The following is a 144,179-nucleotide window of genomic DNA, read 5'->3' as shown; positions in this document are numbered from 1 at the left end:
CTGGTTACGCTATAACGCAACAAACATACTCTCCCCTGCTTGAGAGCGAAAGAATAAAATCTTAAGCAAACAAGCTGCTCCTGCGTAAATAACAGAACACACACCAGAATCCTGAATCAATTGAATAAATTAAAAGTTAATAAATGTATTCCCCTCAAATAGCTGAAAAAGCAAACAGATAAGAGCCTCTAAAAATTAACTCTTTCTATTCTGAAAGGGTACAAAGTCTCAATCACAATGCTCTGCTCCATGCCCACCAATCCTTACAAAAGGATTATTTGTCCCAAAAAAGATAAATGCAGATAATACTGTAAGTGTAAAGTCTCCCCATCCTGGAAGAAAATAGGCACTTACCTGCCAAATCAACTGTCCAGCATGTAGACAGCTATCAGGTATGTAAGGACACAGCTCCTCACAGAGACCTGTAGGAAAGAAAGGAAAGAGTCACACACTCTGATTTTCTATAATAGGGCAGCACAAATGTTAGGAAAAATTCAGTAAGCCCCCCCCCCCCCTTACAATTCCTAACTGCTTAAAAGCCACCACTGCCCAAAAAATCTTGCTTGTAGTAATAAAATTCAATATTCTTCAGACACCAAAAACATCACCTCCTCCATTGACAGAGGCAAAGAGAATGACTGGGGGTTTGTGGGTAAGGGAGTGATACTTAACAGTGGTGCTCTTTGCCTCCTCCTGCTGGCCAGGAGTAATATTCCCAACAGTAATTAATGATCCCGTGGACTCACCGTGTCTTAAGAAAGAAAACTACCTTTAAAAAAATAAAAACTTACCTGAGAAATTAAAAAAAAAATAATTTAAAGAAAGAGATTAATTGTACTATGTAAAATGGTTGAGGCTAGAAGGACAACCATGTGGTGGAGGAATCCAAATACAGGTACAAATCTCCAAATCCGGAATTCCAAAATCCAGACTTTTTTTTATTAAAGGGACACTAAACCCAAATTTTTTATTTCATGATTCAGATAGAGCATGCAATTTTAAGCAACTTTCTAATTTACTCCTATTATCACATTTTCTTCATTCTCTTGCTATCTTTATTTAAAAAGCAGGAATGTGATGGATAGGAGCCGGCCCATTTTTTGTTGCGAACCTGGGTTATGCTTGCTTATTGGTGGGTAAATGTAAGCTTTCAATAAGCAGGCGCTATCCATGGTGCTTAACCTAAAATGGGCTGAATGTTAAGATTTACATTCCTGCTTTTAAAATAAAGATAGCAAGGGAACAAAAAAAATTGATAAAAGGAGTAAATTACAAAGATGCTTAAAATGGCATGCTCTATCTGAATCATGAAAGAAAAAAATTGGGTTCAGTGTCCTTTTAATGTTTTTTAAAAATAAAATTATTCAAAATGAAAATTGTTCACCACCAGTAAGTCACAATCTTCTCTATTTAAAACAACAATTATTACCTTTCTATTGACAGTACTAGCTTTCTGATGTAAACAAAAGTATTAAAGGGAAAGTCCCAAAAAAACTTTCATGATTTAAATAGGAAATGTAATTTTAAACAACTTTCCAATTTACTTTTATCACCAATTTTGCTTTGTTCTCTTGGTATTCTTAGTTCAAAGCTAATTCTAGGAGGTTCATGTGCTAATTTCTTAGACCTTGAAGACTGCCTCTAATCTGAATGCATTTTGATGACTAGAGGGCATTAGTTCATGTGTTTCAAATTGATAACATTGAGCTCATGCACGTGAAGTTACCCTGGAGTGAGCACCGATTGGCTAAAAAGCAAGTCTGTCAAAAGAACTGAAATAAGGGGGCAGTTTCCAGAGGCTTAGATACAAGGTAATCACAGAGGTAAAAAGTGTATTTATATAACTTTGTTGGTTATGCAAAACTGGGGAATGGGTAATAAAGGGATTATCTTTCTGTTTAAACAACAAAAATTCTGGTGTTGACTGTCCCTTTAACAATTATGTAAAACTATCTTTAGGTTACATGTATAAGCTGTGTCACAACATATAAATATTGCCAAAATGTCATAAGATGTTGTCCCACCCCCTATTTTAAAATCTAAACCTTTTCCGGTCCCAAGCAGTTTGGATAAAGGGTTTTGTACCTGTGATGTAAATAAGTCACTGAATTAAGAAACCCTTTTGCTTCAGTGTACGGTGATTTTTATTCACTTTACTTGGATTTTTTATTTTATTTTATTTTCATTGCGACTATTTCACCGTTTGTCAACAAGTTTAATTTTAATTTTTAATGTGGAGGAGGAATGTTAGAGAAAGAGCAATAGGAGAAGGCAGAATCATGTGGGATAGGACATAATATACCCTGAGGAACATCAAGTATATGGAGCAAGATTAAGAAAAGCCAGACCAAGACAGGAAGAATGCAAGATGTCAGGACACCCATGCTATTTTTGTCAAGCTCTTAACCACATTGAGAGAGCCATGGACATAGATAGGAGGGAGAACATAGACAGGTTTAGGAGAACAACATTGTAATGTTCCAACCATGGCCACAATCATAATCTGTTGGGAGCAGTGTTTTCAGCTCTTTTTCTGGCCAAAAAAAGGCTATTTTTGTATTTGGTGCAATCCCAATACTGCACTTTTGGCTGATTCTCACACTCGCAACCTGCTTTTTTGATCCTCGATAAAAGTCCTATTATCCCTATGAAGCTGAAAAGATCTTGGTGATCACAATACTTTTTTGGCTCACTTTTCAACAACTTTTAATGACCATTTTTGGCTTATCAAATTTGCCATCTCTAGACACTTGATAAGTCCTCAAAAGGGAATTTTGGACATGACGATTTCACAGCTATTTAACATATGTGCTCGATAATAGACTGGAAACACTATGAAATAGCCTGGCCACAGGAGACATTCTAGAGGTTTATTAACATACATGGCATCAATTCATTAAAGCTCTATTCTTCTCTATTGGAGAGGCTGTATATATGGAAAACAGCATATTTACATATGTATAGGGACATATACATATATAGATGTGATGACTATGTGATGGGGACATGCCTCCATGTACTTAACTTCAAAGTTGTTCATAAGACTGCATTTCAAAGTGTCTGCACCTACATTAGTGAACTTTAACAAGTATTTATGACACTGAATTCAGTACTGTAATGTAGGAGCAACCACTTGAAAGTGAAAGAGTTTGGACTTAGCGTACATTGAGGCAAAGCCCCTATAAAAACACATTCTCAAAGGCGCAATCTCATTTAAGAGTCTTTTAGTAAGATACAAAGCAGCAAGGTCAGGATTTTCAGTTTAACCAAAGTTAAAATTCTGTAAAAAAAGACAGTCACTATTTTGTTTTCAGTTGATGCCAAACTGGAAATGGACTTTTAACAAACTTACGGCTAGATTACGAGTTTTGCGTTATGAGTGAAAAAGCCTCATAAGGCAGCTTTTTCACTACCGCTGCTATTACGAGTCTTGCAGGTATAGGTGTACCGTACACTTTTTTGTCCGTAACGCAACATAACTACCACACCTTTCAAAAAGTCCTTTTTCAATGGGACTTCCATAGCGCTGGTATTACGAGTTTTGTCTGGGAGGCCAAAAAGTGAGTGGTACACCCTATACCATCAAGATTCATACCGTCATCTAAAGTCAGTAGTTATGAGTGTTACGCTACAAATCTGTAGCATAAAACTCATAACTAAAGTGTTACAAAGTACACTAACACCCATAAACTACCTATTAACCCCTAAACCGAGGCCCTCCCGCATCACAAACACTAAAATAAAATTATTAACCCCAAATTTGCCACTCCGGACATTGCCGCCACTATAATAAACATATTAACCCCTAAACCACCGCACTCCCGCATCGTAAACACTATTTAAAAATTATTATCCCCTAATCTGCTGCTCCCAACATCACCGCCGACAATAAACTAAAGTTAATAACCCCTAAACCTAACCCTAAGTCTAACCCTAACACCCCTAACTTTAATATAATTAAGATAAATCTAAATAAAAATTACTATCATTAACTAAATAATTCCTATTTAAAACTAAATACTTACCTGTAAAATAAACCTTAAGCTAGCTACAATATAACTAATAGTTACAGTGTAGCTATCTTAGGTTTTATTTTTATTTCACAGGCAAGTTTGTATTTATTTTAACTAGATAGACTAGTTAGTAAATACAGGGAGTGCAGAATTATTAGGCAAGTTGTATTTTTGAGGATTAATTTTATTATTGAACAACAACCATGTTCTCAATGAACCCAAAAAACTAATTAATATCAAAGCTGAATATTTTTGGAAGTAGTTTTTAGTTTGTTTTTAGTTTTAGCTATTTTAGGGGGATATCTGTGTGTGCAGGTGACTATTACTGTGCATAATTATTAGGCAACTTAACAAAAAACAAATATATACCCATTTCAATTATTTATTTTTACCAGTGAAACCAATATAACATCTCAACATTCACAAATATACATTTCTGACATTCAAAAACAAAACAAAAACAAATCAGTGACCAATATAGCCACCTTTCTTTGCAAGGACACTCAAAAGCCTGCCATCCATGGATTCTGTCAGTGTTTTGATCTGTTCACCATCAACATTGCGTGCAGCCGCAACCACAGCCTCCCAGACACTGTTCAGAGAGGTGTACTGTTTTCCCTCCTTGTAAATCTCACATTTGATGATGGACCACAGGTTCTCAATGGGGTTCAGATCAGGTGAACAAGGAGGCCATGTCATTAGATTTTCTTCTTTTATACCCTTTCTTGCCAGCCACGCTGTGGAGTACTTGGACGCGTGTGATGGAGCATTGTCCTGCATGAAAATCATGTTTTTCTTGAAGGATGCAGACTTCTTCCTGTACCACTGCTTGAAGAAGGTGTCTTCCAGAAACTGGCAGTAGGACTGGGAGTTGAGCTTGACTCCATCCTCAACCCGAAAAGGCCCCACAAGCTCATCTTTGATGATACCAGCCCAAACCAGTACTCCACCTCCACCTTGCTGGCGTCTGAGTCGGACTGGAGCTCTCTGCCCTTTACCAATCCAGCCACGGGCCCATCCATCTGGCCCATCAAGACTCACTCTCATTTCATCAGTCCATAAAACCTTAGAAAAATCAGTCTTGAGATATTTCTTGGCCCAGTCTTGACGTTTCAGCTTGTGTGTCTTGTTCAGTGGTGGTCGTCTTTCAGCCTTTCTTACCTTGGCCATGTCTCTGAATATTGCACACCTTGTGCTTTTGGGCACTCCAGTGATGTTGCAGCTCTGAAATATGGCCAAACTGGTGGCAAGTGGCATCTTGGCAGCTGCACGCTTGACTTTTCTCAGTTCATGGGCAGTTATTTTGCGCCTTGGTTTTTCCACACGCTTCTTGCGACCCTGTTGACTATTTTGAATTAATTGCTTGATTGTTCGATGATCACGCTTCAGAAGCTTTGCAATTTTAAGAGTGCTGCATCCCTCTGCAAGATATATCACTATTTTGACTTTTCTGAGCCTGTCAATTCCTTCTTTTGACCCATTTTGCCAAAGGAAAGGAAGTTGCCTAATAATTATGCACACCTGATATAGGGTGTTGATGTCATTAGACCACACCCCTTCTCATTACAGAGATGCACATCACCTAATATGCTTAATTGGTAGTAGGCTTTCGAGCCTATACAGCTTGGAGTAAGACAACATGCATAAAGAGGATGATGTGGTCAAAATACTCATTTGCCTAATAATTCTGCACTCCCTGTAGTTACTAATTATTTACTAGCTACCTAGTTAAAATAAATACAAATGTACCTGTAAAATAAAACCTAACCTGTCTTACACTAACACCTAACGTTACACTACAATTAAATCAATTACATTAATTAAATGCAATTAACTAAATTACAAAAAAAATAAACACTAAATTACACAAAATAAAAAATAAAATATCAAATATTTAAACTAATTACACCTAATCTAATAGCCCTATCAAAATAAAAAAGCCCCCCCCCAAAAATAAAAAAAACTCTAGCCTAAACTAAACTGCCAATAGTTCTTAAAAGGCCTTTTGCGGGGCATTGCCCCAAATAAATCAGCTCTTTTACCTGTAAAAAAAATAAATACAAACAACCCCCCAACAGTAAAACCGACCACCCACACAACCAAACCCCTTAAATAAAATCCTATCCAAAAAAACTAGTCTCCCCATTGCCCTAAAAAGGGCATTTGGATGGGCATTGCCCTTAAAATGGCATTTAGCTCTTTTTCTGTGCCCAAACCCTAAGTTAAAAATAAAACCCACCCAATAAACCCTTAAAATAACCTAACACTAACCCCCAAAGATCCACTTACAGTTTTTGAAGACCGGACATCCATCCTCATCAAGCCGGGAGAAGAATTCATCCAAGCGGGCAGAAATCCTCAACGAAGCCAGGAGAAGTCTTCATCCAAGCAGCAAGAAGTGGTCCTCCAGGCGGGCAGAAGTCTTCATCCAGACGGCATCTTCTATCTTCATCCTTCCGACGCGGAGTGGCTCCATCTTCAAGACATCCGGCGCGGAGCATCCTCTGTCGATGGCTACTGATTTATTTTTGGCAGGATTTATATAGGCAGGATTTATATAGGGAGAACAAAGCGAAAAATAAAAAAGAGATGCTATGAGCATATAAACAAAATAGAAATAGGGTTGAGAACTATCAACTATCAAACTATCATTCACCATCGATAAAGCTACGGCGAAACGCGTCTGGTGATGCATCACGGAGGTCGGAGGTATTTAAAACCAGTACACAGTACTTCTCTGACAAGTTCCAGGTCTGTGAAGTTTAATTTATACTTTTAATAAAAGTTATGTTTTACTAGAAACTACTTGGTCACGAGGAAAGTTTTTGCTTGGATGTCTTACAGCACTTTGCTGACAGGTTGTACACAGCTACCTGATACCAATTGTTTATCAACCTAATTTTTGTATGTATCTGCCTTCCTATGAACTGTGAGCTTTGGATAGAATACACCTGAAGCAGGGAGCTGCGGGAGGTGTGTCTGTTTCTATCTTGTTATTTGTGCTAGTTTGAGGGTTAAGCACGGGCAGATTACATTGAGCAGCGGAAGCTGGGAGCACCAGCATATTGAACCTTAAAGAGACAGTCTACTTGAAAATGTTATTGCATATAAAGATAGATAATCCCTTTATTACCCAGTTTTCACATAACCAACACTGTTATACAGGTGTCAAGTCCTACAAAAAAGTGTGGGAACTCACCAAGACTTCTAACCACTCACAATTAATATTGTTTTATAAACACACACACACACTGTATTTATATGAATATCATCCATATACTTTGGTTAATGAAAACAAATAATTAAAACCAATGAGGGGCTGAATGGTTGCCTTTGGGTCTGAGGATGAACACCCATGGTAAAATGTTTACATGTCAGGGGTGACATTTTTATTTGTACTTTATGATTTAACTGATACTGAATACTGAGAAGCCAGACACACACTTTTTTTTGAACACATGAAGGGGCATTTGTATATAGAGGATGTTGAATAATCCAAAATGCTAAGAGCCTTAGTAAAATTGTAGGAGATATTACTCCCTGGCTCTCAGGATCTGTAAGGCTCTGTAATGTAAACAACTGATATCATGATCTTGATAGGGTTTGTGTGCACTCACTGTGAAGTAAGAAACAATGATAAATTAAAATTATGGTCACAAGGTGTCTGAATGTAATTTTCTTTTACCATTAACACGTATACCAAGTAAATGTGAAGCAAGTAACACTGGCAGAGGAAGCAGAAGGCATGAGGGCACAGCAACATTGAAAGCAACAGGTCACTTTGCACTTTGAGATGAAACTGGTAATGTTGAATCTGCAGCAAATACATTATCTTGCACAGGTCAGCATTATGCAGAGAATGTGGCCTCCTAACCATAAATAGATAGACAACATAGACAACATAGATAAACAGACTGCACACACTATTGGTGTATAAAATAAAGTAATTGAGATTATGCTACTACAAAATGTTTCACAAACACCTTTAATGGCAAGAACTATTTTCCTTTCTGTGTACACATATATTTCCCTTGCAAACCTCTTTTCAGATATCTCTGGAAGAACTAAAATGAATTCCAATTAGAGAGAAAGTAGGAAGCTGTGAGGACATGACTCTTCCCTGCTTAATGAGCACATTTTTACTTTGGTGAAATACAAAACTTTTTTAAAAACAACTTTAAAATACTTAAACTAGACACACATGAATGCCTGTTGTTTAATGTCAAGATCTAGGGTAGGGTGTCCATACTTTGTTTTTAACTCACATGGTGCATAGCCAGCATAGCTTACGTTCCTCACACCCTCCTTCTTCCAGGGTGGGCTGAGACCTCTGTGTCTGACAGCAACTCCAGGCTCCTCCTCTGTCACAGAGTCCCGCCCACTTAAAGGGACTGTATACACCAATTTACACATATAACTGCATGTAATATACACTACTATAAAGAAGAATATAAGGCACAGATATGGTTCTAAGTAACAAGACAAATTTTAATATCTTTATCTTCAGTATCTTCCAATCTTATCTTCCCGTCTGATGACACCTATCTATAATTATAAAGCTTTATTAATAGGCTTTCAGAGCAATTTAAATTAAGCTAATTTTCCTGCTTCACATCTCGTTTACTCTAATTTTGGTGGCTCAGGAGCCTTTACTACTTTAATTACGTCTAAGCTGATCAAAATAGGGATATATTTATTATCACCTCTTATCATCTGAGTTTCAGATGTGCTGGCACTAGTAAATAAACTTAAAAGGATTTTTTTAACAGTTTTAAAATGATACATTAATTTAAAAGGCCTTTTGCTGACACCGTCTGCCCAACCCTGCTTGTGTCTGTGTCTATCCTACAGCAAATGTACTTATCCCACCATGGGCCCACAGTTTTACGCAGGTGTGGGCACTCCAACCCATCATTTTTCTTAATATAACCTAGAGAGGGTCTACAGTCAGAAAGGTTGCTTCTGCTGAGATGACTGCATACCTAGGTATCCTGTTTAGATGTGGCAGGTACCAGTGGAACACACTGAGACTGGATACCTGGGTAATACTTTAATAGACTAGAAACCTTTCTGACTGTAGACCCTCGCTAGGTTATATTAATAAAAATGATAGGTTGGAGTGCCCACACTTGCGTAAAACTGTAGGCCCATGGTGGGATAGGTACATTTGCTGTAGGATCGACACAGACACAAGCAGGGTTGGGCAGACGGTGTCAGCAAAAGGCCTTTTAAATTAATGTTGTATCATTTTAAAACTGTTAAACAAATGCAAAAATGTAAACCTCCAGCTCTGAATGACGTCCCTTAAAGGAACCTTCATTCTTTAGTAGCCGTCGACAGAAGAGGATGCTCCGCGCCGGATGTCTTGAACATGGAGCCGCTCTGCGTCGGAAGGATGAAGATTTCTGCCCGCCTGGAGGACCACTTCTTGCCGCTTGGATGAAGACTTCTCCTGGCTTCGTTGAGGACTTCTGCCCGCTTGGAAGAGGACTTCTACCGGCTTGATGAGGATGGATGTCCGGTCTTCAAAAACTGTAAGTGGATCTTCGGGGGTTAGTGTTAGGTTTTTTAAGGGTTTATTGGGTGGGTTTTATTTTTAGCTTAGGGTTTGGGCACAGAAAAAGAGCCAAATTCCCTTTTAAGGGCAATGCCCACCCAAATGCCCTTTTCAGGGCAATGGGGAGCTTAGGTTTTTTTAGATAGGAATTTATTTGGGGGGTTTGGTTGTGTGGGTGGTGGTTTTTACTGTTGGGGGTTGTTTGTATTTTTTTTTAAAGGTAAAAGAGCTGATTTCTTTGGGGCAATGCCCCACAAAAGGCCTTTTAAGGACTATTGGCAGTTTAGTTTAGGCTAGGTTTTTTTTTATTTTTTGGGGGGGCTTTTTTATTTTGATAGGGCTATTAGATTAGGTGTAATTAGTTTAAATATTTGATCATTTATTTTGTGTAATTTAGTGTTTAATTTTTTTGTAATTTAGTTAATTGCATTTAATGTAATTGATTTAATTGTAGTGTAATGTTAGGTGTTAGTGTAAGACAGGTTAGGTTTTATTTTACAGGTAAATTTGTATTTATTTTAACTAGGTAGCTAGTAAAAAAACTAGTCTACCTAGTTAAAATAAATACAAACTTGCCTGTGAAATAAAAATAAAACCTAAGCTAGCTATAATGTAACTATTAGTTATATTGTAGCTAGCTTAGGGATTATTTTACAGGTAAGTATTTAGTTTTAAATAGAAATTATTAAGTTAATGATAGTAATTTTTATTTAAATTTATTTTAATTATATTAAAGTTAGGGGTGTTAGGGTTAGACTTAGGGTTAGGTTTAGGGGTAAATAACTTTAGTATAGTATCAGTGGTGATGTTGGGGGCGGCAGATTAGGGGTTAATAATATTTAACTAGTGTTTCCGATGCATGAGGGCGGCGGTTTAGGGGTTAATATGTTTATTATAGTGGCGGCGATGTCCGGAGCGGCAAAATAGGGGTTAATAATTTTATTTTAGTGTTTGCGATGCGGGAGGGCCTCGGTTTAGGGGTTAATAGGTAGTTTATGGGTATTAGTGTACTTTGTAACACTTTAGTTAGTGTGCAATATTTACGTTGCGTTACGGACAAAAAAGTGTGCGGTACACCTATACCTGCAAGACTCGTAATAGCAGCGGTAGTGAAAAAGCTGCGTTATGAGGCTTTTTCACTCATAACGCAAAACTCATAATCTAGCCGTAAATTTGTTAAAAGTCCGTTTCCAGTTTGGCATCAACTGAAAACAAAATGGTGACTGTCTTTTTTTTACAGAATTTTAACTTTGGTTAAACTGAAAATCCTGACCTTGCTGCTTTGTATCTTACTAAAATACCCTTAAATGAGATTGCGCCTTTGAGAACGTGTTTTTATAGGGGCTTTGCCTCCATGTACGCTAAGTCCAAACTCATTCACGAGAGTGCCTTTCAAGTGGTTGCTCCTACATTACAGTACTGAACTCAGGGTCATAAATACTTTTTAAAGTTCACTAATGTAGGTTCAGACACTTTGAAAAGCACTCTTATGAACAACTTTGAACTTTAAGTGCATGGAGGCATGTCCCCATACCATAGTCATCACATCTACATATGTATATGTCCCTATACATATGTAAATATGCTGTGTTCCCTATATACAGCCTCTCCAATAGAGATGAATAGAGCTTTAATGAATTGATGCCATGTATGTTAATAAACCTCTAGAATGTCTCCTGTGGCCATTTCATAGTGTTTCCAGTCTATTATCGAGCACATATGTTAAATAGCTGTGAAATCGACATGTCCAAAATTCCCTTTTGAGGACTTATCAAGTGTCTAGAGATGGCAAATTTGATAAGCCAAAAATGGTCATTAAAAGTTGTTGAAAAGTGAGCCAAAAAGTATTGGGATCACCAAGATCTTTTCAGCTTCATAGGGATAATAGGACTTTTATCGAGGATCAAATAAGCAGGTTGCGAGTGTGAGAATCAGCCAAAAGTGCAGTATTGGGATTGCACCAAATACAAAAAACATAATTTATGCTTACCTGATAAATTCCTTTCTTCTGTTGTGTGATCAGTCCACGGGTCATCATTACTTCTGGGATATAACTCCTCCCCAACAGGAAATGCAAGAGGATTCACCCAGCAGAGCTGCATATAGCTCCTCCCCTCTACGTCACTCCCAGTCATTCGACCAAGAATCAACGAGAAAGGAGAAACCAAGGGTGAAGTGGTGACTGGAGTATAATTTAAAAGATATTTACCTGCCTTAAAACAGGGCGGGCCGTGGACTGATCACACAACAGAAGAAAGGAATTTATCAGGTAAGCATAAATTATGTTTTCTTCTGTTATGTGTGATCAGTCCACGGGTCATCATTACTTCTGGGATACCAATACCAAAGCAAAAGTACACGGATGACGGGAGGGATAGGCAGGCTCATTATACAGAAGGAACCACTGCCTGAAGAACCTTTCTCCCAAAAATAGCCTCCGAAGAAGCAAAAGTGTCAAATTTGTAAAATTTGGAAAAAGTATGAAGCGAAGACCAAGTTGCAGCCTTGCAAATCTGTTCAACAGAGGCCTCATTCTTAAAGGCCCAAGTGGAAGCCACAGCTCTAGTAGAATGAGCTGTAATTCTTTCAGGAGGCTGCTGTCCAGCAGTCTCATAGGCTAAACGAATTATGCTACGAAGCCAGAAGGAGAGAGAGGTAGCCGAAGCCTTATGACCTCTCCTCTGACCAGAGTACACGACAAACAGGGAAGACGTTTGTCGAAAATCCTTAGTTGCCTGCAAGTAGAACTTGAGGGCACGAACTACATCCAGATTGTGTAGAAGACGTTCCTTCTTTGAAGAAGGATTTGGACACAAGGATGGAACAACAATCTCTTGATTGATATTCCTGTTAGTGACTACCTTAGGTAAGAACCCAGGTTTAGTACGCAGAACTACCTTGTCTGAGTGAAAAATCAGATAAGGAGAATCACAATGTAAGGCTGATAACTCAGAGACTCTTCGAGCCGAGGAAATAGCCATTAAAAACAGAACTTTCCAAGATAACAATTTTATATCAATGGAATGAAGGGGTTCAAACGGAACACCCTGTAAAACGTTAAGAACTAAGTTTAAACTCCATGGCGGAGCAACAGCTTTAAACACAGGCTTGATCCTAGCTAAAGCCTGACAAAAGGCCTGGACGTCTGGATTTTCTGACAGACGCCTGTGTAACAAGATGGACAGAGCTGAGATCTGTCCCTTTAATGAGCTAGCCGATAAACCCTTTTCTAAACCTTCTTGTAGAAAGGACAATATCCTAGGAATCCTAACCTTACTCCAGGAGTAACCTTTGGATTCGCACCAGTATAGGTATTTACGCCATATCTTATGGTAAATCCTTCTGGTAACAGGCTTCCTAGCCTGTATCAGGGTATCAATAACCGACTCAGAAAAACCACGTTTTGATAAAATCAAGCGTTCAATTTCCAAGCAGTCAGCTTCAGAGAAGTTAGATTTTGATGTTTGAATGGACCCTGTATCAGAAGGTCCTGTCTTAGAGGTAGAGACCAAGGCGGACAGGATGACATGTCCACTAGATCTGCATACCAAGTCCTGCGTGGCCATGCAGGCGCTATTAGAATCACTGATGCTCTCTCCTGTTTGATTTTGGCAATCAATCGAGGAAGCAGCGGGAAGGGTGGAAACACATAAGCCATCCCGAAGTTCCAAGGTGCTGTCAAAGCATCTATCAGAACCGCTCCCGGATCCCTGGATCTGGACCCGTAGAGTGGAAGTTTGGCGTTCTGGCGAGACGCCATGAGATCTATCTCTGGTTTGCCCCAACGTCGAAGTATTTGGGCAAAGACCTCCGGATGAAGTTCCCACTCCCCCGGATGAAAAGTCTGACGACTCAAGAAATCCGCCTCCCAGTTCTCCACTCCCGGGATGTGGATTGCTGACAGGTGGCAAGAGTGAGACTCTGCCCAGCGAATTATCTTTGATACTTCCATCATTGCTAGGGAGCTTCTTGTCCCTCCGTGATGTTGTCCGACTGAAATCTGATGAACCCCCGAGTTTTTAACTGGGGCCAAGCCAGAAGGGCATGGAGAACTGCTCTCAATTCCAGAATGTTTATTGGCAGGAGACTTTCCTCCTGATTCCATTGTCCCTGAGCCTTCAGAGAATTCCAGACAGCGCCCCAACCTAGTAGGCTGGCGTCTGTTGTTACAATTGTCCAGTCCGGCCTGCTGAATGGCATCCCCCTGGACAGATGTGGCCGAAAAAGCCACCATAGAAGAGAGTTTCTGGTCTCTTGATCCAGATTCAGAGTAGGGGACAAGTCTGAGTAATCCCCATTCCACTGACTCAGCATGCACAATTGCAGCGGTCTGAGATGTAGACGTGCAAAGGGAACTATGTCCATTGCTGCTACCATTAAGCCGATCACCTCCATGCATTGAGCTACTGACGGGAGTTGAATGGAATGAAGGACACGGCATGCATTTAGAAGCTTTGTTAATCTGTCTTCTGTCAGATAAATCTTCATTTCTACAGAATCTATAAGAGTTCCCAAGAATGGAACTCTTGTGAGAGGAAAAAGAGAACTCTTCTTTTCGTTCACTTTCCATCCATGCGACCTTAGAAATGCCAGAACTAACTCTGTATGAGACTTGGCAGTTTGAAAGCTTGAAGCTTGTATCAGAATGTCGTCTAGGTACGGAGCTACCGAAATTCCTCGCGGTCTTAGTACCGCCAGAAGGGCACCCAGAACCTTTGTGAAGATTCTTGGAGCCGTAGCCAATCCGAATGGAAGAGCTACAAACTGGTAATGCCTGTCTAAGAAGGCAAACCTTAGATACCGGTAATGATCTTTGTGAATCGGTATGTGAAGGTAAGCATCCTTTAAATCCACTGTGGTCATGTACTGACCCTTTTGGATCATGGGTAAGATTGTCCGAATAGTTTCCATTTTGAACGATGGAACTCTTAGGAATTTGTTTAGGATCTTTAAATCCAAGATTGGCCTGAAAGTTCCCTCTTTTTTGGGAACCACAAACAGGTTTGAGTAAAACCCTTGTCCTTGTTCCGACCGCGGAACCGGATGGATCACTCCCATAAATAACAGATCTTGTACACAGCGTAGAAACGCTTCTTTCTTTATCTGGTTTGTTGACAACCTTGACAGATGAAATCTCCCTCTTGGGGGAGAGAATTTGAAGTCTAGAAGGTATCCCTGAGATATGATCTCTAGCGCCCAGGGATCCTGAACATCTCTTGCCCAAGCCTGGGCGAAGAGAGAGAGTCTGCCCCCCACTAGATCCGGTCCCGGATCGGGGGCCCTCGGTTCATGCTGTCTTTGGGGCAGCAGCAGGTTTCCTGGCCTGCTTGCCCTTGTTCCAGGACTGGTTAGGTTTCCAGCCTTGTCTGTAACGAGCAACAGCTCCTTCCTGTTTTGGTGCAGTGGAAGTTGATGCTGCTCCTGCTTTGAAATTCCGAAAGGGACGAAAATTAGACTGTCTAGCCTTAGCTTTGGCTTTGTCTTGAGGCAGGGCGTGGCCCTTACCTCCTGTAATGTCAGCGATAATTTCTTTCAAACCGGGCCCAAATAAAGTTTGCCCCTTGAAAGGTATATTAAGTAATTTGGACTTAGAAGTTACATCAGCTGACCAGGATTTTAGCCACAGCGCCCTACGTGCCTGAATGGCGAATCCTGAGTTCTTAGCCGTAAGTTTGGTTAAATGTATTACGGCCTCCGAAATGAATGAATTAGCTAGTTTAAGGACTCTAAGCCTGTCCGTAATGTCGTCCAGCGTAGTTGAACTAAGGTTCTCTTCCAGAGACTCAATCCAAAATGCTGCCGCAGCCGTAATCGGCGCGATGCATGCAAGGGGTTGCAATATAAAACCTTGTTGAACAAACATTTTCTTAAGGTAACCCTCTAATTTTTTATCCATTGGATCTGAAAAAGCACAGCTATCCTCCACTGGGATAGTGGTACGCTTAGCTAAAGTAGAAACCGCTCCCTCCACCTTAGGGACCGTTTGCCATAAGTCCCGTGTGGTGGCGTCTATTGGAAACATCTTTCTAAATATTGGAGGGGGTGAGAACGGCACACCGGGTCTATCCCACTCCTTAGTAACAATTTCAGTTAGTCTCTTAGGTATAGGAAAAACGTCAGTACTCGCCGGTACCGCAAAGTATTTATCCAACCTACACAATTTCTCTGGTATTGCAACAGTGTTACAATCATTAAGAGCCGCTAAAACCTCCCCTAGTAATACACGGAGGTTTTCCAATTTAAATTTAAAATTTGAAATATCTGAATCCAATCTGTTTGGATCAGAACCGTCACCCACAGAATGAAGCTCTCCGTCCTCATGCTCTGCAAGCTGTGACGCAGTATCAGACATGGCCCTAGTATTATCAGCGCACTCTGTTCTCACCCCAGAGTGATCACGCTTGCCTCTTAGTTCTGGTAATTTAGCCAAAACTTCAGTCATAACAGTAGCCATATCTTGTAATGTTATCTGTAATGGCCGCCCAGATGTACTAGGCGCCATAATATCACGCACCTCCCGGGCGGGAGATGCAGGTACTGACACGTGAGGCGAGTTAGTCGGCATAACTCTCCCCTCGCTGTTTGGTGAAATTTGTTCAAATTGTACAGATTGGCTTTTATTTAAAGTAGCATCAATACAGTTAGTACATAAATTTCTATTGGGCTCCACCTTGGCATTGGAACAAATGACACAGGTATCTTCCTCTGAATCAGACATGTTTAACACACTAGCAATAAACTTGCAACTTGGTTACAATCTTATTTAACAAAAACGTACTGTGCCTCAAAGAAGCACTAAACGATTAAATGACAGTTGAATAATGAACTGAAAGACAGTTATAGCATCAATCCTTAAAAAACAACACAACTTTTAGCAAAGGTTTGTTCCCATTAGTAAAGTAACAATAATTAAATTTGAAAATAAAAATTACAGAGCAACGTTTTTAATCACAGTCAATATATAAGTCTCACAGCTCTGCTGAGAGAATCTACCTCCCTCCAAAGAAGTTTGAAGACCCCTGAGTTCTGTTAGAGATGAACCGGATCATGCAGGAAATACAAGAGTAACTGACTGGAAATTTTTGATGCGTAGCAAAGAGCGCCAAAAACGGCCCCTCCCCCTCACACACAGCAGTGAGAGAGAAACGAAACTGTCACAATTAAAACAAGCAAATGCCAAGTGGAAAAATAATGCCCAAATATTATTCACTCAGTACCTCAGAAAATGCAAACGATTCTACATTCCAGCAAAAACGTTTAACATGATAAATACCTATTAAAAGGTTTAGTGTACTTTTAACAGAGTAATTCCGGTGAATTACCATCCCCAGAATACTGAAGTGTAGAGTATACATACATGTCATTATAACGGTATGGCAGGATTTTCTCATCAATTCCATTCAGAAAATAAAAACTGCTACATACCTCAATGCAGATTCATCTGCCCGCTGTCCCCTGATCTGAAGCTTTTACCTCCCTCAGATGGCCGAGAAACAGCAATATGATCTTAACTACTCCGGTTAAAATCATAGTAAAAACTCTGGTAGATTCTTCTTCAAACTCTGCCAGAGAGGCAATAACACGCTCCGGTGCTATTGTAAAATAACAAACCTTTGATTGAAGTTATAAAAACTAAGTATAATCACCATAGTCCTCTCACACATCCTATCTAGTCGTTGGGTGCAAGAGAATGACTGGGAGTGACGTAGAGGGGAGGAGCTATATGCAGCTCTGCTGGGTGAATCCTCTTGCATTTCCTGTTGGGGAGGAGTTATATCCCAGAAGTAATGATGACCCGTGGACTGATCACACATAACAGAAGAAATAGCCTTTTTTTGGCCAGAAAAAGAGCTGAAAACACTGCTCCCAACAGATTATGATTGTGGCCATGGTTGGAACATTACAATGTTTTTCTCCTAAACCTGTCTATGTTCTCCCTCCTATCTATGTCCATGGCTCTCTCAATGTGGTTAAGAGCTTGACAAAAATATAATGGGTGTCCTGACATCTTGCATTCTTCCTGTCTTGGTCTGGCTTTTCTTAATCTTGCTCCATATACTTGATGTTCCTCAGGGTATATTATGTCCTATCCCACATGATTCTGCCTTCTCCTATTGCTCTTTCTCTAACATTCCTCCTCCACATTAAAAATTTAAATTAAACTTGTTGGCAAACGGTGAAATAGTCGCAATGAAAATAAAATTAAAAAAAATCCAAGTAATGTGAATAAAAATCACCGTACACTGAAGCAAAAGGGTTTCTTAATTCAGTGACTTATTTACATCACAGGTGCAAAACCCTTTATCCAAACTGCTTGGGACCGGAAAAGGTTTAGATTTTGGAATGGTTTAGATTTCGGAATATTTGTATATTTGCATCTGTAAAATGGGACAGCTTGGTGTGGAGGGGGTGGGACAACATCTTATGACATTTTGGCAATATGTATATGTTGTGACACAGCTTATACATGTAATCTAAAGATAGTTTTACATAATTGTTAAAGGGACAGTCAACACCAGAATTTTTGTTGTTTAAACAGAAAGATAATCCCTTTATTACCCATTCCCCAGTTTTGCATAACCAACAAAGTTATATAAATACACTTTTTACCTCTGTGATTACCTTGTATCTAAGCCTCTGGAAACTGCCCCCTTATTTCAGTTCTTTTGACAGACTTGCTTTTTAGCCAATCAGTGCTCACTCCAGGGTAACTTCACGTGCATGAGCTCAATGTTATCTATTTGAAACACATGAACTAATGCCCTCTAGTCATCAAAATGCATTCAGATTAGAGGCAGTCTTCAAGGTCTAAGAAATTAGCATATGAACCTCCTAGAATTAGCTTTCAACTAAGAATACCAAGACAACAAAGCAAAATTGGTGATAAAAGTAAATTGGAAAGTTGTTTAAAATTACATTTCCTATTTAAATCATGAAAGTTTTTTTGGGCCTTTCCCTTTAATACTTTTGTTTACATCAGAAAGCTAGTACTGTCAATAGAAAGGTAATAATTGTTGTTTTAAATAGAGAAGATTGTGACTTACTGGTGGTGAACAATTTTCATTTTGAATAATTTTATTTTTAAAAAACATTAAAAGGACACTGAACCCAATTTTTTTCTTTCATGATTCAGATAGAGCATGCCATTTTAAGCATCTTTGTAATTTACTTGGGCAATACTTTAATAGACTAGCAACCTTTCTGACTGTAGACCCTCGCTAGGTTATATTAATAAAAATGATGGGTTGGAGTGCCCACACCTGCGTAAAACTGTAGGCCCATGGTGGGATAGGTACATTTGCTGTAGGATCGACACAGACACAAGCAGGTTTGGGCAGACGGTGTCAGCAAAAGACCTTTTAAATTAATGTTGTATCATTTTAAAACTGTTAAAAAAATGCAAACATGTAGAATCTCTCAGTTTAGCTCTGTTGAAAAGGTAGTTGGAAAGCCCACTGCAAGTGGCAAATAAGACACTCCCCCCTCCCCCTTCTTTTGCATTTGAAAAGACCCTTTACATAAACAGGAACAAGCTGGAGTAGGTAGCTGACAGTATTCTCATAAAACTTTGGGGCTTGGTTAGGAGTCTAAAAAAAAAGAGCAATGTTATTTAAAAATAAGCAAAACTATAAATTTAAAAAAACAAAAAACTTTATGGGCTATATAAATAGATCATCTACAAAATATTTATACAAAGAAAAAATGAGTGTATAATGTCCCTTTAAGCCTAAATAACATATTAACCCCTAAACCGCCAACCCCTCACATCACAATAAACCTAAATCTACTAACTACTAACTGCCAAGCCCCCACAACGCAAATAACTAATACTAAGCCCCCTAACCTAACCCCTCCTAAATTAACCCTAATTACCTAAAATAAAAAAATACTAAACTACAATTAAAATAAAAAACTTAACATTACTTTAAAAATAAAAAAAACTAAGTTTAAATTAATCTAAAATTACAAAAAATAAAAAGTCTAACATTACAGAAAAAAATAAACAAAATTATCAAAAATTTAAAAATTAAACCTTATCCCTATGAAAATAAAAAAGCCCCCCTCCAAAATAAAACACCCCTTGCTGATTTGAATTAGCCAATAGGATTTGAGCTACTGAATTCCTATTGTCTAATTCAAATTAGCCAATAGGATTTCAGTAGCTCTAATCCTATTGGCTGATTTAATTTTTTCAGCCAATAGGAATTCAAGGTACCCTATATTTAAACGGGTAACTTGCATTCCATCTTCAGTGTGCGGCGACGATCGTATGAAGAGGATCTCCGCGCTTGAGGGCTCCGTGGTCGCCGGTCTTCTGTTCCGCAGTCACCTCTGCCGGCTTGGCCTGGATGAAGATAGAAGAGGTTGTCGCGCTGGAAGAAGATTATGCTGCCTCCGAAAAGACTTCACCGCCTGGAAGAAGACCTTCTCTGCCGGACTTCAGGAACGGTGAGTACCTATTTGAGGGTTAGATTTATGATTTTTTTTTTTTTTTATTAGGGTTTTAATGGACTTGTAAAAGAGCTGAATGCCCTTTTAAGGGCAATGCTCATACAAATGCCCCTTTATGGGCAATGGGTAGCTTAGGTTTTTTTAGTGTTAGTTTTTTTTTATTTTGGGGGTTTTGGTGGGTGGGGGTTTTTCCTGTTAGGGGGGGACTTAGTATTTATTTAATGTAAAAGAGCTGTTTAACTTTGGGCAATGCCGTACAAAAGGCCCTTTTAAGGGCTATTGGTAGTTTAGTTTAGATTTGAGGGTGTTTTTATTTTGGGGGGGCTTTTTTTTATAGGGATTAGGTTTAATTTTTTTATTTTTGATATTTTTTTTCTGTAATGTTAGACTTTTTTATTTTTTGTAATTTTAGATTAATTTAAACTTATTCTAAAATTAAATTTAAATGTTAGGTTTTTTATTTTAATTGTAATTTAGTATTTTTTAATTTTAGGTAATTGGGGTTAATTTAGGGGGTGTTAGGTTAGCAATTTGCGTTGTGGGGGGTTGGTGGTTTAAGGGTTAATATGTTGATTAGGTTTAATGCGTTGTGTGGGGTTGACGGTTTAGGGGTTAATAGTGTTGATAGGTACTTTGTGTTGTGGGGAATTGGCGGATTAGGGGTTAATAGTGTTGATAGGTAGTTGGCTTTGTGGGTGAATGGCAGATTAGGGGTTAATACATATATTAGGTAGATCGCAATGTGGGTGAATGGCATATTAGGGGTTAATACATATATTAGGTAGATTGCGATGTGGGTGAATGGCGGGTTAGGGGTTAATACATGTATTAGATATATTGCATTGTGGGGGGTTAGCGGTTTAGGGGTTAATACTTTTATTATTGGTTGCGATGTGGGGGGATTGCAGATATAGGGGTTTTGACGTGTGGGGTTTATTTTTGGGAGGAGGGTTAGACTTTACCTGGAGAGTTAACTTTTTTTTTTCTTATGCGCCGGCAGTTTCTAAACTGCCGTAAGTCACTGTCGACTCCAGAAATTGTGTATTTACGCAGCTTTCTGGACATTGCTAGTTTATCCGACTTACAGCAGTTTATGAACTGCCAGCGGGGTTTATGTGATTGCCCAATTTGCTAGGTGAATTTACGGTCAACGCGGATTTCAGCGGTTATGATGAAGCCTGCGCCGCATGTGTAATCTTGCCCCTTGTGTCCAGAGTACATCTGGACTCCTAAAACCAAAATAAAATAACTACGAGCTTGATAGTCTGTTTAATCCTAAAACAGATAGAAAACCGGACAATTATTATTTTATACTAATTAATAACTGAAAATAATAGGGAAATGTACCCCAGAAGATAATTGGAATCCCAGATAACAGGAATATGTGAGTCTAGGACTGGCATTTTTAAAACAGAAGAAAGTTGCGAAACAAATACGATCAGGGTAGGATGACATTACTGGCATTTGCAACTTTGAAATAAAAGAAAAATAATAAGTTGTAAATTGGTGAAGAGTTCATTCCCTTATCAGTGGTAAAGCCTCATGTTTTCTGGTTAAAGAGATATTCTGGTCAAAATGTAAATGCACATAGATGAATTACATCTTTGAATATAAACATATTTACAAAATAGATGTATTGGCAAACATTCTTCTACTAAAAGTAATTACTGTGTTAGCGTTAATATTTTTCTCTGCACATGCATGTAAATCATAGCTAGATATTCTTAGTGCACCAACATTTTATATACTGCAGCTGCTCAGAGCACCAGTAGGGCTTGTATCATGCCAGCAATTAAGTAATTGAGTCCTTACCAGATGGTACAAACACCTTAGGCTCTCTGAGCAAGTGCTGTGTTTAAAATGCTGGTGCACGGTGCATACTTAAATATACATCTGAAACAGCTATAGCTTTTATTAGAAGCATTGTTGTTAATAAATGTATATTGCATGTTTAATTCCATTTTGGTTAGAATACCCCTTTAACAGAGATAATATAAGACTTCTTTGTAAACGTAATTATCTTCATCTTGTCAGTTAAAAAGACTTATGTTGCAAGTATGGATTTAAAAAGAAGAACTGTATGTGAAAAAGATATTATGCTACCATATAGTGACAGGGGCTGAAGGATGGGTAAAAGTGTTTTTGTTTTGTGTTTTTAGCTACAATACATATTGTCTATTTGGGCCTGATTCCCTCAAGTGCTTTGCTCTGGCGAAATTCTATAAGATGTCTTGTCAGTATTACAGGGCCCCTAGGGATTGTTTTAAAGGCAATTTCTGTGTATCTTAATAAAGGTACGATGTGCTGTAAAATTGTTTCTCCCTTAATCTGTTTACAATGACCAACTGCAGAGTATAAAAAGTATGAGAATTGGTTTCTTTAGCTTTATTGTATTGTATATGAAATAGCTGATTTTGTTCTTGGATATAGCCTGCAGGGAAATCAGATCCCCTTATTTTATCACGTTCTGTACACACAAATGCGTCTTTATATTATCTCTGCTTAACAACGCCCAATACTATGGGGACAATTTATCAATGTCTGTCTGACATGATATGCTGTAGCGTATCATGTCTGACAGACATCGCTGAATGCTGACAATTAACATTGCACAAGCAATGCCGCTCCCTGCAGATTTGCGGCCAATCGGTCGCTAGCAGGGGGTGTCAATCAGCCCAATCGTATAGGATCAGGCGGATTGCAGACTGCAGCCTTAGAGGCAGCAGACTAGTTATGGAGCAGCTGTTTCCATTCGGAGCTTGATAATTCGGCCCCTTAGAGAGAAAAACTTAACATTGTATTACTTATTTCTCCGATCTCCCACTCTGAGTGTAATTTCTTCTGCTGGCTATGTTTTCACAGCTTTTCTTTAGCCTATACTTAAAGTACCAGTAAATACAGTTGATTTGCATAATCAACAAATTTGTGATAAAAAAGACAATGCAATAGCACTTAGAGGGCGATTTATCAAGCTAAGGCGGATAGGGGTGCACATACGCGCCCATGTCCGCCGCAGCTCGCCTCTGGCGGGCTGAATTCCCCTAATACGCTTTATGTAAAGGAGAGAAACTTACTTTACAATATAGTGCTTAATAATATAAGATGATGATTTCTCCCCATGCTGTTGTGTTTTTGAGAATCTGGCCCTATATCTCTATGCATGTCTCTCCTTCCATATGTAACTCTATTATTTCTCTAGCCTTCTATCACTCAGGATCTCCTTTCTTTCACTCTATTTTTTTTCTTTTTTTCTTCTTCAATCTTTCTCTCCCTTTCTCTTGTGACCCCACTGACTCTCTCTACAGAACTTTATGCGCTCCTAGACACCCATGACTGTTAGTCATTTTGATCACGTGGCTGGAGAGGTCTCAGATGAGACAGAGATTTAAGAAATCAAGTCATGCAGTGGAATATGTCATCACTCTCCACATACAGTCCCTATTCCTATGTGCGGTGTGTTAAAAGTCTGTAATTTAGAAGTCTATATTTATGTGTTGTAAATGTGGTGTTATATACAGATATATATGTTTTAGAATGGATCTTTTTATTAAAAAAACAATACTGTTTGGGAAAGTGTCATTTTAATAAAAATAAATATTTTTCAAGTTTTACAACTTTTGCTTATTGAAGCAGTCTACTTTTTTTTGAGGGGGGAATTCAATTATAAAAAAAAACAACAAAAAAACATATTTGTATGTGCATTTGATTAAACATAATTTCTGCTCACTTAAAGGGACATTCCAGCCAAAAGTGGAATCCACATGAATGCATATCAGTTTTGACTAGAAGCATTTCTGTAATATATATATATTAGCAAAAATGCTTCTAATAAAAGCTATAACTGTTTCAAAAAGTGTATTTAAGTATGCACTGTGCACCAGCATTTTAAACACAGCACTTGTTTAGAGAGCCTAAGGTGCTTGTGCCATTTGGTAATTTCTTAATTGCTGACATATTTAAATTCTAAGAAATAAATACACAGACTAATACTTGAAACTGAGTAACTTCTGCAATACATTTAACAAAAATACTTCCTCAAATTGCTATCACACATCAACTCACGTATCAGTTGACTGTGGGAAGGATCTTTTTATTTGTTAGCATGGCAAACAGTGTGACTTGGTAGTTTAAAAATACATCTGAAAAAAAGGTTAATATACACAGAAAACTAACACAGAAATAGCAGTTCTGCAAAATGCTCTGGGACAAAATTAAAATAACTTATAATAAATACTATATCTTAAAAACGTCACCTCTGTATCCCTCACCATGACTTATACTTGGCACATATAGGGCCAGATTACAAGTGGAGCACTAATTAACACTCCGGCTCAAGCATTAACTACACTAGAAGTAAGCTTTATGCGCATGTCGGGTTGCGCTCGTATTATGAGTTGAAAGTAAACGGTTTTCCTTGAGCACTATCCCGATGAGCACAAAAAGCCAAACTTAAAATATTGTGTGTGTGTTCACGTATTCCCCCCATAGGAGTCAAGGGAGAAATAAAGTGGAAAAAACCTAACACCCAACTCAAGTGCAAACCCGACTGCATATTCTCAAGTGAGCTAACCCGACATGAAAATATGAATATTTAACATTCCAATGTTCTTCACGTAGCAGAATATGTTTTATTTATTCTTAAAGGGACAGTCTACACCAGAATTTTTATTGTTTTAAAAGATAGATAATCCCTTTATTACCCATTTCCCAGTTTTGCATAACCAACACTGTTATATTAATATACTTTTAACCTATGTGATTACCTTGTATCTAAGCCTCTGCAAACTGCCCCTTTTTTTAGTTCTTTTGACAGACTTGCAGTCTAGCCAATCAGTGCCTGCTCCCAGATTACTTCACGTGCACGAGCACAGTGTTATCTATAGGAAATATGTGAACTAACACCCTCTAGTGGTGAAAAACTGTTAAAATGCAATCTGAAAAAGGTGGGCTTCAAGGTCTAAGAAATTAGCATATGAACCTCCTAGGTTAAGCTTTCAACTAAGAATACCAAGAGAACAAAACAAAATTGGTGATAAAAGTAAATTGGAAAATTGTTTAAAATTACATGCTCTATCTGAATCATGAAAGTTTATTTTGGCCTAGACTGTCCCTTTAAATAAATATTTCTACATATATCTGATGTTTTTGGTACAATATATATTTTTCACCTCTATATCTATTTCACTGGTTTTCAAACCTGTCCTCAGGCCTCCCTAACAGGCCACATTTTGCAACACAGGTGAAATATTTAGCTGATTAGTAAACATGGCAATTTACCTGCTCTCATCCTGTTGGGGAGGCCTGAGAACAGGTTTGAAAACCAGTTATCTAATTGATTATATTTATATTTATTTATATTATATATTAAGGAATAGATATATACAGATATATTTATAGGAATATATATTTATAAATTGAAAAAGAAAAAAGCCAATGTCGGCCTTAAAATAAAACGTCCAATTTATTGGTCAATTTAAAAGTATTTGACAATACTCAAAACGAAAAGTCTAACATTTTTCGGCGCATGGCCTTACTCATAGACATAAATTTCTTAATGAAAACCGCCAATATTTAAAAGCAATAGTGAGTATCTATTGGTTGTCATTAATTGCTAACAAATAACAAGTGTTAATCTACTTAAACACTGTGGAGGGCCTATCTAACGAAATTGTTGCATATATACATAATTACTAATAGCCTGTATGACATTAACATCAGTAATTGACGTACAAATTTCAAACCACAAATGCTTTGTCACAATAGTACAGTTCCTTATAATCATAGGTCCTCAAATACTAAACAATCAAGATAAACAAACATGCATTTGGTACCAGATTATTTAACATCAACATATAGTTTTTAAAAGTCAGTTGAGTGTTGCGATCAATCTATTTAATATTAATATGGGTCTGGGCTATATAAGTCTTTTAGTTTATCTTATTATGACCCACTATCTGTTATTCTAATTCATTTATTTAGTAATAACAGTTTATGAAATAGATTTGATCTCTTCTTTGCTGTTTATAACAGAGTTCAGACAATTACACTTCATGTTGATGTACCTGTATTGCACATAGGACCTCTTGTGTTTATATTCTAAATTGACTATTGCAATATAACAACAATTTTTGCTTTAGCATCTTATGTCTCATTGGTGATAAATTGTAACCTGTCTGTATTTGATCTAAATTAGCCGCTACAAATTTATTTATTATTTTTCATATAAGTATGAAGCATTTGTGGTTTGAAATTTGTACGTCAATTACTGATGTTAATGTCATACAGGCTATTAGTAATTATGTATATATGCAACAATTTCGTTAGATAGGCCCTCCACAGTGTTTAAGTAGATTAACACTTGTTATTTGTTAGCAATTAATGACAACCAATAGATACTCACTATTGCTTTTAAATATTGGCGGTTTTCATTAAGAAATTTATGTCTATGAGTAAGGCCATGCGCCGAAACATGTTAGACTTTTCGTTTTGAGTATTGTCAAATACTTTTAAATTGACCAATAAATTGGACGTTTTATTTTAAGACCGACATTGGCTTTTTTCTTTTTCAATTTATCTATTATCCCTTTCATGAAGCCAAGTCTATTAACAAACTTTTGATTCCTGGTATAATCACCTGAGATTTTCCATTGATCCCCCGGACTTGGATTTCGGAGTTGCCTCAGAAGGATTGGCCGAGCGGTGGAGCTACGTCATAGACGAGCACGGATTGGCTGGTATCAACATGGAGGTCTAACAGGAAGTGCAGCTACGCCAGAGAGCGGATGCAAGGAGTGGATGCCCAAGAATTCACCGGTCTTCCATAAGGTGCAGCGGTGGCTGTGCCGTTTGGTCCAAGTTACCGGAGAATTGCCTACTTACCCCTCCATTTGTTTGCTGCAAAGAATGCAGTGAGTACTTACCTCCGTTGATCCATTTTAGTCTTTCCACCCATTCACCGAGCTCAGGCATACTTCACAGAGGTCTTCATAGTGACGGTTTGTCACGGCAGGGAACCGCAATACAGCCTTGATGTTTTCTTTTGCAATTTTAATATATATTTATAAATATGAAGAAAGAACGATCGACTCCTTTGATGTCCTTAAAAGATGATCTTTATTTGCACAAATTAAAACAACATCTGGAAAGCTTCCAAGTAAAAATAAAAGGTGGGCGCAGCACTTGGGTTTATGCGTTTCTGCTGATAGCCGTAATCATAGCCTATAGTGCTGTGCCTGAAGCTCTATTTTAAAGCAAGAAAAATGAACCTATTGGCTCTCGTTAAAATGTTAATTAAACCAATATACGCCCACTTTCAATTAACTATTCAAACGCCTGGCCTAAGCAAGTTCAGAGTGTAAGTACCCAATGGCATATTATATCCTATATATTTACACAACATGCCCTGCATCACATTTGGATTCGTATGCCTTTCGTCTTACTTTGTGGTGGTATTGCTATATTTTGGCTTTATCATTCTTTAATTTTAATTGTAATTTCATTTTTATTTTAGCATATTCTATATATTCTGCAATTTAAGTAGTTCAGCACTAAGGATGTATTTCTATTAGAATCACCCCACTAAAGACTAAAGACATAAGAATCTGAATGTTATGCAGGGCATGTTCTGTAAATATATAGGATATAATATGCAATTGGGTACTTACACTCCGAACTTGCTTAGGCCAGGCATTTGAATAGTTAATTGAAAGTGGGCGTATATTGGTTTAATTAACATTTTAACGAGAGCCAATAGGTTCCTTTTTCTTGCTTTAAAATAGAGCTTCAGGCACAGCACTATAGGCTATAATTACGGCTATCAGCCAAAACGCGTAAGCCCAAGTGCTGCGCCCACCTTGTATTTCTACTTGAAAGCTTTCCAGACGTTGTTTTAATTTGTGCAAATAAAGATCATCTTTTAAGGACATCAAAGGAGTGGATTGTTCTTTCTTCATATTTACCTTTATCCAGTTGATCCTCCTCCTTTATACAGTGAACCGCTCTTTTCCCTGCACTAGACTCCTCCCAGCGTGATGAGGTCACACTTAACTCCCGTTAGCCTGTTGGGACAGCCACCCACTGAGAAGGTGAGAGGGGCCAAGCGGAATTGTTTGGATACGCATTATACGGATAACGGAGCCCCACTGCAACATAGCGGTCATGCCTAAAGTACAGACGGCTGGATTGTGGCATCGGGAAGCCAGGTACCAAATTGTATATGTAAGGGAGGTAGTCTATGAATGCCGGGTGACACTTTGGACTATTCCAAGTTTTGACAGAGACGCTATTTGTCTAGAGATTGACTCTCCATTCTGAACATTTGTTATATTTGATATCACCTGGAGATATCAGAGGGTCGTTCTTGCTACTCATTACGGTACCACAGTATAGTATGGAAAACAAGTAAAAAAAGATTTCTTTACTTTAATGCCTGCCACAGCAAGAGGCAATAATATGCTGGAATGTGAGCAAATAATTTCGGATGACAAAGAGGCTTTATCATTAAGTACCCTATTTGAATCTATGGAATCCCTATTACTTAAAGAATGTAAAACACAATGGGATGTCTGGACTTTTGATAAATATATGAAAGAAGGGATGATTCCAAGAAACCTAAGGGTGTACAAATTCCTTTCTTTTGATGTTGACCCCGGTGACAAAGAATTTATTGATGGCTGGAACACTATGGTTCATCAAGGCTGATGCTCATGCTAAGGGACTATAAATTGAAACAACTAAATAATGTTAAAACAGAAATAAGTGACTTACAACTAGAAATTGACAAACGTAGCCACGAGCCACAGTTTGAGAAATTTGATGGTATATTACAGGGCATGGTAGCTTGGCTTATATTTGAGCTGCAAAAACAAATATACTTCTATCTGCTAAATATACTTACATAGTTCAAATAAAATTGGGATTAACATCTCGCAATAATATTGACTTATATTTATGCTGCAAAAAATGCCTGTTAAATATGCTTTTAAATTTAAATAAAAACTTCTGTCTGTTAAATATACTTACATAGTTCAAATAAGATTGGGATAAACATCTCACAATAATATTGACTTATATTTATGCTGCCAAAAATTGCCTGTTTAAATTTAAATTAAAATAGGGATCTTAGTCACACAATATGATAATATTCTGCTAAGACAGTCACCACTTACAAGGTGTCCCATAGTAGACTGGTCCTAACACTAACCAGTTTCCACACTGCAGCAAGTCATGTCTACACAGTGTGAAGCTTTCTAGCTATTTGAGTATATCACAATTACATTATCTGGAACACAAATAAAAATAGAGAAGCGCTCAACCTGGGAACGAACAATAGCATAATAGCTTGTTCTATGGCTAGTTACCACCCTAGAAGCAGCCTCTTTTTGCTCAATATGTGCCTTTCACAGAGAAGAACTTTCCTGTAGCATATCAGTCTGATCCTGACTTCACAGCACAGTCCAGCCCCGAAATACCAGGCAATCCCTCTCTGAACAAGAGAAACAGCAAAACCCCAGACGTACGTTTCGGCCTATTGTGGGCTTCGTCAGTGAGGTGCAGCCATATCCCTCTAGGCACACTGAGCAACGGGTCCACGTCTGGATTCCCGCATCACACTTAGGGAGACTTCCCTAAGTGTCATAATTTGCATAAATAAAAAGAGAGAAGCGCTCAACCTGGGAACGAACAATAGCATAATAGCTTGTTCTATGGCTAGTTACCACCCTAGAAGCAGCCTCTTTTTGCTCAATATGTGCCTTTCACAGAGAAGAACTTTCCTGTAGCATATCAGTCTGATCCTGACTTCACAGCACAGTCCAGCCCCGAAATACCAGGCAATCCCTCTCTGAACAAGAGAAACAGCAAAACCCCAGACGTACGTTTCGGCCTATTGTGGGCTTCGTCAGTGAGGTGCAGCCATATCCCTCTAGGCACACTGAGCAACGGGTCCACGTCTGGATTCCCGCATCACACTTAGGGAGACTTCCCTAAGTGTCATAATTTGCATAAATAAAAAGAGAGAAGCGCTCAACCTGGGAACGAACAATAGCATAATAGCTTGTTCTATGGCTAGTTACCACCCAAGAAGCAGCCTCTTTTTGCTCAATATGTGCCTTTCACAGAGAAGAACTTTCCTGTAGCATATCAGTCTGATCCTGACTTCACAGCACAGTCCAGCCCCGAAATACCAGGCAATCCCTCTCTGAACAAGAGAAACAGCAAAACCCCAGACGTACGTTTCGGCCTATTGTGGGCTTCGTCAGTGAGGTGCAGCCATATCCCTCTAGGCACACTGAGCAACGGGTCCACGTCTGGATTCCCGCATCACACTTAGGGAGACTTCCCTAAGTGTCATAATTTGCATAAATAAAAAGAGAGAAGCGCTCAACCTGGGAACGAACAATAGCATAATAGCTTGTTCTATGGCTAGTTACCACCCTAGAAGCAGCCTCTTTTTGCTCAATATGTGCCTTTCACAGAGAAGAACTTTCCTGTAGCATATCAGTCTGATCCTGACTTCACAGCACAGTCCAGCCCCGAAATACCAGGCAATCCCTCTCTGAACAAGAGAAACAGCAAAACCCCAGACGTACGTTTCGGCCTATTGTGGGCTTCGTCAGTGAGGTGCAGCCATATCCCTCTAGGCACACTGAGCAACGGGTCCACGTCTGGATTCCCGCATCACACTTAGGGAGACTTCCCTAAGTGTCATAATTTGCATAAATAAAAAGAGAGAAGCGCTCAACCTGGGAACGAACAATAGCATAATAGCTTGTTCTATGGCTAGTTACCACCCTAGAAGCAGCCTCTTTTTGCTCAATATGTGCCTTTCACAGAGAAGAACTTTCCTGTAGCATATCAGTCTGATCCTGACTTCACAGCACAGTCCAGCCCCGAAATACCAGGCAATCCCTCTCTGAACAAGAGAAACAGGAAAACCCCAGACGTACGTTTCGGCCTATTGTGGGCTTCGTCAGTGAGGTGCAGCCATATCCCTCTAGGCACACTGAGCAACGGGTCCACGTCTGGATTCCCGCATCACACTTAGGGAGACTTCCCTAAGTGTCATAATTTGCATAAATAAAAAGAGAGAAGCGCTCAACCTGGGAACGAACAATAGCATAATAGCTTGTTCTATGGCTAGTTACCACCCTAGAAGCAGCCTCTTTTTGCTCAATATGTGCCTTTCACAGAGAAGAACTTTCCTGTAGCATATCAGTCTGATCCTGACTTCACAGCACAGTCCAGCCCCGAAATACCAGGCAATCCCTCTCTGAACAAGAGAAACAGCAAAACCCCAGACGTACGTTTCGGCCTATTGTGGGCTTCGTCAGTGAGGTGCAGCCATATCCCTCTAGGCACACTGAGCAACGGGTCCACGTCTGGATTCCCGCATCACACTTAGGGAGACTTCCCTAAGTGTCATAATTTGCATAAATAAAAAGAGAGAAGCGCTCAACCTGGGAACACACCTGGGCTGGGTGGCGTGCATTAACCAAAGGGGAGGGATTTGGTCAGCTCCCTATTTAAAGATACAACAAAGGGTTTTTTTTTGTTAAGCACACTACAAAATAGATAGATCTGATTACCAGACAAATTCTGTATACATCTGGAATTGCAAAAAAACGGGGGGAATTTAGATGTAATCAATTTAATCGCAATCAGAGAAGGAGCAATCACAAACACAGAGGAAAGAAATCCAAAAAAATTATCATTCTCTAAAAGAGAAACAGAGTATTTCTCAGATGAGGGAAGCAGATCCTCTGCTACTGCCAGTGCACCTCCTAAAGTGGGGAATATTGAAAAACACTGAGGGTCCCTCCATGAAGGAGATTCCCAATCAGGGGGCACAACATCAACCACACCAGAATACATCTAACATAATCCCTGAACAAAGCAATAGTACATCATATTCTGACCTGGAACAGGTTTTTTCACAGGCCCAGAACCAAGTGGGGATGGTGCAACAAACACAAAATGCCCAAGGGAGATATCAGCTCAGGGGGAGTTGCCCACAAAGCAAGTACAAGTAGTTAACAATGTAATGAATCTCTCCTCTACTACACTCATACCTGAACAATATGAGGTCCTTGGCTTTGGTTTAGGATTTCCCCCAACATCTGATTTTAATGTATTTCAAACACTTTTAGATGTAAATCATTTTATTAGAAATCTTACTCTGAGGAAACATTTTGGAGAATCAGAATCAGATTTTGGGGTTTCAGGTTCACACTCCATTCCCACTATAAATAACCTTCATGCATTTGATGAGGTGTGTGATCTAGTGTCATTACAAGCAATAGAAGCTGAATCTAGAACCCCATCAGGTACAGTGAGTAGGGGGATGTCCCTAAAAAGTAAGTCCAAATTCATAGCAGAGGTAGTATCCTGTAGACTTTTCAGCAACGAATAGAAACAGAGGACCATCCAAACATAATTTGACTACCACACAGAAAAAGGCATTAAATGCTTTGCAAAGCAATGACCAGTCAGTGGTCATACTCACCGCGGACAAGGGTGGTGCGGTAGTCAAGGACAAGAATGATTATGTGGCGGAAGCTCTTTGCCAATTAAAAAATACTAATTATTACATGGTACTTGATAAGGACCCCACAAACAGATTCAGACATGAGCTAAGACAGATTCTGGATGATGGTCGGGAGCAAGGGCACTAGATTGACCAGACTATGGATTATCTGGATGTAAAGTTTCCCCAGACCGCTTAGTTTCACCATCTCCCGAAAGTGCATAAAACTGCCACCAATGTTCAGGGGAGACCAATTGTGAGCGGGATTGGTTCCTTGCTTGAACACCTCTCACAATGGGTGGACTTCATATTACAACCAATAGTAGTGACTCTGGCTTCTTACATTAAAGACACCAAACATGTCCTAAACATCATTCAGAATTTAGAGTGGAGAAGTGGGTATGCGTGGCTCACAGGTGATGCAGTGGTGTTATACTCATCCATACCCCATTAAAAGGGTATACAAGCTGTTGCCTTTTTCCTTCTCCACTTTGTAGATTTCTCTCAGGACTTTCAGGCATACATTATCAGAATTATTGCTTTTTTTTATTCACACACAATTTTTTCAAATTTAAAGGGAATTTCTGTCTCCAAAGATGCAGTACAGCTATGGGAGCGAAGTTCGCCACGTCTTATGCCAATTTGTGTCTTGGCTGGTGGGAGCTGGGCCACATCTTTGGAGATAGAAACCCATATAAGAGGAGTATCAGATTGTACAGAAGGTACATTGATGATCTCCTGCTCATTTGGGCAGGGGATCTCATGATATAACAAACTTTGTGGAATATTTGAATACTAATGATATGTGCTTGTGTTTCACATTTGAGATGAATACAATGAAGATCAATTTCCTAGACTTAACCCTAAGAGGGGTGGATGGAAGAGGAGTAATGACAAGTGTGTATCGCAAGTCCATAGCAGGAAACACTCTTCTACATGGCAACAGCAGCCATCCTAAGCAAATAAGATTTGCAGTGGCCAAAGGCCAATTTACAAGAATCAGAAGGAATTGTTCCAGTGATGTAGATTTTGTAAAGGAATCAAAAGAACTGAGCAAAAGGCTCTAATCATGATATACAAAGAGCTAAACATATGGTTGAGTCTATTCCTAGGGAAACATTTTTGGCAGAGAAGGAGACAGTACAACATGCAGACACATTTAGAGGGGTTCACTTTGTAACAGAATATAGTGCCAAATACCAACAGGTATGCAAAATTGTAAAAGTACATTTTTCCTTCCTGGCAGCGGAGGACCAACTTGCTATGGTTGTGGAAAGGGGCATCAGATGTTCCTATAAAAGGAATAAGACTCTAGGGTCTATTTTAACACCCACGCAATTGAAAAGTATACAAAACACCAACAGCTCTTGGCTAAGACATGTTACTATGTACAGATGTGGCAGTAGTCGGTGCAGACCTTGTGAATATGTGCAAATCACCAAAAGTTTTGGATCAACTTCAAATGGTATAGTTTTTTAAATTAAAACATGCTTAAAATGCACCACTATGTCATTTATCTGATAACCTGTTTTTAAATGCAAATTACAGTATGTAGGTCTCACGTCTAGAGACATGAGATCCAGAATCAGAGAGCATCGGTCAACCATCAATATAGGCAAAGTATCCACCCCTTTAGTTCAACACATTGTATTAGCACACAATGGCAAATTGAACATCTTCAGGTGGTGTGCCATAGAAAAAATAGTGCTGCCCAAGAGGGGGGGGGGGATATCTGGATCAGCTTTTAGCGAAGCGTGAAATTTTTGGGATTTTTCAAATTCAAAATTTAATTCAAAGTGGGCGTATATTGGTTTAATTAACATTTTAACAAGAGCCAATAGGTTCATTTTTCTTGCTTTAAAATATAGCTTCAGGCACGGCACTATAGGCTATGATTACGGCTATCAGCCGCAACGCATAAGCCCAAGTGCTGCTCCCACCTTTTATTTCTACTTGAAAGCTTTCCAGGCGTTTTAATTTGTGCAAATAAAGATCATCTTTTAAGGACAGCGAAGGAGTGGATCGTTCTTTCTTCATATTTACCTTTATCCAGTTGATCCTCCTCCTCTATACAGCGGACTGCTCTTTTCCCCCAAACTAGAATCCTCCCAGCTTGATGAGGTCACACTAAGCGCCCATTAGCCTGCTGGGACAGCCGCCCGCTGAGAAGGTGAGAGGAGCCAAGCGGAATTGTTTGGATATGCACCTTTCGGATAATGGAGCCCCACTGCATCATAGCGGTCATGCCTGGATTACAGACGACTGGATTGTGGCATCCGGAAGCCAGGTACCAATTTGTATATGTATGGGAGGGAGTCTATGAATGACGGGTGACACTTTGGACTATTCCAAGTTTTGACAGAGACGCTATTTATTTAGAGACTGACTCTCCATTCTGAACATTTATTATATATTTATAAATACATAGAACATATTATATAGTAGAATATTGAAATGTAAAATATTTACAGTAAATACATAGTTAAAACCTTTATTAGAAATATACGGCTAGATTACGAGTTTTGCGTTATAGGCTATGTGGTGCTAACGAGCAGTTTTGTCTCACCGCTCACTTACCTACAGCTCATTACCGCACTCCAATACCAGCGCTGCTTAAGTCAGCGGTGAGCTGGTCGTACGTGCTTGTGCACGATTTCCTCATAGGAATCAACGGGGAGAGCCGGCTGAGAAAAAGTCTAACACCTGCAAAAAAGCAGCATAAAACTCACTAGCGCAGCCCCATTGATTCCTAAGGGGAAATAAAATTTATAAAATCAACAAAGTCCGGAGCTGCAGTTAAAATTTCTATTTATTTAGTCATTTAAAAGTGATTAAATGCACAGGTAAATAGCATGCCCTTAGTGTACAAAGCTTACGCGTTTCGGCTGGAACGTCGTACTCATAGCTCTCTGACCACCCTCTCACTAATGGGCTATTTAAGAGGATTAAAATCATCTGATTCGCTAAGGTTTCATGCTTACTTTTAACTGTTTCATTGCTAAATTGTTTAGCCACAAAAACCTCAGGCTTTTTAACCCTATAGCTCAATTGGGGCTAAACAAAGCAAAGCATTTAACACACATTATATATTAATTGCAGCAAAAAGCAACACAATGATTAGAACCTGAACGTCTACAATATAACATAACACTCTATTGAAATAAAGTTACAATGCAAATTGAAATCTATGCAAATTGTCACATTTTCTTTTGGTTTCAATTAGATGAGTAATACAGTTACTGCTTTGGATATTAACACATACAGTTTCCCAAAATGTTAAAAATTAGTGTATATATGCAAATATCACATTGTGCTTTATCTATACACTGAAAAAAGCTTCTAAATACAAACTAGATTCTTAATCACTAAACCCATAGGTCAAATAGACTATATCCTGGGTGTGAAAGTATGGAAACATGAGACCCACCATAATCCAATAAACTAGCTTGATTGAGTCTAAAACTATTACTCATCTAATTGAAACCAAATGAAAATGTGACAATTTGCATAGATTTCAATTTGCATTGTAACTTTATTTCAATAGAGTGTTATGTTATATGGTAGACGTTCAGGTTCTAATCATTGTGTTGCTTTTTGCTGCAATTAATATATAATGTGTGTTAAATGCTTTGCTTTGTTTAGCCCCAATTGAGCTGTAGGGTTAAAAAGCCTGAGGTTTTTGTGGCTAAACAATTTAGCAATGAAACAGTTAAAAGTAAGCATGAAAACTTAGCAAATCAGATGATTTTAATCCTCTTAAATAGCCCATTAGTGAGAGGGTGGTCAGAGAACTATGAGTATGGCGTCCCAGCAGAAACGCGTAAGCTATGTACACTAAGGGCATGTTATGTACCTGTGCAATTAACCGCTTTTAAATGACTAAATAAAGAAATAGAAATTTTAACTGCAGCTCCGGACTTTGTCGATTTTGTATCTGTGGGCCATTTCCCTTGGAGCTTTGGCAGTTTGGTGCATCTCTGGAGGTTGTATACACTGCGTGTCAAGTGTTGGAGTAAAGGTGCTAATTAATCCCATAGTACCCACCATTATTGTTGTGTCTGCACTACTTGGATGCGTTTCCCCCTCGGAAGCCGGCCACGTCTTCTGACGTCATTCTGAACCCTTGAGTGTGAGGCGGATACCTGTGCTGGGCGTAGCAGCTGCTAGATTGTGGGAGCGGTGTGACTCCAAGCAGAGGGACGGCGGACCGCTTTTGAGCCCAGGAAAGAGGTCTCCCGAACGGCTCTACACACATCGGGTGTCTGCAGTAAGGCCGTGAAGAGAGGGTAAGTCCCTGTGGGGATAAGAAGGAGCAGTGGGGATTAGGAGGCAATTACCTTGCTTGGTGAACATTGAGTGCATCTGGCACGAAGTTCCCGTATTCACTCCACGGGAGGGACTTTTTGATTCTCCAAGGGGTCTCCCCTTCATTGGGGTTATTGTCTGAAATAAAATTTATGTCTACACCTAACACCCTAACATGAACCCCGAGTCTAAACACCCCTAATCTTACACTTGTTAACCCCTAATCTGCCGCCCCCAACATCGCCGGCAGCTGCATTATATTTATTAACCCCTAATCTGCCGCTCCGGACACCGCCGCCACCTACATTATACTTATGAACCCCTAATCTGCTGCCCCCAACATCGCCGCCACCTACATTATATTTATTAATGCCTAATCTGCCGCCCCCAATGTCACTGCCACCTACCTACACTTATTAACCCGTAATCTGCCGCCCCCAACATCGCCACCACTATACTAAATGTATTAACCACCTAGACCTAAGTCTAACCCTAACACCCCCTAACTTAAATATAATTTAAATAAATCTAAATAAAATTACTATAATTAACTACATTATTCCTATTTAAAACTAAATACTTACCTATAAAATAAACCCTAAGCTAGCTACAATATAACTAATAGTTACATTGTAGCTAGCTTAGGGTTTATTTTTATTTTACAGGCAAGTTTGTATTTATTTTAACTAGGTAGAATAGTTATTAAATAGTTATTAACTATTTAATAACTACCTAGCTAAAATAAATACAAAAGTACCTGTAAAATAAAACCTAACCTAAATTATAATAACATCTAACACTACACTACAATTGAATAAATTTACTAAATTAACTACAATTACCTAAATTAAATTAGCTAAAGTACAAAAAAAAAAAAAACTAAATTACAGAAAATAATAAACAAATTACAGTTATTTAAACTAATTACACCTAATCTAATAGCCCTATCAAAATAAAAAAAGCCCCCCAAAATAAAAAAAACCCTAGCCTAAACTAAACTACCAATAGCCCTTAAAAGGGCCTTTTGCAGGGCATTGCCCCAAAGTAATCAGCTCTTTTAACTGTAAAAAAAAATACAAACAACCCCCGAACAGTAAAACCCACCACCCACACAAACAACCCCCCAAATAAAATACTATCTAAAAAAAACTAAGCTCCTCATTGCCCTGAAAAGGGCATTTGGATGGGCATTGCCCTTAAAAGGGCAGTTAGCTCTTTTGCAGGCCCAAACCCTAACCTAAAAATGAAACCCACCCAATACACCCTTAAAAAAAACTAACACTAACCCCCTGAAGATCAACTTACAGTTCTGAAGCCTGGACATCCATCCTCAAGGAAGCGGCAGAAGTCTTCATCCAACCGGGCCGAAGTCCTCAGCGAAGCCGGGAGAAGTCTTCATCCAAGCTGGGCGAAGTGGTCCTCCAGACGGGCAGAAGTCTTCATCCAGATGGCATCTTTTATCTTCATCCATCCGACGCAAAGTGGGTCTATCTTCAGACATCCGACACGGAGCATCCTCTTCATCCGACGACTACCAGACGGATGAAGGTTCCTTTAAGTGACGTTATCCAAGATGGCGTCCCTTAGATTCCGATTGGCTGATAGAATTCTATCAGCCAATCGGAATTAAGGTAGAAAAATCCTATTGGCTGATGCAATCAGTCAATAGGATTGAAGTTCAATCCTATTGGCTGATCATCCGCATCGGATGTCTTGAAGATGGACCCGCTCCGCGTCAGATGGATGAAGATAGAAGATGCCGTCTTGATGAAGACTTCTGCCCATCTGGAGGACCACTTTGCCCGGCTTGGATGAAGACTTCTCCCGGCTTCGTTGAGGACTTCGGCCCGGTTGGATGAAGACTTCTGCCGCTTCCTTGACGATGGATGTCCGGTCTTCAGAACTGTAAGTCGAGCCTCAGGGGGTTAGTGTTAGGTTTTTTAAGGGTGTATTTGGTGGGTTTTATTTTTAGGTTAGGGTTTGGGCCTGCAAAAGAGCTAACTGCCCTTTTAAGGGCAATGCCCATCCAAATGCCCTTTTCAGGGCAATGGGGAGCTTAGGTTTTTTAAGATAGTATTTTATTTGGGGGGTTGTTTGTGTGGGTGGTGGGTTTTACTGTTGGGGGGGTTGTTTGTATTTTTTTTTACAGGTTAAAGAGCTGATTACTTTGGGGCAATGCCCCGCAAAAGGCCCTTTTAAGGGCTATTGGTAGTTTAGTTTAGGTTAGGGTTTTTTTTTATTTTGGGGGGCTTTTTTTATTTTGATAGGGCTATTAGATTAGGTGTTATTAGTTTAAATATCTGTAATTTGTTTATTACTTTCTGTAATTTAGGGGTTTTTTTTGTACTTTAGCTAATTTCATTTAATTTAGGTAATTGTATTTAATTTAGTAAATTTATTTAATTGTAGTGTAGTGTTAGGTGTTAGTGTAACTTAGGTTAGGTTTTATTTTACAGGTACTTTTGTATTTATTTTAGCTAGGTAGTTATTAAATAGTTAATAACTATTTAATAACTATTGTACCTAGTTAAAATAAATACAAACTTGCCTGTAAAATAAAAATAAACCCTAAGCTAGCTACAATGTAACTATTAGTTATAATGTAGCTAGCTTAGGGTTTATTTTATAGGTAAGTATTTAGTTTTAAATAGGAATGATGCAGGTTATTATAGTAATTTTATTTAGATTTATTTAAATTATATTTAAGTTAGGGGGTGTTAGGGTTAGGGTTAGACTTAGGTTTAGGGGTTAATACATTTAGTATAATGGCGACGATGTTGGGGGCGGCAGATTAGGGGTTAATAAGTGTAGGTAGGTGGCAGCGATGTTAGGGGGCAGCAGATTAGTGGTTAATAAATATAATGTAGGTGGTGGCGATGTTGGGGGCAGCAGATTAGGGGTTCATAAATATAATGTATGTGGCGGCGGTGTCCGGAGTGGCAGATTAGGGGATAAAAATTTAATTTTAGTGTTTGTGATGCGGGAGGGCCTCGGTTTAGGGGTTAAAAGGTAGTTTATGGGTGTACTTTTTAGCACTTTAGTTATGAGTTTTATGTTACGCCGTTGTACCCGCTCACTTTTTGGCCTCCCAGGACAGACTCGCAATTCCGGCGCTATGGAAGTCCCATAGAAAAAAGACTTTACGAAGTTTACGTAAGTCATTTTGCGATAAGGCCAAAGAAGTGTGTGGTGACCCTAAACCTTCAAGACTAGTAATAGCAGCGGTAGTGAAAAAGCAGCGTTAGGATCTGTTAACGCTGCTTTTTCAGCCTAACGCACAACTCGTAATCTAGCCGGAATATTGCATAAACATGGTTTTTCATGTCTTCATCTACTTAACTGCAAAGGGCTCCAATACACTTCTATATATGTCTACATATGTGTTTACATGTGTATATATTTCTGTTACTACTTATTTACACATATAAATACATATGTTCACACATATTAGATAGTGTTATCATGAGTGTAGCTATACTTTAAAATTTATTTTTTGCGTGTTTTATGCAACTTTTTAGTTTTGTGAAACACTTAACCAGAGCTCGGAAGTTGCAGTAATCATTCTAGCGTAAATCGCGATTGCGCTCAAGTGATCGTGTTTACTTTCAACTTGTAATACGAGCGGTAAGCCCGATGAGAGCAAAACCCATTGTAAACCCCTTATCGATTGCGCAAATGTTTGCGCTCCACTCGTAATCTGGCCCATAGTATTTTAAAATTAGGTAAAATGCACACTATGCTTGAAAACAATATACTGATAGAGAAAAGAGAGAATTACAAATGTAATATTAAAGGGACAGTAAACGTTTATGATTAGGACAGAGTATGCTATTTTAAAAAAATGTCCACTTCTATTATCAAATTTGCTTTATTCTCTTGGCATTTTTTTGTTGAACAGCTGATTCAGGACCAGCAATACACTACTGGAAGCTAACTGAACACATCTGGTGAACCAATGACAAGAGGCATATAGGTGCAGCCATCAATCAGCAGCTAGCTCCCAGCAGTCAATTGCTGCTCCTGAGCGTACCTAGGTATGTCTTCAATAAAGGAATACTAAGATAGGTAAGTAAATTTTATAGTAGAAGTAAATTCAAAAGTTGTTTAAAATAGCATGCTCTATCAAAAACATGAAAGTTTATTTTGAGGTTACTGTCCCTGTCATGATACACTTATGAGGAGTAGTTAATATTTGAAATAGCTACCCAGCAGAGGTGGTATGGTGTCTCAGCATTGCCAGGGTTAACCTGAACTGTCCTTTCTTTTTGTAAGATCTGTGTTGGCTAAGAAATGCTGAGATCTAAAGACCCCCTCCCCCTTCCTAGTGCCTGCTATCTCTTGTACCATGGTTTGCCTTGCAAGGAATGTTTGTCATAAATTAACACAAGAGTGGTGGTCTTGAGAAGACAAAGGGAGACAGAGATATTATTTTTATAATTTATTTGTAGAGCGCCAACAGATTCTGCAGCGCTATAAACATAAGCAATATACAAGGTAACAGTTATAGGGATAAAATGGGTAGAGGGCCCTGCAGAGAGCTGCACTGTTGTAGTCAGCTCTTATGAAGGTGACCTGCAGACAGTAGGGCTCTTAGGCTTACATGCTAAGCGGGTTCAAGGGGATAGCAATGGGAGGAGAGAGACTGGGATTAGGAAAGGTTAGTGTAGGTTGTATGCATCCCTGAATAGTAGAGTCTTTAGCAAGCGCTAGAAGCTTTCAAAACTAGGGGAGAGTCTTGTAGAGTGAGGCAGAGGGTTCCACAAGATGGGAGCCAGTCTGGAGAAGTCCTGTAAACGGGAATGTGAGGAGGTAACAAGAGAGGAGGAGAGCAGGAGGTCGTGAGCAGAGCGAAGGGGACAGAAGGAAGAATATCTGGAGACAAGGTCTGAGATGTAGAGGGGAACAGGGCAGTTGAGGGCTTTGTATGTCAGAGTGAGAATTTTGTGTTTTATTCTGGAGGCAAGAGGAAGCCAGTGAAGGGATTGGCAGAGAGGTGCAGCAGATGAAGAGCGACAAGTAAGGAAGATGAGCCTGGCAGAGGCATTCATTATGGATTGTAAAGGAGCTAGGGAGACCAGAGAGGACGGAGTTGCAGTAGTCTAGGCGGGAAAGGATGAGAGAGTTGTGTCTTGTGTACGGAAATGTCTAATTTTAGAGATGTTTTTAAGGTGGAAGCAGCAGGATTTAAGCAACGACTGAATGTGAGGAGTGAAAGAAAGATCTGAGTCAAATGTGACCCCAAGACATCGGGCATGCGGGGTAGAGGTAATGATGGAGTTGTCGACAGTTATAGGGAGATACGGGGTGGAGAATTTGAAAGAAGGGGGAAAAATAAGGAGCTCAGTTTTGGAGAGATTTAGCTTAAGGTAGTGAGAGGACATCCAGGATGAGATGTGAGAAAGACAGTTAGTGACACGAGTTAGTAAGGAAGGAGTTAGGTCTGGTGCAGAGCGGTAGATTTGGGTGTCATCGGCATACAAATGATATTGAAACCTGTGGGACTGTATTAAGGAACCTAATGATGACGTGTAGATTGAGAAGAGAAGGGGACCGAGGACAGAGCCTTGCGGTACCCCAACAGAAAGTGGTAACGAGGCAGAGAAAGCCCCAGAGAAGGCTAAATTAAAGGTACGATTAGAGAGGTTAAAAGAGAACCACGAGAGGGCTGTGTCACAAATGCTGAAGGATTGGAGGGTTTGGAGCAAAAGAGGGTTCTCAACAATATCAAAGGCTGCAGACAGATCAAGGAGGATAAGCAGAGAGAAGTGACCTTTGGATTTTGCTGTAAGTAGGTCATTGGTAACCTTAACGATTGCTGTCTCTGTGGAGTGATGAGGACAAAATCCAGATTGCAGTGGGTCAAGGAGGGAGTTTAATGTAAGGAAATGGGAAAGGCGTGCATATAGCTTTTCAAACAGCTTTGAGGCAAGAGGGAGTAGGGAAATAGGGCGGTAGTTGGATGGGGAGGTTACATTGAGAGAAGGTTTTTTGAGGATAGGTGTGACCAGTGCATGTTTTAGAGAGGAGGGAAATATACCGGTGCTAAGGGAGAGGTTGAAAATGTGTGTGAGTATAGGGGTAAGGGTAGAAGAGAGGGAGGGGAGTAGATGTGAGGGAATGGGGTCGAATGGACAGGTAGTGAGGTGAGAGCACATTATAATTAATATAATTGAATGTAATAGAAATAATTGAATGTAACAGAAAAAGTATTCTGAACTTGCTTGGGACAAGAAGCAATAACATCAGAAGGGAGTTCTCCTCATGCCTATTGAAAGCTTGGTAATAAGTATAGGTATTGTGTTTATTTTATGAACCATTTTATTTTAAAGAACTGTACCTTTGCATTTATTTTGGTTATTTTTCTATGTTTTTATAATTTGGCAGTGGCACTGTGTAACTTATATTTGTCTTTTGTTATTAAATATATAAACAATCTAATTCTGTCTTTGGGCTCTAATATCTGAATTCACACTCTAAAGAGGCAAGATTAAAGGCATGTTACCTAATTGTTAGTTGTGTGAGTTATTGTGTTTCCAAGACACCCTTATTCAAAACTTTTGGTGGTGGCAGCATTGTTAATCTGGGGTTGTGTAGGCAGGATTTGGGGGTTAATTTGGTGTCCCTTAAGGTCCTTTGTAGAGGTAAAAGAACCAGAGGCTGAGTGCTATTAACCCCTTCATGCCCACACTCTCCCCATAATGACGGCTGGGTGGATAGGTGTAGTCGTCACAGTCAATTTAAAGAAAGTCAAGCATTTACAAGATATATGAAAAATAAACCCTCAAAATAAGAGTTTGTTCCTTATACCTGCAAACAAGAAACAAACTCATCCTTCACTAATATAGCAGTGCACAGAATTCATCCCCATTTCCCACCAAAAGTAAAAACCCTCACCAAACCAGCTTTTACAGAAGCCATGAGAAATGTATTTTTCTTTTTTTATAGCACATATGCAATTAGCAAATAGTTATAAAGAAAAACATATTTGCCCCTGTCCACCCCAGCTCTCCTCTGGGGGGCAGCAATTTGCTGCCTGAATTTAACATTGCACACAAGTGCTATTTTGCGTTCAAGTGCAACACCGCTCCCTGTCTGTGCACAGCCAATCATGCGCGGGCAGGAGCTGTCAATCTCCCCGGTCGGACGAGACCGGAGAGATTGAAATTCTCCGCCTAAGAGGTGGAGATGAGGGTAGGAAGCAGCGGTCAGATGACCGCTGCTTGATAAATCCTGACTGCAGGTTCTCTTGTGAGAACCTGCAGTCGAAGGGAGGCGAAGGGCTTAATAAATCACAGGCAGGTTCTTCTTAATCAGGTTTTTCCAACATAAGGGGCCGTAAATCAACCTTCTAATGCTTTTTTTATGGGGTAGCCATTTCACAAAACAGACAAATGGGTGTCGATCCGATAAAAATCGTCGCCCGCAAAAGCCGGCGACGCCAATATTTACGCTGGTTTGGTATCACATATACGGCGTAACCTAGAAGTTACGCGCGTATATTTCTGCCGTCGCCCGTAGTTTTTTGGGCCATAGGCAGGTATACCAAACCAGCGCAGTTTGGTATCCAATATGCAGCGTAAAGGACTTACTCCATTTTCACCTTGCCACAAAAAGCAGCCGTAAGAAGCCTTACGCTGACTATTGGAGCCCCGTAACTCCCTAAACTGGCTGCTAAAATAAACCTAACACCTAACGCATGCGCAATTTCTATCTCCCTGTCAACCACGATCTTCTAAAATAAACCTAACACCTAACGCATGCGCAGTCTATCTCCCTGTCAACCGCGATCTTCTAAAATAAACCTAACACCTAACGCATGCGCAATGTCTATCTACCTGTCAACCGCGACCCCCCCCCCCGAAATCCCTAATAAAGTTATTAACCCCTAAACCGCCGCTCCCGGACCCCGCCGCCATCTACATAAACTAACCCCCTACTGTAAGCCCCTAAAACCGCCGCCATCTACCTTATCTATCCCCTAATTAGAACCCCTTACACCGCTGTCATCTACCTTATCTATCCCCTAATCTGACCCCTTACACCGCCGCCACCTATATAAAAATTATTAACCCCTAATCTAATCCCCCTATACCGCCGCCAGCTATATTAATATTATTAACCCCTAATGTAAGCCCCTTACACCGCCGCCATCTCTATTAAAATGATTAACCCCTAATTTAATCTACCTACCCCGTCGCCAGCTATATTATCTATATTAACCCTAAGTATATTATAGTTAATATAGGTATTACATTATATATATTAACTATATTAACCCTAATTATATTAGGGTTAATATAGTTAATATAGTTACTATAGTATTTATATTAACTATATTAACTCTATCTAACCCTAACACCCCTAACTAAATTTATATTAAATTAATCTAATTCATTTATAAACTAAAATATTCCTATTTAAATCTAAATACTTACCTATAAAATAAACCCTAAGATAGCTACAATATAATTAATAATTACATTGTAGCTATGTTAGGGTTAATATTTATTTTACAGGTAAATTGTTAATTATTTTAACTAGGTATAATAGCTATTAAATAGTTATTAACTATTTAATATCTACCTAGTTAAAATAATTACCCAATTACCTGTAAAATAAATCCTAACCTAAGTTACAATCAATCCGATTGGCTGATCGGAACAGCCAATAGAATGCGAGCTCAATCTGATTGGCTGATTGGATCAGCCAATCGGATTGAACTTGAATCTGATTGGCTGATTCAATCAGCCAATCAGATTTTTCTAACTTAATTCCGATTGGCTGATAGAATCCTATCAGCCAATCGGAATTCGGCGGACGCCATCTTGGATGACGTCATTTAAAGGTACCTCATTTGTCGTTCAGTCGTCGGCCGGGATGGATGCTCCGCGGCGGCGGAGCGAAGAAAGAAGATTGAAGATGCCGCCGGAAGAATGAAGAATTCTTCTTTGCCGCTTGGAGGAAGACATCGCCGGAGGAAGAATTCTTCTTTGCCGCTTGGAGGAAGACATCGCCCGGATCGGATCAGGAGTTCGGCCGGTGTGGTGAAGACAAGGTAGGGAGATCTTCAGGGGGGTAGTGTTAGGCTTTTTTAAGGGGGTTTGGGTGGTTTTAGAATAGGGGTATGTGGGTGGTGGGTTGTAATGGGGGGGGGTATTGTATTTGTATGCAAAAGAGCTGAATTATTTGGGGCATGCCCCACAAAAGGCCCTTTTAAGGGCTGGTAAGGTAAAGAGCTTTGAACTTTTTTTAATTTAGAATAGGGCAGGGAATTTTTTTTATTTTGGGGGTTTATTATTTTCTTAGGGGGCTTAGAATAGGTGTAATTAGCTTAAAAATCTTGTAATCCTTTTTTTATTTTTTGTTATTGAGTTTTTTTTTTTTTTTTGTAATTTAGTTTAGTTAATTTAATTGTATTTTTAGATAGATGTTTGTAGTTTATTTAATTTATTGATAGTGTAGGTGTATTTGTAACTTAGGTTAGGATTTATTTTACAGGTAATTGGGTAATTATTTTAACTAGGTAGATATTAAATAGTTAATAACTATTTAATAGCTATTATACCTAGTTAAAATAATTAACAATTTACCTGTAAAATAAATATTAACCCTAACATAGATACAATGTAATTATTAATTATATTGTAGCTATCTTAGGGTTTATTTTATAGGTAAGTATTTAGATTTAAATAGGAATATTTTAGTTTATAAATGAATTAGATTAATTTAATATAAATTTAGTTAGGGGTGTTAGGGTTAGATAGAGTTAATATAGTTAATATAAATACTATAGTAACTATATTAACTATATTAACCCTAATATAATTAGGGTTAATATAGTTAATATATATAATGTAATACCTATATTAACTATAATATACTTAGGGTTAATATAGATAATATAGCTGGCGGCGGGGTAGGTAAATTAAATTAGGGGTTAATCATTTTAATAGAGATGGCGGCGGTGTTAGGGGCTTACATTAGGGGTTAATAATTTTAAGATAGATGGCGGCGGTGTTAGGGGCTCACTTTAGGGGGTTATAGATATAATATAGCTGGCGGCGGGGTACGGGAGCGACGGTTTAGGGGTTAATAACTTTATTAGGTTGCGGCGGGGTACGGGAGCGGCGGTTTAGGGGTTAATAGCTTTTTTATTGTTAGGATAGTGAGGGGGGATAGCGGATAGAGGGTTAGACGTGTCGGGCTATGTTAGGGAGGCGTGTTAGACGTGTCGGGCTATGTTTAGGAGGCGTGTTAGACAGTGCGGGTGATTTAGACTTTATTCAGGTTTTATAGGCGCCGGCAGTTTCTAACGTGGCGCAAGTCACTGGCGACTCCAAAAATCTGTACTTACGCAGATTTCTGGACATCGCTGGTTTGTGAGACTTGCGCCACTTTAGCAAGTGACGGCGCCGCATATTGGATGGCTCGAGTTGCGAGCTGAAACTGCGGGCGACGTGGGTTCCCTCGCTTGCGCCGCAAACTGCGATCTATATCGGATCGCGCCCATGGTTTTCTCTAAAAGCAGGAGGTAGTTTGCAGTACATTACAGGGAAGAAAAGCTATTCAAGTTTATTAACTGTCATACCCCACTACTCATCTATATCATCCCATCTACAAGATACAAGAAAGCCCACTCATGTTACTCACTTTGTATGTAACAGCTGACGTTGGGTAAGAACTTACTCATCTTTTCTTCAACTGGCTCTTTCCTGTAATCCTGAGAGGACCTAGGGTATCATCTGATAACTAAATTTAAAGAATTATACATGGAATTATACATTGAAATATCAGCCTGTGATATTTTGCTTTTCAAAACACCCACACTTAAGAACAAATTACATAAGGTGAAACTGGTTTAATGCTGGAAAATATTTTTCAGAGAAATAAAAAAAACGACATTAGGATGCTTGCTTATTAATAGTTGCTACAACCACAGTTTGCTGTATTAACAGCTTTGCCTTTTAGGATATAAACCAGGGGCGCAATCCGATATACGGCGTAGTTTTCTGCGCAAGCGAGGGAACCCGCGCCGCCTGTAATTTCACCTCGCAACTCGACCTATCCAATATACTGCGCTGTCAGATGCTAAACTGGCGTAAGTAGGAAAAAACGGCGATCAGCTAAAATCTGCGCAAATACACATTTTAGTTGTCGCAAGTACTTACGCCAATATTTTGTTCATGTAAACTCTCAATAAAGTGTAGTTTTATGCAAATTAGGCAACGAATCGCCGCAACTAACCGCCAGTTCTAAGAGATGCGCCACGTAATTACGACATTCAAAAATTATACTTAAACCCCTGTGCAGCCGCCATTTTCTTTAGTGTGTTTGGTTGGTTCTTGGAGCTACAGCACACTACAGTGAGTAGGAGAAAGTCGTTAGAGTAGAGAGAGAGGCGCATTGCATAGATTTAGTTAGGTCGGATTTGGTGGATTTGTTAAGCTTGTACATTACTGTCACTTTTTTACATATTGCACACATTTTGCATACACACATATACAAAATACACAACACTTTTTTTTTATAACACCTTACATATTTTATTTATCTTTTACAGTGTGAAAGGCTGAGTGTTTGGTTGTGATTGAAGTGGGAGTGAGTGTGAGAGTGTGTGTAGTGTGAGGATGTCAGGGAGAGCTAGGGCGGGGGGGAGGAGGGAAGGGGAGTTGCAGGGAGAGGATTATGGTCAGGAAGAGCAGCAGGGTCCCTATCAGGGAGTCAGTAGGGTGGGGAGAGGGAGACTTAGAAGGGAGGATGGGAGTGGGGTTGCCCCAAGGCCAGGCACACTCAGTAGAAGAGGGATAGAGGGTGCACATGGGGATAGAAGGGGGGAGGAGGGAGAGGATAGGGAGGAACCCCCACCATGGACATCCCAGGGAGGGAGCCAGGCGGCCCAGGACGAGGAGCGTATGAGGTGCCCCAACTTCACCTTTGCAGAAAACCTCGCTCTAGTCCAGGCCGTCCTGGAGAACCATACCGCCCTCTTTGGCCAAGAGAAGGGCAAAGGAGTTGCCCGTAGGTGTAAAGATGCCTTGCTGAAAGTGGAGGAGGCAGTTAATGGTGTGTCCCAGCAGAGGAGGACTGTGGATGGCCTCAAGAAACGTTGGAACGATTGTAAGAGGAGAGTGAAGGAGAAGATGGGCCAAGAAGCAATGTCCCAGAGGGCAACAGGAGGTGGGCCTCACCAGAAGGCAGAATATAATAAGTGCCAGGAGCTGATTCGTAGGTCCCTGAGCGTCACAGCAGTCCGTGGACTTCCAGGGGCTCGTGACTCAGGGATTGCAGCATCAGCACAGCATGCTGGTGAGTAACATCCCACACACCAGTATTATATGTATTTGAGATATAACATCCTATAATGTCACACATTTATGTACACAATGAGGAGCATGGTATTTGGCCAACTAACAAAAACATCTACAATTAGATTTCACATTAAAGGGACATGAAAGCAAATCTTTTTATTTCATTATTCAGATAGAGAATACAGTTTTCAACAACATCCCAATTTACTTCTATTATTTAATTTCCTTCATTATTTTGTTATTCTTTGTTTATTAAATATCAATGCACATGGGTGAGGCAATCACACGAGGCATTGATGTGCAGCCACCAATCAGCAGCTTCTGAGCCTATCTAGATATGCTTTTCAACTAAGAATATCAAGAGAATGAAGCAAATTAGGTAATGGAAGTAAATTGCAAAGTTGTTTAAAATTGCATGCTCTAGCTGAATCATGAAACAATAAAAATGGGTTTAAATGTCCATTTAATGCTACTTAACACATTGAAATTCAGGATATGAGGTGGAATAGTGAAATACTAACATGTCTCAGAGTAACACAGGCCACAAGCCACATGTAGAGTTTTCAGTAAATGGACACTATAGTCATCACAACCATAGTGAAACTTAAAGAACACATTTTCACCATCACTGACATGTACACAGAACTATTGTATGAAACACATACATGTATACTTTGCATATTAAAAACCCTCATATCACAAATCTCAATGTGCACATGCATGTTATAGAGTTTGACATGAGAATGTGTATAGGCCCTAGCATGTACATTGTATGCCCACATGGATATATATCTGACTGTACTAATGCCCCATGATGACCCCTTGTGCCCCATGATGACCCCTTGTGCCCCATGATGACCCCTTGTGCCCCATGTTGACCCCTTGTGCCCCATGTTGACCCCTTGTGCCCCATGATGACCCCTTGTGCCCCATGATGCACCCCTTTGTGATTGATTTGACAAACTTGCAGGGGCAGGAATAATAAATGCTTTGAAGAGGTTAACTATTTGTGATCTAGCTGCTGATATGTATGTTGTTAAGCATGCACTTGTTAGGCCTTCAGAGAGTTACGTTGGTTTCTAAGTCAGTGCAAGGGTTCCTGCGGCTGAAATTTGTGGCGAGATGAGAATGGAGTAGATTTTCTGAAATCTGCGCGAGTAAGTACTTACACCGTATATTGGATACCAAACTGCGCGTGTTTTGTATGTCAGTCTATGGGCCAAAAAACGACGGGCGAAGTCAGAAATATACGTGCGTAACTTCTAAGTTACGCCGTATATAGGATACCAAACCCGCGCAAATATTGGCGTCGCCGGCTTTTGCGGGCGACGATTTATATCGGATCGAGCCCCAGATTTGCATATAGTTTTGGAGTGTTTCTAGCCCCTTCTTCCTGGCAGATTTGCTTCATTTTTTAAGGTTTGTTAGATAACGTGTTTCACACTATTGAAAGAGGATACACAAGTGGGAAGAGTTTAAGACTGATTGGTTCACTGTATAATAACACATCTTTCACAAAATAATGCCTGATTTACACTCACCCACTTGTCCTATGTATTATGATACTAAAAACAAAACAAAAGAAGTCTCACAGTTGCTGTCATGTGATTGTTAGGACTATGATTATTGAAAGACAGCTACAATGATACAAACAACCTTATAAGTCCTACATTTGTATGATGAGGGTAGGAGTGTATCTTTGAATCTGACAGACCAACCATAACAGGGTATCATCTAGCAGTTGAATGGACACAGAACCTCATTTGAGAGAGGATATTAGCCTATTTCAACTAAGGAGACTCCCTAATCACTACTTACAGAGCTTGTTCCATATACATATGGTTTTATATCTGTTTTTATAGTGCTCACCAGGTATAATAACTCCATTAAAATAGGAATGGTGTAAAAGCCGGAACGGAACGGAACAGGCCGGAACAGGCCTTTTATGAAGGAAATTGATTTAAAATATAATGGGATGTATTAGAGACTCTTGAGAACAATTTTAGGAACAAGAATTTTTGTGATATAATAATTAATTAAACCTTTAACTATCAAAATAGTGTCCGGAACCAAACATAACAGCCCGGAACAGCACCTTCCCAGAAAACCAGATACACCAAATTCCCAAGTCACATGTGACTAAATGTAATAAGTGTAATCAGCCACAGAAACAACATTATAATATCTGTTCCATCCTTTAATACACTTTTTTATAAAAAGTGACGGAATGGCACCTTACCAGCAAAATATACAGACCAAATTCACCAGCCACACATAACTAGATGTGGTAAGTGTAATCAACCACAAATCATCCACAAAAACCACGTTCCAATACCCGTTCCGGCCTGTAAAACGCTTTTTCATGAAAAGTGACGGAATGGCACCTTACCAGCAAACCAGATACACCAAATTCACCAGTCACACATGACTAAATGTTATAAGTGTAATCAGCCACAAACCATCCACAGAAACCACATTATGATATCTGTTCCGGCCTTTAATACACTTTTTTATAGAAAAGTGACGGAACTGCACCTTCCCGGCAAAATATACAGACCAAATTCACCAGCCACACATAACTAGATGTGATAAGTGTAATCAACCACAAACCATCCACAGAAACCACGTTCCAATACCCATTCCGGCCTGTAAAATGCTTTTTCATGAAAAGTGACGGAACAGCACCTTACCAGCAAACCAGATACACCAAATTCACCAGTCACACATAACTAAATGTTATAAGTGTAATCAGCCACAAATCATCCACAGAAACCACATTATGATATCTGCTCCGGCCTTTAATACACTTTTTTATAAAAAGTGACAGAACGGCACCTTCCCATCAAAATATACAGACCAAATTCACCAGCCACACATAACTAGATGTGATAAGTGTAGTCAACCACAAACCATCCACAGAAACCACGTTCCAATACCCGTTCCGGTCTGTAAAATGCTTTTTCATGAAAAGTGACGGAACGGCACCTTACCAGAAAATAAGATACACCAAATTCACCAGTCACACATGACTAAATGTTATAAGTGTAATCAGCCACAAACCATCCACAGAAACCACATTATGATATCTGTTCTGGCCTTTAATACACTTTTTTATCAAAAGTGATGGAAAGGCACCTTCCCAGCAAAATATACAGACCAAATTCACCAGCCACACATAACTAGATGTGATAAGTGTAATCAACCACAAACCATCCACAGAAACCACGTTCCAATACCCGTTCCGGCCTGTAAAATGCTTTTTCATGAAAAGAGACTGAACAGCACCTTACCAGCAAACCAGATACACCAAATTCACCAGTCACACATAACTAAATGTTATAAGTGTAATCAGCCACAAACCATCCACAGAAACCACATTATGATATCTGCTCCGGCCTTTAATACAATTTTTTATAAAAAGTGACGGAACGGTACCTTCCCAGCAAAATATACAGACCAAATTCACCAGTCACACATAACTAGATGTGATACGTGTAATCAACCACAAACCATCCACAGAAACCATGTTCCAATACCCGTTCCGGCCTGTAAAATGCTTTTTCATGAAAAGTGACGGAACAATACCTTACCAGCAAATAAGATACACCAAATTCACCAGTAACACATGACTAAATGTTATAAGTGTAATCAGCCACAAATCATCCACAGAAACCACATTATGATATCTGTTCTGGCCTTTAATACACTTTTTTATAAAAAGTGATGGAACGGCACCTTCCCAGCAAAATATATAGACCAAATTCACCAGCCACACATAACTAGATGTGATAAGTGTAATCAACCAAAAACCATCCACAGAAACCACATTCCAATACCCGTTCCGGCCTGTAAAACGCTTTTTCATGAAAAGTGATGGAACAGCACCTTACCAGCAAACCTGATACACCAAATTCACCAGTCACACATGACTAAATGTTATAAGTGTAATAAGCCACAAACCATCCACAGAAACCACATTATGATATCTGTTCCGGCCTTTAATACACTTTTTATAAAAAGTGACGGAACGGCACCTACCCAGCAAAATATACAGACCAAATTCACCAGCCACACATAACTAGATTTTTATAAAAAAGTGTATTAAAGGCCGGAACAGATATCATAATGTGGTTTCTGTGGATGGTTTGTGGCTGATTACACTTATAACATTTAGTTATGTGTGACTGGTGAATTTGGTGTATCTGGTTTGCTTGTAAGGTGCCGTTCCGTCACTTTTCGTGAGAAAGGGTTTTACATGCCGGAACGGGTATTAGAACGTGGTTTTTGTGGATGGTTTGTGATTGATTACAATTATCACATCTAGTTATGTGTGGCTGGTGAATTTGGTCTGGATATTTTGCTGGGAAGGTGCTGTTCCATCACTTTTTATAAAAAAGTGTATTAAAGACCGGAACAGATATCATAATGTGGTTTCTGTGGATGGTTTGTGGCTGATTACACTTATAAGATTTAGTCATGTGTGACTGGTGAATTCGGTGTATCATGTTTGCTGGTAAGGTGCCGTTCCGTCACTTTTCATGAAAAAGCATTTTACATGCCGGAACAAGTATTGGAACGTGGTTTCTGTGGATAGTTTGTGGTTGATTACACTTATCACATCTAGTTATGTGTGGCTGGTGAATTTGGTCTGTATATTTTGCTGGGTAGGTGCCGTTCCATCACTTTTGATAAGATTTAGTCATGTGTGACTGGTGAATTCGGTGTATCATGTTTGCTGGTAAGGTGCCGTTCCGTCACTTTTCATGAAAAAGCATTTTACATGCCGGAACAAGTATTGGAACGTGGTTTCTGTGGATGGTTTGTGGCTGATTACACTTATAACATTTAGTCATGTGTGACTGGTGAATTTGGTGTATCTGGCTTGCTGGTAAGGTGCCGTTCCGTCACTTTTTATGAAAAAGCGTTTTACAGGCCAGAACGGGTATTGGATCGTGGTTTCTGTGGATGGTTTGTGGTTGATTACACTTATCACATCTAGTTATGTGTGGCTGGTGAATTTGGTCTGTATATTTTGCTGGGAAGGTGCAATTCCATCACTTTTTATAAAAAAGTGTATTAAAGGCCGGAACAGATATCATAATGTGGTTTCTGTGGATGGTTTGTGGCTGATTACACTTATAACAGTTAGTCATGTGTGAATGGTGAATTTGGTGTATCTGGTTTGCTGGTAAGGTGCCGTTCAGTCACTTTTCACGAAAAAGCGTTTTACAGGCCGGAACGGGTATTGGAACGTGGTTTCTGTGGATGGTTTGCGGTTGATTACACTTACCACATCTAGTTATGTGTGGCCGGTGAATTTGGTCTGTATATTTTGCTGGGTAGGTGCCGTTCCGACATTTTTTATAAAAAAAAAGTGTATTAAAGGCCAGAACAGATATCATAATGTGGTTTCTGTGGATGTTTTGTGGCTGATTACACTTATCACATTTAGTCACATGTGACTTGTGAATTTGGTGTATCTGGTTTTCTGGGAAAGTGCTGTTCTGGGTTGTTATGTTTGGTTCCGACACTATTTTGGTAGTTAAAGGGTTAATTAATTTTTATATCACAAATATTCTTGTTCCTAAAATTGTTCTCAAGAGTCTCTAACGCATCCCATTATATTTTAAATCAATTTCCTTCATAAAAGGCCTGTTCCGTTCCATTAAAATATATATGTTTAAGAAAAACAGGACATAACTGTGCTGGACTCCAATAATTCCTTAGCTCCCTGATAAAAGCATCAGGAATATGCTGTAAAAAGAGAAAACATACCTTTAACCAAACAGCTGCTGAAATACTGGACTGTTTAGCACAACATAGTTGCTTTCTGGACTACGTAACAAGGTAGGAGAATATTACAGAGCACCGTACTATTTGCCCCCCGAGTGGATAAACAAAGATTTGTTAAGAAACGGATTTGAGGTAAAACAGTACTCGTGCTGCAGAATAAATGATTCCTATGTTTTAAATAGTTGTATTTTGTAAAGCTATTTAAAGAGTGAAGTTAATTTTTAAACAGTAGCTGTATTGCTGCAGGGAGTGTCATTTCAGTAAAGGCTTATTATTACTTTCTACTCTTATCGCCCGTATAAACAATAGCTCAACCTTTTACCCGCATTGGACACCTACTCATTTACCCTCCTGTCACTAAACCCACCCTTTAGCCATTAAACTTGTGCCTATGTCCTTGTGACCAGAAGCGTCAGCCTAAGGGCGGAGCTACGCATTGTTCTTTCCGTTATAAAGCAAATAACCTGTTAACCTGGCATCTCTCTTGTCAAAGAAAGAAGTCTGAGTCCACCACTGCCTTTATTGCGCCATGTCTTACGGAGAGCCTCCAGTGTACAACCCAGTAAGTCCCAGTACTGATTGCTGCTTACCCATGTCAGTTTTATTCCAGTGCAGAGTATACTTTTTCCTCATAGCTGGTAACTGTGTACAGAAACATTTGTTACTATAATTTATCCATCTTTCTTCTGACCCACGTGTAATTTGTATAGCCGGAGGTGCGTTGGGGTTATGTAGAGGACACTACTGTGCTGGTCCCACTTATTGTGCCCTTTTGTCCTTTTTGTGGTTTTCTCGAAAAAGTTTAAAGCCAAGTTATTTTGTGCAATCTACATGACGTGAGAGGATTACCCAACTTCCTGCATTACCACAAAAAATCTACTTGCTATTTTAACCCATTATGTTCATTTGTTTTTATAAAAAATGCTAAAATGCAGTATTAAAAAAAAAACAATCCTTGAGATATGCTGATGTTCTGAAAAAAAGCCTAGGCTGGTATATAAAACCATTTCCTATCTTGAGTTATACTATTTTGTTCCTTACAAATGAAAGGAAAATTGATCTATGTGGCATTTTTATAATTTTTAAATCATCTATATATATATATATATATATTTTGTTACTGACGTCTGTTGAACATTTATGTAATATTCATTAACTTCACAAAAGCAACAGTTGTTTTAATGCTGTAAGTTCTATCTTACAGTGTCTAATGATTTGTTCTTTACTGTGTTTAGCAGTCAATTCCATTTATAGCCACCGGTATGTTGTATTTATTTATGTCATAATATGAAGGTGCCAACTGGGGATACCCAGGCATTTAAGGGACATGCAACACCAAAACTTTTCTTTCATGATTCAGACAGAGCATACCATTTTAAAAAACATTCCAATTTACTTCTATTATCAAATGTACTTAGTTCTCTTGATATCCTTTGTTGAAGAAGCAGCAATGCACTACTGGTAGTTAGCTGAATACATTGGTTGGACAATGACAAGATGTATATGTGTGCAGCCACCAATCAGCAACTATCCCTTGTGTTTTGCATTGGTGCTCCAGAGCCTATCTAGGTATTCTTTTCAACAAATGATATAAAGATAACATAGCAAATTAGATAATAGACGTAAACTGGAAAGTTGTTTAAATGACACACCCTATTTGAATCATGAATGACAATTTTTTTTGTTTCATGTCCCTTTAATAGATTCCCTTACATGATTTGTCACTACCTCTACTATTGACAATCTACACTATGATTCAATCACATTTTCTGTACAGATCTGCTTCCACAGATTACTGCTGAACCTGCTAGCCTCTGCCTTTATACCATAAATTCATTCTTGGTTTGATCACATCATACCACCAATCTCCCTTCTCCACTCTAATCTATATGTATTAAGGTTTAAGAAAAAAAAGGTTATACTTTGTTCCAAGACGATGCAGGCTCCAGTAAAGGTTAAAACATAGAAAATGTATTCAAGTTAAAGGGACAGTATACACTCATTTTCATATAACTGCATGTAATAGACACAACTATAAAGAATAAGATGCACAGATACTGATATAAAAATCCAGTATAAAATTGTTTAAAAACGTACTTAGAAGCTTTCAGTTTAGCTCTGCTGAAAAGGTAGTTGGAAAGCCCACTGCAAGTGGCAAATAAGACACTCCCCCTTCTTTTGCATATGAAAAGACCCTTTACACAAACAGGAGCAAGCTGGAGTAGGTAGCTGACGGTATTCTCATAAAACTTTGGGGCTTGGTTAGGAGTCTGAAAATCAGAGCAATGTTATTTCAAAATAACTTTATGGGCTATATAAATAGATCATCTACAAAACATTTATGCAAAGAAAAAATGAGTGTATAATGGCCCTTTAAGCATACAAATACATGGCATCACAAAGACTTAGCTGAAGTCGACATAGTAAGTAGTCAAAAAAGAAATGGTCTGACCGGTTTTGGTCCTTATGACTGTAATCATAGACCTACATTAATTACTAGTTAGTTTAAAAAAGATTAAGAACATTATCATTGGTTGCTTTACCTAATTGATTAATTGTTTAATAGTTAACCCTTAATAGAGCTGAACATTACAAGAGAGCATACCAAAATCCTGTTAACAAATGTGCATATATGTTGATGAAATATACTATACACAATTGACTCACAAACTGTCAGTATTTTATTATACAGCATAATGCAGTGCTTATTCAGGATAGACGTGCCTTCTCTCAAGGTAGCAGAGCTATTTTTAGTGTTCTAGGACCCCCAAAAATACACTTCTACCTCCACTTATGCTGATATATGTGTAAACCCTAAACCCCTCTATCAAATATATGTTAACACCAGGAATAAATAATTTACTTGTATATCTAGATGTATACATATTTTGGTAGCATGTTGCAACCCACATTTTCATATTAGATATATATTTGACAACAACAGTAGCAGATAAATTATGGTCATTCTGGAAGTAATGTTTGAATACCACCAAGGAGTAAACTGTATCACTTCCTGGATCATACTATTCTTCTGCTACAGATTAAATTTAGGCAATACATCCGTATTTATACATCATGTATAAAGGTTTTATTTAGATCATGAACCTCCCCCTTTGTATCCCTTCTTTGAACAGTTTCTTGTTTTGTTTATTTTTTCTAGAGGTACAGTCTCAGTATCAGTAAGATGATGCAGTTGCCTATCTAGTGATATATAAAATGTCATAAGTGACTCACTGCTTGGGCTCCTAACATTTTCTATACAACTACGAGGTCAGTTCTTGGGCCTGTTTTCTTTATGAGCTGCATGGATTTACATAGTCACCTAGGTGTGCATTAGGGTTGCCACCTCAGCCATGTTTTCCTGGACACTTATGAGTTACACATGCTGCAGGGTGTGCAGGGAGGAACATGTATTGTGTTTCTGGACAGCACTATTCATTTTCCTCCCTGCACACCCTGCAGCATGTATAACTTATAAGTGTTCTGTATTTTAAGGGACAGGTGACAACCCTAGTGTGCATATACTGGCAGTTTTGTGAAAGTGAAGCAAAATGATTTTATATTTACACATGAATATAGGGATAATAAATGTCCCATTAAATGTATTTGAAAGCTTCTTTATGGCCTTCATATCTTAGTTTTGATATTCACAACTCCTCCATTAGGAGGAGAGAGCATGGTCAGAATTAATACACTTGCAAATGTGTCCCATGATCCTGACTGCTTTGTGACTGCTAGATTGTCATTGACTTGTTAGGTGCATTTATTTATATATTTTGTACCAGGCATATAGAGTAAGGACCAATGTTCTTAAATTGTTAGTAAAGTCAACGTTTCATGATTCAGATAAATCTTGTCATTTTAAACACCTCTGCAGTGTTCCTCTAATTTCCATTATCTAATTTCCTTTGTCCTCTTTGTATCCTTTGTTGAAATGCATACCTAGGTTCGCTGAGAAGCAGCAATGTAATGCTGGGTTGTTAGCTGCTTATTGGTGGTTGCACATATATAACTCTTGCCATTGGCTCAATGGATGTGTTCAGATAGCTTTCAGTAGTGCATGGATGCTCCTTAAAAATGTTTACCAGGAGAATGAAGCTAATTTGATAATAGTAAATTGGAAATTTGTTTAATTTGTATGTTCTATCTGTATCATGCGAGAAAAAAATGGGTTTCACAATCCTTTAACCCTTTAAGGACACAGCTTTCAGTTTGCTCAATTGTTTTATGACGGAAAAATTCCGTCATATGTCCTTAAGAGGTTAAAGTGGTACTAAACCAATTTGTTTTTCTTTCATGATTCAGATAGAGCAGGCAATTTTTAAGCAACTTTCGAATTTACTCCTATTATCAATTTTTCTTCGTTCTCTTACTATCTAATACAAAATCTAAATAAAAATACTCTAAAAAGAAAAAAAGCCAAAGGACTTTGGCATAGGCAAGACATACTGTACATACATGTCTAAAAATGTATGTGTGTGTGTATATATGCATTTACAGACATATATAGACATACAGACATATATACATAACAGTCATGGCCACTCCTGCATTTCTGTCAAATAATGGCCCACTTCGCCCAAAAAATTGTTGCAATTACAAATGTTTAGGCATTCATGTGTTTATTTATTTTGTTTGTATTGGTATGACACAGAAAAGTGGAGAAAAAAATCCAAATCAGACACGTTCCACATAAAACTGCAAAATATTTCACATTCTAATATTCTGCACTTAGCAGAATATGTTCTATGTATTTTATAAATGGACTAGTTGATAAGCCTGTAACCCCCCAAGCTACAAAAAATAAAAAAGTAAAAATACAGAAAAAAAATAAACAAAGCTATCCAAAATAATAAAATTAAACCTAAACTAATAGCCCTATAAAATTCAAAAATACCCCTCAAGCTAAAAACACCCCCTAATCTAAGAATAAACTACCAATAGCCCTTAAAAGGGCTTTTTGTAGGGCATTGCCCTAAAGAAATCAGCTCTTTTACATTAAAAATAAACAAAGTCCCCCCTAACATATGGGTTACCTTGAATTCAATCTTCAGTGTGCGGCTGACGATCGCATGAAGATGAACCTCCACGCCTTCGCCGAGGATCGCCACATCTGGGAAGACCGCTCCGGACCTCCGCTCTGCGCCACCTTCGCTGTGGATGAAGATGATGAGCCCGCCTGGAAGAAGACCACCTCCGCCGGACTTCTGAAACCATGAGTACCTATTTGGGGCTTTAGTGTTTAGTTTTTTTTTTTGTTTTTTTTAAGATTAGGGTTTATTGGACAATTTGCAAAAGAGCTGAATGCCCTTTTTAAGGGCAGTAAAGAAGAGCTGAATGCCCTTTTAAGGGCAATGGCCATACAAATGCCCATTTGGGGGCAATGGGTTGTTTAGGTTTATTAGTGTTAGTTTTTTTTTATTTTGGGTGGTTTGGTGGGTGGGGGTTTTACTGTTAGGCGGGACTTTGTTTATTTTTAATGTTAAAGAGCTGATTTCTTTAGGGCAATGCCCTACAAAAAGCCATTTTAAGGGCTATTGGTAGTTTATTCTTAGATTAGGGGGTGTTTTTATTTGGGGGGGCTTTTTATTTTCATAGGAATTAGGTTTAATTTTTTTTTATTTTGGATAGTGTTGTTTGTTTTTGTAATGTTAGCCTTTTTTATTTTCTGTAATTTTAGATTAATGTATTTTTTATTTTAATTGTAATGTAGTTTTTTAAAATGTAATTAAAGGGCTAATTTAGGGGTTGTTAGGTTATTCGGCTTAGTCATTAAATTATTTTTTTGCGTTGTGCGGGTTGGTAGTTTAGGAGTTAATAAATGTATCAGGTAGTTTGCGATGTTGTGATTGGCGGATTTAGGGGCAAATAATTTATATTGGGAATTTTTAATATCTCTATATATCTATATATATCAATGTAAATATTTGCATAGTAAATTAGCACATCTAGGCAAGAATCCCGCTTGCTTTTTCTCAGAAATAACTCATATACAATGTTACCAATGCACAAGAGAATTCTGGGTAAGCTATGCAAATTCTCAGTTTTTTTCTTCAAAAATACTGTTTTAACACTGCTATCCTTTTAAAAGGATTATAGCAGCAAATCAGAAATCACTCCTAGACAGCTTGTTTCGTTCTATTTGGAACTCATCAGTAGGAGATAGATTTCTGGTTGCTGCATTGATAAAGCTATTTTCAAAGTTAAACCAAAATTCATTAAAATTTCATTTTTTTTTATCTCCCCCCATAATTTTAATGAATTTTGGTTTAACTTTGAAAATAGCTTTATCAATGCAGCAACCAGAAATCTATCTCCTACTGATGAGTTCCAAATAGAACGAAACAGGCTTACTTTCAACTCATAATACAAGCGTAACCTGATGAGCACAAAAAACTTCTAGCACAGTTAACGCTCAAGCAAAAGCATAGTATTGAGGTTATTCCCTGCCTCCCTTTAGTCATGAGTGCTGCCATGTTAAACTCTAGCTTTCACTGCATCCCAGTGTTGATGTGTTTGCACATGTGCAACATCTCTTCTTCAGATACATGCAGTAAAAGCTAGGTTCCAAAACGTCAGCATCCAATTAGAGGGAGGTGAAAGAAAAGTATTTGATGTTTATTTTCCCTTAAAGGGACAGTAAATATTGTGAAAAATGAACCCCTCCTGCACTACAATTACCTAGGACATCACTTTGATCCATGCCACACAATTACCATCAATTCAGAATCTTCAGACTCCGCATCTGGTTATGCTGTTTTTTTCTTCAATTGTTTACCGGGTTTTATGGTCAACCAGAAGCTGCAATACCAGCTCATTAATCAGTGATAATTTTTTCCATGTTATATATGCATAGCCACACAAGCTTATCAGACAACTATGATCTACTTATGGCTCAATTTATCATCCCGTGGTTAACAGGGGCAATCTGCTGCTGGCATTTACCATTGTACATGAGCGCGGGCAGGAGCTGTCAATCACCCCAGTAAGAAGAGACAGAGGAGATTTAAATTCTCCACCTAAGAGTTGGAGAACAGGGCAGGGAAGCAGTGGTCTGATGACTGCTTCTCTATAAATACTGACTGTAGGTTCGCCTTTGCAAACCTGCAGTCAAAGGGGAGAGACTGCCTTGATAAATTGTGCCCTTAGTGTGAAGTTACCCTTTTTACTGCTCCAATGAACACTTGTATGTAGTTATTTAAGCACAATTAAATGCAGCAGACTTGCATGTTTAACAAATGCATAATAAAAAGACAATGCAATAACACATTTTGAATTTTAAACAAGCAATAGATTTTATTTGATGGATTTCAGTTTCCTTTAATTTCCCTCTATCCTGTTTTATGTCAGACAGCCATCAGCCAGTCATAGACATACCAAGAGAATAAAGTACATTTGATAAATTTAAAGTAAATTGGATAGTTTCTTAATTAAATGTCATACCCTATCTGAGTCATGAAACTTCATTTTGACTTTTATGTCTCAGAAGAATAGAATACAAGAGAAATATTTCACATATTGTAAAATTACTTTTTTAAAGCTCAAACCTTTTCAGTAGTCTAGTATGTTTACACATGATCTTTCAATTGCCAGTGCCATTTGGTTTAACATCCTGTTTGTTTTCTTTGCAGCCTGTACCTTTTACTAAACACTTTCACAATGGTCTACAAGATGGTGCAATGGTGGTCATTTCTGGAGCCGTTCTTCATTCAGGTGACAGGTAAAGTTTGTGCTTTCTTTCAAAGATATATATGTGTGTGTATATACAGGTATACCCCGCTCATACAGCGGGTTAGGGACCGGAGCCCCGCTGTAAAGTGAAAACCGCCTTAAAGTGAAACAAGGCAGTTTTAGCTTTCTTTTCAGTGTTTAAAATCTTAAAAACATGTTTGAACTAACATATATTAGGGGTGCAATAGTGCTATGTTTAGTTTAACACTAGCACAGCAAGTATTCAATTAGTATTCAATAAATACTCTACCTGTAAAATAGTGACAATTACTGTAGTAAAATTTGCCAGACTATAGCACTGAGACAGATTTCACTGCAATGCAGTTAACAGAGTGAACTAAGCATAACAAAATGGTGCCAGTCACTTTTTCTCACAATGATTTACAGCACTGTTTTAAAATCCTTGGAGGTTGAACTTCAGCTCCACAAAGCGCTGTATTAGCGAATCGCTGTAAAGTGAGGTATAATTTGAACTCTCAGTTAACCAGAGCTCTCAAGCTACCAGCAAAAAAAAATCAAATATGCTATACATTAAAACTAACACTAACTTTGCTCCTCCGCTTCCTTTCTCTATAGTGGGCTCTCAAAGGTGAAAGCAAGGCCTTTTTTTAATGCCACTAGACCCTGCATAACAGCTCTTGAAAGTTGTTGAAAGCACAAGGCAGTCTGAGAATTAGACATCACCCTGGGTGCCCAGGACTGCACGGAGGCGGCATTAATATTAATTAATTTGCTTTTATTTACTGTATTCAAATATTAATATCATGTAAATACAGTGTTTCTAGTATAGTATGGGTTATAGAACTAGTTAGGCCTATTTTTATTAGTAACTCTCAAGCAACCAGAAACTACACTTATCCGGAATCTACCAATCCCCATGGGTGCCGGTTAACTGGGAGTTTAATATATATATTCTTTCCCTCCGATGACTAGACCAGTACCTTGCTAGTATGTTACTTAACACGACTCTCCGTTTCTGTTCTAAGTTAAAGCAGAGCGGGCGTTATCACGGCTGAAGAAAACAAATTTCTCTGTGTGAGTTCGGCGCTCTGCCGCCTTTGCTCGATTCTGTTTGTAAAAGGAGGAACTGCTGCAAATTGGAAACGTATATGTTTACAGTAAAGAGTTGCAAGTCAAGTAAACTTTGATCTTGAGTACTTAATAGATTCTTTTATAAGTCATACATAAGAATTGTTCAGATGATTTCTATTGTGCCTGGGGTACTGTTTGTAAAGTAACAGTACATAATAATTTTATTTTCTATTATAGAAATAATGTTATCTATTGAGGCACAAATTTTTTTTTTTTCTTTTCTAATTCGACATTCTGTTCTAAGACCGCATGTTATGTCCTGAGGCACTCTTTTTTTTTTTTTTTTTGTCTTGCATATGCAATGCAGTGCTACATGATTAATTTTCTCTTTTTAATTCTAAGATGGATTATTGCCCACTGAGCCCATTGTCTCTAAGGTTGTTGCTGTCTAGGCATTGCCACAACTTTCTCCTCAATCGTCCCAAGACTTTATGGTATCACAATGCTCTGCAACCCCTCTCAATTTCCTGGAGGAGTTATTTGCTGCAGAATTTGCTGCCCAGGTATCTTATGCGGTATCTGTGGCATTATCTGCTTTTCCTATACTTAAGGGAAATCGCAAGAGGAATATTAGAGATTCATATAGTAAGGTTTCTGTTCCACCTACGGCTACACAGGTTGCCTTCCTCATAGGTTTGATGAGGAGGATACGTCGGTAGTCTCTGAGAGTGAAATCTCAGATTTGGGCAGTATAATTCCTTCATCTGATGCTGAAGTAGTAACCTTCAGATTTTAGCTTGGGCATCCTTGTGTATTTTTATAGGATGTAATGGCTACTGTGGACGACTTTGCTATGCCTGTCATCAACCCTAAGAAATCTAGTAAACTTAATAGATATTACAATGTTTCTTCCTCTGCGGAAGTGTTTCCTGTTCCAGACCGTGCAACAGAGATTATTGCACAGGAATGGGAGAAGCCAGGGATTTCTTTTTCCCCATCTCCTGTCTTTAAAAGGATGTTTCCTGTTGCTGACTCCATTAAAGATTTGTAGCGCATGGTGCCTAAAGTAGGAGGGGCTATTTCTACGATCCCCAGAGCGGATAGCTGTTCATTTAAGGATCAATTGACTAAGCTGGGGGCTTATATGGAAGATTGTATTGCCACTGTGTCAAGGGAGGTATCTTATTGGTGCGACGCCTTGTTTGATTACATTTTGTCAGGGACTCCTTGGAGGAGATCCATAACAGAATTTCAGCTCTTATGCTACCCAAATCTTTTATTTTTGATGCTACCTTGTTAGTCTTTAAGTCGGGAGCCATGATATCTGGCTTAGCTGTGCTAGCCGTGGGGTGTTGTGGCTATATTCTTGGTCAGTGGATTCTTCCTATGAGTCCAAGCTTCTGGCGATTCCTTACAAGATATATGGGCGGAAAGGGTCTTTTCTACCACAAGACTAGAAGAATAGCCCTAAAGGATGTCAGAGTAGAACACTGCGGCTGAGTCTAAATCAGCATAAAGAGTTTGCCCCCAATCAGGGATCTGATAATGTGGGAGACTGAATCTCTGTTTTTTTTTTCCTTTAAACATGGATACGAGATGTCCTAGATAGACTGAGGACATAGTATTTCATAGTAAAATTCTTACTTTTCCTCCCAGAGGCTGGTTCCGCCTTTCTTTTATCTGCGGCCCAGATAAAAGAGGCATTGTCGATTTGCATTTAGGACCTTTCTTCCTAGGCAGTGATAGTTCCTGTAGGTAACAGGGTCTAGGATTCTATTCATTCCTGTTCGTGGTTCCCGAAACAGAGGGAATATTTAGTCTTATTCTAGACCTAAAGTGTCTTAACAAGTTTTCTCAGGGTACCATCCTTCAAAATGGAAACCTTTGGGCCAAGAGGGTCAATTCAAGATGACCATAGACCTGGGGGACGCGTATCTTCAAGTTACTTAGATTTGCTTGTCTGTCAATCCTTAGTTTGTGGTTTTTCCCTTTGGCCTTGCTGCGGCTCCCTGCGGGGGCTATCTTGGCAGTGTTCAGGTTTCGGGGAATTACTGTGGCACATTTCCTGGACAACATAGGATTCAGGCACCATCTTTTCAACAAGCAAACTTTCATACAGAGATCTTGTTGTCTTTCTTCGTTCCCACGGAATCTGAAAATTAGTTCCCTTGTTACAGGGGTAGTTTTATCAAGAACTATAATAGTTTCCCTATTTCTAAAAAATGTCTGTCAGGGGTCAGAAAATCAAAGATTATTTCCTTTTGATGGTTACTTCATTCCCTTTGCTAGATTCCATCTGAGAATTCTGCTGTTATGCATGTTCATAGTGGAACGGGGATCGCGTGAATTTGTCTACATGGGATTTTCTCCTGTGGTGGTTTTCTCATGGAGGTTGTCCCTGAGGAAATGTCTCAGAACTCATGCTTCCGGAGACCTTCCTGGATAATAGTGACCTTGGACGCCAGCCTGTTGGGCTGCGGACTATGGACCCGGGAGGAGTCTGCTCTCCCCATAACCATCTAGGAGTTGAGAGTGATCTAGAATGCACTGATGGCTTGGCCTCAGTTGTCTTTAGTCAGGTTCCAGCTCATCAACCACTTGGGAGGAACTTGGAGTTCCTTAGCCATGATAGAGATGGCGTGGATTGTTCAGTGAGTGGACGCTCACATTTGCTGTCTATCTGTTATACACTTTTGAATACTGGAAGCTGACTGTTTGAGCAGTCAGACGTTTAATCCCGGGGAGTGGGCGCTCCTCTCGGAGGTGCTTTCCAGGTTAACCCTCAAATGGTAGGTGCTGAAGTTGGATCAGATGGCAGTACGCTAAGCTTCCAAGGTACTTTTTAAGGTCAAGAGATCAGCAGGTTGCCCTGATAGATGCTCTGTCGGTTCCTTGGGATTTCAGTCTGACATACTGGTTTCCTCAGTTTGCTCTCTTTTCACGAGCCAATGCTCTTTTCAAATTAGAGAGAGCATCGGTAATTTTAATAGTTCCTGCTTGTTCTCGCAGGATCTGGTATGCAGACCTTGTGGAGATGTCATATCCCTGAGGAAGGACCTTCTAATTCAGGGTCCATTCCTTCATCCAATTTAGTTTCTCTGCTTGGAGAATGAATGCTTAGTTCTGTTTAAGTGTGTTTTTTCAGAATCGGTCATTGAGACCATGCTTCAGGATTGCAAGCCTGTTTCTGGTAACTTTTACCATGAGGTATGGTGTGAATCCAAGGGCTACTACTCTTGGAAGTATGGCATGATTCTTAGGATTTTGTCCAGGTAGGTCTGAAGAAGGGTTTGTGAGTCAGTTTTCTGAATTATCAGATTTCTGCATTATCCTTTTTGGTACACAAGTGCTCAGTGGATGTGCCAGATGTGTAATTTTTTTTTGTCAGGCCCTGTCTATTATCAGGCCTGTGTTTAAGTCTGTTGCTCCTCCTTGGAGCCTTAACCTTATTTTAAAGTTTTTGTAGCAGGCTCCGTTTGAGCCATTGCATTCCATAGATATAAGTTGGAAGGTCTGTTTCTTATTGCTATCTCTTCTTCTCGGAGAGTCTCTGAACTCTCGACTTTCAGTGTGATTTGTCTTACCTTATCTTTCATGCTGATAAGGCGGTTCTCAGTTGAGCTTTTTTCCTAAAGTTGTTTTGGATATATGTATATATTAATTAGGAAATTGTTGTTCCTTTTCTTTGTTCTATTCCTTCTTATCATTAGGAATGTCTGTTGCACAACTTGGATGTTGTGCCTGCGCTATAATTCTACTTTTAGACGACTAAGGATTTTCACCAGTCTTCTGCCCTGTTTGTTTGTTTCTCAGAAAAGCGTTAAGGTCAGAAGGCTACTGTTACTTCTCTTCCCCTCTGGTTGAGAAGTATTATCCGTTTTGCTTAATGAGACTGCTGGTCAGCAGCATCCTGAGAGAATTATGACTCTTTCACGAGGGCTGTTTTCTCTTCTTGGGCTTTCAAAAAATAAGCTTCTGTGGACTCGTTTTGCAAGGCTGCAACTTGGTCTTCTCTGAATAATTTTTCTAAATTTTACAAATTTGATTCTTTTACCTTGGCTGAGGCTTCCTTTGGGAGAAAGGGTTCTTCAAGCGGTGGTGCCTTCTGTTTAGGTTACCTGTCTTGTCCCTTCCTAGTCATCTGTGTCCTCTAGCTTAGGTATTGATTCCCAACAGTAATTGATGACGTTGTGGACTCACCATATCTTAGGAAAGAAAACAAAATTTATTTTTACCTGATACATTTTTTTTCTTTCCGGATATGGTGAGTCCACGACCCCGCCCTTTATTTTAAGACCGTTATTTTTTACTAAAAACGAGGCACCTCTACACCTTTTTGTGTTTTTCCTTTACCCTTCGGTCGAATGACTGGGGTTTGTGGAAAGGGAAGTGATACTTGACAGCTTTGCTGTGGTGCTCTTTGCCTCCTCCTGCTGAAAGAAAGCAGAAAGAAATACATTTATCAGGTAAGCATAAATTTAGTTTTTTCATGAATCATATAGAGAATGCAATTTTAAACCACTTTACAAATTACTTCTATTATATAATTTACTTCCTTCACTTGGTATCCTTTGTTGAAGAAACAGCAATGCACTACTAGGAGCTAGCTGATTACACTGGGTGAGCCAATAACACGAGGCACAAATATGCAGCCACCAATCAGCAGCTCCTGAGCCTACCTAGGTATCTTTTCAACAAAGGATATCAGGAGAACAAAACAAATTAGACAATAGAAGTAAAATAGAAAGTTGTTTAAAATGCCCTGCTCTATCTAAATTGAGAGAGACATTTTTGGGGGTTTCATGTCTATTTTAAAGAGCATATCATTTTAGCACTATAATGGCCATTTAATTAATAAATAGCCCAGATTGTTTTCTGTGGTCTAATTAAAAAAAAAAAATCTTAGTTGCTTATCGCTTCATGACATTTTTTTAAAGTTGAGTAGACGAGAGGATTGTACATATCTGATTTCGATATTACACCTTTTCTACCCTGTATGTGAAAGAGCAACATGTTAACTCCTTAGTGACCAGAGCACTTTTCCATTTGTTGACCGTTGGGACCAGGGCTATTTACATTTCTGTGGTGTTTGTGTTTAGCTGTAATTTTCCTCTTACTCATTTACTGTACCCACACATACAGTATTATATACCATTATTAAATGGACTTTCTAAAGATACCATTATTTTCATCATATATTTTTTTTTTTTATAGTAAATTATAAACTGATAAACAAATGGAAAAAAACACACTTTTCTAACTTTGGCCCTCAAAATCTGTTACACATCTACAACCACTAAAAAACACCCATGCTAAATAGTCTCTAAATTTTGTCCTGAGTTTAGAAATACCCAATGTTTTCATGTTCTTTGCTTTTTTGCAAGTTATAGGGCAATAAGTACAAGTGGCTCTCTCCCCTAGACACAACATCCACAGCTGTTCTGTCACATGGGGGTCTCCACTTCAGCCACACTCCTAGGTATGGTAATAGACAATGAGGTGGTGTAGGTATTTTACTTTCCTCTCGTTGCACCTTTCAACAAATACAACCCATCTCTTCCCTCACATTGTCCTCATTGGAAACCCACATGATTCGCTTATTCTCTCCCCTCTCTATACGTGTTGCAGTCATATACCGACCCCCTGGCTCCTCAACTCAATTTCTAGATCACTTGGCTGTCTGGCTACCTTATTTCCTTTCCTCAGTCACCCCTGCCCTCATTCTTGGCGACTTCAACATCCCTCATGACAATCCCACTGCCTCCTCTGCAAAACAACTTCTGCAACTCACTTCCTATTTTGGTTTGTCACAATGGACTGATTCTCCCACTCACAAAGACGGTCACTCCCTTGACCTGATCTTTAGCCATCGATGCACTATTTCAAACTTCAGAAACTCCCCTTTTCCTCCTTCTGACCACCATCTCCTCACTTGCAACATCTCATCCCTCCCTACAACTCTCCCTCCTTCTACTCCTTATACCAAACTTCACAGAAGCATTATGTCATTAGATCAGCAACAGCTTGCTAATTCCCTCGAACCTCTCTTCTCAGCCTTCTCCTTATTTTCCTGCCCTGACCAATCTATCTGACATTATAATTCCACCCTTACATTTGTCCTTGACAATCTGGCCCCTCTTACCATAGCTCGGAAATCACACACTCATCCTCAGCCCTGACATACTCCTCTGACAGGTTACCTACGCAGATGTTCCCGTACTGCTGAGCGGCACTACAGAAAATCTCGGAGTTCAGCTGATTTTCTTTATTACAAATTTATCTTGAACTCCTACTGTTCTGCCCTTAAGCTCTCTAAGAAGCATTACTTCTCTACTCTTATCTCTACTCTTTCTTCAAACTCAAAACATCTGTTCTCCACTTTCAATACTCTTCTCTGCCCACCCCCACCTCCTAATACAACTTCTCTGTCAGCTTAAGACTTTGCCAGCCACTTCAATAACAAAATCAACTCCATCAGAGACAAATTCAGCTTTCAACATACTTCCATTCTCTCACCCCCTCAAACGCTTGCAATCAACCACAACCCACATAGCCATAAACTTAGCTCTTTCTCCCCTGTTACTGAGTAAGACGTTTCTGCACTTATACTGTGCTCTCACCTCACTACCTATCCCCTCACAACTACTCCCCTCCCTCTCTTCTACCCTTACCCCTATACTCACACACACTTTCAACCTCTCCCTCAGCACCGGTATATTTCCCTCATCTCTGAAACATGCACTGGTCACACCTATCCTCAAAAAACCTTCCCTTGATCCAACCTCCCCATCCAGCTACCGCCATATTTCCCTCCTCCCTCTTGGCTCAAAGCTTCTCGAAAAGCTAGTTTATGCACTCCTATCCTATTTCCTTATATTAAACTCCCTGCCTGACCCACTGCAATCTGGATTTTGTCCCCATCACTCTACAGAGACAGCAATCGTTAAGGTTACCAATGACCTACTTACAGCAAAATCAAAAGGCCTCTTCTCTCTGCTTATCCTCCTTGATCTGTCCGCAGCTTTTGATACTGTTGACCACCCTCTCTTGCTCCAAACTCTTCAATCCTTCGGCATTTGTGCACAGCCCTCTCGTGGTTCTCTTCCTACCTGTCAAACCGTACCTTTTAGTGTAGCCTTCTCTGGGGCCTCCTCTGCCCCCTCACCACTTTCTGTCGGGGTACCGCAAGGCTCTGTCCTCGGTTTCCTTCTCTTCTCAATCTACACAGCATCATTAGGTTCCCTAATTAATTAAGTCCCACGGTTTCCAATATCATTTGTATGCCAATGACGCCCAAATCTACTTCTCTACACCAGACCTATCTCCTTCCTTGCTAACCCGTGTCACTAACTGTCTCTCACATCTCTTCCTGGATGTCCTCTCACTACCTCAAGCTAAATCTCTCCAAAACTGAGCTCCTTATATTCCCTCCTTCTTCCAAAATCTCCACCCCCCCCCAATCTCTCTATCTGTCGAACTCCATCATTACCCCTACCCCGCATGCCCGATGTCTTGGGTTCACATTTGACTCAGATCTTTCTTTCACTCCTCATATTCAGTCCTTGGCTAAAGCCTAAAATTAGACATTTCCTTACACAAGACACAACTAAGATTCTAATCCACTCGCTCATCCTTTCCCGCCTCGATTACTGCAACCCTGTCCTCTCTGGTCTCCCCAGCTGCCACCTAGATCCTTTACAATCCATAATGAATGCCTCTGCTGGGCTCATCTTCCTTATACGTCACTCTTCATCTGCTGCACCTCTCTGCCAATCCCTTCACTGGCTTCCTCTAGGATTAAACACAAAATTCTCACTCTGACATACAAAGCCCTCAACGGCACTACTCCCCCCCCCCCCCCCCTATATCTTAGACCTTGTCTCCAGATGCTCTGCTCATGACCTCTTACTCTCCTCCTCTCTTGTTACCTCCTCACACTCCCGCTTACAGGACTTCTCCAGACTGGCTCCCATCTTGTGGAACTCTCTGCCTCGCTCCACAAGACTCTCCCATAGTTTTGAAAGCTTTAAGCGCTCCCTAAAGACTGTTCAGGGATGCATACAACCTACACTAACCTTTCTTTATACCAGTTCCTCTCCTCCATTGCTATCCCCTGAACCCCCTTAGCATGCAAGCCTAAGAGTCCAGCTGTTTGTAGATCACCTTCTTAAGAGCTGACTACAACAGTGCGACTCTTAGCAGGGCGCTCTACTCGTTTAAACCCTATAAATGTTTTGTTGTACTCGGCCTTTGTTTATAGCGCTGTGGAATCTGTTGGCGCTCTACAAATAACCGATAATAATAATCAAAATAAAAGTAGTACTTTGCTATTTCCAATTTTTTTTTTTTTCAAAATTAGCGATAGTTACATTGGAACACTGATATCTGTCATGAATCCCTGAATAACCCTTCACGTATATGTGTGTGTGTGTGTGTGTATATATATATATATATATTTTATGCCACCATTTCACTGCCAAATGCGATCAAATAAAAAATAAAAAATTCATTTTTTTTCACAAACTTTTTAAGTTTCTCACTGAAATTATTTATAAACAGCTTGTGCACAAATTGTTGTAAATGCTTCTCTGGGATCCCCTTTGTTAAGAAATATCAGACATATATATGGCTTTGGCATTGCTTTTTGGTAATTAGAAGGCCGCTAAATGCCGCTGCGCACCACTTTTGTATTATGCCCAGCAGTGAAGGGTTAATTTTAGCTTTAGTGTAGAGATCAGCCTCCCACCTGACACATCCCACCCCTGATCCCTCCCAAACAGCTCTCTACCCTCCCCCACCCCACAATTGCCCCCACCATCTTAAGTACTGGCAGAAAGTCATCACTGCAATACTTTGAAAGCGGCTGGAAGCGATCACGGTCGCTTCCATCGCTTGAAACCCCTGAGTCCTTGGTCACTGACACCCATGTAGGACGTGTCTGGCACATCCTTGGTTGTTAAGGAGTTAACATGCTAAAGTATTCTTTGCATGGCAAAGGTTAAGGAAACTATTTTACATTTAATGTGAAACTAGCCTGAATTGCATAACTTTGTACAACTGGATCACAGGACTCTAATGCTCATTAGCTAGTAGGGACAACACGCACAGAAAAATTTCTTTCAGCACAGTTATGTTTTTTTAAAAACTACTTTTAAATGGAACAAAGAATTTGTTACGGTATGTCCCTTTAATAAGAATGATAATAGACATGGTGCTTAGTTAGGACCTATTGAAGAAGAATAATAATTATTATTATATATTTAAAGTGTTGCAAATAGCTTTAAGAAAAGAGATGCGTCTTGTTTTCCTGTTTTAGAATTACTTGATAGGACCTGCTAAACACTTATAAATAAATAAAACTTTATGAAGTTGATTGCATTTTCTGTCTCTACAGGTTCGTTGTGAACTTTCAGTGTGGCCCTTCTTCAAGTGACGATATTGCTTTCCATTTTAATCCACGCTTTGCCGATGGAGGCATTGTTGTCTGTAACACCAAAGAGCGCCAGAGCTGGGGTCAAGAGCAAAACAAGAGGGAAATGCCTTTTCATAGAGGGCAACCGTTTGAGATTCGAATACTTGTTAAAAGCCATGCTTATATGGTATGTGCAAAAATAAATAAATGGTGGGAGTCTTTAAATTGGATTTGCTTTCATATTCTGCATCCTTTACTGTACTTTCTCTGCTATGGCTGTGTATTTGTCACTGTATGATGTGGTAAAACTACATAATACTGTATATGTATCATGCATGTGCAATAGACTCGTTAAGAAAATCTCAAACATTTTTGTATCCCACAGTACAGCCTGTGAGTAGTCAAGCTTTCCATATGGTCAATACACAGAAAAAGAGTCATATATAAATTTAATATATTGTAAAAATAATGTTATATTATAAACAGCAGTCTTTGTGCAGCTACTAATTCTACTTATAAATGCTTTGTTGGAAATGTTTGTGTGCATGATTCAAAGGGAACATAGCATGGCATATATGCTCTCTGTTGCCTGTTCCTTCTAGTCAGGATAGGGTCGTGTCAGCACTTTTTTTTGTCATACTCAAACACAGGTTATGCTGGTAGAGAGACTTTTTTTATTATAAATAAATAAACAAACGAATAAACAAGAGGAAGTTAATAAAACATCAGATAAATGTGTAACAAAAGCTGTACACAAGAGGGCGCTGTGTGCCTTGTCAAATGAAAAGATTGCTAAAGATCCCCAAATCACAATGGAAATATAAGCATATTGGATCAAAACATACAATCTCCCCCCAAAAAAGATTTATCCAAACTATGATGTTGGTACCCAGAGTCTTATATGTAAGTCCCAATTGTAGATTTAGTTTCCAGCGTTATGGCTTGTACACCAAATGTTCAGGCTACTCTCTCCCTTCCTCCACTGTTTGATAGTAGATCTGAAAAGATGAAAACACAAGAGAGGCGCCCAAATGTGTGTATCTGTAGCAAACAATGATTTTATGTAGCAACCAATCTTATATACAGACTACTCACAATTTCAATGAGCACACTTATGTGCTTGTAGTTGCGGGCTGGCTATCAGAGCTACCCAGCTGGCTCCCTCCGGTTGCCGCTCACTCTCAGTCTGTAGATAAGGTACTAGGATTATTGAACAAAAGTATCAACGTTGGGACCCTGCCTCTTTTACTGGACGTGAAGCTGATGCAGTGCAGCGGAAGCTGTATGCATCAGCTTCACGTCCAGTAAAAGAGGCGGGGGCCCAACGTTGATACTTTTGTTCAATAATCCTAGTACCTTATCTACAGACTGAGAGTGAGCGGCAACCGGAGGGAGCCAGCTGGGTAGCTCTGATAGCCAGCCCGCAACTACAAGCACATAAGTGTGCTCATTGAAATTGTGAGTAGTCTGTATATAAGATTGGTTGCTACATAAAATCATTGTTTGCTACAGATACACACATTTGGGCGCCTCTCTTGTGTTTTCATCAGTTAATAAAACATACTTGCTATCTAGCCACCAATGACCTGTGCTTCTCATAGATAGTGAGAAATAAAAACTTAGAGGGCACCATATAGTGTCTACATGTATTAACAATATAATATTAACTGAAATGTACTCTCAAATTAGAAACACCTCCAAATGCTATAAATGTATAATGTGTATATATCTGTATGGTCTTCTGGTGAAGTAACAAAGTATTAAATCCACTTTCTTATGACAGGTTGTCTTTTTCCAGAGAAATGGGATATTAGAACAATGGTTTTGAAACCTGTCTTCAGGCCTCCTGAACAGGCCAGATTTTGAGGCTATCTGAACTAGAGCCAAGGTGAAATAATCAACTGATTAGTAACCATGGTTATTTTAACTGATCTCACGCAAGGTAGTCCTTAAACTCTGGCCTGAGGATAGGTTTAAATACCAGTGTATTAGAATATAAACTAAAAGGGAAATAAAAGTAAAAAAAAAAACATTCATTAATCAGAACATGCTGTTTGAAACAACTCTCTCCAGTTTACTTCCATTATCCAAATGTGCAGTCTTTTTTTTACGTGCACAGCTTCTGAGGACTCAGCCTCAACCGTGGCCGGACTTTTAGCCGACGGACACTTGGCCGACGGACATTTGGCCGAAACACAAGTGGCTGTCACATAACAGTCCGGCCACGAGATAGATAGATACATAGATTAGATAGATAGATCAATAGATGCAATAGATACATTTGATAGATAGATAGATTTGATAGATAGATAGATAGATTTGATAGATAGATAGTTTCCCAGACAGAGAATTACAAAACGTGCGGCCTGTGACCCATGGTAAGGTTCCCAGAGGCAGTTGCGGCGCCCGAGGCTCTGATTAGAACAGAGCACTCTGGAACGTATCTGCCCTCGGCCGAAATCGGAACATTCTTTAGCTTTCTGTCTGTCAGCCATATGTCCGTCTGCCAAATGTCCTTCTGCCAAATGTCTTTCTGCATTTTGTCAGAGCACCGCCTCAACTATACATGTGCAAGAGTATATGAGTCTGTGATTGGTTGATGACTGTCAAATGATACAGTTGACAGGGAAATAAAAGGAAACTGACATTTTGTTAGAAAAAAAATCTACAGCTTGCTTTAAATTCAGAGTGTTCAGAGCGCTATTGCATTGTTTTGTTTTACATTTTTTAATTTTGCAGTTCTACTTTATTTAATAGTCCTTAAAATAAGTTTAATAAAGCAGTTGCAGCCGAGGGATTCATTTCTCAATCATAAACTGAAGTTTTTTCAGGTGCCTGGAGGTGCTGTTATTTTCTGACTATGTTTCAACTCATTTTATTTTATATTGTTACTACATTTACACACTATATGTACCCTCTGAATTTGATTTTCTAGTTTATTTTGAAGTTACCTTCATCTTGGTTGAGGAGCAGCTTGAAGGGAAATTAAAATATTTGTGTTCTATCCCAGTATCAAACAATATTTTGTACATCATTTTGTGGATTTATTCATGTATGTTTGTATGTATTTTTCGGTTGAGTGCCCCTTTTGGCTAGCCAAGTGATAGCTTTATTTTCTCATAAACTGATAACTATGGCAAAATGTTGGGTGCTATTTTGACACCACGGTATTTAACATTTACCATTTTAAATGTTTAGAATTCCATGGCAAAACTTATAGGTTAGGACCATGCACAAATGTTATTCTACAATGTCCTTTAGGGTGTCATACTGTAAGGATTAATTAAACATATACACAGGAGTTGCTCATTTTAGTCTTGGATACACCAAGAATTATCAGTGGCTTCTAATGAAATCCTCTGTTTTTCAAGCATTATGTGGCTAATATCTAGTTTTTTCCCCAGGTGTCTGTAAATAGGAACCACTTTTTGGAATATCACCATAAAATTCCCCTCCATAGAGTCAATACAGTGGTTGTTGATGGATGTATTTCTTTAACAAGTATGGAAGTACAAGGCCAAGGGGTAAGAACTATAAATACTTCACAAATATTTGTAACTGAGTGAACGAGCATTGCATCTATAAAACCAATAATATGAATGAATATTAAGAATCCTATATTGCATCCATTGGTATGTTTTTGTTTTTGATATGCTTTTGTAAAACATGACGGTTCATAATTTATGGACACATATTAAAGGAAGACTACACATACATTTAACTGAAACAGTGGCTACAATTTTTCATAGACAGAAGTCCAAAATGCGGTTGGTTTAAAGAACTATAGGTCTCCCTCGGTTATGTGCTTACGCACGGATTTCTCACTGGCTAATAAGTAACACTACTGCTGTTTTTTCTTAATAGAGGAATATTTAAATTTCACAATAAGCACAAACTGTTATATAATTTTATACCAGGTAAAAGCTGTTTGAAATGAATGCAGTAAAATCACTTATGTACTTCCATACCTTCCTCACTGGCTGATAAGAACAACTCCCACATTTCTATTTGTACACACCTCTGCTAGCTGGACACTAACTCAGGACATTAACTTTTTTCAAGAGAGAAAAAACTATTACATTTTGAAATTCACTCATTCAGATGAAACAAAGACATTTACCACTGTGCCCCTTCAACAGTTTATTATACAAAGTAATGTTTTATTTACTACAGGCATAGGAGGGGCTTTATAAACCACACCCCCATTGCGAGCGATAAGGTTTTTTTTGCGGCGGTTTGCGCTCATCAGGCTTACCACTCATATTACGAGTTGAAAGTAAACACAATTGCGCTCAAGCGATCTACGCTAGAATCAGTACTGCGACTGCATAAAACACATAAAAATACATTACAAAGTACACTTACACTCATAACAACAACATCTAATAGAACATTTTTTTTTCAAAAAAAAAACATTGCACAAAAAATTATACAGGCTCAAATATATGAGATCTCAGGTGTTGGAAAATATGCAGGCAAAGGGATTTAACAGAGATACATACACGTGTGTATGTATGTTTGTGTGTGTGTGTATATATATATATATATATATATATATATATATATATATATATATATATATATATATATATATATATATATATATACATATACATATAATCTCTATACACATGTGTATGGATATCATATATTTGAGCCATATAATTTTATATAATAAATATATATGTGTGTACATATGTATTTATAGACATATATTCACATTTAAATACATACTGTATGTAGACATATATACATATGAGAGTATGCAATTGGGTGTGCTCCTTTGGCTTTTATGTGGGAATACGTGAAAGTGCACAAAATATTCTAAGTTTGGATTTTTGCACTTGTCTAGTTAGCACGTGAAAACCGTTTTCTTTAAGCTCATAATACGTGTGCAACCCAACAAATGCAAAAATCTTACTTCTACGCTTGAGTGGGAGTAATTAAGCACTCCACTTGTAATATGGCCCATAGTTAACAAAATTAGCATACAAATTTAATATTAAGGTGACAGCATCAAGATGTTCATGCCATTTACAAAAGAAAAAAAAAACTTTCCCATTTACTTCTGTTATGAAATTTTACTTTCTCTAGGCTGTCTTTCTTGAAAAGCATATCTAGGTATGTTTGGGAGCAATAATACACTGCTGGGACTGGGATATAGCTGGTTATTGGTGGCTGCACACATATTCCTCTTTTCCTCAGCTCACCAGACATGTTCACCTGGTTCACAGTAGTGCATTGCTGCTCTGACTTTAACTATGTGTTTAACAAATTGACATTAAAGCGTTTTATTATTGCACATAACACATTGAAGCATTTACTTTTTGCACTTTTATGTGCCTTTTAAACCATTTCTTGCTATACACAAAATAACTTTGGCTTATTGGCTTACTTATATAGAGCCAGATTACGAATGAAGCGCAAAATTGCACTTTTGTGAGCGCAATATTTGTGCTCCACTTGTAATACCAGTGCATGCAATTGTGCACTGGTATTAGAAGTTACCCGCAATGCGAACGTGACTTGCGTTCACATTGCATGGAAGCTTTGCGCTCACAAGAATGCACTTCCATAGGCTCCAATAGGAGCCCTGATGCCGTCATACACGGCACAGATCCGAGTGCAGTGAAGTGGGTAAGTGGCGCAGCGATGGGCAGCAGATTGTGAAAATATATATATATTTATGTGTTTAAATGTATATTCACACACACAAATAAATAAAAAAATAATATATATATATATATATATATATATATATATATATATCTATCATAATTTTTGTAAGAACTTACCTGATAAATTCATTTCTTTCATATTAGCAAGAGTCCATGAGCTAGTGACGTATGGGATATACATTCCTACCAGGAGGGGCAAAGTTTCCCAAACCTCAAAATGCCTATAAATACACACCTCACCACACCCACAAATCAGTTTAACGAATAGCCAAGAAGTGGGGTGATAAGAAAAAAGTGCGAAAGCATAAAAAACAAGGAATTGGAATAATTGTGCTTTATACAAAAAAATCATAACCACTACAAAAAAGGGTAGCCTCATGGACTCTTGCTAATATGAAAGAAATGAATTTATCAGGTAAGTTCTTACATAAATTATGTTTTCTTTCATGTAATTAGCAAGAGTCCATGAGCTAGTGACGTATGGGATAATGACTACCCAAGATGTGGATCTTTCCACGCAAGAGTCACTAGAGAGGGAGGGATAAAATAAAGACAGCCAATTCCGCTGAAAAATAATCCACACCCAAAATAAAGTTTAAATCTTATAATGAAGAAAACTGAAATTATAAGCAGAAGAATCAAACTGAAACAGCTGCCTGAAGTATTTTTCTACCAAAAACTGCTTCAGAAGAAGAATACACATCAAAATGGTAGAATTTAGTAAAAGTATGCAAAGAAGACCAAGTTGCTGCTTTGCAAATCTGATCAATCGAAGCTTCATTCCTAAACGCCCAGGAAGTAGAAACTGACCTAGTAGAATGAGCTGTAATCCTTTGAGGCGGAGTTTTACCCGACTCGACATAAGCATGATGAATTAAAGATTTCAACCAAGATGCCAAAGAAATGGCAGAGGCCTTCTGACCTTTCCTAGAACCGGAAAAGATAACAAATAGACTAGAAGTCTTTCAGAAATTCTTAGTAGCTTCAACATAATATTTCAAAGCTCTAACTACATCCAAAGAATGCAATGATCTCTCCTTAGAATTCTTAGGATTAGGACATAATGAAGGAACCACAATTTCTCTACTAATGTTGTTAGAATTCACAACCTTAGGTAAAAATTTAAAAGAAGTTTGCAACACCGCCTTATCCTGATGGAAAATTAGAAAAGAAGACTCACAAGAAAGAGCAGATAATTCAGAAACTCTTCTAGCAGAAGAGATGGCCAAAAGAAAACAAAACTTTCCAAGAAAGTAATTTAATGTCCAGTGAATGCATAGGTTCAAACGGAAGAGCTTGAAGAGCCCCCAGAACCAAATTCAAACTCCAAGGAGGAGAAATTGACTTAATAACAGGTTTTATACGAACCAAAGCTTGTACAAAACAATGAATATCAGGAAGAATAGCAATCCTTCTGTGAAAAAGAACAGAAAGAGCAGAGATTTGTCCTTTCAAGGAACTTGCAGACAAACCTTTATCCAAACCATCCTGAAGAAACTGAAAAATTCTCGGAATTCTAAAAGAATGCCAGGAAAAATGATGAGAAAGACACCAAGAAATGTATGTCTTCCAGACTCGATAATATATCTTCCTAGATACAGATCTACGAGCCTGTAACATAGTATTAATCACAGAGTCAGAGAAACTTCTTTGACAAAGAATCAAGCGTTCAATCTCCATACCTTTTAAATTTAAGGATTTGAGATCCTGATGGTAAAAAAGGACCTTGTGACAGAAGGACTGGTCTTAACGGAAGAGTCCACGGTTGGCAAGAAGCCATGCGGACAAGATCCGTATACCAAAACCTGTGAGACCATGCTGGAGCCACCAGCAGAAAAAACGAGCATTCCTTCAGAATCTTGGAGATTACTCTTGGAAGAAGAACTAGAGGCGGAAAGATATAGGCAGGATGATACTTCCAAGGAAGTGACAATGCATCCACTGCTTCCGCCTGAGGATCCCTGGATCTGGACAGATACCTGGGAAGTTTCTTGTTTAGATGAGAAGCCATCAGATCTATTTCTGGAAGTCCCCACATATGAACAATCTGAAGAAACACCTCTGGGTGAAGAGACCACTCGCCCGGATGTAACGTTTGGCGACTGAGATAATCCGCTTTCCAATTGTCAATACCTGGGATATGAACCGCAGAGATTAGACAGGAGCTGGATTCCACCCATACCAGTATTCGAGATACTTCTTTCATAGCCAGAGGACTGTGAGTCCCTCCTTGATGATTGATATATGCCACAGTTGTGACATTGTTTGTCTGAAAACAAATGAACGATTCTCTCTTTAGAAGAGGCCATGACTGAAGAGCTTCTGAAAATTGCACGGAGTTCCAAAATATTGATTGGTAATCTCACCTCCTGAGATTTCCCAAACCCCTTGTGCTGTCAGAAACCCCCATACAGCTCCCCAACCTGTCAGACTTGCATCTGTTGAGATCACAGTCCATGTTGGAAGAAAAAAGAAGCCCCCTGAACTAAACGATGGTGGTCTGTACCACGTCAGAGGGTGTCGAACAATCAGTTTTAAAGATATTAAATGAGATATATCTGTATAATCCCGGCACCACTGGTTCAGCATACAGAGCTGAAGAGGTCGCATGTGAAAATGAGCAAAGGGGAACACGTCCAATGCAGCAGTCATAAGAACCTAGAATTTCCATGCATAAGGCTACCGAAGGGAATGATTGAGACTGAAGGTTTCGATAAGCTGAAACCAATTTCAGACGTCTCCTGTCCAACAGAGACAGAGTCATGGACACTGAATCTATCCGGAAATCTAAAAAAGGTTACTCTTGTCTGAGGAATCAACAAACTTTTTGGTTAATTGATCCTCCAACCATGTTCTTGAAGAAACAACACTCATAAAAAGCTGGAAAGGATCTTTCCATTGAAAATGAGCAAAGGGAATTGAATCCAATGCTGTTAAAACTTCTATGCATATATAGCAACTGAAGGAAATAATAGAGACTAAAGGTACCAACAGACGGAACCCAATACAAATTGTCCCTTGTCTGATAGAGACAAAGATAGTGACATAAACCATCTGGAAACCTAAAAAAAGGTGACCCTTGCATGAGGAATCAAGAGCTTTTGAAAAAAAGATCCTCTAACTATGTCCTGAAGAGCAAGTGAAACATATGAGAATCCGCATCCTCAGGAAATAATCTGAATGAAAACCGAAAAATGAAGAATACGCATTTATTGTATCTAAAGAAAACAAATAATGCTATCAATGACCACAAAAAGGCAAAATAGTTTGAATAAAACTCCAAAACCCAGTTCCTAGAAAAGGAACTGGAATAAAAACCCCAGAAGATTCCAGGTCTGAGCAGCGCTTGAACCCCATGGGTACCCAGCCATGCGTCAACAGTATCCAAAATATATAGGACAGAAACACACTGAAAGAAAGTGTTGGCCTTACTGGAATAAAATCAAAGAAATTTGGACAAAATAGAACCAAATAAATTTCAAAGACGTCTTAACCTGCCCCTTACCAGCCAAGCTGGAATACGGGATGTGCATAGCAACATTAGGGAGCTAATTTCGAACCCCAATTAAAAACCTGTTACTTGGGAAAGAACTCAGGATTCATTCCTTAATAAGAACAACCAAACTAGTATAAGCTTAAAGTTTTAGTCTTAGAACTCAATCTTGAAGCCCATAGTAACAGTTAAGAATTGAATCCAATTATAATTGATTATCTTAGAACAAAAAAAAAATATGGATTTTCTTTTTTTTTTTTTTTTTTAAATCACAGAATTCTTCTAGCTAAAATAGCTAAAGACATAGATTAACCCTCATTTGCGAATATATTCAATAAAATGAAGACACAAATGAAATCATTAGCATGATAGTCCAGTTTAAAGGACCAGTCAAAACAGAGGACTTGCAAAATGCAAAACAACAAGACAAATGCAACGGCACCCAGTCTAGTAAATGTTGTCCCTTAACAATGCTAAAATAAATCATGATCTGATACTTGATCTTAAAGTAAACAGAAAAAATGAAGCAATTGCAATATCACAGGACCAAGAAAAGTACCTGAAACTAAACAATTTTCCAAAAATAAGATACAACTATATAAAGGAAAATAAATACTATTTTGCTATAAAAACAATAGCAAAATTAGTAGGAGTAGAGATAGCTCCAATAAATTGGAGAACCCTCCAAATTGAATTTAACTGATGACAAAGAATATAGTTTAAAAATAAAAGAAAATTCTCAGCCTATTCCATTCCCTAGTATGGGGAATTGGAAAGAAAACCTCCTGAAATCACAGAAGAATAAAAAGGCAGAAATAGTGTCAGCTAGTCTTAAAGAACTAGTTACCTTAATATCCAAAATAATCAACACCTCTTCAACAAAGAACAAATGTACTTTAATAATAAAAAAATTATATAAAAAAGTAGATTTGTTAGTGTCAATATCTGATGAAGAGAATTTCTGAAAGAGAAAAAAACATCATCAGAGAAGGATCAATCAGTATGTTGTTGGTTATTTGAAACTTCAATAATTAAAAAAGAAGTGAAAAAGACCTAAAAATCGTATTAGAAGGCACAAAGTCAGACATAGCATAGCCTTAATCAGAAAAAATATTTCTTACAAATCTTCTAAACATTTCTTGCACTTAAGAATGGAAATGTATAAAGCATAAATACTAATGGAATCTGCATGTAAAAGTATATCATAATAACTTATTACAAACCATAGCTAAAGATAAACATTTATAACATTTAAAATAAATGAACTTAGCTTTGGTAGAACTGAAACTCAGTTAAGCGTTTTTCCAGAAGTATCTTCTGACTCAGGGACAAACTAAGACATCTTGCAATATGTAATAGAAAAAACAACATATAAAACAAAATTGATCAAGTTCCTTAAATGACAGTTTCAGGAATGGGAAAAAATGCCAGTAAACAAGCTTCTAGCAACCAGAAGCAATAAATAATGAGACTTAAATAATGTGGAGACAATAGTGACGCCCATATATTTTAGCGCCAAAAAAGACGCCCACATTATTTGGCGCCTAAATGCTTTTGGCGCCAAAAATGACGCCACATCCGGAACCCCGACACTTTTGGCGCAAAAAAAAACGTAAAAAAATGACACAACTTCCGGCGACACGTATGACGCCGGAAACAGAAAAAAAAAATTTGCGCCATAAAAGTCCGTGCCAAGAATGACGCAATAAAATGAAGCATTTTCAGCCCCCGCGAGCCTAATAGCCCACAGGGAAAAAGTCAAATTTTAAGGTAAGAAAAAAATTGATTAATTCATATGCATTATCCCAAATATGAAACTGACTGTCTGAAATAAGGAATGTTGAACATCCTGAGTCAAGGCAAATAAATGTTTGAACACATATATTTAGAACTTTATATAAAAGTGCCCAACCATAGCTTAGAGTGTCACAGAAAATAAGACTTACTTACCCCAGGACACTCCTCTACAAGTAGTAGAAAGCCAAACCAGTACTGAAACGAAAATCAGTAGAGGTAATGGTATATATAAGAGTATATTGTCGATCTGAAAAGGGAGGTAAGAGATGAATCTCTACGACCGATAACAGAGAACCTATGAAATAGACCCCGTAGAAGGAGATCATTGAATTCAAATAGGCAATACTCTCCTCACATCCCTCTGACATTCACTGCACGCTGAGAGGAAAACTGGGCTCCAACCTGCTGCGGAGCGCATATCAACGTAGAATCTAGCACAAACTTACTTCACCACCTCCATAGGAGGCAAAGTTTGTAAAACAGATTTGTGGGTGTGGTGAGGGGTGTATTTATAGGCATTTTGAGGTTTGGGAAACTTTGCCCCTCCTGGTAGGAATGTATATCCCATACGTCACTAGCTCATGGACTCTTGCTAATTACATGAAAGAAAAATATATATATATATATATATATATATATATATATATATATTTTTTTTTTTTTTTCCCCATAGTCCCCATAGACTGCAATGTAAAGGCACTTTTCAGTGCCATTTTTTTTTTCTTATGCCCCACAACCGCTCACTTAAACTTCTTATAAATTCATTGCAGTTATTTTTTAATTAAATAAAGATGCTACTATTTTTTTTATTAAAGAACACTACACTTAATTTTGGGGGGCAACTGACGCACATTTTTAAAATTTACCAGAGATCTGATCTCTGGTTAATTTTCGAAGCGCTAATTTCTATTGCGAGCTTGCGGTAGCAATAATCAGCCACTTGTAATGGCTGGTTAGTTATTGTAAGCCCGTAAACATTATTTATTGTACACCCGTCATTCGGTAGAGCTGCTGATTGGATCAGAAGATTCTGCTCTGGTCCAGCAATGATCTGCTGGTTATGAGGAATACTTTAACCATGTGTTTAACCCCCAAAGAAGAGTTAGGCACATAGCTCTGCAGCATTGCTAGTGATAAAATTGTATTCTCTAACTAATTAGAGAATATCATTTTATCACTATAATTTCCCTTATCACTATAATGTCTCTTTAACTCGCATAACACAAATTACTTTCTAACTTATCAATAAATTGATTTAATTTGTTGTTCTGCCTGGAAAAAAAAAACCTTTAGGCTATTTTACTTGTTCAGCACATTTCTGTTAAAGGGACACTGAACCCAAATTTGTTCATTTGTAATTCAGAAAGAGCATGCAATTTGAAGCAACTTTCTAATTTACTCCTATTATCAATTTTTCTTCGTTCTCTTGCTATCATTTTTTTTTTTTTAAAATAAAGCATCTAAGCTTTTTTTTTTTGTTTCAGTACTCTGGACAGCACTTTTTTATAGGTGGATGAATTTATCCACCAATCAGCAAGGACAACCCAGGTTCACCAAAAATGGGCCGGCATCTAAACTTACATTCTTGCATTTCAAATAAAGATACCAAGAGAATGAAGATAATTTGATAATAGGGGTAAATTCGAAATTTGCTTGAAATTTCATGCTCAATCTGAATCACGAAATATTAAATTTTGGGTACAGTGTCCCTTTAATTGAGTTGCCAACTTGTGTCCCACCCTAAAAAAAGAACAAAAAAAAACAAAAACTTTCATTTCGATACTCATTGGCCTACAGGGTTGCCAGGGGTCCTCCAGGTGACTGGGCGCAGGTGCTAGGTGGCCCCTCCCCAAAGCTCTAACTTAGGCCTCACCCTATATAATTATTACACAGGCACAGAGCAGTTTTACACACTTATTATCAGTAAAACAAAAAACGCACACACAAAAATAAGAGATTTTTACCTCAGTCGCTACATGTAAAGCACACAGCATTTTTTTTATCAGATAGGATCCTTTTTAAGCTCCATGGCAACCAGTAACACAGGGTAGTGCATACACAGTGTTTAAAGGTACATTTAAACACTAAATAAATGCTATATAGAATGATACATTCAAAGAAAAGGTTAGACTAAGACTAAAATGTAGATGTATTTTTAAAGTTTCATTAGCTGTTTAAATATTGCCAAAATAAGTGTTAAGTTTTAGTGTCTATAAAATAATGAGAGCTGCCATATTGTAACTTAGGTTACCTTCTGTGCTGTGGCCAATTAGAGACAGTTATAAATAGCTCACTAGAGAGAGTGCAGCCAATGACTGTGTGGAATATAACAGCGTTCTGCACTTCCATTTGTAACAGGAACTGAAAAGCTCACAATTTCAAAATGGAATTACATGAAAGGGGATCAAAATAAATAATTAAAATATATTGCAGAGTATATTATATATATATATATATATATATATATATATATATATATATATATATATACGATTTATCATTTTATATTACCATCCGAAAGTGTTTAATGCCCTCTTAATTCTTTCTGGACCATGTTTGTAATGCATAGAGTCATAAGAACCCTTTAAACTCCAGCTGCCTCTCAGGGGGCTTTTTTTTTTTTTTTATAAATTGTCCACTTTAAAACATTAAAGTGTCCAGCATTTTTGTATAGATTTTTCTAGACATTCAGCTAAAATACTGTCTGTACGAATACTGTCGAGTTGAATACTGGACACCTGGCTACTCTTGCCTTACAGCATAACAATATTTTGTAATCTTCTTTGATTTATTGCATGAACTAATTAAAAGTGTAATCTGGTGAAATCTTGCCTATTGGCTTTTCAGTGCTTACTGCTTGTACCCTCTAAATTATTACTAGTTTTTAATCCTATCCTTAGTTGTTTTTTTATTATACATCTTGGTAATATCAAGTGTACAAAAATATGAAGCCATATTCTTAAAACCAGATCTGTCCAAATCTCTTTAAAAACAGTTGGCGAATGAAAGTACAAAAGAATATTGTAGATAACTTCCAAAGCTGTTAATGCTTATCTATATTTGTTAACTGCATGTGCCAGTCTATTTGTATTGTTACATTTATTTTAATACTCTATAGAATATACTATTTAATTCAATATATTATTATTGATATAATATTCTCCCTTTTATAAGGGTGGATTCCCATCACAACAGTTTCCATCTGGAACAATGTTCAATGTAAGTATAGTGTTGTGTGTGAGAAAAAGGTGGAGAACTGTTTTAATATTACTAATATAATACTAATATAACTACTTTTTAGGAGCTGTTTAACGTTATGGCAGAATGAATAGTACCCTTTTGTTTAAGAATTCTACAAACATAGGTTAATGCCCCCTTTATTTGTTGCACTGGTAAATCTTAGCATTTCAAAATTGCTAGGATTTACCATCTCTTTAAAGGGACATGAAACCCAAATTGTTTCTTTCATGATTTAGAAAGAGCGTGTAATTTTTAAACAACTTTCTAATTTACTTCTATTATCTAATTTGCTTAATTCTCTTGATATCCTTTGCTGAAAAGCATATCTAGATAGGCTTAGTAGCTGCTGACTGGTGGATGCACATAGATGCCTTGTGTGATTGGCTCACCCATGTGCATTGCTATTTCTTCAACAAAGGATATCTAAAGAATAAAGCAAATTAGATAATAGAAGTAAATTGGAATGTTGTTTAAAATTGTATTCCTTAACTGAATCATGACATAAATATTTTGGGTTTAGTGTCCCTTTAACATTCAGGAGCTGCTACTAATGTATTTCTTTTCTAAAACTAATTTGGAGGCAAAAAGTTGAGATTTAATAAATCTCATTTAAAATTTATTTCCCAGAATCCAAAGTAGCAGTGGACATTATATTTATGGACAAGGTTTTTAATCCATATAAGTATTTAAACTGTCAGTTTATGGTATGTGACACATTTGCCCACATGAATGTGTCTCATCTGTTCTATTTTTTTTTTATTATTTTTTTTTTTTTACATATTGTGCTGCTATACAAGAGGTGCCAATCTATGCCTTTTTAAAAAAATAAAAAAAAATCTTTATTTTAGCCTGGATTCCCCCAACAACCTGGCTTTGCCCCTCAGCAGTTTCCTCCTGGAGCTGGATATGTAAGTATGAAATGCAAATTAAAGTAAAAAAATGAACTAAGCAAAATATTTTTAGTGTAAAAAATACTCTATAAAAACATAAAACATCTGTATTTAAAGGGACATTTAAATTGATGGTAAATCTGATTTATCATCACTAAAAATAAGTTGTAGTTTAATTCATGGCTTACTAAAAAAAAAAAAGTGCTAAACTCACCCTTTCTGTGCTGCAGAAGATCGCTAAAGTCAGCGCCTCTGGCCGCCCACGAAACAGCGCTCTTTACCAATGAGGTGATGTTTCCACCTCTAAACCAATAGCTGTGCTAGGATTTCAGTTGACAAGCACGGCTATTGGTTTAGAGGTGGAAATGTCACCTCACGAAAGAAGAGCGCCGTAGCCGCTGACTTTAGCAATCTACTGCGGCACAGACAGGGTGAGTTAAGCAACCTTTTTTTAGTAAGTCATGAATTAAACTACAGTTTATTTTTAGTGATGGTAAATATTTTTTTTTAAATGCTCGGATTTACCATCACTTGAAAACTAAACACATGTTATAAGCATAGTATTGAGGTTGTTTTCCACATCCCTCTAGTCATGGGTGCCGCCATGTGGAAATCTATTATTTCACTACATTCCATTGCTGTGTTTTCACTTCATGCAGTAACTTTCCTTCAGATACCTGCAGTGTAACCTTGGTTCTATAATGGTATCACCTATGAGTAGGGAAATGTATTGGTGTTTAGTGTCCCTTTTAAGGACAACCCTCTCATAATAGTGTATATACAGGTAGCCCTCAGTTTACGCCGGGGTTAGGTTCCAGAAGGAATGGTTGTAAATTGAAACCCAGTTTATAATGTAAGTCAATGGGAAGTGAGGGAGATAGGTTCCAGGACCCTCTCAAAATTGTCATCAGTAACACCTAATACATTATTTTTAAAGCTTTGAAATGAAGACTTTACATGCTAAACAGCATTATAAACCTAATAAAATAATCACACAACACAAAATATATAATTAAAATAAGTTAAATGAACAAAAACATTTGCTAAACAGCATTATAAACCTAATAAAATAATCACACAACACAGACTTCACTTGCATTTTTCTGCAAACAGTTCTTTCTATGCATTCAAATCTGGACTGAGTTATAGACAGGAAGATCTTGTTCCTTTGAAATCTGCTCGATAGCTCAGGTCCGGTTAAACTGATTAATTTCAGCTTGCTTGACTTTGCTGCAACTCAAGCGGACAGCTCCACCTACTGGCTATTTTAATAAATGCACTGCTTCTGAATGCTTTTCAATAGCAGTCACTTGACTGGAACAAAAGGTTGTTATTCTGAAACGGTGTAAATAGAACCGTTGTAAAACAAGGGCCACCTGTATTTGTTGTTTTATTCGTTTCTTCCCATGCTCTTTTATCTTACTGTACTTGATTTAATCTCTTTGCAGCCAAACCAGTTTCCTTCTGCACCATTCCAAATGGCAAATTTTGTAAGTTTTTATTTTTTTATTTTGTTAGTGTTGAACACTTTGCAAACCCAAGTTTCTGTAAAATGATTTACCACATAACAATGCCTATTACTTTATTATAAATGTAGTAAACAATAGAATGTGTATATATACCTATTTTCTTATAGATTTTATGTGGCATATGATTTTGGATATTTTACCAATCATTAGAGATGATTAAATAGTATAAAAAGGGGTATTGTAAATCAGGTGTTTATATATTGCAAAGAAAGAAAACAAAATTTATGCTTGCCTGATAAATTTATTTATTTCTAGATACGGTGAGTCCACGCACCCCCCCCCCTTTATTTTGAGACAGTTTTTGTATTTAAACCTCAGGCACCTCTACACCTTGTGTTATTTCCTTTCTCTCTTTTTCCTTCGGTCGAATGACTGGGGATAGTGGGAAGGGAAATGATACGTAACAGCTTTGCTGTGGTGCTCTTTGACTCCTCCTGCTGGCCAGGAGTGATATTCCCAACAGTAATTGACGATTCCGTGGACTCACCATGTCAAAGAACATTTATCAGGTAAGCATCCATTTTTTTTTTTATTTTTTTTTAACAATTTAAATGAAATTTTAGTTGAGAAAAGTTGCTATTTGAATAAAAAAAAAACTGCATTTGAAAACAAAATAACGCCAATATATTCTCAAGCAAATTAAGTTCTGTAAGTAACTGGAGTATTAGAAGCTTGTTGATGATATTTTTGCAAGGATTTTCTAATTCTTTTTTTGGAGGCAAAGAATGCAAAATCAAAGCGAAAGTAAATCATGGCAACCAAGTAGTTCAGTATTGATTCACTTTCTGATATATTTGAATGCACTTTTTCTTTCACTTAACAACAATTATTATAAAGTCATGACATGGGTGCAATTAATAATTTCCTATCATTTTCATAATTTTATAATTTACATGTTTAAGCTATTGCAGTCATTAAAGGGCCAGGAAACTAGTCAGAGCATGTGATTTTAAGACTATCGACCATACACTACTGTGTATTTAACCCCACAAATGGGTTAAACGCACAGTAGAAGTGTTGATTGGGACCCATGGAGCAGTGCTGATACAGAGTAAAAACTGCCATTGATCAAATCCTCGAGCGATATTTCTACTGTGTGTCTAACAAATTAGAGCATGTAATTTTTTTATAATATAATAGCTCTTTAGTGAACACTAGGGGGATTGTATTTAACGTGTGTATGAATTATAAAGTGTAATGTGAATTATAATATTTTACTGGTCATTTAAAAAATAAAAAATAAAAAAAAATTATTGAATTGAATATGTGCAGGGTTTTGAACTTGTCCAAAATGTTTTTGAAATGGTTCCAGAGAAGTGTTCTCCTAATAATTAAACTACTAGTGCCAAACTGTCCCTTTTCAAGTTATGGGGGTTGGGTTCATGGCACAAATTCATCTGATAAGTGTAAAATAAATGGGTTATCACTGGGTTTTACAACAGTTGGTTCAAATTAGAAAACAACATGAAAAGCCATGTGAGGCACTTTGCATGGGAATTCTGATTGACTGAAATGGGAGCCAATCACGTGTGTCATATATAACATTGTGCTCACTCCTGTGGAGTTATTAAGAGTCGACACTGACTGGCTAAAATGCATGTATGTCAAAAGAACTGTTATAAGAGACAGTCTGCAAAGGCTTAGAAAAAAGGTAAAAAGTGTATTAATATAACAGTGTTGGTTATGCAAAACTTGGGAATGGGTAATAAAGGGATTAACTATCTTTTTAAATAATAATTCTGGAGTAGACTGTCCCTTTAAGCTTGCATTAGAACACTTAAGTTTTGTATTAGGATGCTTCTTTAATATTGGGAGTAGGTATTTAAGTTGTTACATTCACCATTTAATCCCTTGATCTATATTTGTAGGCAGTTCCATACCAGGCTTTAATCCCTGGCGGAATGTTCCCTTCCAAGACTATTATCGTCAGAGGAGCAGTTACTAGTAACCCCAAAAGGTAAGAGGCAATATTTCTTCATAAGAGGAATAGGTATTTATTTATAAAACGTTGCTCTCAGACCATTTGATTGTAAGTATCCTTTCATGACTAACTCACTGAAAAATCTGGACCAAACCTGATCTAAAATGGATTATATCCACTAAAGGACATATTTCTCCAACATAGGTGTGTCCGGTCCACGGCGTCATCCTTACTTGTGGGATATTCTCCTCCCCAACAGGAAATGGCAAAGAGCCCAGCAAAGCTGGTCACATGATCCCTCCTAGGCTCCGCCTTCCCCAGTCATTCTCTTTGCCGTTGTACAGGCAACATCTCCACGGAGATGGCTTAGAGTTTTTTAGTGTTTAACTGTAGTTTTTATTATTCAATCAAGAGTTTGTTATTTTAAAATAGTGCTGGTATGTACTATTTACTCTGAAACAGAAAAGAGATGAAGATTTCTGTTTGTAAGAGGAAAATGATTTTAGCAACCGTTACTAAAATCGATGGCTGTTTCCACACAGGACTGTTGAGAGGAATTAACTTCAGTTGGGGGAACAGTGAGCAGACTTTTGCTGCTTGAGGTATGACACATTCTAACAAGACGATGTAATGCTGGAAGCTGTCATTTTCCCTATGGGATCCGGTAAGCCATTTTTATTACAGACAGAAAAAAAGGGCTTCACAAGGGCTTTTTAAGACTGTAGACATTTTCTGGGCTAAATCGATTTATATATAAACATATTTTATACTCCATAGCCTTGAGGAATTATTTTAATCTTGGGAATTTTGTAAAATAACCGGCAGGCACTGTATTGGACACCTTATTCTCTGGGGGCTTTCCCTAATCATAGGCAGAGTCTCATTTTCGCGCCTGTATTGCGCACTTGTTTTGGAGAAGCATGACATGCAGATGCATGTGTGAGGAGCTCTGATACATAGAAAAGACTTTCTGAAGGCGTCATTTGGTATCGTATTCCCCTTTGGGCTTGGTTGGGTCTCAGCAAAGCAGATACCAGGGACTGTAAAGGGGTTAAATATGAAAACGGCTCCGGTTCCGTTATTTTAAGGGTTAAAGCTTCCAAATTTGGTGTGCAATACTTTTAAGGCTTTAAGACACTGTGGTGAAATTTTGGTGAATTTTGAACAATTCCTTCATACTTTTTCGCAATTGCAGTAATAAAGTGTGTTCAGTTTAAAATTTAAAGTGACAGTAACGGTTTTATTTTAAAACGTTTTTTGTACTTTGTTATCAAGTTTATGCCTGTTTAACATGTCTGAACTACCAGATAGACTGTGTTCTGAATGTGGGGAAGCCAAGGTTCCTTCTCATTTAAATAGATGTGATTTATGTGACACAAAATTTAGAGAAAATGATGCCCAAGATGATTCCTCAAGTGAGGGGAGTAAGCATGGTACTGCATCATCCCCTCCTTCGTCTACACCAGTCTTGCCCACACAGGAGGCCCCTAGTACATCTAGCGCGCCAATACTCCTTACTATGCAACAATTAACGTCTGTAATGGATAATTCTATCAAAAACATTTTAGCCAAAATGCCCACTTATCAGCGAAAGCGCGACTGCTCTGTTTTAGAAAATACTGAAGAGCATGAGGACGCTGATGATATTGGTTCTGAAGGGCCCCTACACCAGTCTGAGGGGGCCAGGGAGGTTTTGTCTGAGGGAGAAATTTCAGATTCAGGGAAAATTTCTCAACAAGCTGAACCTGATGTGATTACATTTAAATTTAAGTTGGAACATCTCCACGCTCTGCTTAAGGAGGTGTTATCCACTCTGGATGATTGTGAGAATTTGGTCATTCCAGAGAAACTATGTAAAATGGACAAGTTCCTAGAGGTCCCGGGGCCCCCCGAAGCTTTTCCTATACCCAAGCGGGTGGCGGACATTGTAAATAAAGAATGGGAAAGGCCCGGTATACCTTTCGTCCCTCCCCCCATATTTAAAAAATTGTTTCCTATGGTCGACCCCAGAAAGGACTTATGGCAGACAGTCCCCAAGGTCGAGGGGGCGGTTTCTACTCTAAACAAACGCACCACTATACCCATAGAAGATAGTTGTGCTTTCAAAGATCCTATGGATAAAAAATTAGAAGGTTTGCTTAAAAAGATGTTTGTTCAGCAAGGTTACCTTCTACAACCAATTTCATGCATTGTTCCTGTCACTACAGCCGCGTGTTTCTGGTTCGATGAGCTAGAAAAGGCGATCAATAATAATTCTTCTTCTTATGAGGAGATTATGGACAGAATTCGTGCTCTCAAATTGGCTAATTCTTTCACCCTAGACGCCACTTTGCAATTGGCTAGGTTAGCGGCGAAAAATTCTGGGTTTGCTATTGTGGCGCGCAGAGCGCTTTGGTTAAAATCTTGGTCAGCGGATGCGTCTTCCAAGAACAAATTGCTTAACATTCCTTTCAAGGGGAAAACGCTGTTTGGCCCTGACTTGAAAGAGATTATCTCTGATATCACTGGGGGCAAGGGCCACGCCCTTCCTCAGGATAGGTCTTTCAAGGCCAAAAATAAACCTAATTTTCGTCCCTTTCGCAGAAACGGACCAGCCCCAAGTGCTACGTCCTCTAAGCAGGAGGGTAATACTTCTCAAGCCAAGCCAGCCTGGAGACCAATGCAAGGCTGGAACAAAGGAAAGCAGGCCAAGAAACCTGCCACTGCTACCAAGACAGAATGAGATGTTGGCCCCCGATCCGGGACCGGATCTGGTGGGGGGCAGACTCTCTCTCTTCGCTCAGGCTTGGGCAAGAGATGTTCTGGATCCTTGGGCGCTAGAAATAGTCTCCCAAGGTTATCTTCTGGAATTCAAGGGGCTTCCCCCAAGGGGGAGGTTCCACAGGTCTCAATTGTCTTCAGACCACATAAAAAAACAGGCATTCTTGCATTGTGTAGAAGACCTGTTAAACATGGGAGTGATTCATCCTGTTCCATTAGGAGAACAAGGGATGGGGTTCTACTCCAATCTGTTCGTAGTTCCCAAAAAAGAGGGAACGTTCAGACCAATCTTAGATCTCAAGATCCTAAACAAGTTTCTCAAGGTTCCATCGTTCAAAATGGAAACCATTCGAACAATTCTTCCTTCCATCCAGGAAGGTCAATTCATGACCACGGTGGATTTAAAGGATGCGTATCTACATATTCCTATCCACAAGGAACATCATCGGTTCCTAAGGTTCGCATTCCTGGACAAGCATTACCAGTTTGTGGCACTTCCGTTCGGATTAGCCACTGCTCCAAGGATTTTCACAAAGGTACTAGGGTCCCTTCTAGCGGTGCTAAGACCAAGGGGCATTGCAGTAGTACCTTACTTGGACGACATTCTGATTCAAGCGTCGTCCCTTCCTCAAGCAAAGACTCACACGGACATTGTCCTGGCCTTTCTCAGATCTCACGGATGGAAAGTGAACGTAGAAAAGAGTTCTCTATCTCCGTCAACAAGGGTTCCCTTCTTGGGAACAATAATAGACTCCTTAGAAATGAGGATTTTTCTGACAGAGGCCAGAAAAACAAAACTTCTAAACTCTTGTCAAATACTTCATTCTGTTCCTCTTCCTTCCATAGCGCAGTGCATGGAAGTAATAGGTTTGATGGTAGCGGCAATGGACATAGTTCCTTTTGCGCGCATTCATCTAAGACCATTACAACTGTGCATGCTCAGTCAGTGGAATGGGGACTATACAGACTTGTCTCCGACGATACAAGTAAATCAGAGGACCAGAGATTCACTCCATTGGTGGCTGTCCCTGGACAACCTGTCACAGGGGATGAGCTTCCGCAGACCAGAGTGGGTCATTGTCATGACCGACGCCAGTCTGGTGGGCTGGGGCGCGGTCTGGGGACCCCTGAAAGCTCAGGGTCTTTGGTCTCGGGAAGAATCTCTTCTACCGATAAATATTCTGGAACTGAGAGCGATATTCAATGCTCTCAAGGCTTGGCCTCAGCTAGCAAAGGCCAAGTTCATACGGTTTCAATCAGACAACATGACAACTGTTGCGTACATCAACCATCAGGGGGGAACAAGGAGTTCCCTGGCGATGGAAGAAGTGACCAAAATCATTCAATGGGCGGAGACTCACTCCTGCCACTTGTCTGCAATCCACATCCCAGGAGTGGAAAATTGGGAAGCGGATTTTCTGAGTCGTCAGACATTTCATCCGGGGGAGTGGGAACTCCATCCGGAAATCTTTGCCCAAATTACTCAACTGTGGGGCATTCCAGACATGGATCTGATGGCCTCTCGTCAGAACTTCAAGGTTCCTTGCTACGGGTCCAGATCCAGGGATCCCAAGGCGACTCTAGTAGATGCACTAGTAGCACCTTGGACCTTCAAACTAGCTTATGTATTCCCGCCGTTTCCTCTCATCCCCAGGCTGGTAGCCAGGATCAATCAGGAGAGGGCATCGGTGATCTTGATAGCTCCTGCGTGGCCACGCAGGACTTGGTATGCAGACCTGGTGAATATGTCATCGGCTCCACCATGGAAGCTACCTTTGAGACGAGACCTTCTTGTTCAAGGTCCGTTCGAACATCCGAATCTGGTCTCACTCCAACTGACTGCTTGGAGATTGAACGCTTGATCTTATCAAAGCGAGGATTCTCAGATTCTGTCATTGATACTCTTGTTCAGGCCAGAAAGCCTGTAACTAGAAAAATTTACCACAAAATATGGAAAAAATATATCTGTTGGTGTGAATCTAAAGGATTCCCTTGGGACAAGGTAAAAATTCCTAAGATTCTATCCTTTCTTCAAGAAGGTTTGGAGAAAGGATTATCTGCAAGTTCCTTGAAGGGACAGATTTCTGCCTTGTCTGTGTTACTTCACAAAAAGCTGGCAGCTGTGCCAGATGTTCAAGCCTTTGTTCAGGCTCTGGTTAGAATCAAGCCTGTTTACAAACCTTTGACTCCTCCTTGGAGTCTCAATTTAGTTCTTTCAGTTCTTCAGGGGGTTCCGTTTGAACCCTTACATTCCGTTGATATTAAGTTATTATCTTGGAAAGTTTTGTTTTTGGTTGCAATTTCTTCTGCTAGAAGAGTTTCAGAATTATCTGCTCTGCAGTGTTCTCCTCCTTATCTGGTGTTCCATGCGGATAAGGTGGTTTTACGTACTAAACCTGGTTTTCTTCCGAAAGTTGTTTCTAACAAAAACATTAACCAGGAGATAGTCGTGCCTTCTTTGTGTCCGAATCCAGTTTCAAAGAAGGAACGTTTGTTGCACAATTTGGATGTTGTTCGTGCTCTAAAATTCTATTTAGATGCTACAAAGGATTTTAGACAAACATCTTCCTTGTTTGTTGTTTATTCTGGTAAAAGGAGAGGTCAAAAAGTAACTTCTACCTCTCTCTCTTTTTGGATTAAAAGCATCATCAGATTGGCTTACGAGACTGCCGGACGGCAGCCTCCTGACAGAATCACAGCTCATTCCACTAGGGCTGTGGCTTCCACATGGGCCTTCAAGAACGAGGCTTCTGTTGATCAGATATGTAAGGCAGCGACTTGGTCTTCACTGCACACTTTTACTAAATTTTACAAGTTTGATACTTTTGCTTCTTCTGAGGCTATTTTTGGGAGAAAGGTTTTGCAAGCCGTGGTGCCTTCCATCTAGGTGACCTGATTTTCTCCCTCCCTTCATCCGTGTCCTAAAGCTTTGGTATTGGTTCCCACAAGTAAGGATGACGCCGTGGACCGGACACACCTATGTTGGAGAAAACAGAATTTATGTTTACCTGATAAATTACTTTCTCCAACGGTGTGTCCGGTCCACGGCCCGCCCTGGTTTTTTAATCAGGTCTGATAATTTATTTTCTTTAACTACAGTCACCACGGTATCATATGGTTTCTCCTATGCAAATATTCCTCCTTTACGTCGGTCGAATGACTGGGGAAGGCGGAGCCTAGGAGGGATCATGTGACCAGCTTTGCTGGGCTCTTTGCCATTTCCTGTTGGGGAGGAGAATATCCCACAAGTAAGGATGACGCCGTGGACCGGACACACCGTTGGAGAAAGTAATTTATCAGGTAAACATAAATTCTGTTTTTATATACTTTGTGTTCACTGAATCTCTAGTTAAGTTTATTTCTGACCAACTTAATTTATTCTTGAAGCTAAAGAGGAAGATTTGACTTGTTTTGGAGATACCCACACAAGAGATTGAGTAGTTGTTGCGCTAAAAATCTGCCTTAATGATTACAAAAGCTGTATACTATATGCAAGTACCGCATTCGTGGAGGACCAGAGTGTATCAGAGAAAATGAACAGAAATAAGTCACCTGCTAAAACGTTTATATGTCCAGTTACTTATGATTTGGAAAAGACATAGGGGCCGAATTATCAAGCTCTGAATGGAGCTTGATGCCCCCTTTTCTGCAGAAACATCGGTTATGAAGCAGCGGTCTTAAGACTGCTGCTCCATAACTGGTCCGCTGCCTCTGAGGCTGCTGTCTGAAGTCCGCCCGATCCTATACGATCAGGCTGATTGACACAGGGGGCGGCTTTGCACAAGCAGTTCTGGTGAACTGCTTGTGCAATGTTAAATACCGACAGCGTATGCTGTTGGCATTCAGTGATGTCTCAGACATGATACGCTACAGTGTATCATGTCAGACAGACATTGATAAATTGGCCCCATAGTCTCATCTTTTCTGGGCTTCCTTAAGTACATTTTCAGAATTGCGTGTGTTACTTTTTTTTCTTTATGACATTGCTAATACGCTTTTTAATTTGTATTTCTAAATTGTTGTGTTATGCATTGACATTGTGGATAACATGCGCAAATACTTCACTGCTATTGATGTAATTGTACATTATTTTTTACATAATTCTGTGCGCATATCGCTAATTAAATCAAATCTACACACTCTTCTTTTTATACACACTAGATAAACAATGCAGTTAGTATAGTGTTTTTTGTGACGTATACAAAAAAATTAAATAAAACTTTTTTTTCAGGTTTCATATCAATTTTAAGTACAGCGGAGGAACAGTATTCCACTTTAACCCAAGGTTTGATGAAAAAGTAATTGTAAGAAACAGTAAACTGAACAACAGTTGGGGAAAAGAAGAGCGCCAGTTGCCTGGCTGTGGAATGATGTTTGCGCCAGGGCAAAGCTTTGTGGTAAGTAAGCAAGATGTTCCCTGTATAGTGTTACACATTCACTTACATTTACTGCATGAACTTAACTCTTTCACGTCTCTAGGAACCTTAAACCGATCTGTTAATTTCTACTATGAATATATCTCAACCTTAAAAAAACTTTTTTCATGTTAAAACAAAAACAATGACTTGCGCATTTCAAGCTATTTTAAACGTAAAATCTGCAATGCTTTGTCTAATATAGACACAACAAAAATGTGACTTGTATTTCATTTCATAGTTTTCTCTCATATATACTCTTGTATTTATCAATAAATAATTCTCCAACAAACTAGAGCATGACACACAATTGTCATTGAAGTCTATAGGAATATCTGCATACTTTCACACATTTGTTTAGCCTGTGCATCATTTAAGAGATTAATCAATTTGGGCACCCCCATAGGAAGATGCAGTAGACTTCAGTGTCTCTTTTACAAATAAAAGTTAAACGTTGCTCAGTAAGCTGTGCAATAAAAGATGTGGCAATTTCTATGTTGTGTAAGTTTCTTTGTTAATGTGTAAAAATATCCAGTGGTTTGCATACATATTCTAATTCATATGGTTTGTAATGAATGCTATATTTCTGTACTTTCAATAAAGCTGAATTAAAACAATACTAAGTAGCTTACAATTCATTCTTTTTACTGTTACACTAATAAAATCATTAAATTGAGGGATCGTCACAAAAATATCAAAATCATGAGACACAGGTTGAGTACTGTGTATATTTATATCTAATATAGGACAGAAAGCAGCATTTTCTGCCCAACAGTTTTTTCTTTTCTTGCAGCAGCTAATTTGGGATGTCAATAGCATGCTTGTCCTTATTGTACCAGAAAGGGTTGGCCTTATTTTTTATTAAAATAAATCTTTACTAAATTGTCAGTAGGTCTGGCTACTGCATTCTATTTTTAGGAATTCAACCAATTCACAATTTTATACATTTGTACAATAGCCTTTTTTCCTTCTGTGTCTTCTCTCTCACCATCTTGTGTTATAATTAAATTATATTTTTGTGAATTTTATAAATATCAGTCTGAAAGACAGAAAAGAAGTGGTGCTTCCTTGTGTGTATCGACTATATACAAACAAACAAATCGCAGCAGGTATCGCTCAATCTCGATATACTCACAAAGGGAGCAGCACCCAGTTGTGCTATTAGAGGCAGACTAGAGTCTCAGTGCTCCAGCTCGCTGACACCGTGGTCTCGAAAATCCGGGTGTAGTAGGCTTTCAGGCTTAAGTAAGCTATAGTTTGACTTAGCCTCAGGATATGCCGCAGATGACCAGTCCCAGCTGTTCGGCAGTGGAAGGTGATCGTTACAGATCAGGCAAAATGAAGTGTATAAAATCATACTTTAATACAAGTAAAACAATTTAGCACTCATAAGTGCATCAGTGTGGTACGCTACGCGTTTCTCGGTCCACTGATCGTTTCATCAGGCATAAAAACATATAACTTTGTTAGCTATTTAAATCTTTGTAGGCCAATTAGTTAGTTGAGGCTTCCTACATCATAGGTGGCAACTATGTTGCCAATTAGTAATTAAATCAACTAAATTCCTATTTGTAAATAAAGATACAGTGTGTTATCACTCATAGCACTTACATTCTTATTTCCAAACTGAGGTACAATATGTCAATAACCCTCATTTTTTAACTTAGAGTTGTACTAGCTACAAAAATATAATTAGCAATTTTTGACAACTCACAGTTCATTGTTACAAAAAATGGGTCTGAAGCAAATTGTATTTACAATGGGACTGACGTGCTGTGAAAAATGCACAGAAAAGTTCCTACCCCTTAGGTGTCATAGAGATGCCGAGCTCAGATTCATAAATCAAATTGCTCTAAATGTGTGTGGATTATATGTACAAATAACTTGTACAATAGTCGATCATAAATATATAAAGATTGGGATATATATGAATAACTTATATCTAGATGTCTGCTGTGCTATACAATGACAATGATAAAATTATATGGAAAAAGTATTTACATCAACTGGCCCTCTATATTGTATAGGGTAGTTTCTTTCTAATGACACAATAAGTCCACGGATCATCTAATTACTATTGCGAATATCACTCCTGCCCCGCAGGAGGCGGCAAAGAGCACCACAGCAAAGCTGTTAAATATCACCTCCCTTCCCTCCAACCCCATTCATTATCTTTGCCTACCATAAGAGCAAGGAGGTGGTACAGTTAAGGTGTTTGGAAGAAGATTCTTCAAGCAAGATTTTGTTATTTTTCAGCAGGGCAAGCTTGTTCTGCTTTGTCCTGGGGTGTAGCTGTTGTCCATGTCAGTCTCTTCAGTAGAGCAGTGGTGGCTTTTAAGCAATGGGAACTTGTGGGGTACAATCCTCACTGTGACTTCCATGTATTTAATGCTGTCCTAACTTTGAAAGCCTGAGTAAGATTACTCAGTCTTAGTTTTTCTTCCACAGGTCCATGTGAGGGAACATGCTTCTCAAACCCAGTGAGCTGCCTTGCTGCCTGTCAGATTTCTGAAGGTAAGTGCTGATTTTTATTTTTTCTGGGACATATACAGGAAAACTTTGGCACTTTAATTTTATTTGATGGGACACAATAGACATTCTCCTATGGAATTAGGGGATTATGTTAAGGATGGCAGTAATGGCAGGCACTGGGGACGAGGAGATTGTGGCTCAATGTGTGGTGTGTGTTTCACTTACTCCCAGCGGTGTTACTTTAGAGACATTTTGCCGACCGGGAGGTTTAATTATTGTTTTTTTTTTATATGCCCACGGTGGGCGGAGCTAGCTGAGTTGACAAGTTTCTGTTGCGCGCCTTTTCCCCTTCACTTCCTGTGTTCCAGAGGAGAGACAGCGGTATTGCAGTCTTGTACGCTGTGCTACAGTGAAGCGGGAGAGCAGCCTCAGATCTGGCAAATACATTGCTTAGGTTGAGTCCGGACTTCTGCTAACAAAATATACACTCCGGTGGCAGCAAGGAAGGTAGGCACCTCAGCAAAGCTAAGCTGAGGTGTAGAGGTTGTCTGGAGTATTTGTGACAGTTTATTTTTTTTCCAGCAAAAATAAAAAAAGTTTAGTTTTAACATTTAAAGAGACTAACGTTTTTTTTGGTTTGTTAATTTCTACCTTATCAGTTTATTTATTCTAATTTGTTCAATTGTGAGTAAAGATGGACCAAGAGGCCATGCAAAATATTTATTGTTCTTTATGTTTTGATGCTAGAACTTTAAATTACAGGGATAGACTTTTTTTCTGAGCCAACATTGTCTAAGACGGATGCTGTCCAGGGGTCTTCTGACAATATTCAAGATATGACGCAGCTTTCTCCTCAAGTGTCCCAAATGTTATCGTCCACACATGCAATTCCTCTCAAGCTCTGCCTGGAGTTACTTTGCAAGACATCGCAACCCTCATGTCTGGCTCAGGCGACAAGAGATTTTCTTCTTTGGTGGTTGCCTCAGGATCATCTCTCCCAGGGAACCTGCTTCCACAGATCCACCTGGGTAATTGTGACAACGGACACCAGCCTGCTGGGATGGGGAGCAGTCTGGGGCTCTCTAAAGGCTCAGGGGACATGGACTCGGGAGGAGTCTGTTCTCCCCATAAACATTCTGGAGCTGAGGGCAATCTTCAATGTTCTTTTGGCCTGGCCTCAGTTAGCTTCGGTCCGGTTTATCAGGTTCCAGTCGGACCACATAACTTCAGTGGCTTACATCAACCATCAGGGAGGAACTCTGAGTTCCTTGGCCATGACAGAGGTAGCCAAAATTATTCAGTGGGTGGAGACCTACAACTGCTGTCTATATGCGATCCACATTCCAGGAGTGGACAACTGGGAAGCGGATTTTCTGAGCAGACAGACCTTTCACCCAGGGAGAGTGGGAACTCTATCCAGAAGTGTTTTCCCACTTGATTCTCAAATGGTGACAGCCGGAACTGGATCTCATGGCCAAGTTCCCGAGGTATGGGTCAAGGGATCCTCAGGCTGTACTGATAGATGCTCTGGCGGTCCCTTGGAATTTCAGTCTTGCATACCTATTTCCTCTGTTCGCTCTCCTTCCCCGGGTCATTGCTCAAATCAAACAGGAGAGGGTGTCGGTGATCTTTATTGCACCGGCTTGGCCTCGCAGGATCTGGTATGCAGATCTAGTGGAGTTGTCATCTCTCCCACCTTGGAGACTTCCACTAAGGAAGGACCTTCTACTTCAAGTGCCCTTCCTTCATCCAAATATCGTTTCTCTGAATCTGGCTGCTTGGAGATTGAACGCTTAATCTTATCTAAGTGGGGATTTTCTGAGTCGGTCATTAAGACCATGATTCAGGCTCATAAGCCTGTTACCAGGAAGATTTACTAAAAGATATGGCGTAAATATCTGTATTGGTGTGAATCCAGAAGCTACTCTTGGAGTAGAGTTTGGATTCCTAGAATTCTGTCTTTTCTCCAAGAGGGTTTGAAGAAAGGTTTATCGGCAAGTTCTTTGAAAGGTCAAATATCTGCCTTGTCTATTTTGTTACATAAACGTCTGGCGGATGTACCAGACATGCAATCGTTCTGTCAGGCCTTGGTCAGAATCAGGCCTGTGTTCAAACCTGTTACTCCTCCCTTGAGTCTTAACCTTGTTCTTAAAGTTCTTCAGCAGGCTCCGTTTGAGCCTATATATTCCTTAGATATTAAATTGTTATCTTGGAAGGTTTTGTTTCTTGTTGCTATTTCATCTGCTCGTAGAGTCTCGGAGCTCTCTGCGTTACAGTATGAGTCTCCTTACCTTATTTTCTTCTGTTATGTGTGATCAGTCCACGGGTCATCATTACTTCTGGGATATAACTCCTCCCCAACAGGAAATGCAAGAGGATTCACCCAGCAGAGCTGCATATAGCTCCTCCCCTCTACGTCAGTCCCAGTCATTCTCTTGCACCCAACGACTAGATAGGATGTGTGAGAGGACTATGGTGATTATACTTAGTTTTTATGACTTCAATCAAAAGTTTGTTATTTTACAATAGCACCGGAGCGTGTTATTACTTCTCTGGCAGAGTTTGAGGAAGAATCTACCAGAGTTTTTTACTATGATTTTAACCGGAGTAGTTAAGATCATATTGCTGTTCTCGGCCATCTGAGGGAGGTAAAAGCTTCAGATCAGGGGACAGCGGGCAGATGAATCTGCATTGAGGTATGTAGCAGTTTTTATTTTCTGAATGGAATTGATGAGAAAATCCTGCCATACCGTTATAATGACATGTATGTATACACTTCAGTATTCTGGGGATGGTATTTCACCGGAACTACTCTGTTAAAAGTCACTAATCCTTTTAATAAGTATTTATCATGTTAAACGTTTTTGCTGGAATGTAGAATCGTTTACATTTCTGAGGTACTGAGTGAATAAATATTTGGGCATTATTTTCCACTTGGCAGTTGTTTGGTTTTAATTGTGACAGTTTCGTTTCTCTTCACTGCTGTGTGTGAGGGGGAGGGGCCGTTTTTGGCGCTCTTTGCTACGCATCAAAAAATTCCAGTCAGTTACTCTTATATTTCCTGCATGATCCGGTTCATCTCTGACAGATCTCAGGGGTCTTCAAACTTCTTTGGAGGGAGGTAGATTCTCTCAGCAGAGCTGTGAGAATTTTATATTGACTGTGAATAAAAACGTTGCTCTGTAATTTTTATGTCAAATTTAATTATTGTTATTTTTCTAATGGGAACAAACCTTTGCTAAAAGTTGTGTTGTTTTAAAGTTTGATGCTATAACTGTTTTTCAGTTCATTATTTCAACTGTCATTTAATCGTTTAGTACCTCTTTGAGGCACAGTACGTTTTTGCTAAAAAAGATTATAACCAAGTTGCAAGTTTATTGCTAGTGTGTTAAACATGTCTGACTCAGAGGAAGATATCTGTGTCATTTGTTCCAATGCCAAGGTGGAGCCCAATAGAAATTTATGTACTAACTGTATTGATGCTACTTTAAATAAAAGTCAATTTGAACAAATTTCACCAAACAGCGAGGGGAGAGTTATGCCGACTAACTCGCCTCACGCGGCAGTACCTGCATCTCCCGCCCGGGAGGTGCGTGATATTATGGCGCCTAGTACATCTGGGCGGCCATTACAGATAACATTACAAGATATGGCTACTGTTATGACTGAAGTTTTGTCTAAATTACCAGAACTAAGAGGCAAGCGTGATCACTCTGGGGTGAGAACAGAGTGCGCTGACAATACTAGGGCCATGTCTGATACTGCGTCACAGCTTGCAGAGCATGAGGACGGAGAGCTTCATTCTGTAGGTGACGGTTCTGATCCAAACAGATTGGATTCAGATATTTCAAATTTTAAATTTAAATTGGAGAACCTCCGTGTATTACTAGGGGAGGTCTTAGCAGCTCTCAATGATTGTAACACCATTGCAATACCAGAGAAACTGTGTAGGTTGGATAAATACTTTGCGGTACCGGCGAGTACTGACGTTTTTCCTATACCTAAGAGACTAACTGAAATTGTTACTAAGGAGTGGGATAGACCCGGTGTGCCGTTCTCACCCCCTCCAATATTTAGAAAGATGTTTCCAATAGACACCACCACTCGGGACTTATGGCAAACGGTCCCTAAGGTGGAGGGAGCAGTTTCTACTTTAGCTAAGCGTACCACTATCCCGGTGGAGGATAGCTGTGCTTTTTCAGATCCAATGGATAAAAAATTAGAGGGTTACCTTAAGAAAATGTTTGTTCAACAAGGTTTTATATTGCAACCCCTTGCATGTATCGCGCCGATTACGGCTGCGGCAGCATTTTGGATTGAGTCTCTGGAAGAGAACCTTAGTTCATCTACGCTAGACGACATTACGGACAGGCTTAGAGTCCTTAAACTAGCTAATTCATTCATTTCGGAGGCCGTAGTACATTTAACCAAACTTACGGCTAAGAACTCAGGATTCGCCATACAGGCACGTAGGGCGCTGTGGCTAAAATCCTGGTCAGCTGATGTTACTTCTAAGTCCAAATTACTTAATATACCTTTCAAGGGGCAGTCTTTATTTGGGCCCGGTTTGAAAGAAATTATCGCTGACATTACAGGAGGTAAGGGCCACGCCCTACCTCAAGACAAAGCCAAAGCTAAGGCTAGACAGTCTAATTTTCGTCCCTTTCGGAATTTCAAAACAGGAGCAGCATCAACCTCCACTGCACCAAAACAGGAGGGAGCTGTTGCTCGTTACAGGCAAGGCTGGAAGCCTAACCAGTCCTGGAACAAGAGCAAGCAGGCCAGGAAACCTGCTGCTGCCCCAAAGACAGCATGAACCGAGAGCCCCCGATCCGGGACCGGATCTAGTGGGGGGCAGACTTTCTCTCTTCGCCCAGGCCTGGGCAAGAGATGTTCAGGATCCCTGGGCGCTAGAGATCATATCTCAGGGATACCTTCTAGACTTCAAATTATCTCCCCCAAGAGGGAGATTTCATCTGTCAAGGTTGTCAACAAACCAGATAAAGAAAGAAGCGTTTCTACGCTGTGTACAAGATCTGTTATTAATGGGAGTGATCCATCCGGTTCCGCGGGTCGGAACAAGGACAAGGGTTCTACTCAAACCTGTTTGTGGTTCCCAAAAAAGAGGGAACTTTCAGGCCAATCTTAGATTTAAAGATTCTAAACAAATTCCTAAGAGTTCCATCGTTCAAACTGGAAACTATTCGGACAATCTTACCCATGATCCAAAAGGGTCAGTACATGACCACAGTGGATTTAAAAGATGCTTACCTTCACATACCGATTCACAAAGATCATCACCGGTATCTAAGGTTTGCCTTCTTAGACAGGCACTACCAGTTTGTAGCTCTTCCATTCGGATTGGCTACGGCTCCAAGAATCTTCACAAAGGTTCTGGGTGCCCTTCTGGCGGTACTAAGACCGCGAGGGATTTCGGTAGCTCCGTACCTAGACGACATTCTAATACAAGCTTCAAGCTTTCAAACTGCCAAGTCTCATACAGAGTTAGTTCTGGCATTTCTAAGGTCGCATGGATGGAAAGTGAACGAAAAGAAGAGTTCTCTTTTTCCTCTCACAAGAGTTCCATTCTTGGGGACTCTTATAGATTCTGTAGAAATGAAGATTTACCTGACAGAAGACAGGTTAACAAAGCTTCAAAATGCATGCCGTGTCCTTCATTCCATTCAAACACCCGTCAGTAGCTCAATGCATGGAGGTGATCGGCTTAATGGTAGCGGCAATGGACATAGTACCTTTTGCACGCCTACACCTCAGACCGCTGCAATTGTGCATGCTAAGTCAGTGGAATGGGGATTACTCAGATTTGTCCCCTACTCTGAATCTGAATCAAGAGACCAGAAATTCTCTTCTATGGTGGCTTTATCGGCCACACCTGTCCAGGGGGATGCCATTCAGCAGGCCAGACTGGACAATTGTAACAACAGACGCCAGCCCACTAGGTTGGGGCGCTGTCTGGAATTCTCTGAAGGCTCAGGGACTATGGAATCAGGAGGAGAGTCTCCTTCCAATAAACATCCTGGAATTGAGAGCAGTTCTCAATGCCCTTCTGGCTTGGCCCCAATTAACAACTCGGGGGTTCATCAGGTTTCAGTCGGACAACATCACGACTGTAGCTTACATCAACCCATCAGGGAGGGACAAGAAGCTCCCTAGCAATGATGGAAGTATCAAAGATAATTCGCTGGGCAGAGTCTCACTCTTGCCACCTGTCAGCAATCCACATCCCGGGAGTGGAGAACTGGGAGGCGGATTTCTTGAGTCGCCAGACTTTTCATCCGGGGGAGTGGGAACTTCATCCGGAGGTCTTTGCCCAAATACTTCGACGTTGGGGCAAACCAGAGATAGATCTCATGGCGTCTCGCCAGAACGCCAAACTTCCTCTCTACGGGTCCAGATCCAGGGATCCGGGAGCGGTTCTGATAGATGCTTTGACAGCACCTTGGAACTTCGGGATGGCTTTTGTGTTTCCACCCTTCCCGCTGCTTCCTCGATTGATTGCCAAAATCAAACAGGAGAGAGCATCAGTGATTCTAATAGCGCCTGCATGGCCACGCAGGACTTGGTATGCAGATCTAGTGGACATGTCATCCTGTCCGCCTTGGTCTCTACCTCTAAGACAGGACCTTCTGATACAGGGTCCATTCAAACATCAAAATCTAACTTCTCTGAAGCTGACTGCTTGGAAATTGAACGCTTGATTTTATCAAAACGTGGTTTTTCTGAGTCGGTTATTGATACCCTGATACAGGCTAGGAAGCCTGTTACCAGAAGGATTTACCATAAAATATGGCGTAAATACCTATACTGGTGCGAATCCAAAGGTTACTCCTGGAGTAAGGTTAGGATCGCTAGGATATTGTCCTTTCTACAAGAGGTTTAGAAAAGGGTTTATCAGCTAGTTCATTAAAGGGACAGATTTCAGCTCTGTCCATCTTGTTACACAGGCGTCTGTCAGAAAATCCAGACGTCCAGGCCTTTTGTCAGGCTTTAGCTAGGATCAAGCCTGTGTTTTAAAGCTGTTGCTCCGCCATGGAGTTTAAACTTAGTTCTTAACGTTTTACAGGGTGTTCCGTTTGAACCCCTTCATTCCATTGATATAAAATTGTTTATCTTGGAAAGTTCTGTTTTTAATGGCTATTTCCTCGGCTCGAAGAGTCTCTGAGTTTATCAGCCTTACATTGTGATTCTCCTTATCTGATTTTTCACTCAGACAAGGTAGTTCTGCGTACTAAACCTGGGTTCTTACCTAAGGTAGTCACTAACAGGATTATCAATCAAGAGATTGTTGTTCCATCCTTGTGTCCAAATCCTTCTTCAAAGAAGGAACGTCTTCTACACAATCTGGATGTAGTTCGTGCCCTCAAGTTCTACTTGCAGGCAACTAAAGATTTTCGCCAAACTTCTTCCCTGTTTGTCGTTTATTCTGGACAGAGGAGAGGTCAAAAAGCTTCTGCTACCTCTCTCTCTTTTTGGCTTCGTAGCATAATACGTTTAGCCCTATGAGACTGCTGGACAGCAGCCTCCTGAAAGAATTACAGCTCACTCAACTAGAGCTGTGGCTTTCCACTTGGGCCTTTAAGAATGAGGCCTCTGTTGAACAGATTTGCAAGGCTGCAACTTGGTCTTCGCTTCATACTTTTTCCAAATTTTACAAATTTGACACTTTTGCTTCTTCGGAGGCTATTTTTGGGAGAAAGGTTCTTCAGGCAGTGGTTCCTTCTGTATAATGAGCCTGCCTATCCCTCCCGTCATCCGTGTACTTTTGCTTTGGTATTGGTATCCCAGAAGTAATGATGACCCGTGGACTGATCACACATAACAGAAGAAAACATAATTTATGCTTACCTGATAAATTCCTTTCTTCTGTTGTGTGATCAGTCCACGGCCCGCCCTGTTTTAAGGCAGGTAAATATCTTTTAAATTATACTCCAGTCACCACTTCACCCTTGGTTACTCCTTTCTCGTTGATTCTTGGTCGAATGACTGGGACTGACGTAGAGGGGAGGAGCTATATGCAGCTCTGCTGGGTGAATCCTCTTGCATTTCCTGTTGGGGAGGAGTTATATCCCAGAAGTAATGATGACCCGTGGACTGATCACACAACAGAAGAAAGGAATTTATCAGGTAAGCATAAATTATGTTTTTCATTTGGATAAGGTAGTTTTGCGTACTAAGTTAGGGTTTCTCTCTCTAAATTGGTTTCTGATAGGCACATTAATCTTGTTCCTTATTTATGTCCTAACCCCAACTTCTCATAAGGGAACGTCTGCTGCACAACCTAGACGTGGTGCGTGTGTTAAAATTCTATTTACAGGTGACTAAGGATTTTTGCCAGTCTTCTGCTCTGTTTGTGGTTTTCTCTGGGAAACGTAAGGGGCAGAAAGCTACGGCTACTTCTCTTTCCTTGTGGCTGAAGAGTATCGTTCACTTGGCCTATGAAACTGCTGGACAGCAGCCTCCTGAGAGGGTCACAGCTCATTCTACGAGGGCTGTTTCCTCTTCCTGGGCATTCAAACATGAACTTGGTCCTTTCTTCACACTTTTTTTAAATTCTATAAATTTTATACTTTTGCCTCGGCTGAGGCTTCTTTTGCGAGAAAGGTTCTTCAAGCAGTGATGCCTTCTGTTTCGGTTCCTGTCTTGTCCCTCCCTTATCATCTGTGTCTTCTAGCTTGGATATTGATTCCAAATAGTAATTAGATGATCCGTGGACTCACCGTGTCATTAGAAAGAAAACAAAATTTAAGCTTACCTGATAAATGTATTTCTTGACACGGTGAGTCCACGGCCCGCCCTGTTTTTTAAGACAGGTTTTTGTCATGTTATAAACCTCAGGCACCTCTGCACCTTGTTGCTTCTTTTCTCTCCTTTTACTTTGGTCGAATGACTGGGGTTGGAGGGAAGGGAGGTGATATTTAACAGCTTTGCTGTGGTGCTCTTTGCCGCCTCCTGCTTATCTGTGGACTCATCGTTTCAAGAAATAAATAATTTATCAGGTAAGCATAAATTTCGTTTTTTTCTTATCTGAAAAAAAACACAGATCCTCAGATCTAAATGTAAACACAGGTGACTTGTGTAGCTACTATGGGATATAGTGGACAGCTTTGTGCAATCTTTACAGGAAATGTGTATGAACTCTAAATATAGTGAGAGATATAACTCTCTCTTATAGTATATGTGATGTGTGACTGACAATAGGATACATATTGCCAAATAAAGTGGTCTAATATAATAAAACGTAAAATACTGTTTGATATAAATAAGTGGCTAGAGTCCAAAAATGGCTACTTTCAAAATGGTGGATTAATATGTGATAATAATTATACATTATATAAGTCAAAATAAATGGCTATAAGTGAAAAAGGGGGGGGGGAAGTGGCTATAAAGAAACTGGAAATATTTATTAAAAACCGGCCATATTAATATTCTCGTTGAGACCAGAGGGGAAACAAAGACCTGTATTTATAAATCCAATATGTTTCCCTTTGGCTCAAATGAGAGATTCCATTAGTGCCAATTTTGGGGGGAATAATTTCCAATGGGGTAATTTAGTGCCATGGTGGTGAACATGGTGTCTGAAGACACTATGTTTGAGTAAATAGTTTTTTTATGTTCTTCAAATGTTCACTCCACCTTTTTTTCTTATTTTTCTTGTGGTGTGCCCCAAATATTGGGCCTCACATTTGCAGGTTAGCACATAAATAGCAAAACTATTGTTACATGGCATGTGTCCCGATATTTTGAAATGTTGTCCTGTTGATGTGATGGAATCTGCTTTATGTGAAATGGATTTACACATGAGGCATCTGGGATGGTTACATTTAAATGCTCCATTAGTAGAGGAATTGTTATTCTTAGAGATGTTAGTATTAAAGATTTGTTTAGATAGAAGGACCTTGCTAGGTGCTAATTTAGGTGCTCTTCTAAATCTAAAATTGAGAGCCTTTTTAAGAATAGGGTCCGGCCAATGTTTACCTATAAGGGGTGGGAACTTTTCAGTGCATTTTTCACAGCACGTCAGTCCCATTGTAAATATGATTTGCATCAGACCCATTTTTTGTAACAATGAGCTGTGAGTTGTCAAAAATTGCTAATTATATTTTTGTAGCTAGTACAACTCTAAGTTAAGAAATAAGGGTTATTGACATATTGTACCTCAGTTTGGAAATAAGTATGTAAGTGCTATGAGTGATAACACAGTGTATCTCTATTTACAAATAGGATTTTAGTTGATTTAATAACTAATTGGCAACATAGTTGCCACCTATGACGTACAAAAGTCTCTACTAACTGATTGGCCTAGATAGATTTAAGTAGCTAACAAAGTGATATTTTTTTTTTTTTTTGCCTGATGAAACGGTCAGTGGACAGAGAAACGCCTAGCATACCACACTGATGCACTTATGAGAGCTAAATTGTTTTAAATTTGTTTTACTTGTATTAAAGTGTGATTTCATACATATCCCTTCGTTTTTCCTGATCTTTAACGATCACCTTCCACTGCCGACCAGCTGGGGCTGGTCACCAAACTGTAGCTTACCTGAGCTTGAAAGCCTACTACACCCGGATTTTCGAGACCAAGGTGCCAGCGAACTTGAGCGCTGTGAGACTCCAGTCTGCCTCTAATAGCACAACTGGGTGCTGCTCCCTTTGTGAGTATATCAAGATTGAGCGATACCTGCTGTGATTTGCTTGTTTGTTTATAGTCGATACGCACAAGGAAGTGCCTCTTCTCTTGTGTTTTTCCGACTGATGTTTATATGATACCTTGACGAACTTGTGTGATTGAAGAGAGCGGCTCACCCGTGCATCTGTGTTTCTACTCCTGGGATCTATTGTCCCTCATTCGAATTGTATTTTCTCAGTATTGGACTGGACTCCCTGCTTGTCTGGACTTTGTTTCAGTATAGTTTGGTTTGTGATTCATTTTAGTGAATTTGTTGCCCAGAATAACACAGTAACTGGAGAGGCTGGATAAATATTTTGGTTAAAGGGATTCTGAACCCCATTTCTCCTGTTAAGTGTGATCAGTCCACGGGTCATCATTACTTCTGGGATATTGCTCCTCCCCAACAGGAAGTGCAAGAGGATTCACCCAGCAGAGCTGCCATATAGCTCCTCCCCTCTACGTCACCTCCAGTCATTCTCTTGCACCCAACGACTAGATAGGATGTGTGAGAGGACTATGGTGATTATACTTAGTTTTATACCTTCAATCAAAAGTTTGTTATTTTATATAGCACCGGAGTGTGTTATTCCTTCTCTGGTAGAATTTGAGAAGAATCTACCTGAGTTTTTACTATGATTTTAGCCGGCGTAGTTAAGATCATATTGCTGTTTCTCGGCCATCTGAGGAGAGGTAAACTTCAGATCAGGGGACAGCGGGCAGATTAATCTGCAAAGAGGTATGTAGCAGCTTATTATTTTCTGACAATGGAATTGATGAGAAAATTCTGCCATACCGATATAATGTAAACTCAGCCTTAAATGCAGTAGCAGCAACTGGTATCAGGCTGTCATGTATGTATATTTTACACTTCAGTATTCTGGGGAATGGCACTTCACTGGAATTATACTGTGTGCATAAGACTTTAGCCTAATTTGCAGGGACTAGCAACAGGCTTTTTAATAACACTTAATTTATTTTAACGTTTTTTGCTGGCATGTAAAAATCGTTTCATTTCTGAGGTACTGGGTGAATAAAATATTTTGGGCACTATTTTTTTCCACTTGGCAGTTGTTTTATTTAATTTATGACAGTTTACTGATCTCTCTCACTGTTGTGTGTGAGGGGGAGGGGCCGTTTTTGGCGCTTTTGCTACGCATCAAAAATTCAGTCAGAAGCTCACTGTACTTCCTGCATGATCCGGTTCATCTCTACAGAACTCAGGGGTCTTCAAAACTTGTTTTGAGGGAGGTAATCACTCACAGCAGAGCTGTGAAATTGTAGTTGACTGTGATAAAAAAACTTTTATTTCTGTAACTTATTTTTTTCTGCTATCAGGGTTAGTTATCCTTTGCTAATGGGAACAAGCCTTTGCTAAAATTGTGTTTTTTACAAGATTTGATGCTATAACCTTTCAGTTTATTAACTTTCAACTGTCATAACTCTTTCTGTGCTTCTTATAGGCACAGTACGTTTTCTATTATAATAAATTACTTGAAAAGTATTTCCAAGTTGCTAGTTTATTTGCTAGTGTGTTAAACATGTCTGATTCAGAGGAAGACATCTGTGCTATATGTGCTAATGCCAAAGTGGAGTCCAATAGAAATTTATGTACTAACTGCATTGATGCTACTTTAAATAAGAGTCAATCTGTACAAATTGAACACATTTCACCAAACAACGAGGGGAGAGTTATGCCGACTAACTCGCCTCACGTGTCAGTACCTGCATCTCCCGCTCGGGAGGTGCGTGACTATTGTGGCGCCGAAGTACATCTGGGAGGCCATTACAAATCACATTACAGGATATGGCTACTGTTATGACTGAAGTTTTGGCTAAATTACCAGAACTAAGAGGTAAGCGTGATCACTCTGGGATGAGAACAGAGTGCGCTGATAATGTTAGGGCCATGTCAGATACTGCGTCACAACTTGCAGAACATGAGGACAGAGAACTTCATTCTGCGGCTGACGGTTCTGATCCAAACAGATTGGATTCAGATATTTCAAATTTTAAATTTAAGCTGGAAACCTCGTGTATTACTAGGGGAGGTGTTAGCTGCTCTAAATGATTGTAACACAGTTGCAATACCAGAGAAAATGTGTAGGTTGGATAAATATCTTTAGCAGGTACCGTCGAGTACTGACGTTTTTCCTATACCTAAGAGACTTACTGAAATTGTTACTAAGGAGTGGGATAGACCCGGTGTGCCGTTCTCACCCCCTCCGATATTTAGAAAGATATTTCCAATAGACACCACCACACGGGACTTATGGCAAACGGTCCCTAAGGTGGAGGGAGCAGTTTCTACTTTAGCTAAGCGTACCACTATCCGGTGGAGGATAGCTGTGCCTTTTCAGATCCAATGGATAAAAGTTAGAGGGTTACCTCTAAGAAAATTGTTTGTTCAACAAGGTTTTATATTGCAACCCCTTGCATGCATTGCGCCCTGTCACGGCATGCAGCAGCATTTTGGTTTGAGTCTCTGGAAGAGACACTTGAATCAGCTCCATTAGATGAGATTACCACACAAGCTTAAAGCCCTTAAGTTAGCTAACTCATTTATTTCAGATGCCGTAGTACATTTAACTAAGCTTACGGCTAAGAATTCCGGATTCGCCATTCAGGCGCGCAGAGCACTGTGGCCTAAAATCCTGGTCAGCTGACGTTACTTATAAGTCTAAATTACTTAATATACCTTTCAAAGGGCAGACCTTATTCGGGCCCGGATTGAAAGAAATTATCGCTGACATTACAGGAGGTAAAGGCCATGCCCTGCCTCAAGACAGAGCCAAACCTAAGGCTAGACAATCTAATTTTCGTTCCTTTCGGAATTTCAAAGCAGGAGCAGCATCAACTTCCTCTGCTCCAAACAAGAAGGATCTGTTGCTCGCTACAGACAAGGCTGGAGACCTAACCAGTCCTGGAACAAGGGCAAGCAGGCCAGGAAACCTGCTGCTGCCCCTAAAACAGCATGAATTGAGGGCCCCCGATCACGGGAACGGATCTAGTGGGGGGCAGACTTTCTCTCTTCGCCCAGGCTTGGCAAGAGATGTCCAGGATCCCTGGGCGCTAGAGTATATTATCTCAGGGATACCTTCTGGACTTCAAATACTCTCCCCCAAGAGAGAGATTTCATCTGTCAAGGTTGTCAACAAACCCAAATAAAGAAAGAGGCGTTTCTACGCTGCGTACAAGAGCTTTATTAATGGGAGTAATCCATCCAGTTCCACTCGGTCGGAACAGGGACAAGGGTTTTACTCAAATCTGTTTGTGGTTCCCAAAAAAGAGGGAACTTTCAGGCCAATCCTGGATTTAAAGATCCTAAACAAATTCCTAAGAGTTCCCATCGTTCAAAATGGAGACTATTCGGACAATTTTACCCATGATCCAAAAGGGTCAGTACATGACCACAGTGGATTTAAAAGATGCTTACCTTCACATACCGATCCACAAAGATCATTACGGTATCTAAGGTGTGCCTTTCTAGACAGGCATTACCAGTTTGTAGCTCTTCCATTCGGATTGGCTACGCTCCAAGAATCTTCCACCAAAGGTTCTGGGTGCTCTTCTGGCGGTACTAAGACCGTGAGGAATTTCGGTAGCTCCGTACCTAGACGACATTCTGATACAAGCTTCAAGCATTCAAACTGCCAAGTCTCATACAGAGTTAGTACTGGCATTTCTAAGGTCGCATGGATGGAAGGTGAACGAAAAGAAGAGTTCTCTCTTTCCACTCACAAGAGTTCCCTTCCTGGGGACTCTTATAGATTCTGTAGAAATGAAAATTTACCTGACAGAAGACAGGTTAACAAAACTTCAAAGTGCATGCCGTGTCCTTCATTCCATTCAACAACCCGTCAGTGGCTCAATGCATGGAGGTAATCGGCTTAATGGTAGCGGCAATCAACATAGTACCCTTTGCACGCCTACACCTCAGACCGCTGCAATTGTGCATGCTAAGTCAGTGGAATGGGGATTACTCAGACTTGTCCCCTTCTCTGAATCTGGATCAAGAGACCAGAAATTCTCTTCTATGGTGGCTTTCTCGGCAACATCTGTCCAGGGGGATGCCATTCAGCAGGCCAGACTGGACAATTGTAAACAACAGACGCCAAGCCTACTAGGTTGGGGCGCCGTTAGGAATTCTCTGAAGGCTCAGGGACATGGAATCAGGAGGAGAGTCTCCTACCAATAAACATTCTGGAATTGAGAGCAGTTCTCAATGCCCTTCTGGCTTGGCCCCAGTTGACAACTCGGGGGTTCATCAGGTTTCAGTCGGACAACATCACGACTGTAGCCTACATCAACATCAGGGAGGGACAAGAAGCTCCCCTAGCCAATGATGGAAGTATCAAAGATAATTCGCTGGGCAGAGTCTCACTCTTGCCACCTGTCAGCAATCCACATCCCGGGAGTGGAGAACTGGGAGGCGGATTTTTTTAAGTCGTCAGACTTTTCATCTGGGGGAGTGGGAACTTCATCCGGAGGTCTTTGCCCAAATACTTCGTCCATTGGGGCAAACCAAGAGATAGATCTCATGGCGTCTCGACAGAACGCCAAGCTTCCTCGTTACGGGTCCAGATCCAGGGATATGGGAGCGGTCCTGATAGATGCCTTGCAGCCACCTTGGACCTTCAGGATGGCTTATGTGTTTCCACCCCTTCCCCGATGCTTCCTCGATTGATTGCCAGAATCAAACAGGAGAGCGCATCAGTGATTCTAATAGCGCCTGCATGGCCACGCAGGACTTGGTATGCAGATCTGGTGGACATGTCATCCTGTCCACCTTGGTCTCTACCTCTGAAACAGGACCTTCTGATACAGGGTCCTTTCAAACATCAAAATCTAACTTCTCTGAAGCTGGACTGCTTGGAAATTGAACGCTTGATTTTATCAAACGTGGGTTTTTCTGAGTCAGTTATTGATACCTTAATACAGGTAGGAAGCCTGTTACCAGAAAGATTTACCATAAAATATGGCGTAAATACCTATATTGGTGCGAATCCAAAGGTTACTATCGGAGTAAGGTTAGGATTCCTAGGATATTGTCTTTTCTACAAAGACAGGTTTAGAAAAGGGTTTATCAGCTAGTTCCTTAAAGGGACAGATCTCGGCTCTGTCCATTCTGTTGCACAAACGTCTGTCAGAAGTTCAGACGTTCAGGCTTTTTGTCAGGCTTTGGCCAGGATTAAACCTGTGTTTAAAAACTGTTGCTCCGCCATGGAGTTTAAACCTTGTTCTTAACGTTTTACAGGGCGTTCCGTTTGAACCCCTTCATTCCATTGATATAAGTTGTTATCTTGGAAAGTTCTATTTTTAATGGCTATTTCTCGGCTCGAAGAGTCTCTGAGTTATCAGCCCTTACATTGTGATTCTCCTTATTTGATTTTTCACTCGGATAAGGTAGTTCTGCGTACTAAACCTGGGTTCTTACCTAAGGTAGTCACTAACAGGAATATCAATCAAGAGATTGTTGTTCCATCTTGTGTCCCAAATCCTTCTTCAAGGAAGGAACGACTTCTGCACAATCTGGATGTAGTTCGTGCCCTAAAATTTAATTTACAGGCAACTAAAGATTTTCGACAAACGTCTTCCCTGTTTGTCGCTTACTCTGGTCAGAGGAGAGGTCAAAGAGCTTCTGCTACCTCTCTCTCTTTTTGGCTTCGTAGCATAATACGTTTAGCTTATGAGACTGCTGGACAGCAGCCTCCTGAAAGAATTACAGCTCATTCCACTAGAGCTGTGGCTTCCACTTGGGCCTTTAAGAATGAGGCCTCTGAACAGATTTGCAAGGCTGCAACTTGGTCTTCGCTTCATACTTTTTCCAAATTTACAATTTGACACTTTTGCTTCTCTTCGGAGGCTATTTTTGGGAGAAAGGTTCTTCAGCAGTGGTTCCTTCTGTATAAAGAGCCTGCCTGTCCCTCCCGTCATCCGTGTACTTTTGCTTTGGTATGGTATCCCAGAAGTATGATGACCCGTGGACTGATCACACGTAACAGGAGAAAAACATAATTATGCTTACCTGATAAATTCCTTTCTCCTGTAGTGTGATCAGTCCACGGCCTGCCCTGTTTTTTACGGCAGGTAAATATTTTTTAAATTATACTCCAGTCACCACTACACCCTTTGGCTTCTCCTTTCTCGTTGGTCCTTGGTCGAATGAATGGAGGTGACGTAGAGGGGAGGAGCTATATGGCAGCTCTGCTGGGTGAATCCTCTTGCACTTCCTGTTGGGGAGGAGCAATATCCCAGAAGTAATGATGACCCGTGGACTGATCACACTACAGGAGAAAGGAATTTATCAGGTAAGCATAAATTATGTTTTTTTTCTTTAAAGGGACAGTTCACCCAAAAACTTTCTCCCCTTTAAATTATTCCCAATGACCCTTTTTACCTGCTAGAGTGTATTAAATTGGTTGCAAGTAGCTCCTTTACTCATATTTCAGCATTTGAAATAGCTGATTTAGCTTGTGGTTTCCCAACCTATACTGAAAGTTTTGATACTGGCGTATATGCTATTGACAAGTCTAAGTAAACACAGCCAGCAGAAGAGATTAAACCCTCAGTGGGGGCATGATAGTTAAGTAATAAAATTATAATTTTCCATTGTTCTCTCTATGTATTGAGCTTTGGTGTTCCAGACAAATATAAGATAAGGAAGCAAGTCTGTGTACATGAAAGTGATAACATAATGAGATCTGATATTACCTGAAGCTCAACCCATTGTAATAGGCTGTGGTTTCAAAGCACAAAACCAGCTACTTCATATACACAAATTAAACCCGAAAATGCAATTTCTCAAATATTTTAAAGTCTGCAGTTGGTTTAAACAAGTAATTTAAAATACATTTATGGAAAAACAATTTTACAGTGTACTGTCCCTTTAATGATTCATATAGAGCATGCAACTTTCTAATTTATGCCTAGTATCAATTTTTTCTTCGTTCTCTTGATATCTTTATCTGAAAAAGCAGGAAACATTAAGTAGACAATTGTTTGTGGAGTAATTACATCTGAAAACCACAAAATACATAATTTTAAAAACCAGAATGCACCGCAAAAAGGTATTAGTATTGTGTGACGTATCCACTTTCTAAAGTGAACTAATGTTGATGTATTAATAATTGTGTTTGCCTCCGAAATGATATCAATCCCTTTTTTATTATTCATTTTTTTTTTTTTTTACGATTGAGATCACCAGTGAACACCATGCTTTCAAAGTGAAGGTGAACGGTCATCATATGTTTGACTTCCATCACCGTATGAATAATCTTCAGCAGATAGATACTTTGCAAATCGAAGGAGATATTGTCCTGCAACATGTTCAGTTTTAGGCTTTCTTTTGTCATTGTTAACATGTTCATTTTGGTCATTTATTAAAAAATCAAGATGTAAATTCATATTAATATACAGATCTTGTTAAAAGAAATAGGCTAATCCAACATAGAATTGAACCCTCTTGAAAAACTCTTTGGGCCAGATAACGAGTGGAGCGCAAACGTATTGCGCGATCGTTTGCACTCAGGTTAAATTGCACTGGTATTACAATTGAAAGTGATGCAATCACTTGAGCGCAATTCAACTTAACGCTCGTCGTTTAGCGCGTCCTCAGAGCTGTGCTCAACTGTTTTGTGAACAAAAAAGTGTCACAAAATTCTTCACAAAAACATTACAAAGTACACTTACACTCATAATAACCAGCATCTAATAAAAATTATTTTAAAAAAATATTGCACAAAAAAGTTATAAAGGCTCAAAGATCTCTTTAAATGTAATATTCCAATCAAATTTTTCTAATAATTCTATTCAAATTATGCATATTCGAATTTTAAAAATTTGAATTGATATATTTGTAATAGTATTTCTAATGTTTTCTTTAAATGTAATATTTGGATTATTCAATATTCTAATAGAAACATTAAAATGGATATATTTGTATCTATTATGATGTATCAATTTACTAAATTCACTACCACATGAAACTAGTGAACTTCTGAATAGTCATTTGTTAAATCCAAATGTTACCTTCGAAATTTCGAATGTGGTCATTCGATCTAATTATGAACATTTGAATTCGAAAGTGACATTCAAAAACTGTTAATAGCATTCGATTATAGATATTTTAACCCCTTAACGACTGAGGACGTGCAGGGTACGTCCTCAGAAAAAAGGCAGTTAATGCCTGAGAACGTACCCTGCACGTCCTCAGTGTGGAAAGCAGCTGGAAGCGATCCTGCTCGCTTCCAGCTGCTTTCCGGTTATTGCAGTGATGCCTCGATATGGAGGCATCCTGCAATAACGTTTGTAAGCCATCCGGTGCAGAGAGAGCCACTCTGTGGCCCTCCTCTGCACCGGAGATCGGTGGCTACCGGCGTTGGTGGGTGGGAGCCGGACCGGGAGGCGGGGGTGGCGGCCATCGATGGCCATGTGGATCTGAAAGGGGGCGGGATCGTGCTGGCGGGGGTGGCTGGGGGCGCGCACGCGTGCACGGGAGGGTGGGGGCGCCGGGCGCGTGCACGGGGAGGGAGCGGGTGGGAACCGCTACACTGCAGAAAATGGGGAATAAAAAATATAATCAAAATAAATATATACAATCAGCAAGGTGGTGGGGGTTTGTTTGTGGGGGGTGGGGGTTGGGGGAAGCTACACTACAGAAAAAAACCCCAAAAAAAAGCACTTTTTATTGTAAACTGGGTACTGGCAGACAGCTGCCAGTACCCAGATGGCCCCCAATAAGGCAGAGGGGAGGGTTAGAGAGCGGTTTTGGGGGGGGATCAGGGAGGTTGGGGGCTACGGGGGGGATCCTACACAGTAGGCATATGTAAATATGCTAAAAAAAAAATTCATTTTTTTTTAAAAACTCTTATTTTAGTAACTGGCAGACTTTCTGCCAGTACTTAAGATGGCGGGGACAATTGTGGGGTGGGGGAGGGAAGGGAGCTGTTTGGGAGGGAATCAGGGGTGTGGGATGTGTCAGATGGGAGGCTCGATCTCTACCCTAAAGCTAAAATTAACCCTGCAAGCTCCACTACAAACTCCCTAATTAACCCTTTCACTGCTAGCCATAATACACTGTGTGAGGCGCAACAGGATTTAGTGGCCTTCTAATTACCAGAAAGCAACGCCCAAAGTCATATATGTCTGCTATTTCTGAACAAAGGGATCCCAGACAAGCATTTACAACCATTTGTGCCATAATTGCACAAGCTGTTTGTAATTGATTCAGTGAGAACCTAAAATTGTGACAAAATTTTACGTTTTTTTTTTAATTTGATCGCATTTGGCGGTGAAATGGTGGCATGAAAATATACCAAAATGTGCCTAGATCAATACTTGGGGTTGTCTACTACACTACACTAAAGCTAAAATTAACCCTACAAGCTCCCTAAAGCTCCCCTAATTACCCCTTAACTGCTGGGCATGATACATTTGTGGTGCGCAGTGGCATTTAGCGGCCCTTTCTAATACCAAAAAGCAACGCCAAAGCCATATATGTGTGCTATTTCTGAACAAAGGGGATCCCAGAGAAGAATTTACAACCATTTTTGCCATAATTGCACAAGCCTGTTTGTAAAATGATTTCAGTGAGAACCTAAAGTTTGTGAAAAAATTCGTGAAAAAGTGAACAATTTTTTGTATTTGATCGCATTTGGCGGTTGAAATGGTGGTCTGAACTATACCAAAATTGGCCACTAGATCAATACTTTGGGATGTCTACTAAAAAAAATATATACATGTCAAGGGACTATTCAGGGATTCCTGAAAGATATCAGTGTTTCATGTAACTAGCGCTAATTTTGGAAAAAAATGTTTTGGAAATAGCAAAGTGCTACTTGTATTTATGGCCCTATAACTTGCAAAAAAAGCAAAGAACATGTAAACATTGGGTATTTCTACTAATCAGGACAAAATTTAGAAACTATTTAGCATGGGTGTTTTTTGGTGGTTTTAGATATGTAACAGATTTGGGGGTCAAAGTTAGAAAAAGTGTGTTTTTTTTCATTTTTTCCTCTATTTATAATTTTTTTTATAGTAAATATAAGATATGATGAAAATAATGTATCTTTAGAAAGTCCATTTATGGCGAGAAAAACGGTATATAATATGTGTGGGTACAGTAAATGAGTAAGAAGAAAATTACAGCTAAAACACAAACACTGCAAAAACTGTAAAAATAGCCTTGGTCCCAAACGGACAGAAAATGGAAAAGTGCTCTGGTCACTAAGGGGTTAAAAATATTTATTATGTAAATAAAATTTCGACAATAACATTTGTTCTAAAATTCAAATATAAACAAATTCGCCCATCCCTAGATATTGCGTGTGTATGATTGTAAGTTTGGCTTTTTGTGTGCATTAGGTTAGCGCAGTCGAGTAGTGATAACTTTTTACTTGCAAATTGTAATACCAGCGCAAAAACGTTTATTTCTAGAGCAGTTAGCGCTCCTAGTGAAAGCTATAAATAGCACTCCACTCATAATCTGGCCCAATATGGGTAGTATTCACACTACTTGGTGCTTTATGTTCTTCAGTCTTCACTTTGTTCCTTATGTAGATTCATTTGTGCAGAATTGCTCATATTATATATATATATATTATATATATATATATATATATATATATACACAAACACGGAAGGGAACTGCACTCTCATACCGGACCGGGTACACATCCTATGACCCTGCAACATGCTCAGCCCTGGGTGCCACTGGCACTCACAGGAAGCTGTGCTGTCCCCAGAGCCACAAGCAGTTAACCCCAGACAGGTCTGGGTGCAAGAACCATAGGGAAAAATACAAAACAAATTAATACAACACACAGAAAACCAGAGCACTCACTTACAAGCTCTCAGCTAAGATTTAAAAGCAAAAAATGGAAAGGTTAGTCACGCATCTGGCCAAATGGGACAAGCTCACGGTACCACGTCAAGGTCCTCTCCAATACCCTGAGACCCTAAAAACAGCCACACAATGCAAGCTTTCAAATCCAAACAAACTGAAACAAGGGAAGGGTGCACAGGAATATGTAACCCACCCTAGAAATATACAAAACACGGAAGGGAACTGCACTCTCATACCGGACCGGGTACACATCCCATGACCCTGCAACATGCTCAGCCCTGGGTGCCACTGGCACTCACATTAAGCTGTGCTGTCCCCAGAGCCACAAGCAGTTAACCCCAGACAGGTCTGGGTGCAAGAACCATAGGGAAAATTACAAAACAAATTAATACAACACACAGAGAAAAACCCAGCACTCACAAGCTCTCAGCTAAGATTTAAAAGCAAAAATGGAAAGGTTAGTCACCGCAATCTGGCCAAATGGGACAAGCTCAGGTACCACGTCAAGGTCCCTCTCCAATACCTGAGACCCTAAAACAGCCACACAATGCAAGCTTTCAATCCAAACAAACTGAAAACAAGGAAGGGTGCACAGGAATATGTAACCACCCTAGAAATATACAAAACACGGAAGGGAACTGCACTCTCATACCGGACCGGGTACACATCCCATGACCCTGCAACATGCTCAGCCCTGGGTGCCACTGGCACTCACAGGAAGCTGTGCTGTCCCCAGAGCCACAAGCAGTTAACCCCAGACAGGTCTGGGTGCAAGAACCATAGGGAAAATTACAAAACAAATTAATACAACACACAGAGAAAACCCAGCACTCACTTGCAAGCTCTCAGCTAAGATTTAAAAGCAAAAATGGAAAGGTTAGTCACCGCATCTGGCTTGCATTGTGTGGCTGTTTTAGGGTCTCAGGTATTGGAGAGGACCTTGACGTGGTACCTGAGCTTGTCCCATTTGGCCAGATGCCGGTGACTAACCTTTCATTTTTGCTTTTAAATCTTAGCTGAGAGCTTGTAAGTGGAGGCTGGGTTTTCTCTGTGTTTTGTATTAATTTGTTTTGTAATTTTCCCTATGGTTCTTGCACCCAGACCTGTCTGGGGTTAACTGCTTGTGGCTCTGGGGACAGCACAGCTTCCTGTGAGTGCCAGTGGCACCCAGGGCTGAGCATGTTGCGAGGGTCATGGGATGTGTACCCGGTCCGGTATGAGAGTGCAGTTCCCTTCCGTGTTTTTGTATATTTCTAGGGTGGTTACATATTCCTGTGCACCCTTACCTTGTTTTCAGTTTGTTTGGATTTGAAAGCTTGCATTGTGTGGCTGTTTTAGGGTCTCAGGTATTGGAGAGGACCTTGACGTGGTACCTGAGCTTGTCCCATTTGGCCAGATGCGGTGACTAACCTTTCCATTTTTGCTTTTAAATCTTAGCTGAGAGCTTGTAAGTGAGTGCTGGGTTTTCTCTGTGTGTTTATATATATATATATATATATATATATATATATATATATATACTTACTCTGTTTTGTCAAGGAATCATATACATATTTGATTTTATCACAAACTATTTAATAACATTTGTAATTTGGAAACTTCATTTTTTTTTTTATGAATATCAACATTTTTTAATTTCCACTTGACTTGCTACTCTGTCCAAATGTTCCTGTTTGTTTCTTTGCTAAATTCCTATTCCAGATAAAATTAAAAGAAAAGGCCATAATAAATTGGATTTTAATATACTATTGCATATGATGTTTCATTTACTTTTTCAATATTTGTCATTGTGCTCATAATACAGTTACAAATAAAATATCTAAAGAAGGGTAGTAAAATAGAAAACTGACAGGTATCTATGGAAAATCAAAGAAAAAAAGAAATCTGAAGCTCAAACCTTTTTTCTGCTTTTGTTTTATATCAATCCATCTGTTAAATAATGAATTAGAGCTAGTTTACAAGTGGCAAGCTCATGTAAGCACGTGCACGATATTGAAATATTGTGCCCGCGTTAACTTGAGTTCATATTTGAAAGTAAATGTGACTGTATGAGCGCAAACTACATTTTTGCTCGTTGGGTTAGTGCAGTTGGTCTGATTCATGTCATGTTAGAGCACAAGTTTTTTGTTTTTTTTCCAGTTTGTGCACTCCATTAAAGTCTAGGGGGAAAAGAAGTTAACACTGTTGTGATATATGAAGTCCTGACATTGGCGTGCATCGGCTTTCGCAAAAATGTACTTTCCGTTTCTAATACGTGCGCTTTAAATGTTTAATTCTGGCAGTGTTTAAATCGCCTAATACCTAGTCACTTGTAATCTGGCTCTAAGAGTATTAAAGTGAAGGTAAATTTTGACAAATTAGTGACCAGTTTTTAATAATCCTATTAAAAATAAGGGCACTTTAATTCATCAAATCGACATTTCAAGCGTTATCTTCAAAAACGTACCTTTTAATCCTGAGAGCCGCTGCGAGCACTTCCTCCGCCCGTCGCAAGCCCCTTTTTTTACGGGTCCAAAATGACGAATCCTGCTTCATCCAATCACGGCATTCCATCAGGCCATGATCTCCTCCCCCCGGGCGGAACACCCTGATTGGAGGAAGCTGGATTCGTCATTTCTGATGTAAGCAGAGGCTTCCGACGGCCGGGGGAATCGATGGAGCAGCTTTCAGGATTCAAAGGTAAGTTGTTGGGGTTTTTTTTTTTTTTGTTTTTTTAAACGCTTGAAATGTCAATTTTGTTGAATTAAACTGCCCTTGTTTTTAATAGGATTATTAAAAACTGGGCACTAATTTGTCAAAATTTGACCTTCACTTTAAATTACCTTTTGGCTCTGGAATATGTGCTTAGATTGTTTCCACAATTTTATAAACCATACTCCAGTACATCCCAATATATGAATTGGCAGTTATTACAAAAAACACTAATGTATCTTTAAACAGGGCAGAACTTTTGGAGCATCTTCACTGTAGCATTGCAAATAGCAATAATCACAAAAACAATATTTACCTGACTAAACAATCACTAGAACGTTTTACAAGAAGAAAGGAACAAATGATTACAAGATTAAAACAAGGAAGCTCTTTTTTATATGTAATTTGTAAATACTCACTGGCAAGAGATTAGTGTGTATATACTCACTGGCAAGAGATTAGTGTATACAGTATATACTCACTGGCAAGAGATTAGTGTATATATACTCAATGGCAAGAGATTAGTGTATACAGTATATACTCACTGGCAAGAGATTAGTGTGTATATATACTCACTGGCAAGAGATTAGTGTATACAGTATATACTCACTGGCAAGAGATTAGTGTGTATATATACTCACTGGCCAGAGATTAGTGTATACCAGTATATACTCAATGGCAAGAGATTAGTGTGTATATATACTCACTGGCAAGAGGTGTGTGTATATATACTCACTGGCAAGAGATTAGTGTATACAGTATATACTCACTGGCAAGAGATTAGTGTATACAGTATATACTCACTGGCAAGAGATTAGTGTGTATATATACTCACTGGCAAGAGGTGTGTGTATATATACTCACTGGCAAGAGATTAGTGTATACAGTATATACTCACTGGCAAGAGATTAGTGTGTATATATACTCACTGGCAAGAGATTAGTGTATACAGTATATACTCACTGGCAAGAGATTAGTGTGTATATATACTCACTGGCAAGAGATTAGTGTATACAGTATATACTCACTGGCAAGAGATTAGTGTGTATATATAACTCACTGGCAAGAAAAGATTAGTGTATACAGGTATATACTCACTGGCAAGAGAATTAGTGTGTATATATACTCACTGGCAAGAGATTAGTGTATACAGTGTATACTCACTGGCAAGAGATTAGTGTGTATATATACTCACTGGCAAGAGATTAGTGTATACAGTATATACTCACTGGCAAGAGATTAGTGTGTATATATACTCACTGGCAAGAGGTGTGTGTATATATACTCACTGGCAAGAGGTGTGTGTATATATACTCACTGGCAAGAGATTAGTGTATACAGTATATACTCCCTGGCAAGAGATTAGTGTATACAGTATATACTCACTGGCAAGAGATTAGTGTGTATATATACTCACTGGCAAGAGATTAGTGTATGTGTGTGGGTATATATATATATATATATATATATATATATATATATATAATCTGAATATGAATAAGCACTCGCTGGATTTCAAAACCACAAAAATTTATTCGGCAGTGACGTTTCGGGGCATTCACCCCTTCCTCAGACAACCCAAAATGTGAAACAAGCAGTGTTAAATAATGACTCAAACTCCTCCCCCATCAAATTTCAGCCAATCAAGTACATCCAGAGCCAAACAATAAGGGATGTAGATTAAACAAACAACAATTACATTCCTGTATAATGTCAACAAAGGTGTATATTCTTAAAAAGCATATGTGTAGTATATCACTATATAATGTAATGTAATAGTGTATCAGTGACAATATAGTGGGTGGCTATGGAATATGTCAACAGAAGATAGAAAATAAATCTGTCTACTTATAATATACTCTGTAATTAAAACTTGAGGTGTTCACAGGGCTTATTGTTACCATGAGCAGTGGCTTATTTATATCACATATAATGTACACGGAGACATTTAATCACTTGGCTGCAAATCAACTTACTATTCATAAGAAGCATCTACTCTAGAAAATCCTCAAAGTGTATGGGTATTCCGCCATTAGCTAACACGCTAACCACCGCGTGGTCTGAGGGGGCGTGTCATCATCCGGGTTAGCAACTTGGACCACTCCCGGAGATCAATGCCCTAAGCGTTGTTATGCGTTGTCATAGCAACCTACCGCAACGTCACCAAACACGCCAGAGAGAGGCCAAAATGCATACGTCTGCAATAGATCACCATGGCAACCCACCAAACACTTTAACGATATAAAGATCAGTACATAAGCCTCACTAATGTCACAATCTGACGCATCATGATTAACTACTTGAGAGCTTGCTTGTGTGACAACTACCTACGCGGTCAGCTATAGACTATCTCATGCGAGTTATCCAGTGCTAGATCTATCAGCAGTCATGATGAGTAAAACTAATTAGTACATAATATAATCTAACAGATCTCTAGAACTATAGTAGATGTAATTAAATATTCTAGAGGGGACCATTATATCAAAAAATATAAATATATATATATATATACTACTCACTGGCCAGAGGTGTGTGTGTGTGTGTTTATGTATGTGTGTGTGTATATATATATATATATATATATATAATATATATATATATTATATATATATATATAATATATTTATAGTGTGTGTGTGTGTGTGTGTATATTATATATATATATATTATATATACACACACACAAAATATATATATATATATATATATAATGGTCTGTCACTTGTACACTAGTGCCACTAATACACAAATATGATCAGTATTATCAGTGGTTCTGCAGATTTACTTTTTCCCTTGCAGTGCAGCAAGTTACTTTAAAAAAAGATTCACAATAGATGTCGGCTACATGAAACTCATGCGCATTAAAGGGACAAGAAGCCAAATATTGTCTTTCATGATTCATATAGATAATACAATTTTAAACAACTTTCCAGTTTACTTCTATTATCAAATATGCTTCATTTGCTCTGTATTTTTTGTTCAGGGAGCAGCAATGCACTATTGTGAGCTAGCTGAACACATGAAGTGAGCCAATGGCAAGAATATGTGCAGCCACCAACCAGCATCTAGCCCCCAATAGTGGACTGCGCTTGAGCCTACCTAGATATGTTTTTTTTTTTAAACAAAGGATATTATTACTTATTTGTATAGTGCCACAAATTATATAGAGCTGAATGGCAAGAGTATGAAGCAAATTAGATGATAGAAGTAAATTGGAAAGTTTGTTTAAAATTCCGATGATCTATCTGAATCATGAAAGTTTAATTTTGACTTGAGTGCCCCCTTTTAAAGTGTGGCCCAATAAAGTATACGTGAGGAGAGTGACACATTTATTATATCAGAGGATCTCTTTATTCTCAGGCTTATTTATAAATGAGATTTAAGTCAGTGACTAATACATTTTGTTGTGAATGATTTGTGTCATTGTAAGAATGTAATAGTGTTCATGCACTTTTAAAAGTAGAAGGATGTAAGTTCAGAGTTTAAATAAGTGGGTCAATGTTTTGTTTGCTTTTATTCTTTTTTTGTTGATCACTGTCAGGGTTCTAGAAATTCTTTATAGTTCAAGTTGACAGGACTAAAATAATAGATCCCTTTGGGATAAAATTATGATTTCTTGACAGTGACTTTGCATGAGAGTTGTGGCACTGCTCACATTGAACTAGGCAGCTAGTAAAAACAATGGAGAAAAATAATTTGAGTGGAGAGCTTTAACTTTTTCACCTTGTAATAAAATATCAATATATATATATATATATATATATATATATATATCTAGTATATATATTTATATATATATATATATATTCTATATATATATATATAATCCCCATGTAAGGGAAGATTTTATTAAGGGGAAAGGAAATCACTTCACCAATTAAGTTACTAAATTGGAAGAGACTTTGCATATACATAGTATGAGATTTGTCTAGATGGTGTGAGTTCAGGGTCCAGTGATCATCAATCAGTAGACATGTGCATTTGCTTGAACAAATACAACTTTGACAGAATTCTCAATAACCGAAAACCAGGAAATGAAATGGCATGAGGACAAAATAATGCATTTCAACAGTCCCATTGTTTCATTAATTTGTTCGGCACTAAAAAAAAGAGTCAGGAAATGGGGAAGGAGCTGAGATTGTTTGGCTAATGTACATGGGTCTTGTCCATTGTTATGTCCAACATCCTATGTCCAATCCTCAGAGTATTATGATTGATGTTAGGGACATCAAGTCACACATTAAATTCCCTACAGACTTATCCAATGCACTATTACCTTAGCATAGGGAGGTGGGAGACTAGGAAGCTTTAATCACTTTTGACTTGAGATTTTGGAAAGTGCAGTTGTGTTCCCCTGTCAATTGTTTGTCATCGCCTCTAATACAATCGACTATTGTATTTGTTGTAGTTGTTCTATTGTTGGTATATGCAGTGTACTGCATCACAGTTCAGCTGTACAGCAGTGTTTTGTTTCGGCTAGATTACGAGTTTTGCGTAAGGTAAAAAAGCAGCGTTATCCAGTCTAACGCTGCTTTTTTTTACGCCCGCTGGTATTACGAGTCTTGCAGGTTTAGGGGCACCGCACACTTTTTTGGCCTTTCCGCAAAGCAACTTGCATAGCGCCGGTATTACGAGTTTGTCCTAGAAAGCCAAAAAGTGAGCGGTACACCCTCTACCGCCAAGATATCTAAAGCATTTTAAAGTCAGTAGTTATAAGTGCTAAAAAGTACACTAACACCATAACTTACCTATTAAACCCCTTAACCGAGGCCCTCCTGCATCGCAAACACTAAAAGAAAATTATTAACCACTAATCTGCCGCTCCGGACAACGCCGCCACTAGAATAAACATATTAACCCCTGAACCACCGCACTCCCGCCTCACAAAACTAGTTAATTATTAACCCCTAATCTGCCACCCCTAACATCGCTGCCACCTACATTATACTTATTAACCCCTAATCTGCCGCTCCGGACATCGCCAACACCTACATTATACCTATTAACCTCTAATCTGCTGCCCCCAACATCGCCGCCACCTACCTACATTTATTAGCCCCTAATCTGCCGTCCCCAACGTCGCCCGCCTCTATTCTAAATTTATTAACCCCTTTAAACCTAAGTCTAACCCTAACACTTCCTAACATAAATATAATTTAAATAAATCTAAATAAAATTCCTATCATTATCTAAATTATTCCTATTTAAAACTAAATACTTGCCTATAAAATAAACCCTAAGCTAGCTACAATATAACTAATAGTTACATTGTAGCTAGCTTAGGGTTTATTTTTATTTTACAGGCAAGTTTGTATTTATTTTAACTAGGTATAATAGTTACTAAATAGTTATTAACTATTTACTAACTACCTAGCTAAAATAAATACAAATTTACCTGTAAAATAAAACCTAATCTAAATTACACTAACCCTAACACTACACTACAATTAAATAACTTACCTAATTAAATATAATTAAATAAACTAAATACAATTAGCTAAATTACAAAAAAAAAAACGCTAAATTACAGAAAATAAAAAACAAATTACAAGATATTTAAACTAATTACACCTAATCTAAGAGCCCTATCAAAATAAAAAAGACCCCCAAAATAAAAAAAAAACCCTAGCCTAAACTAAACTACCAATAGCCCTTAAAAGGGCCTTTTTGCGGGGCATTGCCCCAAAGAAATCAGCTCTTTTACCTGAAAAAGAAATACAAACAACCCCCCCCCAACAGTAAAACCCACCACCCACACAACCAACCCCCCAAATAAAACCCTAACTAAAAAAACCTAAGCTGGGAGATAGAGGGACTGAGAGGGAGGAGGATGAGAATAAGAATAAAGAATGAGGCTGAGAGTATAAGGAGGGAGGGGGCTGTATGATGGAGAAGGAGCTGTAAGAGTCAGGGTGCATGAGGGAGAGAGGCTGAGAGGATGAGAAGGGGCTGTATCAGGGATAAGTAAAAGTTAAAAATGTAATTATCGGGCCCAAGATGGCGACTATTCTGGGAGCTCAGGAATATAGATATACATTCCGCCGTGTATCTTAAATTAGGGAAGCCATCCAGCAAGATATTTTATGGTAGATGACAGCTGAGAATTTGCTGGACATGAAAATATAAATTTTTATAGCATTCTGAACTTCCCGGACCGGACCGTGGCAGGCTTTGGCGGCCCCAGTGTGGGATAGGCTCCAACACCCCCCCCGGGGAACCGGGGGTCTCGAGTGAATATAGCACGCTTCACTTTTTCACTCTACTAGTATGGAGGAGCTGCTTATTTTCATGCAGGCTTTGCTGGATGATCAAGAAAGGGAGATTTGCGAGAGGATAGACCGCATTATCACTGTGCCTGCTACGCATCATGGCGACAACTGGAGGATTACAGCTTTTGAGGCAACAGTTTGGTGCCCGGATTTGGAGGAATCTGAGACCGAGGGGGAGAGCTTGGAGACGCACCAAGTATGGGCGCAAGATGCTTCCTTTAACTTAAACTTGGAAGAGTGTGCGGCGCAATATCCCATGCCCGTTATCACGGAGCTATCCCCAGCCCTTGCGGCCGAGCAATCGGCTCTGGTGTGCCATAATGTGATCGCTCAGGAGAAAATTGCTGATTACAGTGAGGCGGCTTTGCGAGCGCCCACGCCTGTGACAGAAGGAGACCCGATCCCTTTGTCGGTTCCTGTTGGTCTAGCACCAGCATATTTCCTAGGCCCTGTGGCCCTCTATCCGCTGGCGGTTGTGAAAACAGGTGTCGGGTAAGCATACAGGACATTGGGACTGTGGCCCTCCGGTGGTTGCCGGGATCTCCAGATTTCGTAGAACATTTTTCTTTTAAGAGCTGGATATCCTTCTACATTTATGCAGGGCCTGGCGACACTACAGTACTTGCTTTATGGGACCGGTTGATCTGCAGCAGAACTGTAACGTACCATACTATAAGACATTATAACCACATAAATTAGTGATGGCCTGACGGCTTTAAAGGCTTGCTTTGTGGTTTATATGCAAGGCCGAGCAACATTGCAGCATTAGCCCTATCTGACCTGTTAATCTGTAGTGGTGTTGTCATGTAGCCTACTGCTACATGTTATAACCACATAATTTTACGATAAACTTGCTGTGTGCCTTATGTATCCTACTGCTACATGTTATATCTGCATAATTCACTGATAAACTTGCTGTGTGACTTATGGAAAGGGTGGATGGGTGAACCTGGCTCTATCTCATCTGAACGCTTAGAAATGTGCTGCCAGGCGAGATCCTCACATGCCAATTAGTGTCCAGCTCTCCACTGCTCTAGGCTGCTTTACAAAGCGGGAGGTTATTGTATATATTATTGCCACTGTTTCATTAAACTTAATTAGCAGTCCATAGATCAGCTCACATGATGGGGTACTTCTCATAAATGTAAACAGTATTCCATAATATGTATATATTCCTAGTTATCCATATATGTTATTCTTTTGCAGATAATGTTATGTTTTTGTTATGAGGATGTTGGTATATGCTCTGATGTATACTTAATTCATTGAAACCATATGTGAAGACCTAAGGTGGGAATGACGTGACATTAGAGACTACAGCATTAGTCTTAATTATTTGCATGTACTTATCCTTAGATATCATAAGAATGTTTCCCTAGATACTATAACATTTAGTCTCAACAAAAATCTTCACAAAGTACTTAGTCTGGGCCAGGGGCCTCCCTGAGCTGTAGTCTGACTAAGTTGGACCTTCTAAAGGTTTTCTATTGGGCTGTCGGCGGCCGAGACAGTTCACATAATATATTTAGTCTGACATATATTTACTGGTAATTTGTGGAGGCCCCACATACGTAGAGTTGTATCTTATCTATGTTCTCTTACTATATACTGCGATATACATTTTTAGAATATTACATTTCTTACTTATTAGTTATATTATAGACACATGAAGACCTATGTATTTTCCTTTAGAGTTAGGATACGAAACCTAGGTCTCAGAAGTTTAACCCTCACGTGTTTGTGTAGTCTAGGGGATTATCTTATTTTTATTTTATTCAATTATTTTGCCTTAGCATTAGGTCCATAAGTGGCCCTATTAACACTCTCCCAATTTCCACCCCTTAACTATATTTGACATCTAAGGTCCGAAAGTGACCACTAACTTTGAGCCGGGGGGCACCTTATTTCTAATTTTTATGGGAGACTCTCTGATATAAGGCTATAAAGAAAAAGAGGTTTGTTGTGAAGTTTGCACCTTAAATTTTTGCTTTCTGTTATTGAGCCATAAATGGCATTGTATTCTGTAATATTAATGTGTTGGTCTTAGGGGGCCTGTCAAATACTTAGATACCTTGAAGGTCCTAGAGTGGACAGCCCAAAATATATGGACAGGCCTGTACGGACTTGATGTATTGATTTGTACTCTGATATGCTGATGTGCAGGTGAATGCCTGGGACCTTATTGTTTTATTTAGACATGCCATTCGCCCTGTATTGTGCAAACTTGTTGTCACTTGTTTTTGTTAACCTCAATAAAAATTACTTAAAAAAAAAAAAAAAAAAACCTAAGCTCCCCATTGCCCTGAAAAGGGCATTTGGATGGGTATTGCCCTTAAAAGGGCATTTAGCTCTATTGCTGCCCAAAACCCTAACCTAAAAATAAAACCCACCCAATACACCCTTAAAAAAATCCTAACACGAACCCCCGAAGATTCACTTACTGGGAGAAGTCTTCATCGAAGCAGGAAAATGTCCTCAACGAAGCCGGCAGAAGTGGTCCTCCAGACGGGCAGAAGTCTTCACCCAAACGGCATCGTCTATCTTCATCCTACCGACTGGGAGCAGCTCCATCTTCAAGACATCCAGCGCGGAGCATCCTCTTCAATCGTCGTCTTCTTGCTGAATAAAGGTACCTTTAAATGACGTCATCCAAGATGGCATCCCTTACATTCCGATTGGCTGATAGAATTCTATCAGCCAATTGGAATAAAGGTTTAAAAAATCCTATTGGCTGATTGGATCAGCCAATAGGATTCAGCTTGCATTCTATTGGCTGATTAGGACAGCCAATAAAATGCAAGCTCAATCCTTTTGGCTGATTGGATCAGCCAATAGGATTGAAGTTCAATCCTATTGGCTGATTGCATCAGCCAATAGGATTATTTCTACCTTAATTCCGATTGGCTGATAGAATTCTATCAGCCAATCGGAATCTAAAGGACGCCATCTTGGATGACTTCATTTAAAGGTACCTTCATTCACCAAGAAGACCTCGATTGAAGAGGATGCTCCGTGCCAGATGTCTTGAAGATGGAGCCGCTCCACGTCAGAAGGATGAAGATAGAAGATGCCGTTTGGGTGAAGACTTCTGCCCGTCTGGAGGACCACTTCTGCCGGTTTCATTGAGGACATCTTGCAGCTTGGATGAAGACTTCTCCCTGTAAGTGAATCTTCGGGGGTTAGTGTTAGGATTTTTTAAGGGTGTATTGGGTGGGTTTTATTTTTAGGTTAGGACTTTAGGCAGCAATAGAGCTAAATGCCCTTTTAAGGGCAATGCCCATCAAATGCCATTTTCAGGACAATGGGGAGCTTAGGTGTTTTTAGTTAGGGTTTTATTTGGGGGGTTGGTTGTGTGGGTGGTGGGTTTTATTGTTGGGGGGGTTGTTTGTATTTATTTTTCAGGTAAAACAGCTGATTTCTTTGGGGCAATGCCCCGCATAAGGCCCTTTTAAGGGCTATTGATAGTTTAGTTTAGGCTAGTTTTTTTAAAAAAAAAAAATGTATTTCTGTAATTTAGTGTTTGTTTTTTGTACTTTAGCTAATTGTATTTAATTTATTTAATTGTATTTAATTTTGGTAAATTATTTAATTGTAGTGTAGTGTTAGGTGTTAGTGTAACTTAGGTTAGGTTTTATTCTACAGGTAAATTTGTATTTATTTTAGCTAGGTAGTTAGTAAATAGTTAATAACTATTTAGTAACTTTTCTACCTAGTTAAAATAAATACAAACTTGCCTATAAAATAAAAATAAACCCTAAGCTAGCTACAATGTAACTATTAGTTATATTGTAGCTAGCTTAGGGTTTATTTGATAGGTAAGTATTTAGTTTTAAATAGGAATAATTTAGGTAATGATAGGAATTTTTGTTTAGACTTGGGGTTCATGTTAGGGTGTTAGGTATAAACATAAAAAGTGTTTCCCCATAGGAATCAACGGGGCTGCGTTACTGAGTTTTACGCTGCTTTTTTGCAGGTGTTAGACTTTTTCTCAGCCGGCTCTCCCCATTGATGTCTATGGGGAAATCGTGCACAAGCACGTATAACCAGCTCACCACTCACTTAGGCAGCGCTGGTATTGGAGTGCAGTGTGGTGCTCAATTTTGCTCTACGCTCACTTCTTGCCTGTTAACGCTAATAAAAACCCGTAATACCAGCACTGCAGGTAAGTGAGTGGTGAGAATAAACTGCAAGTTAACACCGCACTCCTCATAACGCAAAACTCGTAATCTAGCCGTTTGTTTTTTTCTCTTGATCAACGTTTTTTGTTTAATTTTTTTAAAATGTAAATTCTGAGCATCAGTTTCAACATTTTAGTTTACTATTTAGTTTATCATTTTATTTTAGGGGGGCATTACTGGACTGGTAGGGCTCCTGTCCTTGCTCGATAGGCTAGACTTGTATTCTTTCATTTGATTCTAATCATTCCTACTGATGTCCTAGAGGCAGGAGGTCATGATGGCAGTGTCTTTGCAAATATGTGGTGTACACACGAGTAACAGAAACGCACAATAAAGTGGTCACAGCAGTATTGATGCAATTCCATTCATAATCCACACCATTATGAGCCTATCCAAAGCATAATTTTCAAAGGGGATCTATGCCTTCTGTTTAAGTTGGGCTTCTGAGAGATACAGCTGTTGCTCACATTGAAGGAATTTTACAAGGTCTTTGTAAGCAGTCTCTAAGGATAACTACAAACTTGTTATGTAGCAGGTGTGTGGGAAGGTGATGAATTTGGGTACTTTATTTCCTTTCACCCATACTACTTTCACTCCACTTCTGTACCTTGCTTTACTCTTCCACACACTCATCTTTGATTGCCATGCTAGCTTCCCCACCGCTAACATATGCAGTGCAAATAAATAATATGACAGCACAGAGTGTAGGAGGAAGAATTGGGGTTAAAAAAATAAGATAGTATAGAAAGGTTGTAGAGCTCAGGGTGGGAAGTAAAATTAATAGGGGATGGGAAAACCTAGTGAATGATTATTTGATATTAATTTAATTATCACATCCTTTTTATTTAAAAGTTATTCTTTGAATTCTCTTTATAAATATGATTGTAGTTCTTATATGTTCACCTGTCTCAGTTGACAATGAAAGATAGGTTCAGAATAAAATTCTTTACTGAGTGTTCTGCCACAACAAACCTTGCAGAATATCCAAAATGAATCTTCCAGACTAAACATGAAAAATAATCTTAGCAATTTTTAATTAGGCACATATTGATTATAAGATCACAAACATGGTGGGGATATTTAAAAAATGAGAATGTTTGTTTGATTTTACTAATAAAACCTTTTTGGGCCAGAATAAAAGCTGAGGGTTTGTTTACTGCAGAATCAGACTAAATTATGTGTCATAATGAAGGGCAGCAAGGAATATTGTGTGTTAAGTTCATTCATACATGGAGTGCTGTTCTCTCTCTACTGATTTTTATGCAAATTTCTCTTGGGTCACCCTAAGAGTAATGGGGAAACCAGACGTGGACTCCATGCACACTTGCCCTTAGAGAGATACAACTGCACCTCACTGACGAGGCCCATAGAAGGCCGAAACGATCGTCTGGGGTTGTTGCTTCCCTTGTTCAGAGAAGAATTGCCTGGTATTTCGGCGCTGGACTGTCATTGGGCAGGGTCAGACTGATATGCTTCAGGATATTTTTTCTCTGTGAAGGGGCATAGTGTGCAAAAAGAACTGGCACCCTGAGGAATTCAATAAAAATGAACATGCATGGGAGTTATTCCAGCTTCTGTTCTATCTCATGGAGTGCTGTTCTCTCTCTACTGATTTTTATGCAAATTTCTCTTGGGTCACCCTAAGAGTAATGGGGAAACCAGACGTGGACTCCATGCACACTTGCCCTTAGAGAGATACAACTGCACCTCACTGACGAGGCCCATAGAAGGCCGAAACGATCGTCTGGGGTTGTTGCTTCCCTTGTTCAGAGAAGAATTGCCTGGTATTTCGGCGCTGGACTGTCATTGGGCAGGGTCAGACTGATATGCTTCAGGATATTTTTTCTCTGTGAAGGGGCATAGTGTGCAAAAAGAACTGGCACCCTGAGGAATTCAATAAAAATGAACATGCATGGGAGTTATTCCAGCTTCTGTTCTATCTCATGGAGTGCTGTTCTCTCTCTACTGATTTTTATGCAAATTTCTCTTGGGTCACCCTAAGAGTAATAGGGAAACCAGACGTGGACTCCATGCACACTTGCCCTTAGAGAGATACAACTGCACCTCACTGACGAGGCCCATAGAAGGCCGAAACGATCGTCTGGGGTTGTTGCTTCCCTTGTTCAGAGAAGAATTGCCTGGTATTTCGGCGCTGGACTGTCATTGGGCAGGGTCAGACTGATATGCTTCAGGATATTTTTTCTCTGTGAAGGGGCATAGTGTGCAAAAAGAACTGGCACCCTGAGGAATTCAATAAAAATGAACATGCATGGGAGTTATTCCAGCTTCTGTTCTATCTCATGGAGTGCTGTTCTCTCTCTACTGATTTTTATGCAAATTTCTCTTGGGTCACCCTAAGAGTAATGAGGAAACCAGACGTGGACTCCATGCACACTTGCCCTTAGAGAGATACAACTGCACCTCACTGACGAGGCCCATAGAAGGCCGAAACGATCGTCTGGGGTTGTTGCTTCCCTTGTTCAGAGAAGAATTGCCTGGTATTTCGGCGCTGGACTGTCATTGGGCAGGGTCAGACTGATATGCTTCAGGATATTTTTTCTCTGTGAAGGGGCATAGTGTGCAAAAAGAACTGGCACCCTGAGGAATTCAATAAAAATGAACATGCATGGGAGTTATTCCAGCTTCTGTTCTATCTCATGGAGTGCTGTTCTCTCTCTACTGATTTTTATGCACATTTCTCTTGGGTCACCCTAAGAGTAATGGGGAAACCAGACGTGGACTCCATGCACACTTGCCCTTAGAGAGATACAACTGCACCTCACTGACGAGGCCCATAGAAGGCCGAAACGATCGTCTGGGGTTGTTGCTTCCCTTGTTCAGAGAAGAATTGCCTGGTATTTCAGCGCTGGACTGTCATTGGGCAGGGTCAGACTGATATGCTTCAGGATATTTTTTCTCTGTGAAGGGGCATAGTGTGCAAAAAGAACTGGCACCCTGAGGAATTCAATAAAAATGAACATGCATGGGAGTTATTCCAGCTTCTGTTCTATCTCATGGAGTGCTGTTCTCTCTCTACTGATTTTTATGCAAATTTCTCTTGGGTCACCCTAAGAGTAATGGGGAAACCAGACGTGGACTCCATGCACACTTGCCCTTAGAGAGATACAACTGCACCTCACTGACGAGGCCCATAGAAGGCCGAAACGATCGTCTGGGGTTGTTGCTTCCCTTGTTCAGAGAAGAATTGCCTGGTATTTCGGCGCTGGACTGTCATTGGGCAGGGTCAGACTGATATGCTTCAGGATATTTTTTCTCTGTGAAGGGGCATAGTGTGCAAAAAGAACTGGCACCCTGAGGAATTCAATAAAAATGAACATGCATGGGAGTTATTCCAGCTTCTGTTCTATCTCATGGAGTGCTGTTCTCTCTCTACTGATTTTTATGCAAATTTCTCTTGGGTCACCCTAAGAGTAATGGGGAAACCAGACGTGGACTCCATGCACACTTGCCCTTAGAGAGATACAACTGCACCTCACTGACGAGGCCCATAGAAGGCCGAAACGATCGTCTGGGGTTGTTGCTTCCCTTGTTCAGAGAAGAATTGCCTGGTATTTCGGCGCTGGACTGTCATTGGGCAGGTCAGACTGATATGCTTCAGGATATTTTTTCTCTGTGAAGGGGCATAGTGTGCAAAAAGAACTGGCACCCTGAGGAATTCAATAAAAATGAACATGCATGGGAGTTATTCCAGCTTCTGTTCTATCTCATGGAGTGCTGTTCTCTCTCTACTGATTTTTATGCAAATTTCTCTTGGGTCACCCTAAGAGTAATGGGGAAACCAGACGTGGACCTCCATGCACACTTGCCCTTAGAGAGATACAACTGCACCTCACTGACGAGGCCCATAGAAGGCCGAAACGATCGTCTGGGGTTGTTGCTTCCCTTGTTCAGAGAAGAATTGCCTGGTATTTCGGCGATGGACTGTCATTGGGCAGGGTCAGACTGATATGCTTCAGGATATTTTTTCTCTGTGAAGGGGCATAGTGTGCAAAAAGAACTGGCACCCTGAGGAATTCAATAAAAATGAACATGCATGGGAGTTATTCCAGCTTCTGTTCTATCTCATGGAGTGCTGTTCTATCTCATGGAGTGCTGTTCTCTCTCTACTGATTTTTATGCAAATTTCTCTTAGGTTTATCAAGCAGCAAATGCTGCAATCTACCCCCGAAGTTTCCGGCTTCTTAAGTTAGGTTAAGAAGCAGCGGTCGTCTGAGGTGGCGGACAGCAATCATCCCGATCTGATACGATGATTGACACCCCCTGCTAGCGGCTGTTCACCAGAAATGCTTGTGCAATGTTAAATGCTGACAGCGTATGCTGTCAGCATTTAGCAATGCAGGACGGACATGATTCTCTATAGCGATTCATGTCTGTCCGGGTTATGATACATCTACCCCATGGTGTCAGAGATTGATGCAGAGGATGAATAAGGCACCAATAGGCAATCCTTTATGCATTTACAAACACAGGCCCCATATCAACTACCCTAAACCAGCCTCAAGGGGATACACAAGTTAATTCTATCCCTTTACACTGCAAACACATCATGTTACACTGCAAACTGCATATAAGTAGACTATTCACTGTAATACAATTTCTCTTACATTATAGGAGGAACTCCCGTATTACAAGATAAATATATGCCATTGGGTAAACCATTGTAGCTAAATTAAGAACAAATTACAGTCCAGATAAGTAAAAAACAAACATTATAAAAATACTGTAAACATTGTATTCCAGCTTCGTAACCTGAGAATCAGATAAAAATGATGTCCCATAGATCAAAAAGAAATGGAGCCGGATTTTTTCTTCTGAAAGTGCAACACACAAATATCTAGATTATAACAGATCTGTGTTGCACTTTCACACGAAGAGATCCAGCTCCGAAAATATCCGTATGCCGCTGCTGGTGGCCATATTCTGCATTTGTTGTAAAATGAAGGACAGAAATGCACATGTCTATTTCTTGTGCCTACATTACTGAAACAGACATGCAAATTAAATCCTCTTACAGAATATATCTAGCAAAAAAGTGTTGCAGTATTGTTTTTCTACATTGCTAGTGATTCTTGTTTGACCGTAAAGATATTATACTCAATTAATGTAGCCAGAACAACAATACTGCCCCTCAGCCTAACGAGTCATCAATCAATCAAGGGACAGATTACAAGTGGAGAGCAGGGAAGCTTTGCGCACACAAGAGTGCTCTTTCATAGGCTCCAATGGGAGCTTCATTCTGTTGCCATCATACACGGCACAGAAGTGCAGCGAAGTGCTTAAGTCGCGCAGCATATATGTATATATAAATAGTTACTGGAAACACACAGTTCCCATAGACATAAAAAAACAGCACTGAAAAGTGTCTTTACATTGCAAACACCCCACACCTGCCAACTTTAACCCCTAAAAACTGCTCTGTGCAGTTTGTTTTTATTAAAAATAAAATGCTATATGTTATTTTGGGGGATATTTTGAAAATTGAAATTTTCAGACTGCTAATTGCTACCGCAAGCTCGCAATAGCAGTAACCAGCCACTTGTAGTGGCTGCTTATTTATCACACGCCTGTAAATGGGCAAATTTGTCAGTTTATTGGCGCACAATAAATTAGCGCTCCACTTGTAATCTAGCCCCAAATATTTTGGGTTCCTTTCCTGAAGCATTATATTATCCCCTTGATTTTTATGGATGTCTGTTAGAAGTTTTCAATTGAATAACTTATTGTAATGCTCATGGGATACTCCTCTATCAGATTGAACTCGGCCAGTAGTCTTGTTATCCTGGCGTCAAGCCAGAATGATAGGGAATATCCGAGACAGTCCCCAGCGGCAATGGCAGAGCAGTCCAAGGACAAACCACTAGAATGGTCAGGCAGGCAGGGTAACAGCAAAGCAGTCCAAGGGCACACCACTAGAATGGTCAGGCAGGCAGGGTTTGGTAACAGCAAAGCAGTCCAAGGGCACACCACTAGAATGGTCAGGCAGACAGGGTTCGGCAACAAAGAGGCAATTCAGAACAACAGAGGTTAATAAGCAGAATAGTCAGACAGGCAGGGTTCAGCAACAGTATATCAATCCAGCAGTTAAGGGGTATAGCAGGTAGAGTAGTCAGACAGGCAGGGATCATACACAAAAATAGGCAGTAAAATACAATGATCTGTCACACCCAGGAGCACACAAAGTAACACCTATACTTAGGCAGTTACAGATCGTTATAGAAGAACTTACATAGGCACAGGATTCGCTCCACAGAAGTCCGACCGGCATCAGGAGCGCGTAACAATGATGTCAGCGCCGCACGCATCCGGACCCGACACAAAACCTGGCAATGAGCAGGGAAGGAGACGCTGCGCCCCTAGCAACGGCTAGAGCGGTGCGGCGTGACACATATTAGCCAAGTCTCAATATTTTTAAAACAAATTAACATTTTTTTACTGCAATGATTTTCAAATAGCCAAACTCTACCCACCACAATTTGCTTTATTTGGATATTGTTATAAAGTTAGCATAAAACATATTTGTTTGCAGTTTTTAACTGATAAACCAATTAGAAACATATATGTAACAGAATTATGTAGATACCTAGCAATGTATATTCCAAGGTTGTTTCATTAAAGGGATAGTCTACTTGCTAAAATTGTTATTGTTTAAAAAGATAGTCAATTTATTATCAATTCCCCAGTTTGAACATAACCAACACAGTTATTTTAATATACATTTTACCTTTGTGACTACCTTATATCCAAGCCTCTACAGACTGCCCCTATATCTTAGTTCTTTTGACAGACTTGTATTTTAGCCAATCGGTGCTGACTCATAAATAACTATATGGAGTGAGCACAATGTTTTCTATATTACACACATGAACTAGCACTGTGTAACTGTGAAAAAGTGCCAAAATGCACCAAGATAAGAGGCAGATTCAAGGGCTTAGAAATCAGTTTATGAGCCTGCCTAGAAAAGGAATAGGAAGAGGGGAAAAAAGCAAATTTGATAATAATAATACATTGGAAAGTTGTTTAAAATTGCATGCTCAATCTGAATTAGACGTGTGCAACGCTAAAAATTTAGTTTAGTTTCATTTTCATTAGTTAAATAAATAATTTTGTTTCGGCAAATTAGTTTAGTTAAGTTTAAAAAAAAAAAAAAAATTCAACAAATTAGTTATGTTAAGTTAAATCGTTTTTTCGGATCCGTTCATTATTTCGGATCCATTCTTTATTAATATTCATTATTCTATTCTAAAGTTTAGAATAGAATAATGCATATGAATAAAGAATGGATCCGAAAAAACAGAAGGATCCGAAAAAAACATTTTTAACATAATTAATATGCTGCTGATTGCCAAACAAAATTATCTAAAACTGCCGCTGCCAACCCACATCGCAGCCACTAAATAAAGCTATTAACCCCTAAACCATCGTCCCCCCACATTGCCGACACTAACTAAACCTATTAACCCCTAAACTTCCATTTCCTGACATCGCTGCCACTAACTAAACTTATTAATCCCTAAAAAAAAAAAATCTATAATAAACTACCAATAGCTCTTAAAAGGGCCTTTTGTAGGGCATTGCCCTAAAGTTAACAGCTCTTTTGCTAAACAATTACAATACCCCCCCCCGAACATTACAAACCCCCACTCCCCCAAACCCACAAAATAAAAAAAAATCTAACTAAAAAAACTAATCTACCCATTGCCCTGAAAATGCATTTTTATGGGCATTGCCCTTAAAAGGACATTCAGCTCTTTTTCCGCCCATTAAAATAAAAAAAGCCTTAATCTAAAAAAAAACACCCCAATAAAAACAAAAAAAATACCTAACACTAACCCCAAAATCGGTACTCACAGTTGCTGAAGTCCGGCAAAAGATCTCACACTATGGATTCAATGCAAGGTACCCCTTTTATATTGGGGTCCCGTTGCATTCCTATTGGCTGAAAAATTAAAATCAGCCAATTGGAATTAGAGCTGCTTAAATCATATTTTCTGATTTGAACAGTCAATAGGATTTAAGCAGCTCTCATTCCTATTGGCTGATTTGAATCAGCCAATAGGAATGAGAGCTGCTTAAATCCTATTGGCTGTTGAAAATAGCCATTAGGATTTAAGCAGCTCTCATTCCTATTGGCTGATTTGAATTTTTCACCTAATAGGAATGCAATGG

General features: G+C 39.2%; 1 protein-coding gene across 1 annotated transcript; it reads left to right on the top strand.

Moving 5' to 3' along the window:
- The first annotated feature begins 55,387 nt into the window (after window positions 1-55,387).
- LOC128652487 (galectin-9) lies at window positions 55,388-119,414 on the top strand. The gene is made up of 10 exons (XM_053705424.1): window positions 55,388-55,513; window positions 62,583-62,671; window positions 73,109-73,313; window positions 76,531-76,650; window positions 87,269-87,313; window positions 88,183-88,242; window positions 89,673-89,714; window positions 91,622-91,710; window positions 98,666-98,831; window positions 119,202-119,414. The coding sequence occupies exons 1-10, from the start codon at window positions 55,481-55,483 to the stop codon at window positions 119,346-119,348; spliced, it is 996 nt and encodes a 331-aa protein (XP_053561399.1). The 5' UTR covers window positions 55,388-55,480; the 3' UTR covers window positions 119,349-119,414.
- The last annotated feature ends 24,765 nt before the right edge of the window (window positions 119,415-144,179 follow it).

The sequence above is a fragment of the Bombina bombina genome, chromosome 3 (assembly GCF_027579735.1).
Source record: "Bombina bombina isolate aBomBom1 chromosome 3, aBomBom1.pri, whole genome shotgun sequence".
Taxonomy (NCBI): domain Eukaryota; kingdom Metazoa; phylum Chordata; class Amphibia; order Anura; family Bombinatoridae; genus Bombina; species Bombina bombina.
The sequence above is the reverse complement of the archived record's forward strand: the minus strand, read 5'-3'. Positions and strand labels throughout refer to the sequence as shown.

What these genes read in the sequence shown, in the direction of transcription:
- LOC128652487 (XM_053705424.1), top strand. Translation starts at nt 55,481, where the DNA reads ATGTCTTACGGAGAGCCTCCAGTGTACAACCCA. An exon ending in CATCTGGAACAATGTTCAAT is followed by an intron (nt 87,314 to 88,182) that starts GTAAGTATAGTG and finishes TCTTTATTTTAG; the next exon opens with CCTGGATTCCCCCAACAACC. An exon ending in CATTCCAAATGGCAAATTTT is followed by an intron (nt 89,715 to 91,621) that starts GTAAGTTTTTAT and finishes CTATATTTGTAG; the next exon opens with GCAGTTCCATACCAGGCTTT.